We start from the raw sequence: 143,005 nt of genomic DNA, 5'->3' as shown, positions 1-143,005 counted from the left end.
ATTAAAATTCAAAATGATCTGGACAAACTGGAGAAATGGTCTGAAGTAAATAGGATGAAATTAAATAAGGACAAATGCAAAGTTCTCCACTTAGGAACGAACAATCAGTTGCACACATACAAAATGGGAAATTACGGCTTAGGAAGGAGTACTGCGGAAAGGGATCTGGGGGGTCATAGTGGATCACAAGCGAAATATGAATCAACAGTGTAACGCTGTTGCAAAAAAAGCAAACATCATTCTGGGATGTATTAGCAGGAGTGTTGTAAGCAAGACACGAGAGGTAATTCTTCCGCTCTACTCCGCGCTGATTAGGCCTCAACTGGAGTATTGTGTCCAGTTCTGGGGGCCACATTTCAGGAAAGATGTGGACAATTTGGAGAAAATCCAGAGAAGAGCAACAAAAATGTTGAAAGGTCTAGAAAACATGAGCTATGAGGGCAGATTGAAAAAAACTGGGTTAGTTTAGTCTGGAGAGGAGAAGACTGAGAGGGGACATAACAGTTTTCAAGTACATAAAAGTTGTTACAAGAAGGAGGGAGAAAAATTGTTCTTCTTAACCTCTGAGGACAGGACAAGAAGCAATGGGCTTAAATTGCAGCAAGGGCGGTTTAGGTTGGACATTAGGAAAACTTCCTAACTGTCGGGGTGGTGAAGCACTGGAATAAATTGCCTAGGGAGGTTGTGGAATCTCCGTCATTGGGGATTTTTAAGAGCAAGTTGGACAAACACGTGTCAGGGATGGTCTAGATAATACTGAGTCCTGGCTTGAGTGCAGGGGACTGGACTAGATGACCTCTCGAGGTCCCTTCCAGTCCTAGGATTCTATCCACCTTCAAATCCCTCCTCAAAACTCTCCTGTGCCACGATGCCTACAAAACCAGTTAAACAGCCGCTGTGCTGAGACGGCGGCTCCTCATGCTGACCAATAGTGTCCCATTGTTTTCCTTGTATCCCCCCACCTGTCTGTATCTTTCTGGGGTCTACTTAGATTATAAGGTCCAGGGACGGCCTCTTTGTTCTGCGTTTTGCCAGCACCTCGCACAGGGGGGCTCTGGTCCATGACGGGGGCTCTGGGATGGGGTCTTTACCCCACCCTGGCATTGAAGAGTCATGGGAAGCTGGAGAGCTCGATTAGGATACCCGCTGCCAGTTACAGGGCATTACGGATGAGAGAGACTGAGCTGGATGATGAATATACAGGCAAGGTTTAAGGCACAGCGACTGAGGCAGAAAGCCCCGGGGAGGGGAAGGAAGGGGCAGAGTCGGCCTCAGGAGTCTCTCTCCTGAGCTGGGAATGCGGACAGCAGCCGGGAGCGACACAGGGAAGCCACAAGCTTGGACTGAGTCCCTGTGATCCAAGGACAGGCAGTGGATCTCCAGGGGGAAAGCCCTGGGGTGCGGCTCACTGCCAGAGCTGGAAAGGCCTGGGCAGACCCTGGGCAAGGGAGGAAGAGGTCCAGGGAAGCAGCAGCCCGTGGCTGCTCCCTTTGGGGACCCTGGACTGGAATCCACAGGAAAGGGAGGGCCAGGCTGCCCCTCCCAGCCACCAGGTAAGTTGGCGTGAAAACCCCAGTACAGGCTCACGGACGGTTGAAGGGCCGGAGACAAGGGATCCAAGGACCCAGGCCCAGCGTCCAGGGCTGAAGACCTGACTCGAGATCCTCAGCAGATTTGCTGGTGGATTTTCCGCCCCCCTTGAAGGGGCGGGGGAGACACACACTACAAATAACAGCCCAGGGGGGCTGTGTCTCAGACCCTGCTCACCTCTCTCAGGCTCGCGCCGTGGGGCCGAAAGGAGCAATGTAGCTTTTCGGACGCGGGCTGGAGCCCGGGCTCTGCAACCCAGCACGGCGGGGAGGCTGCTGGAGCCCAGGCTCCGGCCCGAGCGGGAACGTCTACACTGGTATTTTCAGCCCCGTGTCCATTGACCGAGACTCGGCGCCGCAGGTTTCTCTTTGCAGTGTAGACGAGGGGTTCTCAAACTGGGGGTCACGAGGTTATTACGTGGGGGGGTCACGAGCTGTCAACCTACACCCCAAACCCCCCTTTGCCTCCAGCATTTCTCATGGTGTTCAATACAGTAAAAAGTGTTTTTAATTTAGGGGGGGGGGGTCGCACTCAGAGGCTTGCTACGTGAAAGGGGTCACCAGTAAAAAAGCCTGAGAGCCGCTGGTGTAGACGTACCAGGGGGCCTGGGCACTTTAAAGCAGAGTCACCCGAAGGCCCCTGCAGGGCTGGAGCGGTCATCCGGAGGCGGGGGGGAGCCAGCACCCTAGAGGGAGCCTGGTACTGCTGCACCAGCCAGGGAATCGCTCTTGGCCCGGCTCCCTGGCAGGCACTGCTCAATCCCAGTCGTAATGGTTCTCCCGGGGCTGGGGGAGGTTGCTCAGCCCTGGTCCGCCCTACAAACCTGTGTTGGTGGAAGACGTTGCTCAGCGGGGCGGGAAATCCACCACCGCCGAGTGCCATGGGTATAGCGACCGAACGCCCGGCGTAGACAGCGTTCTGCTGATGGGAGGGTTTCTCCCGTCCACGCAGGTAGCGGCTTCTCTAAGTGCTGCAGCGTTGTGAGTGGAGACAAGCCCTGAGTCTTTGAGGGGAGAAGCTACTTCTCTCCTGCACGCTGTGGAGACTGCGGGGGGCGCTCTCAGGGCTGGGCATAAGGGAACCGGCCCGGCTGCTCCTGCTAAGGATGCTCGGAGCCACAGGGGCCTCTCCCAACAGCATGCGGGGAAGAACCTGCCCTTGGCCACAGGAGGAAGTCAGGTTTGCCAAGTTTCTCTTCTCATGGAGCTTCAGGGATTTGGCTTCCTCGCCCTGGTCTGCGTGGGAGATTCCCCAGGCAGGGCTCCCGGCCCGGGACGGCGCTCCTCAGAACAGGAAAGCAGAAGCACAGCTCGTATTTCTAGTAACCAGTCAGTTCTGCCCAGCCTCCGCTCTGCATGTTGCTACCTACCCTCTAATCGCTGAACTGCCCGGGAACCTCAGCGCGCTGGGCAAACCTGTAATGAATAAAGAGGCTCTGCCGGGCTGAGGCCTTGAGCCTGCAACCTTGGGAGCAGCCCCACGGCTGTCACTACACCCCGTCCAGAGGGGTCCCAGCGAGTCTGGAGTGAGCCGAGGCTGAGCCCACTCGGGGTGTACGTTACACCAGCGCAGACTCCCAAAACCGCTCACTTACTGCTCAGGGGGCAGCTTACACCCCCTGTTCACGTCCAATGTGTTGAAACAATCCCCTGGCTCCCTGACATTGCCCACAACGGCGAGGCAAGGGGTTAGTACTCTGCCCTCTGCATGCTATTTAAAAGGGACCTGCAAACAAGCCCAGGCATCTCCCTTGGCCGCGCCTCCATGTAAAGGGGAAATCGCAGGTTTCCTGGCTTCCCATAATGTAAGAATTTGCCGTGGATTCCCCTTTCCCGCCAGGCTCCTGGTGTCAGATCTCCAGGAGATAGAGCTCAGGGATGTTCAGCCCTCTCCTTCAGGGGTAACCAACAGGCTCTGCTTCGGGACAGCCCAACCCAGTGGCTGAGAGGATGGGGTGGGGAGGAGACGCTGGGCGGTTGTTTCCAGAACAGAAGGGACAGGCAGGGGCAGGGAGAGGATGTGGGGACACCAGGGCAGGGTGCAATCCCGAGGCATAACCCAGCAAACAGAAACTGATGTAACCCAAGTGCAAACCGTCCTCTCTGTCTGACTCAGCTGCTGTCACCACAGGCCAGAATTCCCCAGCTCGCTGCCCGGGACACAATGGGCCTTCTGGGCTGGAATCCCCGCTCCGGAGCCTCAGGTGGCAGCACAGCCAGGGCCAGGGCAGGCAGCCAGGAGAGGAGGCTGCTGAAACATCAGCCTGGGGGAAGTGAGATTGCTGTGGCCAGGCTCGCTGTGGCTGGATTGGGAAGGGCTCACAGTCATATCACAGGCTGGGATTTTCTCAAGCGGTTGAGGGAGTTAGGAACAGAAGTTCCACTGCCTTTCAAAGGGATTTTTTCTCCTAACTCCCTTAAGCACTTTGGAAAATCCCACTCATAATAATGGGGTGAATCTGACTTGTATCCCCCTCCTGCCCCGGCAGGGGAGCCCCACAAAGGCTCTGGGGTTCAGAGCTTTGCATACCTCACCTGAATCTTATCCACATGGGTGGGGACGAGGCCTTTAACTCAGGCCTGGCTGGTGCAGCATTATCCTCTGGGACTGGCAACCGGGGAGTGGGGAGATGGGGGACAGATATGCCATAGTCCCAGTACAGATGCACCTGGCTGACTTTCCGCTTGCGAACGCAGCCGCTGCATTGTTTGCTCGGTGCCATTGGCTGAGGCCCAGGCTGCTGCAACCCAGTGACTCCTGACTCCTCTGGGGCTAAGAGAGGAGGATCGGGCCCATGCGGTAGAAGCAGCCCGGAGCTGGGCAAGGTGCCTGCGGGGGAAGGGTTGCAACGTGTGGCTCCAAAGGCCGAGTTTGCAACAGCTGTTGCTGGGAGATTCTGGGTCTAAGCTGCTTTCAGCAAAGCGGCCTCCAGCAAGCGCTGGTGGATGCCCTGCCCCTTGCAGTCACAGAGAAGGGCTGTAATGAACTCCCCAGCCTGGCGTGGCTGAGCTAAACAGCTGGCCCAGCTGCATGCACTGTGGCAGCTCTTAGTCACGTCCCTTGGCTGGGGGCGTCTGACCCAAGCTCCTCCAGGTAGGAGCTCTGGGCAGGGAATGCCGCACGTCAGTGACAGCTGGGGGAGGTTTATCTGCCCTGAATGCAGGTATTGTCACACCTCTCCCTGTTTTACAGCCAGTGGTGCCCTGTAGCAGATCACTGACTCCCCACCTTACCCTGGGGTGCTGCCCCACAGAAGTGCCCCCACCCTCTGGGTCTCCCCTCCCAGGGGAACCCCCAACCCACTCTACCCTCTGGCCTCAATGGCTACTGCCCCCCTTTTCCAGGACAAACTGCAGCCTGTAATGGCCACTCAGCATTGGCAAGGGGGGTGGACCTGCTGCCTTTCTGGGCCCTGCTGTCTCCCTGCAGCCCCTGTACCTCCTTTGGCCTTCAGCAAGGCCTCAGCCTGGGGACTCGCCCAGCCAGAGCTCCCCTGCCCTTCCCCAGCACCACTCTGCTTTAGGTCCCTGCACTCCTTCAGGCAGCTAGGGCCTTCCACCTCCAAGGCCTCCTTTAGCCCTTATATCAAGGCCAGCTGTGGCCTGATTGGGTGTGGCCCCAGCTGTGGCTGCCTCCCCAATCAGCCAATCTCAGCTGCCTTTAACCTTTTCCCCTAGGAGGGAGGTAACTGCCCTGCTACATGCCCCAGAGAAACTGAGGCACAAATTATTGTTCAATGCGTGTATTATGGTAGCACCTCAGGGCCCCATTGTACTGGGCATTCCACAGACACAGCATGGGAGACAATCCCTGCCCCAATCCTAATAGGCAAGACAGGCAGAGGGTGGGAGGAGGAAACTGAGGCACAGAGAGGCGGAGTGACTTGCCCAAGGTGACACAGCAGGTCAGGGGCGGAGACAGGAATAGAACCCAGGTCTCTTGACTCTTGGCTAGGACCTTGAGGTCACATGTCCCAGCCACCATCTGCCTAGCCAAAGGGAACTGGCTGGGGTTACAAAGTCTGCTCCTTACCCATAGCCACTGCTGTCAATCCGGGTTACCTTGTGAGATCACACCGCTCCCCTGTGAATGCTGATCCAGGATCAGGGCAATATCACCTGCAGAAGTGTCACTTCTAAAGAGATCCCTGGCAACTGCTGAGAACCTGTGGCCAGTGTCCCAGCTCAGCCCACAGTGTTCAGCTCTGGGGGGGCCTGGGTCAAGTCCTGGTTAAAACACCAGCGCTCCAGGGTTGACACACCCTGAGGCTGCAGGTGTAATGTCCAGCCTGCGGAGCTATTCTAGCACGAGCTCTCTGAGGCAACATGCTGAAAATAGCCAGGTAGCCATGGCTGGCCCAAGCACATTCCTGCCTGTGCAATCCAAGGCATGTGCCTGGGGCAGGGAGTCCATGGTGCTGGGTCAGAGTTAGGGGGTGTGGGTGCCAGGATCTGGAGATTACACCCCTGCTCTGAGCACAGCTCCTCTCCAGCACTCTGTGGTTCCAGTAGCCCAGGAAGACACCCCCACCCCCAGTAAATCAAAGCCAGGTCTCTTGCACTGCAGGGCAAAGATCCCATGGTACCCTCCCAGAGCAGCTTGTGCCTCACTCTCTCGGGGCCCTGCAGCACAAAACTTCCCACGCAGGAGCTCCCCTTCGTTTTCCAAACCCAAGCGGTTGCCTCTGAACCCAGAGGCAGCTGCCCCGGCCAGGAAGAGCTAAGTTCTGGGAAACATGAAAGCTGATCTGCTCCGACCCCTTGTTTTCTCTCAGCCTCTCTCCCTCCTCCCCTTGCCCCCGCTGTCCACATTCCACCCATCTTCCTGTTATCTGTCTCGCTGCTGACTCATCAGCGCAACGGCCTGCTGAGCTTTCATCAGCTCTTGTACGTGCAGGAGGCAACAGGTACCGAGCCTTGCGCAGGCTGGGCTCGGGGTCCCCCCCGTTGCTGCAAGAGGGAAGATTCCTGGCTCTGCAAACACGTTTGCTCAACAGGGCTTGGCTTTCGTCCTAAGCCAGCGGGGCCAGGAGGTCACGGGGCTCGTGTGAACGACGTGGTAGAACACAGGATCTCTGCGAGCCCTCGATTCCTGGGACAACCCCGAAAGCTGATAGGGGACCCCGAGGCCTGGCTGCTGCCCGAGTCCCCTATGCAAGGAAGAAGGGGGATGGGCCCAACTGAAAGGGATTTGATGGGGGCGGGAAGCCCAGATCCACTGGGACAGAGAGTTGCCGGTCCTCCAAGGATAACCTTGTTTTTCCCCCTCTCCCCCTACAAAAGCTGAGCTGGGTGGCTAAGGTGGGGGAAGCCCCAGGGTAACGGAGCCTCCTATGAGAAATGAGCCCCGGCTCCATCCTCAGACAGGAGAGTCCGAGGGGCCACTCTCGCTATCCCCAGGCCTTTGGTCAGTTTCAGAGGAGAGCTGCTGACACCGGTAGGTGCATCCTTCCCGGGCTGCACTGGCTGGCAGGGACGCTATTAATCACACTGACCTCCTGGCCCAGGGGAAGCTGGGTGGGGTGTGTGATGGCTGGAGCCCGGCTGCTGCTGTTGTGCGGTTAAAACCTAGGCAGGGTCGGAGGGCAGCAGCTGTTTTAAATTTGATGATTAACAAGCCCATCGGTGCACTGGCATCCCAGCGGGGCGCCTGGTTCTCCGAGCCAGGGGAAAGCACGCCAGAGAAGCTTCTCCCAGCAACGTCAGCGTGACGCCCTGCCTCGGCTCTGGCTCGGCGTTGGGCAAGTGCCGCTCTCCATGTGTCCCTGGGGCTGATTACCCAGGTCGTGTAGGCACCTGTTCTGAGCAGCGACTCCTATTGTGTGCGCCGTGCGTTCTGCAGCACGCGCTTGTGACGCCTTGCTGCACGGGGGTGTCACAATCAAGTTCTTTAGCTCATGGGTTGGGTCTGTTAGCCCCAAGATTAACAGAAATGAAACGCTCCATCGCTGCCAACTGGAAATGCTCCCACTGTCCAGACATTAAAGGTCCCCAGGCGTTTTCCTAGATAAAGGGGTTTGTCCAGTTGTCTCAATTACTCGTCCCACCAACAATAGTCTGAACAATAGGCCTACTTTGTCAATCAGATCCTCAGAGCTGAAAGATCAATAGCCCTGTTCTACCAAGAGGAAAACTGAGGCCATGAGCGGTGAAGAGTTCCCCGAGATCATGCACAGGAATGGAACCTAAGAGTCCCAACTGTGTGTCATCTGCCCTATACTGCTAATGGAGATTCTCCTTTAGCACCAGGGACTGGGCTTTTGGACAAGGAGGGCGTCTTTGCTGTTGCCTTGAAGTTCCAGGCAACTGTAGTGTGCAGCGTAGTGACAACCATACATTGCTAAGTGGTCACCAGTGTGTTACAACATCATTACCAATTAGCACTAGTCGGGAACTTTGGGACTTTTTCATCAGAAAACGCTGGTTTGCAATAGCCTGATCATTAGGACTCTCACTTACAACGTGGGAGATGCAGGATCAAGTCCCTGATTTGCCATAGATGTGACCCTGGGTCTCTCGTGTCCGGTGGTTACAGCGTGAGGAGCAGCAAGGAGCTGCAGACCTGGCCGTAGTAACAAGCTGGCATGCACTTTAAGCACTGGCTTCCCAAAAGCTGCTGCTCCCCCCAGGTTATGATAGCCAGTGTTAAGCCCGGCCCCTCTCCCAGGTGCGTGACCTAGGCTAGTTCAGGGGCTGCGTCAGGAGGTTTGGCTTTCTCTCCGAGTTGGAACAGAAACAAATATCAAAACCTTGATTTTTTTGTAGTTGTATTATTTTTTGCAGCACAGAATTCTTGTTTTTTGGCCGGCCGGCCCTATTACTAATCTGAGTCGCCTTCCGTCCCCCCGGAACTCCCCTGCCTCCACACCCCAGCACCTTGGCACAGCCAGCGCACACGGACTTGGGCTCTTCTGTTCCTCGGAGCAGGGGCCTGAAAGCAGCGTCTTTCTCGCGGCCCGAGATGGCTGCCATGGCTGAACTTGAAACCAATGGGAGTTAGGAGCCTCGGGGCCTGGCTGCCTTCGGGAGTCACTGACCGAAACGCTGCAGAAGCAGCTTTGAAAAGGTGCCACCAGCTGCTGCCTGAAGCCGAAGGCCCCTGGGGCAGACTGGAGCAAACCCCCCGCCCCAGGAAGGAAAGTTACTCCCACCCATTGGGGCTGGACTACCCAGGAGGTGCCCGGTCCTCAGGGCTCTGGGTGACTCTTTCCCAGCAGGCTGATGTGAGGCTGGGGTGTGACAGGAGGTCCGGGGGGAGGTGCACCACAGTGGACACACGAGGACAGTGGGGCGGGGGGGTGCCTCGCACTACCACCACGGGCTCGATTTCGCTCTGGAGGCAGCATACCCAGCCCTGGGGGGGCTCCACTAGCTCCTCTAGGCGCAGCGTCATTGCCACTCGGGAGAGCCCGACCCAGCCTCCCTCGGCGAAAGGCGAGTGATTGTGCCTGGACACCCAGGAGTCAGAGCTGGCACTGCACAGACAGGTCACACCCAATCTGTTTGTCATGCTGCACAGCACTTCGGGGGAGGGGGAGGGAGGGAGGGAGATGGGGGGAAGAGGAGGCAGGGGGGAGGGGCACCAGCCCTTTTGTGCACAGGCAGAGAAGTCACTTGGCCAAGGTGACACAATGAGCTAATGACTGAGCTGGCACTGAACCCAGGAGTCCTGGCCCCCCAGCCCCCCCTGCTCTAACCACTAGACCCCACACCCTCCCAGAGCTGGCCAAAGAACCCAGGAGTCCTGGCCCCCCAGCACCCTCTGCTCTGACCACTAGACCCCACACCCTCCCAGGGCTGGGCAAAGAACCCAGGAGTCCTGGCCCCCAGCCCCCCCCTGCTCTGACCACTTGACCCCACACCCTCCCAGGGCTGGGCAAAGAACCCAGGAGTCCTGCCTCCTGATTCCATTGCTCACACACCCTCCCCGCCCCACCTGCTCTAACCACTATCCTGCAACAAAGCTGTAACAAGATGATTATGGGGTATATTCAAATCTAACCTGTTTAGCAGACACAGACTCTCTATTTGCTATACAGGGGGGCTGCAGCCATGGGGCATGTGCTTCTGCTGTGTGGGGTCCCCTCCTAGGGAGCTAGAGGTCTCCTTGTGTTTCATGCTCCTCGTTCTGTCATTGCGGGGAGCAGGGGGGATCTTCATGAAGCACAGCAGAGACGTAGGGCTCCCCAGGACTCTTTCACCTGTCCCCAGCCAGCCCTCAGCCCTACTCCATGTGGGAAGGGGGGAGTTTGCAGCTGGGGATGGTGAGTTACTGCTGCTCTGGCCAAAAATAACTCCTGGGGTTTCTACCGGGGACTGAGGGGAGCTTCCTGGGGAGTCCCCACAGGGGCAGGGGAAGCCTCCACCCCCACCGAGTGTGGCTTGGGGTCTCTGCAGTGGCGTGTTGAAGCAGGGTGACTTTCCCATCCATGTCACCCCTTGGTAACGGGACGCTCCTGGAGTAGGCAGCCGGCACATTGTGCCCTTGTGAACCAAAACACGGGAGGGTGTTGCTGCGCGGCTTCTGCGCTCTGCCCTAGAGGTGGCTGCATTTCAGTGCTGGGAGCTGTACAGCACCAGGGGATCCTGGATGCTGCAGGACTCGAACGAATCCAGCTGGGAGCAGGAGATTTCTGCACCCATCTCCCTGCTAAAGCCTTTCTCCTGAGGAGCCAGCCAGCTGAGCTTATCTCGGGCACCTTTCTAACCACCACCACCCCCCGACCCCTTGTGGACCTTTCTCCTGGCCTGGCGCTGAGACATTTGTTGATTGTTGCTTCCCCTTCCACCTCTGCCCTCTCCCCTGACCTCCCTCTCCCAGGGAGACAAGGATCTGTGCGGCCCCAGCCCAGACGTGTGGGACGTGCCTGAGCAACCCCTGTGCTCAGCATGTGCTTCTGGTGCCTGCAACAGTTCCCCTCCGTCCTAGCAGGAGCAGCCTCCCCCCCCCCCGGCTCAGAACCACACAATACTGGCAGGGCATGCAGCTGTGTGTGTGTGGGGGGGGGGTATCCCTGTACCCCCGTGGGTGAGCAGAGGCTGTAGCCTCCTCCATGCGCGTTCCTGTCCTCGCTGCAATGGGTCACTTCCCCCATCTCCCCATCATGTTTAATGCCTAGAATGAAACCAGGAGGGCCGTGTTCCTCCGTCCGAGCCACCCCTGCCCGTCCTTTGGACTCGTGCCCTGGGGGACCCAGGGGGGCCTCTGCTTTGGCCCTAGTGCGACCCAGCGACTTCAGCCGAGCCAACAACTCGTTTGCACTGGTGTCATCGGGATCAGAACCGCCCCGTGCAGATCACACCAAGTGGGCTGCTTGGGTTTGGAGCCGCACTGGGGGGAGCAGCTCAGCAGCGTGAACCCCTGACGCTTGCACAGAAAGACCCTGTGTCACCAGGCTGCCTCTGCCTGGCAATTAGCACTGACCTGGGGCAGCACGAGGCGGGGTGACGCTGCGCTTGGGAGAGAGACTCTTATAGTTTATCTCAGCGATCAAACAAAAGGGTGAAAACTGACTCACTTTGGAGCCCTCTGCTATTAGGTTGGCAGGGATGGGGTGCGGGGGCTGCAGCTATTAATTGCCCACCCTTTCCTGATTGGTCATGAATGATTATGCCCAATTCACCCTGCTTACTCCCCCAATGCCTCGTTGATTCCCCATCCCCACATACAGGGCTGGGATCGCCCAGGTTTGCACACCTGGCACAGAGTTTGCAAGTGGAATTAAGACTCTTGAGTTGGAAATTTAGGGTTCTAAATTCTTTGGTAGAGAGCAAGGTATAGGTGTATGGGATGGATAGACTGAGGGGTGTGTACAGGGATAGATAGATAGATGAGGTGTATGGGGATAGATAGAGAGGGGAGTATGGGAATAGATAGATCAATCGATAGATAAATACAGGGGGTGTATGGGGATAGATAGACTGAGGGATCTGTACAGGGACAGATAGATTGTGTGTGAGGATGGATAGATGCATCCTCTGGGGGTGCTGCCTTGGAGGATACATTTGGGGTCTGATTATTATTACTGCTTGTATTCCAGTAGGGGCCAAGCCCCCTCCAAGGTTGAGTCCCCCAGGGTGCTAGGTGCTGTACGTGCCATGACATATTAGCACCATGGAGCCCCAAGCCTGGCTGCAGGCTTTTGGCATCATGGTAATACAAATAATCAACATCACGGTAGCAAGTGGGGTCCCTGGTATTTTTTCCTCTCACTTAACCCAGTAAAAGCCTGCTGCAAATTGACTCCTGGCCCGGGGCATTTAGGACCCATCATGCACCACCAGGGTAGTAGGCAAGAGAGAGTCACTGGTTATAAATCCACCATCTGTTCTATTCTACGGACGTATCTGAGCCCTGCTTGCTGTAGGGTCTGAGCACAGGGCAGGGCTATTTCACAGATGGCCTGGGAACCGAGGCACAGAGAAGCTAAGCCCCAAGTTCTCAAAGGGATGTAGGCACCTAACTCCCATTGGCATGAATGGAGCTAGGGCACCTAAATCCCTTTGAGGCTCTGCACCTAAGTGTCTCACAGGGAGTCTGTGGCAGAACAGGGGACTGAACCTGAGTCTCTCAAAGCCCTCGCTAGTACCCGAACCAGCTTCCTCTCCATCAAGCCCTTCTAAACAGCCACCGGAGGGATGTTAGCCCATCAGCTCCCAGCTCCAGCCCGCTTACCCGTCTGGCTAGGAACACAGGGGTTCTCTGTCCACTGCGGAAGCCGAATGCCATAGACCAGTGCCAGCACCGCTGCTATTTCAGTTTTTGCTATGTGACACCGGGAACAAAGTGGTAACTGATCAGAGGCTAATCAGGGATCTGCCCGCAGAGCTGGGGGGCGACGGAGGAGGAGGCAGCAGGGTCAGGCCCTGGCCCGTTTGTTGTTGTGTCCAACCTTAGGGCTTCTACAGTAGCTGCCAGGTTTGTTTCCTTCGGTGTAGATTTATTTCTCTCTCCTGCGACATGGGGAAGAAAATCAAAACCCTGCTGGGCCGTTAGCCCAGAATGTCAATACTATCGGCTCATCTTGGTCCTGCTGTCGCCCTGCAGGCCCTGCCTCAGCTCACCGTCCAGCCGGGCGTGATGTTCCCAGCCTCCTGGGACCGATGAGTATCAACGCTGGTCTCAGTTAGACTCTGTGGAGCTGTAGTAACTCCAGGGCTGTCGGTGCTTCTAGGCTGGCCTGGACGAGGGCGTAACAGAGATGTAGTTGTGTCAGCCAGACAAGAGGCAAACACGGCCCTGATTTATGCCTCGTATTTGGCGTGGTTCTGGGGTGCACTTCCGGAGAGGCGAGGAGCATGTGGCACCTTTGCACCTCCCAGACGCCTGGGTCTGGATTAGCCCCCGACACAAATCTCAGCAGCCTTCCCCCCGACTGCCTATGGGCTAGGAAGCAACCGGAGGACAAAGCATTCTGGCTCCCTGCCCTGGCGCCCCTGCCCCAGCCCTGCCCAGATGCTGGGGCCGTGATGGTGAGCGAGCGGTGTAGGTGCAATCCTGCCCCTGCACTGAGAGAATTCCCCCGGGGCCCTTGTGACCCCTTTGTGCCACATCATATCTAACAATGGGAGATTGCCAGGCCTCCTACGTGTTTGTGTAACAGGGGCTGTGTGCGAGGTTGCTTGGTGAGACTAGAGTGGTGCAAGCTGGTGTGGTATTGTAGGGTTGGCCAGGTTATGCGTGCTGGTGTGTTATTGTAGGGTTGGTCAGGTTATGCGTGCTGGTGTGTTATTGTAGGGTTGGTCAGGTTATGCGTGCTGGTGTAGTACTGTAGGGTTGCTTGGTGAGACTTGAGCAGTGGCTTTCAAATTGCGAGTCGCGACCAACTACTGGGTCGCAGAATAGAAGGCACTGGGTCGCAGTGGCTCTGGTCAGCACCGCTGACCGAGCCATTAAAAGTCCCGTTGGCGGTGCTGCCCAGCTAACGCAGGCTAGTCCCTACCTGTAAGCAGCCAGCAGCAGGTCCGGCTCCTAGGTGGGGAGGACACGAGGCTCCACACTGCCCCTGCCACAAGCACCAGCTCCGCCCTCCCATTGGCCAGGAACCAGCCAATAGGAGCTGGGGGGGCGGTGCCTGTAGGCAAGAGCCACATGGCACTGCTTGTGCACCTCCTCCTAGGAGCTGGACCTCCTGCTGTCTGCTTCTGGGGTGCAGTGTGGTCCGCGGTGCCAGGACAGGCAGGAAACCTGGCTTAGCAACCTCGCTGCGCTGCTGACCGGGAGTCACCCGAGATAAGCCCAAACCCCATGCCCCAATCCCCAAACCAAGCCCCCTCCTGCACCCCAAACCCCTCATCGCTGGCCACACCTGAGCCCTGACCCCCCTCCCACAGCCCAACCCCCTGCCCCAGCCCACAGCCCCCTCCAACACCCTGAACCCCTTACTTCTGGCCCCACAGCCCTCACCCCCATCCCTCAACCTTCTGCCCCAGCCCTGATCCCCTCCCACACCCCAAGCCCCTCATCCCCAGCTCCACTGGGTCACGGGCATCAATAATCTTCTTTAACTGGGTCACCAGAAATAGGATGACCAGACAGCAAATGTGAAAAATCAGGACAGGGGGTGGGGGGTAATAGGAGCCTATATAAGAAAAATACCCCAAAATGGGGACTGTCCCTATAAAATCAGGGCATCTGGTCACCCTAACCAGAAAAAATTTGAAAACCACTGGCCTAGGCGCCACACTGAAGCTAGATCTCATCTGTTACAACACTGCGGGAGAGTAGCACCCTCTAGAGGCAACTCACAGGCACAATCAGCCAGAACTCCCTGCCTTCCACGCGGGACATTAGCTCGGTTTGGGGAGGTTTTCAAACTCACACAGGCCTAGAGTGACCCGCGTAGGCGGCTGCGTAGACTTCATGTGTGCACTCCAGCAGAACATCCAATTCCGTTCTAAGAGCATCCCCCTGTGCACGAGCAGGGCAACCTCTATTTATAACCATATTTCTACTTCCAGCTGGTATGACTGGTAGATAGACGTCATCTTAGACGAGCGAGGATTTGATTATATCCCTTTGACAAAGGAAGCCCTTGTCCTCGCGCATGTAGTGGATGGTTCTCTGAAATCCCCTCTCCAGTCGACTAGATACTGAAGAGGTGCACTCAAGAGCCAACTCCCACAGAAGCTGATAAAGGGGCTGAGGTCCCTGTAGGATCAAATCCCTGATTTTTCACAGCTCCAACTGATTAATCGAAGTTGTGGGTCTTCAGCACCTCCGAAAAGCCAGGCCCCAAATACCTGACGCTGGGAGTGGGTGGGTGAAGGAGCTAGGTACAGTCCAAGGGCCCGTCTGAGCTGTATTTACTCTTTTTCCTTTGATGGCTGCAGGACCACAATGCTGAACTGTGGTGGTCTCTAGTCATCCATCCACACCCGTAGCTCAGTCTGTTCCACTCAGTGGCCCCCCCATGCTATGACAGAAAGGAGTATAGGGAGCCAACCCCCACCCCCGTATGAAATGTGGTCTGATGCACTGAAACTTGTTCATGCGCTCCCGTTTGAGAGCCCGTGAACTTGGGATATAGAAGCACAAACAAATTTTAGATGGCCATGTGCTCCACCCCCCTGCCAAAATAGGAAATATATCTGCATAAATTGGTGCAGCCCCTCAGGCTCCTGGCAGGTTGATAATGCAGCCCTAAGTATCCGTTTGGGCCACCCATTTTTCCAGGACTATTAGACCAGAGGGAGGATGGCCCAGTGGTTAGGGCATTAGGCTAGTACTTTCAAGACCTGGTTTGATTCCTTCCTCCGACCCATAATTCCTTGTGTGACTTTGGGCAAGTCACTTAGTCTCACTGTGCCTCAGTTGCCCATCTGTGTAACAGGGATGACAGTGCTGCCTCCCTGGCAAGGAGGGCAAATACCATAAGGGTGAGGTGCTCAGATAGTAACAGGGGCTGAGTGATGCTTTTTAGAAGCTCTAGAAAACGGCAGCCACCCCACGCACCTACACTGTGCTCACTCTGGTGACATTTCTAGATTATTTCTTGACACCTTTTTTTTTGGTGGTCTGTACAAAGAACTTCTAACAGGGAGAAGCTGTTAGCAACCAGCACCCAACACATAAATACAACATAATTTATTGTGTCTGTTTCACAGAATGATAGTGGTATGTGTTAGAAACAGTGTCCAGGACATAGTACGAGACATGACTCACGTAAGTACAAAGACTCAGACCACAGGATTGTTTCCTTAGAGGAAAGTGGCTAGTGGTAGCAACTTGGTCCCTGCTCACAAAAAACCTTATTTTCCCACCCACCTCCCTCCCACCCTTCACCCCAAATCCAAGGCAGTCCCTCCTTTATCACTCAGAAATCAATGTTCTAAAGTCTCTGCATTAGGAAGTTACAGGCCAAAATTAAGCTCTCCCAGGCAGTACGCAAGCCAGCGGACTGTGGCTCTGCACTAGAGACTTTGTCTATGAAGGTAGACAGCCGGAAGAAAAGGAGTGGGAAACAGTGTTCAGGGAGAGAAGGCAGAGGGCGTAGGACGCTTACAGAAGTTAAAGAGGGCCAAGCCAGAGCCAGTAAATGAAATCCAGGACAATGTGACACCTGCAGAGATCCCACAGCCTCACTAGCACGACGATTTGTCTGGGGATAGTGGAGGGGGACTAAACAAATGATTTAGTCTCTGGAGTGGCAGAGCTTGGCTTCTCTTTGCTACTCAAGCTGAAGCAGACAGAGGGCTCCCATCGCCGATGGAGATACATCTCACACAGTTCTGCAGCAACTCGCAGGCCATGGGCCAAATGCAGTCACTCACCTCTCCAGTACGTAACACTCCCTCCCAACTAGCCCTCTCTGCTTGGCTCAGGATGGAGACCTGCACTCTGGGACCTGGAGGCCTCCTTACAGGAAAGGGTGACCTCAATTTGCTTCATTTTAATCAGATTAGCTCTAGACTTTGGGCAACTTTCTTGAAGCCCAAGCAGCCCTTGGACAGGCTAAAAGTTGAGTTTTTTCCAGGCACACTAACTAGCTTCTGGCCTCGCCCCTCATATCTCCTTTCAGTAGGAGAAGCAGAAGTATTTTAACTCCCTCTTCCCCCTTAAGCTCCGCTTCCCATCAATAGAACCTACCGCTAGGTGGAGAAAGACAAACAGCTAAGAGTGGATGTAACAGGAAAGTCAGGTGAAATCTATCCAGGTATATTAGTGCCCCAGCATAGAGAGCACCCGAATATAGCAACCCTGCCCTCGACACAATGTGCTCTGAAAGGTGGAGACCTTTGTATTTTCCTGCTTTATAACTAGGAAACGGGCATTCGTGAGCAATGACCTCAAAAGATTAGCAGAGGAATAAACAGAGTGAGATTAGCATCGATTTCCCCAAGCAGTGAACTAGCTGAGAAGTCAGAGGAAGGAACAGAAGACATTTTCAGACAGAAAGGCCTAATCACGGAGTGAAAGGCAGTTAGATACAAGGGCTGGAGAAGTGTGCAAGGAGCCAAGTTGATATGCACATTTAAGTGATAGTTAATTCTCAGCTAGTGGAATAACTGCCCTAACAAAGCACTTCCTACCGTACCTTCAGGATGCGGGTGAGCCTTCCTCCCGCACAGCCAGTGCCAGGCACCGCTACAGTCTCAAGACCAACTCCACACCCTGGCTATGCTGAAAGCAAGTCCCTCTTAAAAAACCACTTGAAGCAACAAAGTCTACGGTCTGACTAGGCTTAGTTAGGGCCACCCAACAAGGCGGTCAGTGAGATGAAACATCAGGTGGTTTTCTCATAATGCTCATTCCCTCTCTAAAAAAAACTGACTAAAAATGATGCATTTCCATCTAGTGGCAAACAATTACAGAAATTACCATAAAAACTAGTTATCTAAGGCATCTTTAAAAAAATATTTCTGCAGTCTCCATTTTAAGTTGAAAGCTCCATAAAAATATATTTCTATGAAATGTCTCTGATCGTCCCTTGAGCGGCATCTCCGGTGCAGTGATGGGGTTCAGCGGTCCTGAGGTGGCTTGGCCTGGGTGAGCGCAGGAAGGTCCAGGCCTCAGTGGCACATCCGGGAGGTCATTTCCTTCTATCAAAGGACACACACAAGACAGGGAAGTTAGTGGTAAGAAGCACAATTCCCAGGCAAGAGACATTTCAGTAGGAAAGTCTCAAAGTTTGGAATGTTGTTTCCATAGCATCATGAATTAAAAAAGCAGTATTCCAGCTTGAATACTCACGTGGGGAAGAAATTCAGTGTCACCTTTAACCTCTGCCCCCGTATTCCTATTCACCGACAGTCAGGAGACCTCCCAGCTGCCCCATCAGATTTAAATCTGGCTGGCTGCATACAGCTATAGAATAACCATCACCCACCATTCCAGACTAATGCAAACACCTAGCGCTTCTATGGCACTTTGCATCCTCCATGCTCTTTATGAAGTTGGTGAGCATCGCTGTGCTCATTTTACAGAAGGGGAAATAAAGGACAGGGAGGTGACAGAGGAGGTGATTTAGCCTGAGCGCGCACACACTCCAAGTTACACAGCTAGTCACTGACAACTGGGACTAGGACCAAGGGCTCATGACTCCGTGACCAGCATCCTACCCCACTGCCTTTCTGTGCCATGTGCAGCAATGTGCTGGCTACACAGTGATAAGGCATCAGGATAGATCCTTGGAAATCAATTGCAACTTTACTAGCAGGGGTGCACAGCTCATTGCAGAGTGCAGTACCCGGACTGAGGAACAGCAGAGGCACGTGATTCAGCCATTGACCAGACAATGGGGAGTGGTGGTGGCAGGGGAATAGACACGATGGCAGCCTGAAGCACAAGGAGGTTACCAGGCAGAATCTACAAACGTGGCAGTTTCCCTCTCCGTGGGTGTAATGGCCCTGCTCAGCTTGCATGAGGTACCATGGAATAAAAGAGGGCAGGGTAAGAACAGGTTTTTGAGCTGTAAAGGGAGGGGGAACGGAATAGGTACGACCGGATTTCAGTCACCCTCTTCAGAGTTCAGAATCTCTCAAACTGAATCCAATGTTTGGCTTTGCGATTCAATGGACAGGGACCGGGAGTCAGGATCCCAGAGTTCTGTTTGAGACACACCACTCTGGGGCCATTCATAGTATAATCCAGCCAAATTCACTCACCAGAGGTTCCAACTCCTTGGTGTCTATTAGATTGAACTCTTTCACAAAGTAGTAGAAGTGCTTGTAGCAGGTGTTCACGTGGGCCTCTGACCCCATATGGGTGATCCTGTCAAAATGGTGGATGTAGACGTGAACAAAGACCCGGAAGAGCCTGGACAGAATCTTCTTCACTACCTGAAGGAAGTTCTTGGGGAACGGAGTACCTGCAAGAAGAACACACAAGCACCATGATTTATTGAAATGCACTTTCCCCAGGCCTCTGGTGACATGCAGTCTTCCGTGTACTGCAGTGATGCAAGAACAGTTTTCTCTGGAGTAATTCACAGACTGCATTCCCTCCTGTCTAAATTTTGGACCAGTTTTTCCAAAGTTAATGCTATTAACCTATGCTGTTGGGTCCTGTATTAATTGATGCTACTGTGAGAGACCTGAATACAAACTGGATTAGTGCACATATAGATTTCCATCCGCAGTTTCAATATGATATGGTTTCCTTCAGTTCCTGTTGGGACATTTTTACAAGAATTATGCAAGACACTAGACCACCATGCTCTACTCCAGAAGTGGCTGCATGCTGGGAGGCGTGGCTCCTATATACAGTTTAGTAAATTTGACAAACTCTTTGGGATCCTTCAGGTTAATAGGAATTAAAATTAAGATAATACTATGCTCAGTCATTTATAAGCCCCTGTTCACATTGGACATTTTGTTTATGTGTCTTTCATTCTAACAGCTACATTTGCAATCTGCAATACAGTAGAGTTTGATCAGCTGCTCTTTCTAGTAATTACAAAACAAGTTGAGTTTAAAGCCTACAGAGATTGCTTCTCCGCATACAAGGAGGAGGTCAGAGGTGAAGGGTATTCGTTAAATACCCATCTTCCCCTGTCCCCAAGAGCTCTGCATGAAATTAATTTTCAGTCTATGTTAAATTAGTGAATCTGGTATTCGAAGCATAGCTAGAAAACGCTAAACAAGCCAGAGAACTCCTTTGATGATGTAAGCTCCCCCCCTCCCAATGAAACAGATGTTCCGGCAATCACTCAGTTCTTGCTGAAGAACCGTAAATAAAGGGACCACACCCCAGAACTTCCTGTGGTTACCCAGATGAACACAGAGCAAGGATTTTGGCAGCTGATACAGGTACTGTTGTAGGTTGGGGGTGGTTTACTGTCTTATTCTCTCCCCCAATGTCACCCCATTTAAGTACAGTTGTTCTGTGTGTGCAGATGGGGTCTGAGTAATGGTGGACACTTCCTGCAAACAATCAGATGGCTCCTTTTCATTAGCACTTTGAGAAGGATGAATATCTTGGCATTCTCTATACACACTGAGGTAGTGCAGGAGTGGATGGGATCTGAAGCGGATAACCAGCTCCTTCTCCCCTATCCTATTTGTTAGTTGGTCTCCTACACAAACACCCACGCAGCTGTCATCTGGTTCTACTTCATTTGGCAGAACCTTGACCTGTGCTGCCTGTCCAGACAGGGCAAACAGGTTTCAGTATCAAATCAGGCACTAGGACAAAGGGTCACAGGACTATTATTGTTCCTTCCTTGTGCAACATCCCCTCTTCTCCAATCTCCACTGCTTGCTTCCCCACCCACAATGCAGACCTTACATCACCCAGACTATCCCAGAGATAAGTGGAGTTGCCTTAGGGCAGTGGTTTTCAAACTTTTTTTCTGGCGACCCAGTTGAAGAAAAATTTTTATGCCCACAACCCAACGAAGCTGGGGATGAGGGGTGGGGGCTGCAGGGTGGGGCTGAGAATGAGGGGTTCAGGGTGTGGAAGGAGGTTCTGGGCTGGGGCAGGGGGTTGGGGTGCAGGAGGGGACAGGGCTGGGGGTGCAGGCTCTGGGGTGGGGCTAGGGATGAGGGGTTTGGGGTGCAGGAGGGGGCTCCAGGTTTGGGGGAGGCTCAGGGCTGGATCAGGGGATTGGGGTGCAAGGCTGGGGCACAGGCTTACGTCGGGCAGCTCCCGGTCAGCAGCCCAGCGGTTAGAAGTCCCGTCGGCGGTGCTGCCCGACTACAGGAGGCTAGTTCCTTCCTGTTCTGACACCATGGAGCCAAGCGGCCAGCAGCAGGTCCAGCTCCTAGGTGGAGGCTCACAAGCAGCTCCACGCGGCTCTCGCCCGCAGGCACCACCCCTCCAGCTCCCATTGGCTGGTTCCTGGCCAATGGGAGTGCGGAGCCAGCACTTGGGGCGGGGGCTGCACGCGGAGCCCTATGGCCTGCCCGCCTAGGAGCCGGACCTGCTGCCTGGGGCGCAGCGCGGTGTCAGAAGAGGGAGGGACTAGCCTGCCTTAGCCAGGCTGCACTGCCGATGGGACTTTTCACAGCCTGGTCGGCGGTGCTGACCAGAGCCGCTGCGACCCAGTGCCTGCCATTCCGAGTTTGAAAACCACTGCCTTCGGGCTTTGCCTGAAAGATAACTTGGGGTCATTCAGAACAGCAGAAGACTGACCCTACGCCAAAAGCTGAGCAAGCCTCTGCTGCAGCAGTGCTAACTCAAGGAGCAAGGGCTGAATGACACTTGTCCAAGATGCTCTGTACTCAGACCCAGACTAGAGCTAAGAAAAAGCACTGCTGAGAGAGGTTTCAAAAAGGACCAGTATTTCACAAGCCACAAGAGACAGAGACAAAAGCTTTATACCACACCAGAGAGACGCTGGAGTCTCAGATCTCATGGGTATAAAGCATTAGGCCAACACTTGAAAGGCTCAATTTAGGAGCATTTCTCATTGACTACAACGGGAAGCGTGGGCGGTCAACAATGCTGAAAGTCAGCCCTCTCGTTTAGATGCATAAATGTAGCTTCCTGAGCCTATTTTTGAGCACCCAAGTTTGGACATTTTGGGCTCCAAATCTTGTTTACACCAAGGCCTCTTTAAACTCCTTCGGTAGCATAAGAGGGACATAGGTTACTATTACACACACTCTAGGGCCTCCTGACACTGCCAGAGTGGTGTCAAGGAGCCTTCTTAGAACAAATGAGAATCAGGCCCTCGGGAGGTTGAAAGATGTCAGATCTGAAAATAAAATAAGACGTGCATCATTCTGATCGCAAAACTCCTGAACCACCCAACCAGCCACATGTAACTTGGCGCAGATCTACAGGCAAAGAAGAGCGCAGCCAATAAGATGCGTCTTGCACCAGAGTCTGAAGTCGGTTAGTGCAGGCACTGATGGGCTGCTCTAGGGAGCAAAAAGCATTGCTGCTTGGAGCCCTAGGCTGAAAACACCCTGCATGACCAATCCCAAAGGCTTGGGTCTGTTGTCAAAAACATCGCAGTTGTTGCAATGGTCCATAAGGAGAGAGAAGAATCCCTCAGGTAACCAAGTCCCAGGCCAGGTATGACTTGGAATCAACACCTTGAACTGCAGCCAGAAGCAAGTGTAGTTCACAGAGCATGGACATGGATGTGCTCATCACTCAGATCTGCTCCACTAAGCTGACGGGCCACCACATTCTTTTCTGTGCTGTGCTTCTGAATGGGTCTGAAGGACAGCAGGCAAACCTGGATTACTGCAGCACAGTCTGCATGAGAGGGCAAGGCCACAAGTCTAGTTAATCACAGATGTGGGGGAAGAGAAGTTATAAGCTACTAAGGAATCCAAGAGGACTCAGGGGTCCACACAGCCCAAGATTGCAAACCCCTTCTGCAAGTCTTGGACCTCTTCCTTCACTAGATGGAACCGCCATAACTTCAGAAATTTTGCAAGCTGTTTTCCTCTGTCAATCAGCACCTCCATCTTCTCAACCAGGTGTCAGTCAGAATGGATGTATTTTTAAATTCTGTTATCTCAACCTGACAGTCCTAAAAATACTTTGGCAGAATGAGTAAGATTTTCCAAGAGCCATGAACCCCATTCACAGAAGTCGACCTTGAGGGAGCCAACCCAGAACCTTCAGCAACAAAAATACAAACCCCTACGGCGTGAGCTAAAGAATACGTTTTTAGTAGTAAGTTGCAGGTCATTACCATCGAGACTAGCCATAGAGGCACAATCACATGCACTAAATCCAGGTATTGCACAGGCACCAGTCCTAAACTACTGTTCAGAATGAGAGACCAAGTCCAGGAGCCCAACCTCTGTAGAGCAGAGTGACTCCTCCTGTTTTTGCAGCAGCCGCATAATCTCTGATGTGCCGTTTGAGTTTTCCAAGAGCACTCTGATTTGGAGTGCCTCGCCTGAAACAATTTAGGCCTAATTTTCCAGAAGTACTAAGCATTCACCACGCGATCCGAAATCTATGGTAACTGCGGGTACTTGGCACTTCTTTAACAAAAAAGAAAACAGTTATGCCCGACCGTGTCTCAGGCTAGGCACGAAGGTATCCAAAATCAGCAGCCACTTTCAAAAGTTTGCAGCCCTCTGCAAATTGCCAGTCAGTACTAGAGGAAGCAGTTCTCCTACCTTTTCTCAGGCCCCTAAAAAAATTCAAAATTGAAGACCCCTTTGGAAATCTTAGGCAGAGTCTGCAGACCTCCCCAGAGGTCCACAAAACAGAGGTTGAAAGCCACTGTCAAACAAGCGCCTACTGGAAAAGGAACAGGGGCATAGAATGGGGCAAGAGTCTGTACTGGTGGATAAAAGTCAATTTTTCTGAAAAAGAAATTGGATATTTTTTGTTATTTAAATTAGAATCAGTTTTTCTTTTTAAAAATGAACTTGTTTAACATGAAATCTGAATTTAACAGAAAATATGTTAATGCCTGAACTTACTATAATCTCTTAAAACATTTAAATAAAAAAATAAATATGTTGAATCCATCAGCCTCTATCACAAACTCTGAGTTAAAAGCTGCTTTTCTATATGAAGAAAGAAGACGGGGAAACTTTTGAGGCCAAGCTTTATCAATATGGCACAACAGGTCATGTGCTGTATTAAGAGCTTAATCCTGTGGAGGACCCAGGCCTGTGCCACTGGGTGCAAGAGACTGGCAAAGTCATCACAGGGGTTGGGACCCAGCTTCTGACTCCAGGAGACACTGTGTGTATCTCATCACGATCATCCACTGAGCCTACCTGGATGCTCACATACTCCTATTTTATAGCTTCTCCCTACCTGAGCTCAGATCTCAAAATTATGAATATTTATGACTCCACCCAGCATGGAAACTTCCTCTCCGGCTCATGAAAACACACTGAAGTTCATGTATCCAAAACATTTAAGGTAGTTTTGTTTAATAAACATAAATAGTCTATGCCATTTTGTGTGTTTAATTAAATTCCCATTATCATCCTAGTGCAGCTTGACACAAATCGTCACCAATACGTTAATTACCTTGTAGATAAACAATACATCATTCACCATTTTCTAACATACTAAAACTGTACAAATAATAAGAATCTGAAAACATTAAGCTATATAAATGCTTAAATAAATGTATAGAGTTATAGTGTACCCTCCTAGGTAACAAAAAGACATTCCAAATCTAGTGTAAAGGCTCTATTTAGTTGTAAATCAACATGTTTTAATGGTTATATCAGCCAATGAGAATGCACCTCTCTTTAGAAAATAAAGGAAGTGCCAACGGAAAAGTTCCTTAACACGGATGATTTAACTCAAGGTTTTCCGCTTGGTGATGTAAATTGCCCTGATTTAAATCAACTGATCTTGTGTCAGTCCAATTAATTTCCCCACAGATCAGACCCGAACTTACCAACATTGGTGGGGAAAATGTCCTCATTGTTGATCTGCACCTCAATCCAGTCCATCAAGAGGTTCAGGTACTTGGGAGCAGACAGGGCAGTGGGTTTCCGGTACTTGTGCTCGTCCTGCCACCTGTACTCGTACTTGGGTCCCCCAGACATGATCGGACAGGACTGTTCCGTGCAATAGTCACTGATGGTGCCATAGATCAGATTGATGCGATTGAAGAAGTCCACCACATGCACCGCCACCCAGTCATTCTGTTCCTCACCAGACGGCAGCTGGACGGCCAGCTTCAAGTCCAGCCCTGCATTGAGAGAGGCTTGAGCCCTCTTGTGGAGCTCAAACCGCTGAGTCCCAGGCTCAAACTTGCGTTTGGGCCGAAAGGTTTTGTCCTTATTGAACACTTGCTTTAAAGGGTTGGACATTTTTCTTCTTTTTTCCCCCGCTCTCTTTCACAAGTCTTCAGTGACGACAGCTAGAGAGACACAGTGGCTGGACAGTTTCCAATGGCAAGGTCGTAATGGCCTCTATCTTCACAGAAATAACTCTGAGCTCCTCTGGTTCGCCAAGTACCTTCTGATCTGCAACACAGAATTTACAGTAGTTAGATGGGCAGCTTTTTCAACAAGAGACTTTGTTCGGAAGGAGCGAATTTGTTTGAATGCCTTAGTGGGAAGGTTTGGACATACACCTCAAACTCACAGAACTGAAACAAACGCCAAATATGCTTCGTTTCCCCTACCCTTTCCTCTTAGGACTAGGTTTCTTTAAGGGAAGTGTAAAAGACAGAAGAGTGAGGGTGAAGTTCTCAAAGAGGTTCCTCATTCAGCCTCTCTCACTGTTCGGGTGACCAGATGTCCCAATATTTGGGGCGTTTTCTTATAGAGGCTCCTAATACCCTCCACCCCCATCCCGATTTTTCACACTTGCTGTCTGGTCACCCTACTCATTGTAAGAAAAGTGTTGCAGATCCAGGTCTTCGATTACTTCTACACAAAACATTAAGTGAGAGAAGGTTTATACCCAGTTTGCCAAGTTATTGTGGGTGAAGCAGCAGATCATTACTGTTATTACTATCACTGTAAGACACCAAGACTCTACCACTATGGTACCGAGGTAGCTACATGGTTTGATTAAAGCATTCAGAAACTGGCACAGCATTATTTTGCTACTAGGCAGAAATGTGCAAAATATTACCCACCACAGCTGTGTCCATGGGCTTATAGCGAGGAGATTGTTGAGGATCCAGCCTGAAATCAAAGGCTAGATCCTAACACCCTTAAAGACATTGAGAGTAACTCACTCCAGAAGCGGTCTCATTAAAATCACTGGGACTACTCTCTACGTGAGCCAGGATGACCAGAATCTGACCCTTAATGACAGGATTCCCCTTGCGAAACAGACACGTGATTTTTGGTGGTGTAATGTGGAAGGTGCTGACCAGCCAAACAAAGACAGGCCATTTTAAGTCAGCCTACAACAGACGCATTGCGTAGCTCCACAGTGGTTCTTGGAGACAGTCATCTGAGGAGCGCTGGCTGCTCATATGGTGCTGGGGCATCTGCTACACTGCATTAAGGAGAACGAAGAACACATCACTTTCCTAATGTTACTTTCCCATGTAAGCAATGGCCATCATTGCCAGAGGTTTTTACGGTTGTGCAATGGGAGGAGAAATGGCCCTGAGATGCTATTAAGACCTGTTCCACACTACAAAAATACATGAGAACCGCATGGCTAACAACCCATATTGCCAGCAATCCAACATCCATGAAGTTCAGTTCTGGAGCCATGCCACATGTTCACAAAGTCACCCCAACAAGAGAGGAAAGGGCAAGGCACCCACATCCACCCACCCACTCCCATTTTTTAGTTGGTACCAACTCAAAATTCCAGCCAGGTTGATTGAGAGAGTCACTCGTGACCAAGTGAGCCTGGGCCAGTTGTGAGATGAAACCAAGCGAAGCTCTGTGCTTTTGACCACATTTTGCCTTGGGGAAGGCGTACTCTTCACAAACCAATATGGAGAGGTGTTTGCATGAACCCCTGAAGCTACGGATATTTGCTTGACTAATTTAAGACCAACAGTGAAGGGCCAAGGATATAGGGGAAAAAATAAGCTTAAGATGCATTTGATCAAACAGAGAAAAATTTTGAAAGTCATAACAAGAGGGGACACAGCGAGACAGTAGCTATGGTTAGCAAGAGCCGAGTCATACCCTCACCACATCCTGCAACAAAATGCTTCACTTCTTCTATGAAGCGGAAACACAAGGGGCTGTGCCCATTCAGCTTAGATGCACTATTGAGCTCACATATTCTTCTGTAACATATCCAAAACAAAGGCAAAAAAAACCCCTAACAATGTAGAGGGCAGGTTCATGGTCTGAAGCCACTTCCAGGAGGAAATTAGCTCCAGAGAAATGGTAGCACGCACTATTTCCTCACTCTGGAGTCTCAAAGGAAAACTGTAGTACTGCATGAGTATTAACTGCATACTCCTCCGGTTCTGGGCTCCAGCCAAACACAAGAAAGAGGCCTTTGACTGTTCTGATTCTGCTCCCATTTACCTTGTCTTTACGCCATAGTAATCCCATTGACTTCAGTCAAGTCACTCAGTTATGCTGGTATTACGTGAAATGAGCCTTTTTATTTACTTCCCGTTTTTGCTGGAAAGTAGTTAAAGGCCACACATAGGTCTCTGCTCATTACCAGTACAACAGGAGGAATGGCAGGAGGGGACTGAAATGCACTACCAAAACCTCTCAAGGCCTGCCCACACTTTGTCAGTGGAGTGGACACTAAGAATTTTCCAAGAGAAATTGTCAAAGGGTGATTCATAAAAGCCAACCCAGACCTACAAAGAGGGAGTTTTCACAGCTGAGGAACTAGTTAGCAAAAAAACCCCCAAAAAACCCAAAAAACCTTTTTTTTTAAAAAATAGGCAGCATTATTTGGGTAACTAAGCCCTTCTATGTTTCAGGTTTTGATTTGGCTTTTAAAGGGGATGTAAAACTTGTGATAGTTCCAGGAGTCACCTGAACTGAAGCCCTCTAAGCAAACCTCAGCATGGGCAGAAGCTGGACAAGCTTCCCTGTATTTCAGTCCTGACCTCTGGAGCTCAGGGCTTAGAGTGAAGATTAGTCTTCATGGGCCATGCAATTCTTGGCTTTCCTGCTACGACTGTCAAGACGCTCAAGAGTGGGGGTGGTTTGTGATGCAGCTGTGTCCAACCAAGAATGCCAAACAGTCAAAAGATGGCAATGACTTTTGGTCAAATCTAACCTGGGCTGGATTACAGCAAGTGACCGAAGAGTAAGGTTTGGTCTCCTCCAATCTCTTGAGACATCTCTGCACCTGGCTTATATTTTTATATATAAGCCAAGTTTTAACTCTCAGTTTTCCTGTATCCAGAGTTTGAAGTGCCTCTTTTTCTCTGTGGAATCATTAGCATACTTAACAAGTCAATACAGCCAGATCTTCAGCTGGTATAAATCAGCATAGCTCCATTGACCATATCTGCCAATTTACACTAACTAGGGATCTGGCCCTATAATTTCTAAGGCTAGCACGGTGAACAGCATTCAAGGATGTTGCATTATATTAGCACTGCAATTTTCTTTCCACAAATAGTTTCCTCTTCCTATTGCACACGATTCGTAAGACTACCTGATAAACGTGCTGCTGTGATCAGCTGCACATTAAGTAAAATTAGCAGCACCCTTAAGAGTTTAAGATATTAGCAAAATGGAAACTTCAGCTAAAGTACAACAGGATGTAACGCATTCAGCTATGGTTTTGATGTGTAACTTGGTTAAGAAAAATGCAGTTATGGGCAATATCTGGCTCTGGAAAATGTAAGACACACAGGTTCTGTGGCTGACCAAAGCAGCATCTGACATGAGTTGAAATATGATGTAAAATGGTGATCATGAGTTTTTTCTCCTTCCACCCTCCCCACACAAGTCACAGCTCAAACAGCAATTAAACACAGAACAGAAAGGAAAGCTCACCAGGGGGATAGGATTTGTACAAGGGTGACTTGCAATTCAGCTGAACCTATGATTGGCAAGTAGCAGAAAGTATGGTTTGCAGGCAGTGTTGCTTTTTTCCCCAGCTTCTTTTTCAGCCAAAGGTTACTCCCACCCAGAAGTCCACACCACTGGCTATCAAGTAGGAGTACCCCCACTAGGCTCACAAGAGACTGTTAATGACACAGCAACTTCCTGACCATGGTGGACAAAACAAAGCTCTAACTTTTCTCTCTGGAGGAACAGTCCTGCCTTTATACCCAGGGATATGAGATTAGCTCCATGCTGATGGTGGGTTGCTGTTATAAAACAAACTCAAACAAATGAGCAATGAATGATGGGAGAAAATGAATCTCCCCAAAACTTTGATAACTATTACATAATCTTCAACCAATGTCAGATGCTGCTTTGGTCAGCCGCAGAATCTGTATGTCTTCTATTTTCTCAGAGCCAGATATTTATTGGGAAAGGGGAGGTGTGGGGAGAGATTTAAAAGACTGGATGCCATAGGGATGAGGAAAAGCACTTGTTAAAAAATTTTAGGCCAAATTTTCTTCTCACTTATGCAGTGGAAGTCAGGAGTCACTTCGCTTAAGTCAGTGGAGTTATATGGGGGTAAAATTGATATGAGAGGATAACTTTCAGTACTGCTTTATTCTAAAATATGTTTCCAACAGAGAAATGCAAGGCATACTTCACTAGTTTTCCATTACTTCTTTCCCTGTCATTTCTCCAAGCTGGACAAGAGTGTCTTTGTGTGGCAAAGAGTCACCATTTTCTGTTGATTTAAGAACATAAGAATGGTCAGACCAAGGGTCCATCTAGTCCAGTATCCTGTCTTCCGACAGTGGCCAGTGCCAGGTGCCCCAGAGGGAATGAACAGAACAGGTAATCAAGTGATTCATCCCCTGTTTCTCATTCCAGCTTCTGGCAAACAGAGGCTAGGGATACCATTCCTGCCCATCCTGGCTAATAGCTATTGATGGACCTATCCTCCAGGAACTTATCTAGTTCTTTTTTTAACCCTGTTATGGTCTTGGCCTTCACAACATCCTCTGGCAAGGAGTTCCACAGGTTGACTGTGTTGCGTGAGGAAATACTTCCTTTTATTTGTTTTAAACCTGCTGCCTATTAATTTCATTTGGTGACCCCTAGTAATTGTGTTATGAAAGTAGTAAACAACACTTCCTTATCTACTTTCTCTATACCAGTCATGATTTAATAGACCTCAATCATATCTCCCCTTAGCTGTCTCTTTTCCAAGCTGAAAAGTCCCAGTCTTATTAATCTCGCCTCATACGGAAGCCGTTCCATACCCCTAATAATTTTTGTTGCCCTTTTCCGAACTTTTTCCAATTCCAATATATCTTTTTTGAGATGGGATGACCACATCTGCACGTAGTATTCAAGATGTGGGCATACCATGGATTTATATAGAGGCACATGATATTTTTCTGTCCTGTTATCTAACCCTTTCTTAATGATTCCCAACATTCTGTTTGCTTTCTTGACCTGCCGCTGCACATTGACTGGATGTTTTCAGAGAACTATCCACAATGATTCCAAGATCTCTTTCTTCAGTAGTAACAGCTAATTTAGACCCCATCATTTTATATGTATAGTTGGGATTATGCTTTCCAATGTGCATTACTTTGCATTTATCAACATTAAATTTCCTCTGCCATTTTGTTACCCAGTCACGCAGTTTTGAGAGATACTTTTGTAGCTCTTCACAGTCTGCCTGGGTCTTAACTATCTTTAGTAATTTTGTAACATGGACTGTCACTGTGACTTGTCAATAGCAAACATTCATCCCACATCTGAACACACAGACTACACTGTAAAAAATACCTCTTCCATTTTAAAAAGGGAATGAGGTATCTCCAGCCAACCTCTCCCCACCACTACGAAAACTCAGGAAGTGATTCCCTCTCCCCACAATCCTCTTCAGGAAACCTACCTGTACACAGAGATGACTTCTCTGTGTAGATTCTTTATTTCCTTCAGTTCCTGAAACACCGTCCAGAATGACATGCAGTACCATCTTCCAACCCTCACACCATCCCCACACAGGATTTACTTTAGGGTTTTAACAAGTGCCAGAATAAATGCAATCAACAGATTAAAACCAGCAAGTTCGCCGTTTTCTGGCTCCTCGAATTATACTGCCTGGGATAGTTTGTTGTGCCTGCTCTACAGCCTTCTACCAGTGTTTCCAAAGGCCAAAGTTTAAAACTTCTTCATTTAAAAGAAGTATTTCATGTGGTCTCTGTAGTGCCAGCTAGATTGTGGGTTGCAGGCAGGGAGGAGTCAGAAACATATGCAGCCACTTCCTTGCCAAGTGACCTGACAGCTTAGGCAGCTCACATCCTGCTGCCTTACTCATTTGAAAACCCTGCAAGTAAATCCTGGTGAGTAATACATTTACGGTACATGTTTCCTTTTACAGAAGCTACTCCACTGTACTAAGAAACAATAATATTGTAGGATTTATTTTAACACTTACAGAAGACCCACACACAGACTAGGTTATATGCTTCTGATCATTCTACAGCATTGTGGTAAATTTCCCACCCAGGCAAACCAAGACCAGATTTTTCACAGCTCTTCCAAAGGGATGACTGAGGCAGAAGGAAGTCAAAACACTGTTTGCAAAGCTGCATTGATCATGGTAGTGAAGGAACAAAAATACACAAGTGTGTCCTGGCAATTTCAAACTGTCAGGGTGGATGGGGAAAAGATATTTCAGGGTAGACAATAAAAATTGGTAGAAGGAGAGAGATTTTCAAATCATAGAATCATAGAATATCAGGGTTGGAAGGGACCTTAGGAGGTCATCTAGTCCAACCCCCTGCTCAAAGCAGGACCAATTCCCAACTAAATCATCCCAGACAGGGCATATTTTAAACTTAGAACAAAAGGAAGCTTGAAAAGGTCACTGGTAGTTTTAGTCAGATGACAAACTAGACACCGAGGCCAACATTTCCAAGAGTGGCCAGGGTCACTGGATGTCCAATTTGACAAATGCTGGGCTTGATTTTTCCAGAGGCACTGAGGACTCAACTCCAGATACATCAATAAGAACTACCACTGCTCAGTACTTCTAGTAAACTGACCCAAGGAGATTGTAGTTAGGCATCTAAGAACTGAGGCATCTTTTTTTTTTTTAAACATCATTCGCTCTCACACACACCCACGCACATACACCCATGAGCCATTTTTTAAAATTTAACCCAATTAATACTTTCTGCACGAAGACTGTGGTTTCTGTGATAGTCTGCTCAAGGGATAAAATATCTGTCTCTCATTTCTCCACTGTACGAATATGCTGAGCAGAGAGGAAGTCCCTAAACTGCTCTTTGGAATGGGTTTAAAATAAAATAAGAAGTACACATATGCAAAATTAGCATTACCATAAGGATGCACTTGAAAGAAACACACAAACACACAGTAGAAAACAGTCACACAATGAAGAGCACACCAGATCAGCGGGAGTGTCAAAACTGCCAGGCAGACAGCGTGTAAAAACTGTGAAGTCTGACCATTCATAGCTCTTCTTGAACGACATCTCTGCCTAGATTAATTTCCTGTCTGGCAGGGATTCACCTACTTTTAACTGGAGATTTCCAGCATTTTCCTATAAAACTGCTCAGTCTGCTTTTGTTTCTATTTTAGTAAAAACATCCATGTGGCATATCCAAATTCTTTTTTAAAAGACTGTCCTAATATTATATTGGCAGTAATCTTTATATTGGCAGTAATCGTTAAGACATTAACACAAACCATGTCTTTCCTTCCCAAGGCAACATCAAGATACTAACAACAGTTTACAGATACGTTGCTAATGCATGTAAGAGCTAGGGAGGTTCTCACTGGTAGCCTTGTGCCATCCCAAACGTTACTGCTTTCAGTTTCCTCATGTATCTTCCTGGAGACAATCCAAAGTATCTGCTCTGAAGGGCAAAGAGCACTAGGTACATTCAAAAATAAAAGTTTTGGAGAGCTTTTGAAATAGAGTTATACTGAAAACACACAGCAGACTTTCTACCTGTATAACCCTGCTGATCCAAGCCCGGATTCATACGTCTAACAAAAGACAGCATTTATGCCTTCATTCAATGGGACAACTTCCTAGGTTTTCCTTTCATCAGTCTGGTTTCTGAGAGGCATTAATGACCAATATAATGCAGCCATTTTGAAAGACAGATCTCTAATCATCAGTCCTAAGGATTAAACAAATAGCCCTTTCATAATCAGTCCAGAATAAGTTTCTGGAATGTACTACTGGTCTCCCCCCTCTCTTTGCAATGTGAATACAGCAATTTAAATCAGAGCAATGCTGTCCTGGACATTTCTAAGCAAGAACTCATGCAAGCCACATGCTTATTCTGGGGTTTCCAAGGAAGAGCCTTGGTCAGGATCAGGGCAGTCCATTTTCATGCCTTTAAACCACAAGAATGCAGAACTCATCCAGCTGAACACACGAGGAAGTAGTACCATATTGCATAAAACAATCATACTGAACTTTAATTTGTGTTTCTCTTCCCTCATGAAAGGCGACCAAATAACAATGTATTCAAACTATTTTTTTAAATCTATTTAGTTTTGGTAATAGCAAGGGGAAGGGGAAAAAAGTCAGACCTGACAAATTAACCCATACAGGGGCTAGGACGACTTCTAGTAACTAACACACCCTGTGGCAGAGCTTCACAGCCGCACACTGTAGCAAAGAGCAACAGCTTCAGAAAACCCACATCAGAAGAATAAATGCAATCTATCGGCATTTAGATCTAGTATGAATGGACAGTGGGAATCCCATCAAATAATAATTCAGTGTTAAGCTTTCACACATGGGGGAGAAGAGACAAGATAGTTCATGGGACAGTAATGAGATAGCACAGCCTCTCAATTCTAAATTTCTGGCTTGAATCCAGACCGGGCTGACAGTAATCAAAGCAATTACAATCTGATGTATGTTGAGTGGTCTATGTGAAATGAGCTGGGTGAGGTCTCAACTCAGTAATTAATACAACAGGGTTCATACCACAAATTGGTACCCTCAGAAGAGAGGTTAAGGACTGAAAGGTCCACGGGGACTGAACTGTCAGGTGTGAAGGTGAGACTCTCCTCTTGCCACAGCTAAAGGCAGGGGTGGGCAAACGACGGCCCGCGGGCTGGATCCGGCCCGCCAGTTGTTTTAATCCGGCCCTCGAGCTCCTGCTGGGGGGCAGGGTCTGGAGCTTGCCCCGCTCCAGCACTCCAGCCGGGGGGCAGGGTCAGGAGGCGCTCCTAGAAGCAGCGGCATGTCCCCCCGTCTGGCTCCTACGCATAGGGGCAGCCAGGGGGCTCCACTCTGTCTGTGACCCCTGCCCCAACCGTTGCCCCCGCAGCTCCCGTTGGCCGGGAACTACGGCCAATGGGAGCTGCAGGAGCGGCGCCTGCGGATGGGGCAGTGGGCAGCAGAGCCACCTGGCTACACCTCCACATAGGAGCTGGAGGGGGGACATGCTGCTGCTTCTGGGAGCTGCTTGAGATAAGCGCCGCTCGGGGCATGCACCCCAAGCCACCCCCCCCCCCATTCCCCAACTCCCTGCCCCAGCCCTGATCCCCCTCCTGCCCTCCAAACCCTCAGTCCCAGCCCAGAGCACCCTCCTGCACCCCAAACCCCTCATCCTGAGAGCCTGCACCTCCAGCAGGAGCCCTCGCCCTCCCCCCATTCCCCAACTCCCTGCCCTGCACCTCCAGCAGGAGCCCTCGCCCTCCCCCCATTCCCCAATCCCCTGCCTCAGCCCTGATCCCCCTCCCACTGTTCGAAATCCTCATTTCTGGCACCCCCAGCCAGAGCACCCCAACCCCAATTTCATGAGCATTCATGGCACACCATATAACTTCTATACTCAGATGTGGCTCTCGGACCAAAAAGTTTGCCCACCCCTGGCATAAGGGGAAGCTTATACTTCTACCACTCAGACTGTCCCCCTCCAGTGGTGGATTGAGAAAGTATTTCAGTCTCCTGGGTGTTCAGTTTAGTGACCAAAGATGATCTAGGTGCCACAGGATGAGCCATATTTTGTGCCTTTAGGGGAAGATTTTTCAAAAGGCACAAAAGGACTTAAAATGTACCTTTGAAAGTCTCCCCCTAAAATTGCAGTTATGATTGCTCACACTGCAATTGTTATTTATTTAGGGCCAAGTAGAAAGAAGATATTTTTTAAAGTGGCCTTTGCTTCCTTTAGATATACACAGAAGTCCCTCGCTGAGGCTTTGGGGAGGTATAACTCCCTGTATGTGTAAGAATGCTCTGTGCACAGTAATGCAAGTGACTGGGACACGACTGCACGTGAAGGCAGAGCTGACTGGCTTCTAGCTTCATAGATGCTGAATAAAACTGACAAGCTGGTTCATGACTCCAGAAGCTATTCTAGGTTCACTGTGTAGACATGTATTCCTAGGGCAAGCTGCAGCAGGCAGGTGACTTCCTGTACCATAAGAATGATTTTTTTTCCCTCGTCAAGGTAGGACGACACCATTTTTCAAAAAGTTCTGTGCAGCAACAATGCCTCTTGTTCTCCCCCAGCCTGGCTTAGTCCCTGCCTGAAGGGATTTAAGAGGCAAGAAAATAATGTCAGTTTAAACTCTGACAAGTCCATGCTGTGAGCAGCCCATTTATTCCTGGCAATATGAATCACTCTGCACTGTCCTTGCAAAATAGTATTTTAGGGAATCAGCAAAGTAATATCTACCTAATTTCTTTTCTTCTTCTTCAAAAAAACAAAACTAACTTGGCTGATACTTCTCCAGTGTAAAATTCTCATGCTAAGCTGGTCTAATCAACACAATGCTTCAGATTATGTTGCGAGCCAGACTCTATTACAAGTTCAAACATTGTGAATTTCAATGGGGTGGAACCAGGGTTATGGGAAATTCTACAAGAGTTTCCTTAGCACACACCAGGCTCAGAATGAAAGGCTGGCTTTGAGCTCCACCCATCTCTCGCTCTCCTGTGTTAATATAATGCTTTTGATGCCAGAGCAGTAGGGTTCACGTCTCCATAACAGAGAGTTGTGAAGTCAGCCCTTCTCCATCCCCTTTAGACCTAGGTGTGGCAGTGATCATATGCATTAGCTCCATGGGTTTCAACCTGTGGTCCACAGACCCCTGGGGGTATGCAGACTATGTCCACGATTTCAAAGGGGTCCACACCACCATTTGGAATTTTTTTATGGGTCCGCAAATGAAAAAAAGGTTGAAAACCACTGCATTAACCTTTCTCATCTGCCTGGTGACAAGCAACAAGCCTTAAGGAGATCTCAGACTTTGCAGCAGTGAAGAGCTGTCCACATCGGAAGATTTTGCTACCACACGGTTTGACATTAAAAAAGTCCCTCCACGAGGGGCGTAGCTACCAACGCTGGGGCACTGTCTACACTGGCGCTTTACAGCGCTGAAACTTGCTGCACTCAGGGGGGTGTTTTTTCACACCCCTGAGCGAGAACGTTGCAGTGCTGAAAAGTGCCAGTGTAGACAAGCCCTTACTGTAGACAAGCCCAGAGGGTAACTGAGAATCCAGCACCTACTGCGGCCATGTATATCTTTGCAAAGAAAGTATAAAGAACCACTATTCCAGTTTGGCTGCCTTTTACACACGCTTTGCACAGGTATAAGTAGCTGCACAAGGTGCGAGGCAGTGGAGATTCAGGCCTCTTATCTCCAGTCCACAGGTTCAGAAGCCAGAGTAGCAGCATGATTTCCAAAACACTCTACTTAAGTTGTGTGCCACTGTGTGCTCCCCTGCTGCAGCTCTGAAGACTTAACTATGCATCCCTTTGCAAAGTAGAAAGAGCTCTTATGGTCTCCATTGTGTCTGTTCTTTCTAATGGATAAACAGGCACATTGCCCCCGGAACATGCCCCTAATCCACCTCAGACATGTTAAGAGAAATCAGATTCAATCAAGAGTCCGTTATCATTTCCATCATGAACAAGGTGATTCTTTTAGCACAGCAGCAGATCCAGCAGGAGGTTCAGACACACACAACTGAAAACAAAAGCCACAGATGTCCCATGGAGACAGAGTTATCTAGAGAACAGAAGGTAAACACCCAGCCTAAGGTGCATTCTTCAGTGAAAGCATTAGCTGGATATCACGAATTTCCAAGATAATCTCCTAAACCTCCAACAAAACTGGTTATGAATTCACTAATTACCCATTACAGCTGCATCTATGGCACAAGTTTCACAAAATACATCACTGTCTCATGAGAAAATTAATCTTCTTGAACTTCTGGGAGTTATTTTCAGGAGTACAGAACTTGGGATCATTGCAGAAATGGATACAGCTACAGACAGGAGTGTGTGCTTCCACCACTAACAAGAACTTTTTTCTCTGTATACTGTTGCCATAGAAATCTCTGGCTTGATTAATGGAGAAGTTTTTCTATAGTTACAAAAGAGTGGCTATATAAGCACAGCACAAAATTTCTTTTAAACGGAGCAAGCCAGGCAAACACAAGTTTCTGTGTGGTACTCCACATCCGTTCTAGCATTTATTCTGAATGTTGGGGGATAAACCCTAGGTCAGAAGAGAGGAAGAAGCAATGTCAGGGAGCCAGACGGGCTCCAGAAAGCACCTGGAAAGGATACTTCAGTACTACTAGATAGCACAAGCCCATCAGGGAACAAGTTTATGACAGACGTCACTAAAAGTGAGTAGGTTTGAGGTGAGTTATGATACAAGCCGGGAGTGAGGATTCCGAGTTCTAGTCCCAACTCCGGCATGCAGTCAGTCACTTATGGTCTGATTTCCGAGTGTGATGGAAGGGCTTCCTGTTCAGATCTGCTTACTGGTATTATGCCAGCTTTTCAGTGCAAGCCAAGAATCACCAGCTGGGATGGGAGCCCCACCCAAGTACAAAGGAGGCAGATTCCAAACCAATTTGGCAGGAATTTAGACTTGGCACTTTTTTATTACTTTAAAGGTGCGCAACTCCTCACAGCCAAGTAGGCTGATGTATTTGCTTTCTGTTTTATTAATCTACTAAGATGTGGTATTTACAGTATCCAAGAAACTGGTTAATAAACAAGATAGAGCCTGAAACTTGCACGCGGAAGAAGAAAGATCGGGTGCAGCAACTAGATCCATCATAAAGAAAAACAGATGGTCAGGGGAATTTTATCTTACAATAAAAATCCCCCTTGCTCTGAAACTTGGCAGAGAAGACATCACAGCCCGGAATGAGGCTTTTCAAAAACATTTCCTCCTTCACCCCATTCAAGAGAAAGGCAACAGAGCGTGCCTTGTCCCAAATTTCTTTGCTGGACAATGGAGGATACCTCCCCAGTCCCGCAAGCTTTGAGGTACACACCCTTTAGCCTAAAGATCCCATATCACATCCAGCAAAAATTTTCTTTGGAGGTGGTTAATACCTGTCTCTAGCAGAAGCAATCACTTCCGGTCACATGTATGCTAGGAGTGCTTTACTGGTATAGCTAAACCAGTATACTATACTGGCAAAGCACTCCTATCATAGACATGGCTTATGCTGGCAAAACTGTGCTTTTCCCGGTGTAACCAAATCTGCACTAGGGATTCTGCTCACACAGCTATGTACGGATCACACCTCTTTGTACACCTGACACAGCTGTGCGGGCAGAAGCCCTGTTGGCTCTCGATGCCTACAGCCACAATTGGCGCAAACAGGGAGAAGACCTAACTTCAGTGCATTTACCCTCTGCTTTCTTCTTACCCCTACTGCTACTTATTCTCCAGGCACCTGCGTGCAGATGGGTATTATTCACCCTCCCCCACCCACTTCCCCAAGACAGGGCAGTAATACAGCCCACCCCGCCCACTTCCCTTTCCTGACAGACCTGTGGACCAGAGCCTACACTTGCTCCCCAAGGGAGGGCGGGGGAGAGATGGAGGTTGCTCAAAGTTCAAACACTGGCAGCTCTTGGGTATCCCCCTGACCCCGTCCATCCCCACTAACGAAGTCCCAGTAGAGCAACCCCAGCCTATCTTGGGCCACACTGGCCCCCTGGGGGAGAGGGGTTAAATCCTTCCTCAGCCATCAGGACTCCCCCCGCTTCCCCCTTTCCAGCCTCCTCACCCCCCATTACCGTCCAGCCCCCCATCACCCCCCAGGCCCCTCCCAGTCCCTCCTCCCCAGCCCCCCATGAGCTCCCCCCATCACCCCCCAAGCCCTTCTCCCCAACCCTCCATCGCCCCCTCCCAGGCCCTCCTCCCCAGGCCATCAGCCCCCTCCAGGCCCCTCTCCCCAGCCCCCCATCACCCTCCCAGTCCCTTCTCCCCAGCCCCCCCCCACATCAGCTCCTTCCAGGCCCCTCCCAGTCCCTTCTCCCCAGACTTCTCACCTGCCCAGCCCCCCCAGTCCCTTCTCCCCAGGCCCCCTTAGCCCCCCCAGTCCCTTCTCCCCAGCCCCCCCGAGCTCCCTCCAAACCCCTCTCCCCAGCCCCCCATCACCCTCCCAGTGCCTTCTCCCCAGACTCCTCACTCCCCCAGCCCCACAGTCCCTTCTCCCCAGACTCCTCACCAGCCCAGGCCCCTATCACCCCCTCAGGCCCCTCCCAGTCCCCCATGAGCTCCCTCCAGGCCCCTCTCCCCAGGCCCCTCCCAGTCCCCCCTCTCCCGCCCCCCAGCCCCCTCCCAGTCCCTTCTCCCCAGCCCCCATCAGCTCCTTCCAGGCCCCTCCCAGTCCCTTCTCCCCAGCCCCCCCCCCCAGCTCCCTCCAAGCCCCTCTCCCCAGCCCCCCATCACCCTCCCAGTGCCTTCTCCCCAGACTCCTCACCCCCCCCAGCCCCCCATGACCCCACAGTCCCTCCTCCCCAGACTTCTCACCAGCCCAGACCCCCATCTCCCCCTCAGGCCCCTCCCCAGGACCCCATGAGCTCCCTCTCCCCAGGCTCCCCTCTCCAGCCCCCCATCACCCCCCCAGTCCCTTCTCCCCAGACTCCTCACCCCCCCATGACCCCACAGTCCCTCCTCCCCAGACTTCTCACCAGCCCAGACCCCCATCTCCCCCTCGGGCCCCTCCCCAGGACCCCATGAGCTCCCTCTCCCCAGGTTCCCCTCCCCAGTCTCACCCGCCCAGACCCCCATCTCCCCCTCGGGCCCCTCCCCAGGACCACATGAGCTCCCTCTCCCCAGGGTCCCCTCCCCAGGGCCCCCCATCACCCCCCCCAGTCCCTTCTCCCCAGGGCCCCCCATCACCCCCCCAGTCCCTTCTCCCAGGCCCCCGAGCTCCCCCTCTGCCGGGTTTCCCCTTTCAGCTCCCAGGAGGGCCCCCCCCCCATTATCCCTCCGCCGAGACCCCCACCTGTGCCCGGCGGCGGGGTCACGTGCCGCGCTCTCCTCCGGCTCCGGTAACTTTCCGGCGACCTCCGCGGCGCGCACAACCCCACTGCCGGCCTCGCGCCCGGCCGGCCCTACTTCCTCTTAAAGGGGCCGGCACAGGCGCCGCTCACCTCTCCGCCCGCGGGCTCCTCCCACGGCTTGGCGCCCGGCCGGGCGGGCGGCCCCCTCTGCTGGGCCGCGGAGCGCCTCCAGCTCACGGGGGCGGAGCCTGGATCCGCCTGGCCGGCCCTGCCCCCATGCAGCCCCTGGGCCCGGACCCCCCTCCCAGCCAAGCGTGGGCGCTCCTGGAAGCTGGGTAATGGCCAGGGGGTCCCTTTGGGGTAGGGTGACACCCCCGAGCTGGCCTGAGGCCTCCCCCCAAGTGGGGCCAACCCACGCCCTCCCTGCCTCCCACCCACACTGGGCTGGGGTCCCCTCCCCCCAGTGCCAGCCCCCTGCCACCCCACACCCCACCCGAGGTCCCTCTCTCTCCCTTGCCTGTGGGGCAGGTCGGCAGGCCTGAGCTGCTCTCCCTACCCCTCCCTCCAGCACGGGGCTTGCGTTGACACTTGCCTCCCTCCCCCGCACATTCCTCCGCGCCCCATTAGGGGTCCCACGGTCCCACCCCACATTTGTCCCCTTTGCTCTTGTCAGCTGATGATCAGTTGGCATGACGAGCAAATGGGACAAATGCCAGGACAGGGCCTAAAAAAGGGACTGTCCCAGCCAAAACGGGACATACGGTTACCCTACCTTGGGGTGAAATCACGTCGCAGAACATTGCTGCATTGCAAAAGGGTGCAACCGCCTCGCTGTTCTGATTGAGGACGACGTAGCATGAAACCCTTGCCATGCCGGGTGGCACCGCACCAATGCAACATCGTGACACTGTCACTCCTGTGCCTGGGCCCTCGGATAAACTCACCAAGGTGGCGACTGGAGGAAAGAATCCAAGCAGCTCCTACGTTCATTCCAAATCCCTAACTGCACTGCTAAACCAGGAGGAGAAGGGGTGTGTGTGTAAAATTTTAGGAGATTTTTCAACATTGTTTCACAGAAGATGATATACAATCTCAAAGGACTCAGTGAAGATCCTGGTCCAGGTTCTAATTTAGCTGTAAACCTGATGACTCCAGTGCATTGGGATTTGCACCAGTGTCACTGAAATCTGAATATCGTCTTGTCTACACTAGGAAGGGTTTGCCAATATAGCTATTCCCCAGTATAACTATACTGACAAACTCTCCTAGTGAAGATGCAGCTTCTACCAGCAAACGAGTTCTTTTGCTTATACCAATTCCCTAGATGTAATAAAGTATTCCAGCAAATGGACTTTTTTGCCAATGTAACTATGCCTACACTGGGGCTTTACCTGGCATAGCTATGTCCGTTAGCGGTGTGATTTTTTTCACACTCTTATCCGAAATAACTATTGCTGGCAAAATTTCTAAATGCAGACCAGGCCCCTGTCCTTCTAAAACCTTGTCTACTCACAAAAATGGTACCACTTTATATCAGTATAGTTAAAGCACTACAGCTGAGATTCTGTTTCATGATTAGGAACTACTTTGGGTTCTGAACAAAGTACAGTAACACCATAAACCTACCTTCTACCAGGACATCCAAGGGGTAACATGTCCCAGTGGCTAAACCTAGGCTCTATTGCTGCTCTGCTACCAATAATCTGAGTGAACTTGGTGTCATTTTAACCTCTCTACATTCAGTTTCCCCATCTTTAAAATGAAGATAGTAACCCAGTTTTGTAAAGAATTTTGATATCTAGGAATAAACAGCACTATCATAGGCGCCGACTTATATGGGGCTCTGGGGCTTTAGCCCCATGAATAAATCCCAAGCAGGGGCTCTGCCCCACCAATGTTTTTTCTCCCCTGCTTGGAGCGCCCCCCCCGCCGCTGCCGCCGCCGCCGCCAGGGCTGCCCAGAGCCCTTTAAATCCCAGCCGCCGCCGGGAATCAGAGGGCTCTGGGCTGCCTGCTGCAGCGGGAAGCCCAGAGCCCTCTGATTCCCGGCGGCGGCTGGGATTTAAAAGGCTCTGGGCTCCCCGCGGTTGCAGGCAGCCCAGAGCCCTTTAAATCCCAGCAGCGGCTGAGATTTAAAAGGCTCTGGGCTCCCCGCGGTTGCAGGCAGCCCAGAGCCCTCTGATTCCCGGCGGCGGCTGGGATTTAAAAGGCTCTGGGCTGCCCGCCGCGGCGGGGAGCCCAGAGCCCGCAGCTTACCCCCGGCCGCGGCTCGGATTTAAAAGGCTCTGGGCTCCCCGCGGGGGCCGGCAGCCCAGCGCCCTATAAACCCCCCCCGCGGCCGGGAATCAGAGGGCTCTGGGCTGCCTGCTGCAGCGGGAAGCCCAGAGCCCTCTGATTCCCGGCCGCGGCTGGGATTTAAAAGGCTCTGGGCTGCCCGCCGCGGCGGGGAGCCCAGAGCCCTCTGATTCCCGGCGGCGGCTGGGATTTAAAAGGCTCTGGGCTGCCCGCCGCAGCAGACAGCCCAGAGCCCTCTGATTCCCGGCCGCGGCTGGGATTTAAAGGGCTCTGGGCTGCCTGCAAACGCGGGGAGCCCAGAGCCTTTTAAATCCCAGCCGCAGCCGGAATCAGAGGGCTCTGGGCTTCCCGCTGCGGCGGGGAGCCCAGAGCCCTTTAAATCCCAGCCGCGGCCGGGAATCAGAGGGCTATGGGCTGTCTGCTGCGGCGGGGAGCCCAGAGCCTTTTAAATCCCAGCCGCGGCCGGGAATCAGAGGGCTCTGGGCTTCCCGCTGCGGCGGGGAGCCCAGAGCCATTTAAATCCCAGCCGCGGCCGGGAATCAGAGGGCTCTGGGCTCCCCGCCGCAGCAGGCAGCCCAGAGCCCTCTGATTCCCGGCGGCGGCGGGGATTTAAATGGCTCTGGGCTGCCTGCAACCCCGGGGAGCCCAGAGCCTTTTAAATCCGAGCCGCGGCCGGGAATCAGAGGGCTCTGGGCTTCCCGCTGCAGCAGGCAGCCCAGAGTCCTCGGATTCCCGGCCGCGGCGGGGCTTTATAGGGCTCTGGGCTGCCGGCAACCGCGGGGAGCGCAGAGCCTTTGAAACCCCAGCCGCGGCTGGGATTTAAAGGGCTCTGGGCTGCCTGCAAACGCGGGGAGCCCAGAGCCTTTTAAATCCCAGCCGCGGCTGGGATTTAAAGGGCTCTGGGCTGCCTGCAAACGCGGGGAGCCCAGAGCCCTTTAACTCTCAGCCGCGGCTGGGATTTAAAGGGCTCTGGGCTGCCTGCAAACGCGGGGAGCCCAGAGCCTTTTAAATCCCAGCCGCAGCCGGGAATCAGAGGGCTCTGGGCTGTCTGCTGCGGCGGGCAGCCCAGAGCCGTTTAAATCCCAGCCGCGGCCGGGAATCAGTGGGCTCTGGGCTGCCTGCTGCGGCGGGGAGCCCAGAGCCCTCTGATTCCCGGCCGCGGCTGGGATTTTAAAAGCTCTGTGCTCCCCGCGGGTGCAGGCAGCCCAGCTCCCTTTAAATCCCAGCCGCGGCTGAGATTTAAAGGGCTCTGGGCTCCCCGCCGCAGCGGGCAGCGCAGAGCCCTCTGATTCCCGGCCGCGGCTGGGATTTAAAGGGCTCTGGGCTGCCTGCAACCGCGGGGAGCGCAGAACCTTTTAAATCCCAGCCGCGGCTGGGATTTAAAGGGCTCTGGGCTGCCTGCAAACGCGGGGAGCCCAGAGCCTTTTAAATCCGAGCCGCGGCCGGGAATCAGAGGGCTCTGGGCTCCCCGCCGCAGCAGGCAGCCCAGAGCCCTCTGATTCCCGGCGGCGGCTGGGATTTAAAGGGCTCTGGGCTGCCTGCAACCACGGGGAGCCCAGCTCATTTTAAATCCGAGCCGCGGCCGGGAATCAGAGGGCTCTGGGCTTCCCGCTGCAGCAGGCAGCCCAGAGCCCTCTGATTCCCGGCCGCGGCCCGGAGTTAAAGGGCTCAGGGCTGCCTGCCAACGCGGGGAGCCCAGAGCCTTTTAAATCCCAGCCGCAGCCGGGAATCAGAGGGCTCTGGGCTTCCCGCTGCGGCGGGGAGCCCAGAGCTCTTTAAATCCCAGCCGCGGCCGGGAATCAGAGGGCTCTGGGCTGTCTGCTGCGGCGGGGAGCCCAGAGCCTTTTAAATCCCAGCCGCGGCCGGGAATCAGAGGGCTCTGGGCTCCCCGCCGCAGCGGGCAGCGCAGAGCCCTCTGATTCCCGGCCGCGGCCGGGATTTAAAGGGCTCTGGGCTGCCTGCAACCGCGGGGAGCGCAGAGCCTTTTAAATCCCAGCCGCGGCCGGGATTTAAAGGGCTCTGGGCTGCCTGCAAACGCGGGGAGCCCAGAGCCTTTTAAATCCCAGCCGCAGCCGGGAATCAGAGGGCTCTGGGCTTCCCGCTGCGGCGGGGAGCCCAGAGCCCTTTAAATCCCAGCCGCGGCCGGGAATCAGAGGGCTCTGGGCTGTCTGCCGCGGCGGGCAGCCCAGAGCCTTTTAAATCCCAGCCGCGGCCGGGAATCAGAGGGCTCTGGGCTGCCTGCTGCGGCGGGGAGCCCAGAGCCCTCTGATTCCCGGCCGCGGCTGGGATTTTAAAAGCTCTGTGCTCCCCGCGGGTGCAGGCAGCCCAGAGCCCTTTAAATCCCAGCCGCGGCTGAGATTTAAAGGGCTCTGGGCTCCCCGCCGCAGCGGGCAGCGCAGAGCCCTCTGATTCCCGGCTGCGGCTGGGATTTAAAAGGGTCTCAGCTCCCCCCGGTTGCAGGCAGCCCAGAGCCCTTTAAATCCCTGCCGCGGCTGAGTTTTTAAGGGCTGCGGGCTCCCCGCGGTTGCAGGCAGCCCAGAGCCCTTTGAATCCCAGCCTCTGTCCGCTGATTGCCCCCTCCCCAGACCCCTGCCCCAACTGCCCCCCAGAACCTCCACCCCCTATCTAAGCCCCACTGGTCCTTGTTCCCCAATTACCCCCTCCCGAGACCCCTGCCCCTAACTGCCCCTTGGGACCTCAGCCCCTATCTAAGCCTCCCTTCTCCTTGTCCCCAACTGCCCCCTCCTGAGACCCCACCCAACTTCCCCCCCCCAGGACCGCACCCCCTACCTGTCCCCTGATAAACCTCTTAGACTCCCATGCCTATCCAATTGCTGCCTGTCCCCTGACTGCCCCTTCGAACCTCTGCCCCATCCAACTCCCCCTGCTCCTTGTCCCTTGACTGCCCCCCGGAACTCCCTACCTCTTCTCCAACCCCCAAACTGCTTACTGTGCCACTCAGACCAGCGTATCTGGCTCCATGCAGCTCCAGACAGTTGCTGCCATGCTCCCCCATGGAGCCCACAGCCCTCTCCCACCCCCAGCACCTGCCTTCCAGATTTGAACACCTCAAAATTCAGGAGTGCTCAAGCTGGTTTTTGGCAGCTTTTACTTCATTTCTCCCAAATCAGTTTCCCCTGCAAGGTGCCAACTGAAGGTGTTGGAGAACAGAGAGATCAGGTGGCCTCCTAATGCCTGGAAAAGAGACAAAGGCCAGAGGAGGGAGTGTCAGTGCCTGTGCGGACTTCTGGGAAGTGCACGGTGTGGAAGGGGATGCTGTGATGCTTTGGAACATCTCCATACAAAGCCAGTCAGGACTCTGGGGGAGCCTCCTCTCTCGGAGCATACTGTCTCCAGGGCAAGAAGCTTACACCTTCCTGGGTCTGACCTCGGAGCATTCAGCATGCCCTTCCACGTCATGCACTTTCCAAAGTGAGTCTGCCCAGGCTGGTCCTGGGGCAACCAGAGGTCGCTGCACCCCAACTCTGCAGTCAGATGTGACTCTCAGCCAGACAGTAAAACAGAAGGTTTATTAGATGACGGGAACACAGTTTAAACAGAGCTTGTTGGTACAGAAAACAGAACCCCTCTGTCAGGTCCATCTTGGGGGTGGGGAGCCCAGAACCAAGTTCTGCGTCTCTCCCAATTTCCCCAGCCAGCTCCAAACTGACACTCTCTTCTGGACAAGGAGGCCACCTGATCTCTTTGTCCCCAACACCTTCAGTTGGCATCTTGCAGGGGAAACTGAGGCACCCACACAGTATTCAGAGAAAATATTAAGAACATTCCCACTTCATCACAACAGATGCAACAAAATATAATACCGTATATTGAAGTAGGCAAGTGCTGCTTCTGACTTTCCACTTTTAATTGACCCTTGTAATCTTGTGGCGCTGACGCGTTGTAGCTTCATTTTATATCGGCTTACAGGGCGGGAGCGGGGGGGCACCACCATTTTGGGCCCCACCAAAAATTATACAAACCTGCCGCCTATGAGCACTATATACAATATAACAAGTAGCAGTGTTTTTTAGATGATTCCAGCCAGATGTTGTTATCTTCCCTATGACTGTTGCTGAGTTTCTCTTTCACTGTAAGGTGGGGAATGTTTGTGTGATAAGAGTTGAGATTGCGTCATCATCTACACGTGACAGGGCTTGGACTCAGCCTGATCACTGGTTAATATCTTGTGACATCAAATCCCAGACATCTTTGCAAGTCCAGTCCAGAGAAAATTATATTTCCAGAGACATGTGACATGTGCTTCCACCTTAGCAGCCTAGGAGTTCACATGCAGGCTTTCAAACATTATTGCAAGGTATCTTTTAGATTTTATTTTATGGCCAGAAGATGGTGCACATAGACAAAATAAGCAAAAGAATTCTCCTCTGAGGAGAATGGCTCAGGAAAGAACACCCTGGAAAGGAGACTTTAGCCCAGATCTGCAAAAATATCTAAGCACTTAACTTTCATTGATTTCAATGGAAGTTAGAAGCCTAAATACCTTTATGGATCTGGGGCTTAGTCTATATCTTTTCTCCCACACTTTATTTAGATTATAAGCTTTTCAGGACAGGGACTCTCTCTCACTACATGTAGAATCATAGAAGTGGAAGAGACCTCGAGAGGTCATCTAGTCCAGTCCCCTGCACTCAAGGCAGGACTAAGTATTCTCTAGACCATCCCTGACATGTGTTTGTCCAACCTGCTCTTAAAAATTTCTAATGATGGAGATTCCACAACCTCCCTAGGCAATTTATTCCAGTGCTTAACCACCCCGACAGTTAGGAAGTTTTTCCTAATGTCCAACCTAAACCGCCCTTGCTGCAATTTAAGCCCATTGCTTCTTGGCCTATCCTCACAGGTTAAGAAGAACCATTTTTCTCCCTCCTCCTTGTAACAACCTTTAATGTACTTGAAAACTGTTATCATGTCCCCTCTCAGTCTTCTCTTCTCCAGACTAAACTAACCCAGTTTTTTCAATCTGCCCTCATAGCTCATGTTTTCTAGACCTTTTATCATTTTTGTTGCTCTTCTCTGGATTTTCTCCAGTTTGTCCACATCTTTCCTGAAATGTGGTGTCCAGAATGGACACAATACTCCAGTTGAGGCCTAATCAGCGCGGAGTAGAGCGGAAGAATTACTTCTTGTGTCTAGCTTACAACACTCCTGCTAATACATGCCAGAATGATGTTTGCTTTTTTTGCAACAGTATTACACTGTTGATTCATATTTAGCTTGTGATCCACTATAACCCCCCAGATCCCTTTCTGCAGTACTCCTTCCTAAGCCGTAATTTCCCATTTTGTATCTGTGCAATTGATTGTTCCTTCCTAAGTGGAGAACTTTGCATTTGTCCTTATCATAGCTGCCAACTTTTCCCGGCGCCAGTGGGTGCTCACGACCCCTGCCCCATCCCCATTCCAACCCCTTCCCCAAAGTCTCCACCCCCTCCTTGCCCCTATTGGACCCCTTCCCAAATCCCTTCCCTGGCATCGCCTCTTCCCCTGAGTGCATGTTCTCCCACCTCCCCCCCGCCCCAGTGCTTGCCGCCAAAAATTCTGCAGCCACTGCTTGTCATCCCAGATGTGCATGACAATGTGATCCCACCACTCAGTGCTTGTTTCCTGAGCCCCAAAATGGCATTCCACTGTGGCCAGCACCTCTGTGAATGCCACAAGCAATCTTGTGTCATAGCTACTACGCGTGGCGAGATCAATGTCAAACTCCTCTTGCCTTTGTAGTTTAAGGAATAACTCCACTGCTACTCCCGACGTGTTAGTGAGAGTGAGCAGCATATTGGTCAACAGTGCGGGATCCATTCCTGCAGACTGAAGAGGCAGAGCGTGCAGTACACAAACTGTTGAAAGATAGTGCCAAATGCAGACGGAAGCACAGGGATTGCTAGTATGCAAAGCAATGCATCACAGGGCATTGGGACAGGAGCCAGGATGCCATGTGACCCCCTCCACCTTCCCACAACTCTTAGCGGCAGAAGAGGAAGAGATGCTCTGTGGGATAGTGGCCCAGAGTGCACCGCTCTGAATAGTGCTGCAAATGCCACAAGTGTGAACATGCTATTGTGCAGGCAGCTGACAGTGTGAACGCACAACAGCGGTTTCCCTTCAGCGCTCTCTGAGCGGCGATGTAACTGCCGGCAATGTAACTCTGCCAGTGTAGACATACCCTCAGGGTCTCCAGGCACCACTGAAATACCATTAGTAAATAATTATAAAGTATCGTTAAGGGAAAAATCTCCATGGGAACTTACTTCTCAGTTCCAGAGATTGTTCAGGATCTAAGCTTGAATAACTCATGACAATAAAGAAAATTGTGCGGGGTGCATGAGTGATGGAGTTTCTTCTCCTCTCCTGCCCAGATAGTACAGGTTTCCAGTGTCTGGACTCAGAGAAGGTTGCCCTATAAATGAAAAAAACCCGACAACAATCTTGGGGTTGCTTTATGACATGTCAAAAAGGCCTGGGAAAAAATTCCCCCTGTACCAAAAAGCAGAGGTTTTTTTCTGCTTCTTTCTTTCACTAGAAATCCAGATCTTCTCTGCTTTTCCTGATAAAGTCTACAGAAGACCAAAGAACATATGACATAAGAGATGCTGTGCAATTAAACCAAAATTAAGATGATGTATTCAGGCTGTTTAAAACTCTTTGTGAAATCCTGGCCCAACTGAAGCCAAAAGGAGCTTTGCCATTGACTTCACTGGAGCCAGAATTTCACCCTTCACCTTTTGTTTGCTTATGACTGATTTAACTCAAAAAGCTGAATATGCTGCTGGGAGAAAATAACCCCATCTTCCTCAGTTAAGGGCTGTCTTGCTGGCTGTAGCACAGCACTGTAAATTGCAGGTGGTGGGATGCACCCACTACATTTCTTTCTCCCACCCAGTCTTTCAGAATATAAACCACACATTTTGTCCTCTGCCTGCTGGCTGCCCCACAGGAAAAAGGAGACCTTTGCTGCTTCCAATGGACAGAGAAATGCAAGAGCAGCCTTTGGTTTTCCATCTTCCTCTGCTTTTCAGTGGTCTTATGAATCTCCAGAAAGAGGTAACAAATATCAATTATCTATGCTATTTGCTGCCATGTCCATAACTTAGATACAGAGCCCACCTGGGCAATGGATGACAGCGTCAGGATTGCTGATGCCTGGCCACTATCAAGTGTTTCGGAGGCACTGCGACAATGAACACGAGACTTTATATTCTTAGGGTGAATTCCTGTCCCCATTTCCATGGCAAAGTTCCCACTGACTTCAACAAGGTCAGGATTGCATTCTTGATATTTCTAAGCAGGAAAATAATTTTTTAAAAACTCTATGGTCTTCTTTCTCCATCATTTATCAGGAGTTTTGTGCTACTTGGTGTTTTCCTTAAAGCCCTAGCATCTGGAGTCCTGTGATTGCAAGAGAATCTCAGCTCTCCTTAAAATAGGACTCATTTAAAAAATCAGAAGGCAAATAAAGACCCTTTTTTAAAAATATATCTCACAATTTTCAGGCACCCGGCTTGTGACTTTTAAATTGTTGGAATTGGCTGGTGATATTGTTACCTCCTAGGCACCCCTTCCCCCTTCAACCAATCCCCTCAGGTTACCCCATCCCTGTAAATCTACTTGTCATCCCTCCAAACCAACCCCGTCCAGTTGCTAGTTCTCCCCCAAATCACCCCCATGCTCCGCCTCTCTCCCAAACAACCCTCAGCTCCCACTTCTGCTCCAAACCAACCCCTCAGCCACCCCTCTCCCCACCAAACCAACTCCCCCAGCCACTACCTATTCCCCCCAGGGACTCCCTGTCTCCTGGTTACTCACTTTCCCCCCAAACCACCTGTCTCCTTAGTTACCCCCTCTTCCCCAAAACCAACCCCCTGGCTCCCCCTAACCCCCCTCTCCCGCCAAACCACCCCTAGCCCCCTAGTTACCACCCTCACCCCCAAACCAACCCCGGTCCCCTTGGTTACCCCCTCTTCCCCAAAACCAACCCCTTGGCTCCCCCTAACCCCCCTCTCCCCCAAACCACCCCTAGCCCCCTAGTTACCACCCTCACCCCCAAACCACCCCCTGTCCCCTTGGTTACCCCCTCTCCCCAAAACCAACCCCCTGGCTCCCCCTAACCCCCCTCTCCCCCCAAACCACCCCTAGCCCCCTAGTTACCACCCTCACCCCCAAACCACCCCCTGTCCCCTTGGTTACCCCCTCCCCCAAAACCAACCCCCTGGCACCCCCTCGCCCCCAAACCACCCCTTAGCGCCCAAGGTTACCACCCTCTCCCCAAACCACCCCCTGTCCCCTTGGTTACCCCCTCTCCCCCAAACCAACCCCCAGGCACCCCCTAGCCCCCCAGTTACCCCCTGCCGGCCCCCAGAGCCCCCCATCAGTGTCCGGCCTGGCCCCCCCGCGGGTTCCCCGCTCTCTGTGACGCCCCCCGGGGCTGGAACGCGGCCGGGCTGCGATGGGGGCGGCCCGGCGGCTGCTCGGCCTGTGGCTGGCGGCGGCGCTGGCGCTGGGCGCGGCCCGGGGCTGCCTGCAGTGCGACCCCGCCTTCGCCGCCCGCTTCGCCGCCTACCGGCCCCGCCTCAGCCGCAAGTCCTGGGGGCTCGGGGACGTGCCGGCCGCGGGGCGGCTGCTGCGGGGCTGGGCCGGGGACACGGTGCGGGCATAGGCGGCAGGTTTGTATAATTTTTGGTGGGGCCCAAAATGGTGGTGCCCCCCCGCTCCCGCCCTGTAAGCCGATATAAAATGAAGCTACAACGCGTCAGCGCCACAAGATTACAAGGGTCAATTAAAAGTGGAAAGTCAGAAGCAGCACTTGCCTACTTCAATATACGGTATTATATTTTGTTGCATCTGTTGTGATGAAGTGGGAATGTTCTTAATATTTTCTCTGAATACTGTGTGGGTGCCTCAGTTTCCCCTGCAAGATGCCAACTGAAGGTGTTGGGGACAAAGAGATCAGGTGGCCTCCTTGTCCAGAAGAGATACAGAGGCCAGAGGAGGGAGTGTCAGTTTGGAGCTGGCTGGGGAAATTGGGAGAGACCCAGAACTTGGTTCTGGGCTCCCCACCCCCCAAGATGGACCTGACAGAGGGGTTCTGTTTTCTGTACCAACAAGCTCTGTTTAAACTGTGTTCCCGTCATCTAATAAACCTTCTGTTTTACTGTCTGGCTGAGAGTCACATCTGACTGCAGAGTTGGGGTGCAGCGACCTCTGGTTGCCCCAGGACCAGCCTGGGCAGACTCACTTTGGAAAGTGCATGACGTGGAAGGGCATGCTGAATGCTCCGAGGTCAGACCCAGGAAGGTGTAAGCTTCTTGCCCTGGAGACAGTATGCTCCGAGAGAGGAGGCTCCCCCAGAGTCCTGACTGGCTTTGTATGGAGATGTTCCAAAGCATCACAGCATCCCCTTCCACACCGTGCACTTCCCAGAAGTCCGCACAGGCACTGACACTCCCTCCTCTGGCCTTTGTCTCTTTTCCAGGCATTAGGAGGCCACCTGATCTCTCTGTTCTCCAACACCTTCAGTTGGCACCTTGCAGGGGAAACTGATTTGGGAGAAATGAAGTAAAAGCTGCCCAAACCGAGCTTGAGCACTCCTGAATTTTGAGGTGTTCAAATCTGGAAGGCAGGTGCTGGGGGTGGGAGAGGGCTGTGGGCTCCATGGGGGAGCATGGCAGCAACTGTCTGGAGCTGCATGGAGCCAGATACGCTGGTCTGAGTGGCACAGTAAGCAGTTTGGGGGTTGGAGAAGAGGTAGGGAGTTCCGGGGGGCAGTTGGATGGGGCAGAGGTTCGAAGGGGCAGTCAGGGGACAGGCAGCAATTGGATAGGCATGGGAGTCTAAGAGGTTTATCAGGGGACAGGTAGGGGGTGCGGTCCTGGGGGGGGGGAAGTTGGGTGGGGTCTCAGGAGGGGGCAGTTGGGGACAAGGAGAAGGGAGGCTTAGATAGGGGCTGAGGTCCCAAGGGGCAGTTAGGGGCAGGGGTCTCGGGAGGGGGTAATTGGGGAACAAGGACCAGTGGGGCTTAGATAGGGGGTGGAGGTTCTGGGGGGCAGTTGGGGCAGGGGTCTGGGGAGGGGGCAATCAGCGGACAGAGGCTGGGATTCAAAGGGCTCTGGGCTGCCTGCAACCGCGGGGAGCCCGCAGCCCTTAAAAACTCAGCCGCGGCAGGGATTTAAAGGGCTCTGGGCTGCCTGCAACCGGGGGGAGCTGAGACCCTTTTAAATCCCAGCCGCAGCCGGGAATCAGAGGGCTCTGCGCTGCCCGCTGCGGCGGGGAGCCCAGAGCCCTTTAAATCTCAGCCGCGGCTGGGATTTAAAGGGCTCTGGGCTGCCTGCACCCGCGGGGAGCACAGAGCTTTTAAAATCCCAGCCGCGGCCGGGAATCAGAGGGCTCTGGGCTCCCCGCCGCAGCAGGCAGCCCAGAGCCCTCTGATTCCCGGCCGCGGCTGGGATTTAAAAGGCTCTGGGCTGCCCGCCGCGGCAGACAGCCCAGAGCCCTCTGATTCCCGGCCGCGGCTGGATTTAAAGGGCTCTGGGCTCCCCGCCGCAGCGGGAAGCCCAGAGCCCTCTGATTCCCGGCTGCGGCTGGGATTTAAAAGGCTCTGGGCTCCCCGCGTTTGCAGGCAGCCCAGAGCCCTTTAAATCCCAGCCGCGGCTGGGATTTAAAAGGCTCTGCGCTCCCCGCGGTTGCAGGCAGCCCAGAGCCCTTTAAATCCCAGCCGCGGCCGGAATCAGAGGGCTCTGCGCTGCCCGCTGCGGCGGGGAGCCCAGAGCCCTCTGATTCCCGGCCGCGGCTGGGATTTAAAAGGCTCTGGGCTCCCCGCCGCAGCAGACAGCCCAGAGCCCTCTGATTCCCGGCCGCGGCTGGGATTTAAAGGGCTCTGGGCTCCCCGCCGCAGCGGGAAGCCCAGAGCCCTCTGATTCCCGGCTGCGGCTGGGATTTAAAAGGCTCTGGGCTCCCCGCGTTTGCAGGCAGCCCAGAGCCCATTAAATCCGAGCCGCGGCCGGGAATCAGAGGACTCTGGGCTGCCTGCTGCAGCGGGAAGCCCAGAGCCCTCTGATTCCCGGCCGCGGCTCGGATTTAAAAGGCTCTGGGCTCCCCGTGGTTGCAGGCAGCCCAGAGCCCTTTAAATCCCAGCCGCCGCCGGGAATCACAGGGCTCTGGGCTGCCTGCTGCGGCGGGGAGCCCAGAGCCCTCTGATTCCGGCCGCGGCTGGATTTAAAAGGCTCTGGGCTCCCCGCGTTTGCAGGCAGCCCAGAGCCCTCTGATTCCCGGCCGCGGCTGGGATTTAAAAGGTTCTGCGCTCCCCGCGGTTGCAGGCAGCCCAGAGCCCTTTAAATCCCAGCCGCGGCCGGGAATCAGAGGGCTCTGCGCTGCCCGCTGCGGCGGGGAGCCCAGAGCCCTTTAAATCTCAGCCGCGGCTGGGATTTAAAGGGCTCTGGGCTGCCTGCACCCGCGGGGAGCACAGAGCTTTTAAAATCCCAGCCGCGGCCGGGAATCAGAGGGCTCTGGGCTCCCCGCCGCAGCAGGCAGCCCAGAGCCCTCAGATACCCCGCCGCGGCTGGGATTTAAAAGGCTCTGGGCTGCCCGCCGCAGCAGACAGCCCAGAGCCCTCTGATTCCCGGCTGCGGCTGGGATTTAAAAGGCTCTGGGCTCCCCGCGTTTGCAGGCAGCCCAGAGCCCTTTAAATCCCAGCCGCGGCTGGGATTTAAAAGGCTCTGGGCTCCCCGCTTTTGCAGGCAGCCCAGCGCCCTTTAAAGCCCCGCCGCGGCTGGGATTTAAAAGGCTCTGGGCTCCCCGCGTTTGCAGGCAGCCCAGAGCCCTTAAAAGCCCAGCCGCGGCTGGGATTTAAAAGGCTCTGCGCTCCCCGCGGTTGCAGGCAGCCCAGAGCCCTTTAAATCCCAGCCGCGGCCGGGAATCAGAGGACTCTGGGCTGCCTGCGGCTGCGGGACGCCCCGCGCCCTCTGAGCCCCGGCCGCGGCTCGGATTTAAAAGGCTCTGGGCTCCCCGTGGTTGCAGGCAGCCCAGAGCCCTTTAAATCCCAGCCGCCGCCGGGAATCAGAGGGCTCTGGGCTGCCTGCTGCTGCAGCGGGAAGCCCAGAGCCCTCTGATTCCCGGCCGCGGCTGGGATTTAAAAGGCTCTGGGCTCCCCGCCGCAGCGGGAAGCCCAGAGCCCTCTGATTCCCGGCCGCGGCTGGGATTTAAAAGGCTCTGGGCTCCCCGCCGCAGCAGACAGCCCATAGCCCTCTGATTCCCGGCCGCGGCTGGGATTTAAAGGGCTCTGGGCTCCCCGCCGCAGCGGGAAGCCCAGAGCCCTCTGATTCCCGGCTGCGGCTGGGATTTAAAAGGCTCTGGGCTCCCCGCGTTTGCAGGCAGCCCAGAGCCCTTTAAATCTCAGCCGCCGCCGGGAATAAGAGGGCTCTGGGCTGTCTGCTGCGGCGGGCAGCCCAGAGCCTTTTAAATCCCAGCCGCCGCCGGGAATCAGAGGGCTCTGGGCTCCCCGCCGCGGCGGGCCGCCCACAGCCTTTTTAATACCAGCCGCGGCCGGGAATCAGAGGGCTCTGGGCTTCCCGCTGCAGCAGGCAGCCCAGAGCCCTCTGATTCCCGGCCGCGGCTGGGATTTAAAGGGCTCTGGGCTGCCTGCAACCGCGGGGAGCCCAGAGCCTTTTAAAGCCCCGCCGCAGCCGGGAATCAGAGGGCTCTGGGCTTCCCGCTGCAGCTGGCAGCCCAGAGCCTTTTAAATCCCAGCCGCCGCCGGGAATCAGAGGGCTCTGGGCTGCCTGCAACCGCGGGGAGCCCAGAGCCTTTTTAAATCTCAGCCGCTGCTGGGATTTAAAGGGCTCTGGGCTGCCTGCAACCGCGGGGAGCACAGAGCCTTTTAAATCCCAGCCGCCGCCGGGAATCAGAGGGCTCTGGGCTTCCCGCTGCAGCAGGCAGCCCAGAGCCCTCTGATTCCCGGCGGCGGCTGGGATTTAAAGGGCTCTGGGCAGCCCTGGCGGCGGCGGCGGCAGCGGCGGGGGGGGCGCTCCAAGCAGGGGAGAAAAAACATTGGTGGGGCAGAGCCCCTGCTTGGGATTTATTCATGGGGCTAAAGCCCCAGAGCCCCATATAAGTCGGCGCCTATGGGTGCGGGGGCTGCGCCTCAGCATCCCCGCCGAGATCCGTGAGTGACCCGGCCTCCGCCCCGGCCGCCGGCCTCCGCCCCGGGACCCCCCGACCGCCGCCGCCCCTGGGTCGAGCCTGCGACACCCCCCGGGACACCCCGAGTGACCCCGGGACACCCCCCTCGGGACCCTCCGCCGCCGCCCCTGGGTCGAGCCTGCGACACCCCCCGGGACACCCCGAGTGACCCCGGGACACCCCCCGGGACCCCCCGACCGCCGCCGCCCCTGGGTCGAGCCTGCGACACCCCCCGGGACACCCCGAGTGACCCCGGGACACCCCCCCCCCGGGACCCTCCGCCGCCGCCCCTGGGTCGAGCCTGCGACACCCCCCGGGACACCCCGAGTGACCCCTCGACACCCCCCGGGACCCTCCGCCGCCGCCCCTGGGTCGAGCCTGCGACACCCCCGGGTCCCCGAGTGACCCCGGGACACCCCCCCCCCCCGGTACCCCCGACTGCGCCGCCCCTGGGTCGAGTTTGCGACACCCCCGGGTTCCCCGAGTGACACCGGGACACCCCCCCCAGGACCCTCTGCCGCCGCCCCTGGCTCGAGCCTGCAGCACCCCCGGATTCCCGAGTGACCCCGGGACACCCCCCCCCCCCGACCGCCGCTGCCCCTGGGTCGAGCTTGTGACACCCCCTGAGTCCCCAAGTGATGCCAGGACACCCCAAGTGACCCCTGGACACACACACCCCAGACACCCCCTCCCCCTGGCCCTGCCCATCCTGCTCCCCTCCAGACCCTCCCCCGGTTCCCCGAGTGACCCCAGGACACCCCACTCCCTGCCTCCCAGTGACACCCCCTGGGTGACACCCCCCGGCACAATCCCCCCACTCTGCCCCTCAGGCTGCCCTCCTCCCAAATCCCTGATTGATTGCGGGAGAGCCTCCCCAGGAGCCCTCCCCCATCTTCCCACCCTTTGGGCTCCCCGAGAGAGGAGGTTCCTCTCAGCCACTCTGGGATGCAGGAGTGACACCCCTAAGCACAGCCCCTCCCAGAAGGGAGAGCCCTGGCAAGCCCTCTGGGCGCCCTGAGAAAGCGAGGGTCTACTGGGCACCATCCTTCCCTCCTAGGCCTTCAGTGAGAAAAGCCCCATGCCTAGTCTCTCAAGATAGGAACCTCCTGTGGGCACTTGGCTTTATGCACTGAGATCAATAGCCTCTCAGATCCTCTAGAGCAGTGGTTTTCAAACTGTGGGTCGCGACCCAGTACTGGGTCGCAGAATGGAAGGCACTGGGTCGCGGCAGCTCTGGTCAGCGCCGCCGACCGGGCTGTTAAAAGTAACGTTGGCGATGCTGCCTGGCTAAGGCAGGCTAGTTCCTACCTGTTCTGACACCGCGCTGCGCCCCGGAAGCGGCCAGCAGCAGGTCCGGCTCCTGGGCAGGGGGGCCACAGGGCTTTGTGTGCTGCCCCTGCCCCGAGCTCTGCACTCCCATTGGCCAGGAGCTGGGAGGGACGGTGCCTGCGGATGAGAGCCCTGCGAAGCCGCTTGTGCTCCCTCCGCCGAGGAGCTGAACTTGCTGCTGGCCGCTTCTGGGGTGCAGCATGGTCTGCAGTGCCAGGACAGACAGCCCTGAGTCCCCCCAAACCCAGAGCCTCCTCCTGCACCCCAAACCCCTCATCCCCAGCCCCACCCCAGAGCCTGCACCCAGAGCCCTGACCCCCTCATGCACCCCAACCCCCTGCCCCAGCCCAGAGCCCCCTCCCACACCCTGAACCCCTCATTCCCATCCCCACCCTGCAGCCCTCACCCCTGCACCCCAACCCTTTGCCCCAGCCTTGCGCCCTTCCCACACCCCAAACCCCTCATCCCCAGCTTTGTTGGGTCACGGGCATCAACCGTTTTCTTCAACTGGGTCATGAGAAAAAAAGTTTGAAAACCACTGCTATAGAGGGGAAAGAGACCCTCTAGATACCTCCAGGGGGGCTGGAACAATTTGAATAGCGGGGGTGCTGAAATTCATTGAACCAAACTGTAAACCCTGTATATAATGGAAACCACTTCAAGCTGGGGGTGCTGCTGCACCCCCAGCACCCCTAGTTACAGAACCTATGGACATCTCCCATAGGCAACTGCTCAGCCTCTCGCCTCCCATTGGTGAGTAGCCCCATCTGACTGCATAGGGGCACAGTATTGCCAACCCCTATTATAATTTCGGGGGTCTGAATTCTGAGATTGGCATACAAATTGAGGGTTTTTTTGAAGAATAATAATAAATGCTAGTTAGGTTCTTTTTATTTCCCATTGGGGGAGTCACGTTTTCAAGATTTTTCTCCCCAACCAGAAAGGCTAGAAACGTACTTTTAAAAAAAATGAGAAGAAAGAAGAAAGAAGCTGTGATTCTGTTCCTATCCCAGGACTCGAGAAGCTGGGGCTTTAAGAAAAAGACAAAATCTCATGCCAGATGGCAACACGGGGGAGGATAATCCTATAATCCTTACATTATTCAGTATATCTTGATTTTAGTAAGGCTTTTGACACAGCCCCAAGTGATATTCTCATAAGTGAAATGTTGTCTAGCACTCTAGATTAAATTGCTATAAAGTGGGTGCACAGCTGGTTGAATAATCGTGCTCAAAGAGTAGTGATCAAACTGGAGGGACGTAGCTAGTGGGGTCCCACAAGTGTGTCCTTGGTCCAGTACTATTCGGTATTTTCATTAATGATTTGAATAATGGAGTGGAGAAGATGCTTCTAAAATTTGTGGGTGACACCAAGATGGGAGGGTTCCTAGAACTTGGGAGGGCAGGATTAGAATTCAAAACGAGCCTGACAAATTGGAGAATTGGTCGGAACTCAACAAGATGAAATTCAGTAAGGACAATTGTGAAGTAATAAATAGGAAGGAAAAATCGAATGCACAACTACAAAATGGAGAATAACTGGCTAGGTGGTAGTACTGCTGAAAGGGATCTGGGGGTTATAATGGATCACAAATTGAATGAGAATAACCAATGTGATACAGCTGCTAAAAAGGGGGTGAACTAGGAATTGAATCCAGGTCTCTTAAGTCCCAGTCGAACAATGTACTCCAGTGATGGGCAGCCTTATTACACAGGAGGACCACATGAACCTAAGCACAGCCTTGGGTGGGTCAAACATTCTACATATACACCTCTACCCTGATATAACGCGACCCGATATAACACAAATTTGGATATAACGCGGTAAAGCAGCGCTCCGGGGGAGCAGGGCTGTGCACTCCAGCGGATCAAAGCAAGTTCGATATAACGCGGTTTCACCTATAACACAGTAAGATTTTTTTGGCTCCCGAGGACAGCATTATATCGGGGTAGAGGTGTATTAATAAGATTTAAAGTCATCTGTATTGATTTATATTTTAAGTTCAGCTTGTTCAGTATGTATTTAGATAGATTGTTTCTATGCACAGTATTGTCTATTTACACATTTGTATAAACTAAATGATGACAAAACACTAGTGAATTAGCCGTTAGCGTATTGTGTTGAAGCAGGCTGCGGGCCTTATGAAATGTTCTGGTGGGCTGTGCATGGCCTGCAATCTACTCAACAGGCCACACTTTCTAAAAAAGAACTTGTCTCTTTTGAAAGATCCTGGATGGGAAAAGATCAGTATCTGTCCCTTAGGAAGAAATAAAAAACCAAACCCCAAAACTGAACTGACAGTTGAGGTTGTGCAAAACCATGTCAACATTTGATATGGGATGTGAACTTCCGAAGTTCTGCTGCTAGGACTTTAAATGAAGGAGATTTTTAAACAAACCGAGTGGGATTTTAAATGTCTCATTGAAACGTGACAAAACCCCTTCTTACATGACTGGAATACTTACAAATCCTGACCTTAAAATGTACTCCAAACTAGTGAGATCTAGCAGGAATTTATGCTATTTGGAGATAACCTGTGTTATACGAGGTGTATGGAAGGGTAGGATGAGTAGCCATCACGTGAAGCTATGATAAGGAAAACGCAGGGTACAGTCCCAGTCCAAGCACTGTGAAATGTAAGCTCCATGGCCCAGATCCTCAAAGGTATTTAGGTTCCTAGCTTCTATTGATGTAATGGAAGTTAGAAGTCTACATACCTTTGAACAGCGGCTCTCAGCCTTCCCAGATGACTGTCCCCCTTTCAGGAGTCTCATTTGTCTTGTGTACCCCCAAGTTTCACCTCACTTCAGCACGACTTGCTTACAAAATCAGACACAGAAATACACAAGTGCCACAGGATGCTATTACTGAGAAATTGTTTCTGGTCTCATTTTTGCCATATAATTATAAAATAAATCAATTGGAATATAACTATTGTACTTGCATCCAATGTATAGTCCATAGAGCAGTATAAACAAGTCATTGTCCTCATGAAATTTTAGTTTGTGCTGGCTCGGCTAGTGCTAGTAGCAAATATCTAGATGGGGTGATGGACCCCCTGGAAGAGCTGTGTGTACCCCCAGGGGTGTGAGTACCCCTGGTTGACAACTACTGCCTTTGAGGATCTGAGCCCATCACTCTTGGGGCTGTAATTTTCCACTGCACAGTATGAACAAGACAATCAGGGCCTGTGGTTTGCACTTCTACATTTTGATGTATGTTTATGTCATTTTAATCTCATTTCCCTTCCTCCCTAGGCCCTATTCAGTTCATTTGCCATCATGCGTGTTAGTCTTTCCTATTCCAACTACTGGCACCTTGGAAGTTAGTTCAAGGAGCAGATGAACATCTCTTGAGAGAAAAGATTGTTTCTGTTTTACCTTGCCCCTTAGCCTTGGATTGTGCCTGCCCTTCATTAGCACAGATCCAACAGGAATAGTTACATGTGGAAATTTTACCTGGCTCTGCAAAGAGAGACTAGTTTACTAAAAGTTTGGAATCTGTTTAATGGTTCTGAGCTTGACGAATTGTAGCATTCAGAGCATTTCTATTTTAAATTGAGTTTTTAACATTACTTCCCAGGGACCGCTCCAATGTCATTTTCATTTCTTTGGCATCAGAAAAGGTTGCTTATTTTTTAGAATCTTCATTAAAATAAGAGATGATATTGATACAATATGGTGATGCCACAGCCAGATAAAGGCCTCCTGCTGCTAAATAATCTCCCAGGTGAAAATGAGCCATGTTAAAAATACACGGCAAAGTAAATCCACATTTTATAAGACAGAGGTGGTCATTCTATGAAAATATTCCTGATCACCTGTCCTTATTTCTGTAATGGTCTCTGTGTTCGGCATTTCATTTGCATTCTGACTGGCTTAGTTATCTTTAATTCAGCCAATGCCATGTTCATCAAAACAGTATTACCAGCTGCCATGATATTTGCTGTTCTTGCTCAAAGCATCAGCTCCTGGAGTCATGTGAATATGGAAGAATCTCAGCTTTCCCTTTTGGTGTTTTTTTGAAAGTATGTTCCTACCCCTCGTGGTTGTATAAATGTGTTCGGGAGGTACCCTAAAGGCTCACAAAATAAGGCAAATAAAAAAAACCTGCAAATGTATTATTTTAAAAAAACTCATGATTTTCAGGTTCCTCACTCCAGATTTTTTGAATACTTGGGATTGACGGTGCTGGAAAAGTGAAGGGTTTGTCTGTAGTTTTGAAGTGAAACTGATTCCAGTACAGAGAACTCACACAAGGCTGTTCAAATCACATAAGCCCCAAACGCAGCATTTAAATGGGTTTCAGATGAAGAGCTTTTAAACAATGTTTCTAGATTCTGTAGCCTGCACCACGGTCACTTTGAACAGAAATTTCACTGATCAGGCCTCAGTGCTCAGTATTTCTAGTGACCTCAAGGCGTTCCTTTTCTCTGTTCTACATTCCCAGCTCTGGATAAGCTGCATGAAATTGCAGCCAAAGTGTACGAAAAACTTGACATCCTGTTGAATGGAAAAACGTACCAACCAGGTAAGTTAGTTGACTTGCGAAAAGGGGGATGCGTCGTACAGAAGGGTTGGTGATCTGGGATGTCTGTTGCCTAGTGAAGAAGTGGAGTTAAGTTAAGCCGTTAAGTCAGGACGTGGTGATGACTATCAGCAGCTGGATGGAAAATAAATAGGAGAAAATATATTAAAATGGAAAAAAATAGATGTTGGGGCTTGATCTTGGGAGGTGTTGAATACAAAACTCCCACAGACCTCATGGGATCAGGGCCATGTTCTGTATTTAATTTCACGGGTGCCTTTTTGTTGACCAGATATAACCATTAGTGTTATAACTCGAATGAGGATCATTTCAGTGTGAGGCTTAATGGATGAAAAAAATGGTTTTATGCCATTTTTTATTGATGGTGTCCAGACAGCCAGACAGTGTTTATCAAAAAAAAAAAAAAAGTGTGGTTTTTCACCCTGGAAAGATCAGGAATGCTACATCCGGTCTTCCCTGGTTTTGCTAGAAGACTCATGGGACTAGGTATTGGTGATGCATGGTGGGAGCTTTAAGACACCTTTTCTCCAGTTATTTCTCAAGAGATTCCTTAAAAAGGTTTTAGCAACAACAAAATACAAGTTTTAAACCCTCTGAATAAAAATCACTCCCCCGCTAATTCATCAGGTTTCACTTCTGTATGATTTCTGGTATCATAGCTTGGTCCCCCAGACATCTGTACAGTCTTCTAGGAAAACAAGATGACAAAACTTTCATTTCCAATGTTAAGAGGAAGCAGGATTTCCTCCCTTTTTTATTTTTAAAACTTTCAAGCTGCCCATCATCATCATAAAGAGCCACAAACCCAGTTTGTGCAGGCCACCTTTAATACAGATCCAAGGCAAGGCAGAAACATTTGCCATACCGGGATTACTGGAGATACAATACATTATTATTGTAATTTACCGTAAATTATAGAGTAGCCTGCAGTGAAGTTCTATTTGTATTATTATTATTGTAGTGTGGTAGCATGTAGATGCCACACTCATGGGCCTGAGCCCAGCGTGCTAGGGGCTGTATAAATGCAGAATGAAAAGCCAGCCCTGCCCCTAAGAGCTGACAGGCAGACAGATGGGGGAGCACAAGGAAACAATAGGACAATATTGGTCACTTTTGTTCTCTCACCTAACAGGATCACTAAAAGCCACAGATTAATTGAAACAAAACAAAGCAAATTTCTGCCAACATTGTCATTGTTTCACGAGCTTTGTAAGCATCCCTGAGAAGGACACAGCTTTTTTTCAGGGGACAAGGATACAAGCGTAGCAGAAATGCAAGGGACTTGGGTTAGGATCTGGATGGACGGGGAATGTGGCCCTGATTCTGCCACCATGTATGCACTCAACTTCTAAGCACATGAGTAATCTCCTTGAAGTGAATGGGCATAAAGTTAAGCATATGCATGAATGTTTGCAGAATCGGGTGCTAATTTACGAATATTTTTCCCCATATGATCTGACAGAAGCAAACCTAGTCTGTAGCACTGCGAATTCCAGTTAAAGCCTGTGCTTTTGGGGAGAGGATCCAAATTTCTTAGGCCCACTTTCATTCAGTAATATTTCTCGTGTCCCGATGTTGACGTGCATGTCGGGAGTTACAGACGTTATCTGTTTAAATGACGGCCCGAGACTCAGCTGAGTGCTCCCTTGTTGTCTAGAGGTGCTTTCTGATTACCTCTAAAAAGCTGGCAGAATCACTAAGGGGAAATAAAGTCAGCTAGAGTCGGCTGTATTGATTCAGGAATGAAGTTGAATTATAGCCAGGAATATGTGAGCCACTGGAGCTCTAATTTACGATTAGGACCCTACCAAATTCACAGTCCATTTTGGTCAATGTCATGGTCATAGGATTTTAAAAATGGTCAGTGTCATGATTTCAGTGATTTAAATCTGAAATCTCACGGTGGTGTAAATGTCGGGGTCCTGACTCAAAAAGGAGTTGGAGGGGTCACAAGGCTATTGTGGGGGGGGGGGCCTGTGGTACTGCTACCCTTACTTTTGCCCTGCTGCTGGCAGGGTGCTGCCTTCAGAGCTGGGCACCCAGCCAACAGTCTCCACTCTCTGGCCGCCCAGCTCTGAGGGCAGCGCAGAAGTAAGAGTGGCAATAACTCAACCTCCCTGGAATAACCTTACGATCCCCCTGCAACTCCCTTTTGGGACCCCCAATTTGAGAAACGGTCTCCCCCGTGAAATATGTATAGTGTAGGGCAGTGGTCCCCAACCTTTTCGTCTGGCGGGCGCCAGACGAAGGACCGTGGCGGCGGTCGAGCATCCGCCAAAATGCCGCCGAAATTCGGCGGCGACGCCTCTGGATGACATCGCTTGTCAGTGGCAAGCGGCGTCATCCAGAGGCATCGCTGCTGAAATGCTGCCGAATTTTGGCAGATGCTCAACCGCCGGCCAGGACGTGGGCCCACGGGCACCGCGTTGGGGACCCCTGGTGTAAGGTAAAAGCACACGAAAGATCAGCTTTCACGGGGGGAGATCAGATTTCACAGTCCGTGACGCGTTTTTCGTGGCCATGAATTTGGTAGTGCCCCACGTATGATTTAACACGTATGTTGTGGCAGCACCTGCCTGCTAAGCAGGTCAGAGCCCTACTGCATTAGGTGCCATACAAAGTAAATAACGGCCCCTGCCCCAAACAACTTACATCTCTCTCTTTTTTTCAGGTATTCTCCCTCAACGCCTGCAGGCCGTGTTTCAGAACCAGCTCCAGCTGCTACAGAGAGCTATCACTGAAAGTGAGCCTTTTCCCTTTCCTCTGCATGCCACACCCTCCGCTTTGGCCTCTGGTGGTAGCACCTGTAGCTGCGGTAAAGAGGGAGTGGCAAAGAGTGCAAAGGTGAACACGGGGAAACTGTAGGGTTCACGAGTGTTGTGAAGGGAGGGGGCTGGGGTCAAAGGGCTGCTGAGTGTTGACACGAGGCTGTCGGGGGAAGGGAGGGGTTTTATCAGACAGTGAGGGCAATTTCAGAGCAGGAGCTCCTGGAGCACGGTGGGGAAGGGGCAGGATGGCAGGTGAATCGCCGAGTGGGCTGGGGACGGAGGAGCTGTCAGGGCAGGACGGGACTCAGCAAGTCTGCAGAAGATCCTGGGGCCTAGAAAGGAGCTCTCATCCTGGGCCATTGAGGGGAGATTTCTGAGTAGGTCAGGGATGGTCTCCAGCTTCGCGGTAGGGCTAAGGGGAAGCAGAGCTGCGCTTTGAACTGCCTGCCTGACACCATGAGAACTGAGACTCCAGGGAAAATGAGGGTGTTACAGTGCTTGAGGGGAGGGGATAAGTAAGATCACGGGCAGAGTAGCAGGTCCTAGTTTTCACACCAGAGAGCACTGAGGAAGCAGTGCCCAGTGGTTAGAGCACTAACTGGGGACTTCGGAGACCCAGGTTCAATTCTCTGCTCTGCCACAAACTTCCTTTGTGACCTTGGAGAAGTTCCTTAGCCTCTGTGCCTCAGTTTCCCTTCTGTGTAACAGGGACAGTAGCACTGCTCCACACAGGGGTGGGAGGGGGGAAGGATATAGCAAAGAGCGTGAGGCACTCAGGTGCTGCTGTCTGAGGGCCAGATAAGAACAGTCGATAGTGTCTTTAGTGCCTGTTGTTAATGGTGAGCAGTTGAAACAAGGGCTCTTTAATCCTAATGAACTCTCCCTGTGTTCCCTAGGCAGACTGGAGTGTGAACGTCACTGTGGTAAGTCAGGGGGGTTGCGGGGTTCCTTGTTAATGATTTAGCTCTGTGGTTCTCAGCTCTTTCCACCTTGCAGCCCCCCTTCCAGTTAGCCATGTGGGGAGAGCAGAGTGGGCGTGATCCCAGACCCCTCTTTCAGTCCCTGTTTTGAGACCCCCCTCATCTAAACAAAAAGCATGACAGTGAATCCGCCCAAATCACTGCCGGTCCCATTAAAGTTAATGGCAGAACTCCCATGGACTTCATGGGGGGGGGGCTGGGATTTCACCTCAGACCTATAATCTCCACTGTTCCAGCAGCGACCAGAAGTTACTGCTGATATGTCTAACAGGCGACTTCCCCACACAGTCAGTGTCACTCTTGTATGTTACAGGAATCTTTAGATATGACGCTGTCTCCTGCATGAATTGTAACGTCTCCAGACCAGCTTGCTTTGGATATAACTGCGAGTAGGGAGCACATCTTTATATGGAGCGCGCGTGTGTGTGTGTGAGAGAGAACTGCCCATCAGCTCCGGCTGAGCCCTGTGGCTGGGCTGTACCCAGGAACGTTGGTAACTGCCTAAGAGAGGGCAGAGGAAATATGTCTTCTTTAAAGAGACTAGATTATTAACAGGGCTGTTGATTAACCAGGTAGCCCCACTATAAGAGAAACACCTAAAAAAAAGTCCTTACCCCACCCCTCTAACCATCTACCTATCCACAGGTGTGTTCAAACCTTCCCTTTCTTCAACAGGTCATCAGAAGAATGGGAAGCAGCCTTGAAAGGCCTTTTTGATTACATGTAAGTGTCAGCTCAGTGTTCGGCTTTCCAGGATCTGTCCCTAAGGCCATGTCTACACTAGGAGAAAGAGGTTAAAAACATCTTCCTAGTGAAGACAAGGCCTTGTGGATGGTGTTGGTTTAGGTTTTTAGTTCATTACACAGGGTTTTTAATGAGCTTTCCAAATACAGTACAAGGCTCTGCTCCCGGAACCCTTACTCCCATGAGTAACTTGAATGGGACCTGTTTGAACTAGAGTAGATCGTTTAGAAAAACATCCACTCCTGCTTGAAAGAGTGCGAGTGGTGGTGAATGAAAACCCTAACCAGCAGGGGGCAGCAGTTTGGGGGAAATGCACCGGGGTGGGAGCGGACCCAGATTTAAGAGTTACTTTGACCCTCATCTAACAGGGCAGGCGTCGAGGCGGGTGGGGATGCTGTTCTGGTTTCTGCTCGCAGCATCTGCACGGCCTGCAGCGATGTAGCTCTGGGCTGCTCAGCTGCCCTCGCGCCAGGAAAGCAGAGCCATGCACTGATGGCTTGAGGACAGGGAGAAAATGATGGGCCCCTAAACAGAATGTTGTTGTTACCATAAAACCCCGTGTGGCTCTGAGATGGGAGCGGGGAGGCAGCAGCCCTGTTCAGATACTTTTGCAGGGGAGGAAAGATGTTGAAAGCACCATGCCTAGGAAAGCGCCGAGCTTCTGTCCCTGTTACTGTAGGAGGTAGCACTGGCGTGGTAGGCTCTGGATTTCCTCTTCTCTAGCACCAGAATGCCAGGGTTAGTTTAACATGTGCTGCTGGAAACCTTTGCCCAGGTTCAGAGCTCTGCTCTCCGGGGGTTATTCTAGTGGAACTCCACTGGCTGATCTGGAGGCCTGACTTGGCAGCCATCAGTGCAGTAGTGGGTTGTCTGTGTACTGCCTCCCGCCCAGCCCTTTCACGCTGTGCTCACTCGGGCACCATGCTGGGCCGGCTCAGACCCTGTCTATAAGGTTGAGTCCCAGAGCGAGGGCGAGGGGAGAACCCACCGTTCAACTGCTGGGGGAATCCCTGACATTCCTATTTCACTGTGTGTTTCTTCTTTTTCAGAAACAAAATATACCAGTAAGTGGGGCATTTTTCCCTTACCAGTTGGAAAGACTCCAGGACCAGTAGCAGATATTTTCTATCTACCGCTAATATTTTCCACTCCCTGTAGGGAAACAGGGACGTGAAATGCTGCAGCCCATTCTCTGACCCCTGGGCTGATGGTTTCTAATGGGAAACTGAAGGCATCTGGGCTGCAGCAGGGGGAAGGGCTGCTACCTTGGGGTCAGATTCTCCTTTCACTGACCGTTATAAATCAGGGGTACACCAGGATACGTGAGAGCTGAATTGGGCCTAGCCTGGCGGTCAGGGCGTGAGCCTAGAGCTTTGAAGACCTGGTTCAGTTCTCTCCTCCGGTGGATCACATCTCCCTGGCTCAGAAATCAGTGGGAGTCGGGCCTAACCAGCTCTGAGGAGCTGGGCCTTAGGCCCAGTGGAGGTAGTAGCAGGTCTCTACCTGCACTGATCAGTGTCAGCTGGTGGAACAACCTGCCGTTAACTCAGGGCTGCCGGCACCAAGGCTGACAGTGCAGTGCTCTGAACAGGACGGCAGGCTCTGCACAAGTGAAGGAGAAACTCCCCCATTTGGGGACTCAACCCTCTGAGCCTGGATGGGGAGCTGCAACCCCTCTTCCAACCCTTCCTGTGGCAGTGCAGGGTGGGGGGAGAGGTGACCTGGTAGGGGCCTTGCAGCGTGCTGAATGCGGTATGCTTTCCTCTGAACTGAAGGCCCTCTAATCTCAGGTTTTCTCCTCAGGCAATCAGCAAGGTGGCTAGTTGCCTTGAGAAGGATCCCAGGCTTCCTGTGAGTGTCTGTTTGGCTCCAGTTGTTGGGGCTTCAGGGACCCAGTCCTTCAAATGGCCTCCCTGAAGGGCAGAGATTCCTTTCTCACAGCCTAGGGAGCCAGCTGCCACGAATCCCATCCCATGAAGCGCTCCAGGCCCATGCCAGGCCTTGGCTGCTGAGCGCTCCTCCAGCACTGAGATACACCCAGTTCCTTAGAAGAGGACTGATCCCTCAGGCTGCTAAGCGTTGTCTCCTGGGCTCAGCCCTTTAAACACCTATGGATGAGAAATGAGCTGTTACTGCCACTACTAGGCATAGGGCAGCTATATTCCCCATGCACTGCTTTGTCAGTCACCTCCCATTGCTTTGGGAAGTAGGATTAGGACCAGGCCTTTCAATCCTACAGTGACTGCTCCGCTTCTTAATTCATATTCTGACTGTGCGGTGTACGGCTGGTCAGTGCAGAAGCAGTATGCTCCAGAGGGTAGGCCACTGGCTGCGATTCCCAGCTCTGCCACTGAGACAGCTGGGGCAAGTGACTTCTCTCTGGGACTGTTCCGCCTTCCACCCAGGGTCTGTTTAGACTGTCAGCTCTTCAGGGCAGGGACTGTCTCTCGCTGTGCAGCATGATGGGCCTCTGACCTTGTCTGGGGTCAATGGGCTCTACCATACTGATCTGTAATCCCAGGATAACTAGCCTCTATCCTAGTCTGGCCAAAGCAAGCTAGCTTTCTGGCTCAGAGGATTGGGGGCAGGGGTTGGTTTTTGACAGCCGTGCTCAGCTACCACCCAGCTCTCTAATAAGCATCTTTGTCTTTCAGCAATTGCACATCCACCAGGTAAGCAGGCACCAGGAAGGGGACTTGTTAATTTGAGCATAAACTGTAGCCAGCCTCCTGCTCTTTCAGCAAAAGAGCCTCAGTGTTGAGGGGAACCTTTTCTGGGGGATGGGGCTATATAAGAGCTAGATTATCATTTCCCTCCTGCCCTCAGCAGCACATTGCAACCACCTTTGGAAGCAATGGGGGGGGGGGGTTTACAGTTTCATGCAACTTTTAATACCCCTGAGAACAGACAAGCCCACTTTAGTATTGAGGTGGCATGGTGAAGCCAGAGAACTATATGCAGCCCCACTGAATTCAGATTTCCCTCCCCCCCCGAGTGTAGCCCCTAGTGTAGTGAACACGGCACCCCAGTCCCAGGACGGGCAAGCAGAGCACGGTTTAGGTAAACGCAGCTCTTGGCCACTGGGCGGCACTACTGCCCACGCTGTAGGAGCCCCGGCTTCGCATTGTGGCCAAAGCTACAGGCTTGGCCCGAGTGCTTCCTGCTGAGACCAGTCACGGCCCTCTAGATTTAAGGAGGCAGAAAATCTTCACAAATTGAAGGGTTGTTGCTTTTAAATAGGGACTGTTTAGCGCATTTCCTTCCACTGAGAGCGAGCACGTGCCCCTTTCAGCCCCTGCAGGATTTCATTTGTTACGAGAAAATTATTCATCTTGAATGTTTTATTCTCCCTTCCCTACAGCCCAGCAATGCTAAACTTTAAAAGTAAGTTTGCAAAGAGGATTTCTTACAGCTTTAGGGGCTGGGGGCTAGCTGGGGCTGCGGCTCCAGCTGACTTTTTCCTCCTGGTCTCTGGCCAACAGCAGCACTGCTAGAGACAGGAGCTGGCGTTTGCCAGCATTCGAACCAGGTGTGGACCTGCTCACCAGGGATAGATGAGATGGAGCCAGAGCCAGCTCTGTTGGCCCTAGATGGGGGGTGGCTTGGTGATACATGTTTAGCAGAATCACTAGTGTAGACACCGCAGGAAGGGCTCTCCAATCTGCAGTACTGCTGGAGGTTATTGACCTGCAGAGCAGTGGAAGATGCAGTTTGCAGATATTCGGGGGACAAGGACGATGACTGGGGTCCCTTGTTCAGCATCCTGGAAGGTAACGGTTTGTATGTGTTTTGCCATTGTTTGTGGGGCCTTAGGAGTTGAAGTCTAAAAACGAGTAGAAGAGGGGACAGAGGGTATTTCCTAAGGGAAAAGCGAATTAAAACTACCCAGTACGTGGAGCTGGAGCCAGCAGGTATCCGAGTCTGAAAGGCAGAAACTGGATTTAAAATGCAGAGTGGTTAGCAAAAGTCATAATCCTCACACCAGCTACACTCATGTTCTGCTTCCGCATGGTTTCCATTTGCCCTTAGCTGCAAATGCACAAGAGGGGGCAGCAGTGCTCCTCTAACCATGGGACTGATGCCAGGGCAGGCCTGCTCCATGCTTCCCCCCCCCCCCCCCCCGAGCGCTGCCAATGCACCTCACCTGTTAATTGTGGCTGTTTTATTAAATGGCAGTTTTTCTTGAGTCAAGACTAGGTCAAACCCTTCCCTGCTGCCCTATGGCATGTTGGAACAGAGTTCTGTTTTCTCTGCCCTCAAAACTGAAGCCACAGTAAAGATAAACAAGCCTTTCTGCACTGTGGTTATGAAGGCTCCAACCATCTGAGAGCAGCTTTTCCTTGCTCCCAGCTGGAGCATCTGTAAACAGGCCATCTTTCTCCCAGCTTGAGTTTCATTGCAGATAGCGGGCTGCAGCCCTTTGCTTCAAAATGATGTTTCCTCCACTGCCACCTCCTTTCCTGGGTACTCAAAGAGACTGCACTAGTTCCATTCATCACATGGGCCTAGCTGTGCTTTTCAGACCAGTCCAAGCACTGATGGGTTTTTGTTTCTTCTGCCTCCAAGGGATAAAGGCCAGCATGTCTGAGACTTGGCACAACACACTTATGAACAGGAAGACTACTGGATGGCACAAATACAGAATCCCCCCCACCACACTGATAGACTGCTGAGCTGCGATTTTTTAAATGAATACTTAGAACGTATTAGGTGTAAGGGAAATTAAACATTAGAAACTATCAGTGGAGTGCTATGTTATACTTCTATACATCATCACGTTTGACACACGCAACTCAAAGGTGATTTAATCAAAATGCATCAAGCCACTGGACAGCAGGAAATAATTTTTTACCCGAATGCCTGCATAAAAGTTTCCCTGCCACTTCAGTTGCATTAATGAGCTGCTGTATTCCACCCCAGAACTGGCTGCAATTTCAGTGACAGCTAAAATGATCTCTTGAAAATGGTTTATAAAAACCTCATCTACCAATCTTAATAAAAGGCTGTAAGACTAGAAAGGTATTACAAAAATCAAAATTAACTTTTGTTTTGAAATTTTATTAGATCATCTTGACACAAAATTGTTACAGCAGCTTGTGGTCTTTCTTCGTAAGGGAATGTTGATAGCAAATAAATTCTTTAATATAACACATCAGACAGTTTCAAAGGTCTAGAATCACTGCACAGGATTCTTCAAGAGAAGACTCTACATGCTAAAGTGACAGTTTTCATCCATGAATGTTTTAATTCCCCCACCCCCACTAATTAAGGAACATTATCATCCTTTAAGACAATTGTAATATGTTCAGTTTCTAATACACAAACTGGCTAACCAAGGGAGGTTGAGCGTCGTTACTAAACCAGAGCACTTCACCAGCACAGGAGCCTGCTGCGAAAGGATTCCGGCAGTACACAAGTGCAATCAGACAGCAGACCATGCTGGTCCTAGCAATAAAACCACAGCAGAGCCTTCAGAAAACGCCCTAACAGGGGAAGAGTGTAAAGAGGCACAATGTGTCTAACAAAAGGTCAGATCGGGATCGAGTTCTGATCTCACCCTTTGTCCCCAGTCTGTAGGGTTATCATCAGTCTGCTGTGCAATACTGACATCTGTTGGAGGGGGGAAGTTGCCAAAAACGTAAGTGCAGACATTGTCCATGTCTATCTCCTCCACCGGGGCCCTTTTGGTAGTAGCAATTGACAGTTCTTTACCCACAGCTCAAAGTAATAACCGTTTAGTGCAGTCCAAGTCTGCTGGAAATAGAACAGCACAAGGAAGTTACAAATGAGAGATTCTGGAAAGTGATGCCAGTTAAGAGCATGGTCCTCATTTGTACAGAAAACTCCCTTTCCAGTCAGTGATTCCAGGTGAACTCTCAACAGCACAGAATTACAAACACAAGTGTGTAGTGTTCTCCATTCCCTCCCGCATGGCCCCAATTATACCTTGGCTGCTGGCACCTGGCTATGTCCGAATCTACCTTCCTGAAAGCAGGGCCAGCACAATGCTCCAGGGACCAACTAAACACATGATCACTTCTCAACACTGATAATACAGGGACAAACGTTTTGGAGCAGGAGGTATTTTAAGGTGACAATTTCTCCAAGCTGCTACTGGTCAACCTCATCTGGTGAGCCACATTATAAACAAAATAAAAAACCGGAACAAAAAAACCTTTGGATTTCCAGTTTCTTTGCTACATTCTAACTTTTCAGGAATGTGAAATTTCAGTGGACTTTACAAAGCACGTCAGCAGAGATCACTTATGGGGAGATGTTTAATAGGCCTTGTTTTGGGGATGAGCAGGAGCAGAGAGGACTAAGGAGTCAACACTTCTCAGCCCATGTTTTAGCTGTCATTAACAGAAGGTAAGGCCCTAGGCAGCTACCATAAGCAGAAACCCAGGAGTGTCCCAAACTCTTACCAGGTGCCTACTGATTAGCTCTTAAGATATCAAGGAGGTTGATACTCGGGACCAAGTGAGCTTAAGAGTAGGAGGTGGCTGCCTTCAAGTTCAACACCAGCCTCTGCTAAAAATATACACCTACTAAAGCAGACATATTCCATTGACAAGGGCCAAGGCAACCTTCTACGTTAACAATGCTACGGAGAACGTTCTGCTCCATATGGGAGGCAGGGTGTATTGGATTGCTGGGAACTGCTGAATAAATAACCCCCCAAACATGTCAGGATCTCACTGGGCTGGAAAGGGTTAACATCACAGTTGGTAAAAAGATTCCAAATAAAAAAGGGTAACATACAGCCTTAAAATGTCTAAACTGCAAACAATGGTGGAGTTAACTGAAAAGCACGTGCCCCAGGATAGTACATGCGTACGAGGGAGAAACGTAACACTTGGATCTGTTTGTCTTACACTTCGTTAAGTGCATCTCTTGTAGTTGCAATATTTATAAAGACTATTCAGCACTTTGATAATGTCTCTTTCATCTCATCCAGCAAGTTGCTCAGCAGGGTGGGATCATTACATTTTCCGTCAACGGATACTGAATTCTCTCCCTTTAAAAAAAGAGTCAGTCAGTCAGTCCCTTCTTTAGTAAGGGCACAATTCTACTCCCAGTGGAGCCAAGGCAGGCCCTAGGTCTGTTCTTTGGGAGGGTGATAGGCAGTGGCGGATTAGCCACTGAGCCAATGGGGCCTGTGCCCAGGGGCCTTGGCCAACTGGGGTGCCCTGGTTGCTGGGGAAGCCCCCGTGCCTCGACCCCGCTCTGCGGCAGCAGCGCCAGGCGTGGGAATCCCTAGCGCCCCCAGACCCCATCGGAAGCCACGGGACAGGGAAAGCAGGGGAGGGGAGAGGAGAAGAGAGACAGGAGGAGAAAGGAGCAAAGGGGTTGCAGGGATGCAGAATGAGGGGGCCTTGGGTGGAATGGGCTGGAATGGGGGCGGAGCCGCAGGCAGAAGGGGTGGGGGCCCCCCCACTTGCTCTGGCGCAGGGCCTCAGGAAACTTTAATTCGCCTCTGGTGATAGGATGTGCCCTGCACAATGGCACTGGCCCCTGTTCGTTCAGTCACAGGACAGCACGAACAGAGGTTTGTCCATGTCAGCCCAGGCAGAGGGGGCTCACCAGGGTCACTCCCAAGCAGCTGTGCTGGCTGAATGAAGCCACCCTGAATCCCACCCTGTAAGAGTTTTATGACCTGGGAATATTTCCACCTTTGCCTTAAAACCGTAAAAAGGCTCCCAGATAAGCTAGTTTCCACCTGACTGCGCCATTGCCGAATCTTATGGAGCACTCACCTTTTTTACCAGTAGGCAGACATGATGACCTTGGATAGAACGACTGTACATTGATGCACAAGAGTCAACTCGTTCCACAACTACAGAAGAAAGCAGTCATTTTTATTTAACAAGTTTTTCTACCTTCTCCTAAAAGAGTAAATACAGCCGCAGTCTGGGACCATCCCGCTGACAGCAACCTGCCCCATGAGTTAAGGTGGTTGGATGACAATGTGCTTGTTCACATTTTTGGGTTATTTTGGCATATCAAGTTTAATGATGACGTTGACTTCACAAAACTGACCTTCTTGCAGCAAAGAGCATATTTATCCAAAAGCTGTTAATTTAGCCTAACAAACACTGGCCACCTTAAAGCCAAGCAGCTTTGGTGAAGAACTGCTGGGCACCAGGATGTGGTGAAGACATTCCACTTTAGTCTAGTCATTTAGAATTTGCAATTACTCCAAGATATAACGCTAAATTCTTCCCATTCCAATTAAATGTAGTGCTGGTGATTGACAGCACTGGAGGCTGAAGTATTCTCTCCACAGAGCCAGCAGCACTGGCTCACTGAACTGGACAAATGGTTCAGGCTTTAATTAGTTCCTTTTGGGGCAGGGACACCCGTCTACTAACACTGGGCCAAGATTCCTTCCTCTAAACTGGCTTCACCTGGACTGAGTTTGAATCAATGATCTAGAGCTTAAGAGCATCTACCTTCCCTTGGCCAAGCTCGTCCCTTGCGTAGTAATTTCAGAACAAGAAACCCTGCAGCAGGTTCTGTGTTAGGAACTCACCTGAAAAATGATGATAAAAACAAATCTTTGCTAGTAGATGTTGGAAAGAAATGCTAATTCCATCTACTTTTATAGAGCTCATGTGCAGATCCCCCGACTCCAGCAGCTTGGCGAAAGCATCACTGCAAAAACATGAAGGAGGGATCATGGTACACACTTAGGCTACAAGCCCGTGCTAAGCTCTTTCGTGACAGCACCATGTGGCTTTAATGAGTCTAATCGTGCAGCAGCTCATATACAATTACGATCTAGCAGGAGACTCCGATTTAGGAGTGGAACTGGGATCTAGCCTCCAGCTGTCTCAGGGTATCCCTATGATCTCTGAAACAGGGAGGAGGAGAAAAATACGCTGCTTATTCAGCGATCTACGTTTGCTAGCCCATCACACACCACGATTCATGCTGTGTCGGGGTAAAGGGGGATGGGAGGACATATGTTTTAAGTAAGGAGAAGGTTACATTTTCCTCAGAACAGAAAAACTACAAATAGAAGCAACCACTGGCTGGGAAAGTCAGGAACATGCTGCGCATCTGCAAAGCCGGCCCACAACCAAAGCTTCACGTGGGTGCCAATGCCGCGAGGTGCAGAGGGGATGTTAGAGCCCCCTTGGGTGGCACTTACCTATAGCAAGGCGTTGTGATCAAGTATGAAGCGCAACTGAAGTGCAATTTGAAATCTAGTTTTTCATGGGTTGAACCTTCATCATTCTGCAACAGGTGAAAGGAAAGGAGATGAAGGGAAGCCCGGAGGCAGCGAGAGAGGGTGCCTACCCCAACCTACCACACAGAGGCATGGATGAGATTTCACTGACTGACTCTCAGGTTAAGCATCCCATTAAGGCTCACGCCTGAAGGGCTAGCCGGGGACTGAGGGGTGGAGTTACTGCCACAATTAGGGAATTTGACTTTGGGCCACTCAGCGTATTAAGAGAGATGAGTTTGGATTTGTCGTCTATGCACGTAGAAGGGTTAAAGGACAGTTTAAACACAGTGAACCAGACGGATCTGACCAAGGTTTAAACTCCACGTCCTGCTGAAATAAAGATTGAACAGACTGAATTTGGCCTATCACACTGTGATTCAGTTTCACAATTTGGGAAACAGCCTGAGAAGCAAACGAACATTTCCTGTTCCCCATCCTAGGAAAGGGCAGATTTGCAACAAAGCTTATAAAAATTGAAACCACAACGATGGCTCTCTCGGAGTCGGCCGTCTACTTGGATTTGGGACTGCAGCTTTATGTTCAAATACGTCACTAATGTGACTACTTGTTGCAATTAGACTAGAAACAGCACATTTTGAAAGGCCAGAGCTTGGTACTTAAACTTCTTAGCCAGCGCCACTCTTGCTCTCAGCATTACACCCAATTACAATCCATTTTTCCAGCCCTTAGAGCTATGGAGCCTAGGTGTCAGTGTAGAACTGATCAGGGAAAGCTGAATCTCCTGCTTGCCAGTGACATTGAGACTGACCTCCCCTCCTTCCCAGGCAGATGTCTCCCTGCAGTGAGCCGCTAGCTGCAACAAGCAGCGCAACCTGAAAACTGTCACACACTGCCAGGAGTGACACTGCAGGACATGCTCGTTTTAGACTCAGGATGCTTTTTGTACATGTAAAATACTTCCCAGGTTGCACAATGGGCTGGTGTAGAAGAGGTGAAATGGTGCTTCAGAGACGCTCTAAAGCAGTGCCGTCTATCCATGTCAAGCTCCCTTACGCAGATCCAAAGGAAGGCAGGAGTAGAGTTTTTAAAGCTGCACTTACTTTCACTATAAAGGACAACGTTCCTTTTAGCTTCTGAGCCATAACAATGCTCTGAAGAGTAAACACAAACTGGGCTTCGTTAGAGATTCCTAGCGTGAAGAGAGGAGAGAGTGGAGTGAGGACATAAAAAGTGACTTGTGTCTCTTATTACGTGGCTAAGATTTTAATCATTAGCGTTCTGCAGCAGCACAGGACATAGGCACGGAGCATAACCAATGCCTGGTTCTGGACCCTGATTAAGGCTGGGATTTTCAAAGGAGCCTAAGGGGATCATGCAGCCAACACATAGAAAATCAAAAGAATATGGTCACCTAATTCCTCTGAGTCACTGAAAAGCCCAGCCTAAAACCAACTACCACCATCAGCTGATATCTGTCCAATGACCCCTCCTGGCAGGATATGTATTTCACAATGGAAATATAGTAGCTTCCACTTAATGGCAACATACTGCTGCCAGTGTTATAACGGGATTCAGATACCGGTAATGGCATGACACTTACAAGCAACTTTCTTTAAAAAAAAAAAAAAAGCATCACTAGCCAGCATGTTTGTGAGGCTGCAGCCAGGGAAAGAAGTGCTGGGATGTGTCCTCCCTGGCGGCAGCCCCATAAACCTGCCAGCAGCTGGTGCTCAGGTCCTCCCAGTGCTTCCTTCTGGGGCTGCAGCCTGGCAAACCTGCCTGCAGCTGGCACCACACAGGAGGCAAGGGGCTGCAGGCTGGGAGGGGAGGCTGTGGCAGGGCCACAGCAAGACTGCATCGCAGACACTGGAGCTGCATGGGACCTCTCCCTGCACTCTCCAGGCTGCACCCTGCTGGGAGACGGCACACAGGAAAAGAAGCACTGGGACATGCTGAGCCCCGACCTCCAGAGAATGCAGGGAGAAATATGGTGCAGCCCCCATGTGCTCACAGCATCCCTGCTCCCTATAGAAAGCCCCAGCATCTGGGCTGCAGCACCCATGCCCCCAACTACCCTACCCACAGGCAGGTTTGCAGGGCTGCACCTAGGAAAGGTATATCCCAGAGCAGCAGCTTCCTTCCCTGACTGCTGCCTTGCAAACCTGCCTTTTGCCAATCAGCGACTGCCTGATAATAGCAACCTTTTTGCTGGCAACCGGAGTTAATAGGCAGAATCTACTGTCCTATACAAGCCACTTTTACTTACATACATGTAATACTCCCGCAGTGAAAGCACTTTATAAATATTAAATATTAGAGGGATGTTCCTATTTCTCATGCTTAGCTGTTAACATGCAAGCGTATGTGGACGATTTTTTTTTTTTAACAGTATGTAACAGTTTTACTCTCTTGCCCTTCAATAGTGCTTTCCTTCCAATCACATGAAAGCACTGTAGTGTCTCTAAGCCTCAATACTCCTGTGAGGGAATTAACCCCCAATTGACCACAGGTGAAGCTGAGGCCCAATGCAGTTAAGTGTCTCAGAGCAGCCAAACCCTGTGAGCTTGTCATGTGTCTGCAATCTTTGGGGTAAGTTCAAGGTCTGGATTCAGGTGATTAGGTGACAATCTCAGCTTTCACGGTCACGGAGAAAAGCTTGAGAATGTGACCGCAGTGCAACCTAAAGGTTCAGCACCCAGAAAGCAAATAACCCCATACGATAAAAAAAATCGTAATTTTTAAGCCAAACGTCATTTCTGAGTGTTTGGGGTGGCAGCCCTGGTGACATCCCAAGTACATCAGTCTGTGGCAGAGCCAGGAAAAGAACACAGGTAGCCTGATTCCCAGTGCTATGTATTAGCTACTAGGTAGCACAGTCTCCCATTACCTGTAAGTACAGTTACTGGAGAGTGGGTACATGCCAATCAATCTGAGGGTCTACCTAGCATGCAGACTAAGCAGCACCACCAGATACAGCGGCAAAGCTACGTTCTGAACAGTAGCTTAGTTAGTTCTTCCCACATGAGGGCAGTGTGGGACTAGCCATACTGAGACCCACAGACAGAGCTGCAGACTGGCCATACCAGGGGGCAGCTGGAATGGCACAGGGATCCCATCATGTACCGATGACCCTTCTGGCCGCAGCATTTTAGCGTTGAGAGAGTCCAGGACATTTAATTCCATGCTTTTCAGGAAGCTAGTACTCTTGTTTTCGAAGATCACGGAGACAGTGACTTGACTATCATTCTGGAGGTTTCCTTGAATGTCGTATGTCTGTGAATTAAGAAATCACAGGGAAGCTTTAGAAGCTGCTTACAGTACACATTGACAGGCTTCAGACAGCAGTGGATTGAACACCATTTAGGGATTACACACATCACTACTGCTGGTCATCTTGGAGGCTTCATTTAATTACACTGCAGGACATTTAAGCAGTAGGATCTACCCAGACTTTTGTGCTGATAACTAAAGGGACAGGGATGGATCTTGCTATGGACATCTGCCTGGTAGTTTCTAGCTGCTGGAATTGGGATGGTTCTCTAGTTAAATGTTGCTTATGCAAAACCGTGGCATCAATAAGTTGATAGAGAATAAGACTGAGAATATATTATTGCCCTTATATAAATCCATGGTACGCCCACATCTTGAATACTGGGTACAGATGTGGTCTCCTCACCTCAAAAAAGATATTCTAGCACTAGAAAAGGTTCAGAAAAGGGCAACTAAAATGATTAGGGGTTTAGAGAGGGTCCCATACGAGGAAAGATTAAAGAGGCTAGGACTCTTCAGCTTGGAAAAGAGGAGACTAAGGGGGGATATGATAGAGGTATATAAAATCATGAGTGATGTTGAGAAAGTACATAAGGAAAAGTTATTTACTTATTCCCATAATACAAGAACTAGGGGTCACCAAATGAAATTAATAGGCAGCAGGTTTAAAACAAATAAAAGGAAGTTCTTCTTCACGCAGCGCACAGTCGACTTGTGGAACTCCTTACCTGAGGAAGTTGTGAAGGCTAGGACTATAACAGCGTTTAAAAGGGGACTGGATAAATTCATGGTGGTTAAGTCCATAAATGGCTATTAGCTAGGATGGGTGAGAATGGTGTCCCTAGCCTCTGTTCGTCAGAGGATGGAGATGGATGGCAGGAGAGAGATCACTTGATCACTGCCTGTTAGGTTCACTCCCTCTGGGGCACCTGGCATTGGCCACTGTCGGTAGACAGATACTGGGCTAGATGGACCTTTGGTCTGACCCGGTATGGCCGTTCTTATGTTCTTATGTTCAGTTGTCCCAGGGCGCTCTCTCAAAAGTGCTCAGAAAATGCAAGAGGGAGGGAAGTTAGAGACACACTAACAGCTGAGTTACTCACCATTTTAACGTATGAATTTTCAGCAAGAAGGCAGTAACTGGACATAGGCTGAAAAACAAGCAGGAAGTTATACAAAGAGCCATGTGTATGAAAGAGCACTCAGCTCTACAAAGCAAGCAGACCTCGCTCACAGGCACAATTCTGAACAGAGGGGCATATGCTTGCACTTAACTGTAATAGCTCTGCCAGAGTGCGAGAATATCTAAGTTCAAGTTTGAGTGTCAACAGCAGCCAACTACTGGAGGCAGCACAGAAACCTCTGTTTGCATTTAAGGGTCTCCCAATATGAAGAAATTGATTGATTCCCTTGAACAAGGGAATAGGCTTAAATTAAAGCCTGAGGCCTTGTCTGGGCTTGCAGTGGCATGCAGGGTGTGTATAGCTAAATGCCACAGTGAAAGACGCCTGGTGGGGGAGGCAACAGTCAGCTGCTGGAGCCTTTCCTTGCTGCCTGCTGTGTCAGAGCATTTCCCTGTGGCAGTGGGACACTACAAATAGCAGTGTAGACAAGAGAGGCACTGTCCGGGCATCAGAGCGCCACGTAGGGTATACAGGGATCTGGTGCGTCTGTATTCTACTCACCTAAGCAGTGCCTCACCGTCTACACTGTTATTGATACCCGTGCTGTCTGGGTGTGCAATGTCTGTACTCGATACGCTGCTGTGAGTGCAGACCTACCCCGAGAGGCAAAGCAAATCAAGAGCTCACATGGATCATGTTTGAAGAGGCAGAAATAGTAGTTGAAATAAGAGACAAGTCCAAAGGGCAGCCGCCTACCATGGGCTCACTGATTAACTCAACCAGCTCAGCAAAAGCCCCTCAAAAAGAGTGCTTAACGCAGCCACTGTTGGCAACCAGCCCTAGAAATTGCTGCTTCATATCCACATGCCTCTGAGCAATCCTGAACACCAAGGTTTTCAAGCCTAGTTTTTCTCTCCATTTCCAATGTGAAGTGAGTTCTCCAAGGAGCAAATGGGAAGCCTTAGCTTAGTTGAAACATTCTCTAACTCTGAGGAGGAAAGGACTTTCGGCTAGAACAGCGCCAGGGCATCGTTCTGTGGAGAGCTGGCTGGTCCTCCTCACTTTGCAGGAAGAGAGAGCGAAATACACTAAATCCTCTCCTAATTAATTATCCATAGAAGCAAATTCTGTAGTTGCCTTAAGGTCATTTGATGGGAAGGTCTATAAGACATGCTAAGATGCTGGGGAAATAGGTACAAGTGCGGCTCTGGTATAATGCAGCAAACACCTCCCCCTCCACTCTAAAGACGCTAGAGCTGCACAGCTCCTCACCGGTAGTGGTTCATCATCTAGCGTTCCATTCTGTACTGACTCTGCTGGTTCTTCCTCACTGTGATGATGCTTCTTCTTGGATTTCTTTTTGTCCTTGGATTTCTCCTCCTTCTCCTTCTTGTGCTTTTTCTTCCTATGCTTGGAGGATTTCTACCATGCAATGGAAACAAGCATCAGCAATGTGCTCTTAAAAGCGACCAGTTTTCCTAGTAGTAATCCTTCAACTCTAGGCTCCTGCTCTACACCTTAGTAATAATCCTGTTCTGGGTTCCCTCCTGACTGCCTCCTAGTTGCAAATCCTTCAAACTCAAGGCACTGTGGTACAAGCAGAGGTCTGAATCGTTAAACTGGAACATATGGCCATGGGTGGAAGCTCAGTGTTGAACATGGTCAGTTAATTGCCCCTTTGCTACAAGGCATAACCCAGCCTCTAATGATTAGGGGTTCAGAGATCCCTAGGGGCAGGTTATCCTATCTCTGTCTACAGCAAAGCTTCTTACACCTTCCTTTGAAGCAGTCGTACTGGTCATTGTTGGTAGCAGGATACTGGACCAGATGGAGCAGTGGTCTGATCCAGTCTGGTAGTATTTATGTTGAGACCACGACCACTGGTGTCAATTCTTTAATCACTCACCTTTCCTTCATCGTTGTCCTCTTCTTGCTCTTCCTTCTTTGCATCTTCGTTCTCCTCAGGTTCAGCTGGGACAGTGCTCCCCTCAGGCTCACTCTGGACAGGAAGCAATCAGAAGGGCTATGACACTAACTGAATGTAGATAACGCAAACAATTAAGTCCTGGGTAGAATGGATCAATTCCTGCTGTACTATCTTAGAGCTGTTATTAAAGGTCTGCTAACATGTTTGTTTCGGGGGTTTAGGACTTGGGACAAGACAGCTGCTCCAGGACAAGACACACAAGGTCTCATCATAGAAACAAGCCTGTTAAAAAACCCATTCCTCTCCCTCCCTAAAGATGTCAGTTGAAAGTGTAACAGAAGGTTCCTTTTTTCGAACCTTCCCTATGTCTGAAGCCGTTACTATTCTAGCTCTGATTCTACACTGCAAAGCAAGGCTTTGGCCAATAATCGAATGGCAAACTCTTGATGGCCTAGGATTGGCAGCCTCTCCCCATTTTGTCTTGTTACTGCTAAGCTCTGGGGGACCTAGACATGTCATGAACACTGCAATATCCCTAAAGAATGGGATGCAGTGAGGAAGGCGTGTAACCCACCTTCAAAACCCAGGTTTCCTTGATCTGCATGTTTCCAGACACACTCAGCTCGGTAAGTTAGTCTGAAGGGGTTAGCGACACGCTGTATACAACGCAGAGAGCTGACTCGGCATACCTCTATTTCCATGCATTTACAGGTGCTTTTCACAGCTACCGATCTCCCTCTGTAGTTGGGCTTGAAGCCTCACCCTACAGAGCAACCGTTAATTGGATGGGACTAACTTCCACTGCCTTATAGCAAAGGGATCCTGGTAGGACCATCAGAAGGAGCTGGAGCCCTCATCCCTCCCTTCTCTCTTTGCACTAACACTGGAGTTCATTTCAGAGCTTGTAACTACTTTCAACCGCAAGGAAAAGCTTTTTTTGGGGGGGGGGGTAGGGGGGGGCCTGCTAACAGACCTACCTGTGTCTGTGTAATGGAGGAGGGAGGTGGGGCAGTGGAGAGCCAGAAATCCAAGTCTTCCTCCTGACACACCAAAGCAAACAAACCTTTACCATTGCGTTAATTGTGGATTTACGTTTTAACATTTGCATTATATTGCTTTCATGTGCAGCAAGTTGCTTGAAATGGAAGATGCTGCAATATGTAGAAATGGGGAGAACAGATGGCTCAGAGGTCTTAAAGCGACCTCAGGACCTATTTCACCTCTAGCTCACACTTCAAACCTGGCCCTGGTTGGAAGTAACCGCAAGTCTATCATTTGATGACCCTCATGAATTCAATTGGTCAAGTCCAGCTTCATGAAGCCACCAGGACAATTAGCTTTAAATAGCACCTTTGTACACAGTCTGAGCAGAGAGGCTAGGGACTAGTCAGTCTGCAGGCTGAAGTACCCTCTTATCCCAACAAGTGGTCTCTCTAGGCCATAGACCAGGGACACTGGCTGCAATGTCTGGGGAAGCTTGTGCCACTGCTGTTCTCAACGTAAACTGGTCTGTGCAGAGAATATTTGAGTCTTCAGTGCAGCAGCCAACAACCGGCCTCAACTTTTGCCAGCAGGAAATTCACTTAATCTTTTAAATATAAAAGTGGGGTTCAAGTGGCGATTTCACTGCTAAAGCCGCTCACTGTATTGACATTTCTTCATTAGATCTGTGTTGGGGAGGAGTTTGGTGTGTTCTGCCAAGGGGCGAGTTTTGAAGGCTGTCAAGGCTAAGGAGCTGTTTACTTTCATTGTTGTACTTGTAACTTGTGGCAGGGGCACCTAGGCAGCTGCTGCTTTTATTACTGTAGAAATCCAAGGTAGTGAAACAAAGTAAAAATAATCAGCTATGTCCCCCCTAGTACCAGCCACAACTGGCCACTGACATGGAAATATCTGGCAGTATATTGCCTACAGCAGCACGTTTGAAACACAGGACATTTCTTAGACAATTACCTTTTTTCCTTCTTCAGTCACCTTTTTTTCTCTCTCTTTCTTCTTTTCTTTCTCTCTCTCTTTTTCTTTGTGTTTCTTTTCCTTCTTTTTGGGCTTCTTGCTCTTTTTTCCTACTAAGGGAGCTTCTGTGTCTGGCGATTTCAGGTTCTCAGCATTTCTGTGTCTCTGCACAGGTAGCTTCTCACTATCCGCTAAGGGTCTTAACAAAAGATGATTAGTTACCTTCCAGCAAAGGCAGTTTCCCTGTTGCACAGAGCACTTACCAGATTCCCAGACAAGTTTCTCCTCCCCTCCCCCCAATCATACAGAATTCTCCTAGGATCACGTACAAAAAAATCGCAATTAACCCACACTTCAGAATCTCAGTAAAGGCTCATTTATGCAACCACACAGACTGTGCCTCCAGGCATTAGAAGTGAGATGAGCTGGCTACTGTGAGCTATCAGCCCTGAGCACTTAAATACCCTTAAAAGATAGTGACGCACTTGCAGATTAAATAATGCTTACTGAAGAACTGAAAACACACACACACAGAGCATTCATTATGTTGCAAACCTATAAAATTATCCTTGAGGAAACCAGTGAAGATGTAAAATAGGAGGAAACATTTGCAATAGAAATGTGACAAGCCAAGCTATGAATTGTATCTTATGAAGTGATAGCCTGGCTCAAACAAATCCCCAGGACAAGGACTCAATGTTTCTTGTATTTGAACCACTGTATAGGTTGTGCTGTGACTCACAAGCCCCAGCATTAATATTAAAATGAGTTTGCACTCTAAACTGGAACACCCATATCACAACAGAACTGCCCCTAATAGTTTGGCTTTATATTCTATGCCCAGAGACAAATATGACATCAGCTTCCCTGTTACTGTCATACTAAGGTGAGACAATTAAGAGTCCATTGACTCAGACATCCAGTGCCTGCCGGTAGTGGGGAGGCAGGGTGAGGGCAGCCGGCTTCTGCAGTGTTCCTGAGCATGCTAAATACAAGTCAAGCAGCAAATCTGGGGCGGGGCGGGGGAGAGTCGACTGTTACTTCAAAACACAGACACTGTAAAACACAACAGGATCATGTCTGATCAAACAGTCAACAAATCTCAGTCTTAAAACAATTTCATGTGTAGTTGTATGGTGACAGAGGTCATGGCTCAAAGAAAGCCAGTAAGGATGGGGGAGTCTCATTCATAATTTGGGGGCTATGATTCTAAAACAGCCATGATTCTGGAGTAGTTCACACTGCTCACTGGTATCAACCAACCTTTCAAAGAAGACCATCTATTTAGTGAGATATTCTTACCTGGTAGGCTCCCCTGAAACCAGACTCTGTGTGCGTGTGTGTGCGTGCGCGCGTGTGCGTCACAGACATAGCAGTGCAAGCACAGGGAGAAAGAGAGTGAGGACAGAGATATGAGAAAACGTGACAGAAGAGCACAATGCCTGTGTGTAAATGGGAAGAACATGAATAGAAATGGTGTGACGGCTCAATGAAACCTCCTGGAACACTCCATTTAGAAATAGCTCTGCTTAGTGTTTTCCACACTGGTCTGTTTAGCCTTTGCATGCAACCAGCATCTTTCCTGTTAGGAATTCATTTCCTATTTATTCCTCCTGGAGTCAAACAGAAAGAAGACTACTTCTTAAAGAATTCATCTGTTTCTTCATGAAGTCTGTTCTCCCCCATTTTTTAATTGTCCATAAGGGAAACGTAGAGCAGGCTCTAAACAGAACAGCCGTCAAGGTTCTGCAGGAGGTAGCTATTAAATGCCCTTTGGGGGATTAAGATTTCCAGCAGGGCACATGAGGATCCCAGCATTCTACTGCTCCCAACTCAATGGGCTGGGATAGATTGGCTGGTGGAAGGAGCTGCCAGCCCCATCAGCTGACCTGCTCTCCAATAAAGCATTTTGAAGAGCTGCTGGGAAGAGACACAAAGGAAGGGCAACTGCTTAGTATATGTGCAGTTAATAAGTGTGTGACTCTCCCCATTTCCCATTCCTCCCAGCACCCAAACAGGAATCCAGCCATGCTCTGAACTACTACTAATGGCAGAGCTGATTCACTACATTCCTTGCAGCAGGGCTCTGAAATCCCAGAAGAAACAAGCTATTTGTGTGTGTGGTGGTTTTTCAATGTGCACAGATTAGGCCAGGTGGCAGTTGGTCAGGGATGGGTGAGGACTGATGGGCTTTGCCAGATTGGCCTTCACATCTAGTGCAAGCAGAACCTAGACCCTACGGTAGGAGCTTTAATCACCATAATCTTTGTAGTCCTGCACTGACCTTCAAGACCTCATGTAATCTGGCTAACAGGCAAGAAAACCCACATATCACAGTTTTGTACTTACTTATCCAGATCGATATCAAGTGCCTTATATGGATCGTTGGGATCTTTGTCATCCTCATCACTGGGCAGCGCATTCTAATTGGGTGGGGAGGAAAAGAAAACCTGACTGTCCGCTGACGACATAAGCAGAGCACAGTTCTAGAACAGTCCCATCCCAAATTCAATCTCACTGGATTGATACAAGTGACACAGACCTCCTTACACAGTTAGACATGAGCAGTCACCTCAATTGTACAATTTAATCCAGCAATCAGGCATTTATCAGATGAATTTATAGTAGAACAAACTATTTTTCATAAACCCCAGTATTTCAGTTACTGACGAATTTGGTTTTGATTGGAACAAAGACTACAGGCACAAGCAGGTACAATTAACTGTATTAGCAGAAAGCCTGCTGATTGGGATGCAAGTTAAACTCAGAGTGAAGCAGTGAGGCATCAAATGAAATAGCTATGTGGGTAGCATTATTTCTACAGCAGACGTGTATTGTGGGTTTAATATCAGTCATTTGTTTTTCTACTGGGTCAACTGCAGCCTTTGGCTCTGTGCACCAATAAACTTGCCATCCCTTTAGCGGGAAGGTAAAGGTTTCACTGGGGAAGCAGCAGATGTTGCTATTCAACCAGCTTTGCAAAGAGAAGTCAGGACCCCCACATCACAATGACCCAGTAAGGCTGACATCAGAGTCTAATTTTAATGGGAAATAGGGAACCTGAACATATGCCTTGGTGGGACACAAACAAGCCCCACAGCTCAGACTATGGAGTAAGCAACTGACCTCTGGCATCTCCTCCGTGATGATGTCCACGTGCTGGGCTGGGGCGATGTCCTCGTCGCTCTCTGTGTGCAGGGAGTTATGGCGGCGATGTTTGCCTTTCTTCTCTTTTTTCTGTTTTTTCTTTTTCTTGTCTTTCTCTAGCTTCTGTTTATGCCTCCGCTCCTCCTCCAGTTTCACATACTGGTCAGACATGGGCATTCCTGAACACATGGATGCAAGTTGCTCTCAGGTGAGAGTTGCTTACAGGTTGACCGTCGCATTAGAAAGTTAGGAGTTAACACATTTATTTTGCCCCCCAACTTAGAATCCCAAAGGATCAACGCCCCACACTACCCTTTCACTTCCTAGCTGTCCACAGTGACTTCAATAAAAGCCTCCTCCAACCAACTTCACATCCCTTTGCAAGCCAGTGGACAAAATTCTGCTCCCATTCTCATCCACAACTGTTGCTGACTTTATTGGGAGTTAGACGGATCACTGAAGGAAGAATCTGGCCTCGAGACTACTCTCAATCTGAATATTTGACAGCATTTTTCATGTCCTTGGGAAACCCTTCATTAAATCCTAGGAGAACATTAAGGCTGTAAACCTGGTCTGAAAGAAGTCACTCACGCAAGGCTGCTGTGTATTTAGAAATTCTCTACCATGTGCTGCACTTCAGCCATAGTTTTTCAGCTCTATATCCGCCTGCCATTCAGAAGCGGCCTACAGCTCAAATTCACTTTATCTCCAACCCATCAGCTCTCATCACAGCCTTTTGTCTCAGATATTAAATCGCAGAGCGTGGCCATTCTGATGTTGAATGTTTCCTGACAGAATATTGGTTTGTTCTCATATTATTCAGTCAGCCTGTGTATTACACCTAATTGTAGGGTTATTTTATTATTTGTCTGAACTTTAACACTTAAAGGAAGGCTGCCCTTAGAACCATGGTTTCCACTGTCCTGCAGATTGTAAGTTTAATAGCACACTCAGAAGTGACAGGCAATGTGGGAACTCGACATTCAAGACTAAAGCTGTATGCTTATCCTCTAGAACTGAGAGGAAGTTACTACTCTTTTGTTGTTGAATTATTAAATTCTTCATCTCCACTTTGAAATTGGTTTGGTCAATGTGCTTACCTGGAACTTTTAAGGGAACAGAAAGGTCAATCTGGACCACGGGTATATGCTCCACACCTGGGGTGTCTTGGTATTGCTGGGAAAATGGAAGATTTGATACATTAGCATTGACTCAACAATAGGAGAGCATACTGAGTTACTGTCCCTCATTTCAAAGCTTGATTAGGTACATCAGCCTATGCTGATGTTCAACCAAACAAGAAATCAATTCTGATTTATTACATTTTGAGTATCTTCGTCAGAAACATTTGAAAATGTCTCCATTATATAGAAATAGCAAATAGAAATAACAGTTTAACCTGTGAAGTGAACATTTCAAAGGGCAGATTAAATAAGACCTCCTGAAAAACTATTTGGCTCATTGGTGCTAATCAAGTCACAATAGGTGCATATGAAATGTGACTGTTTTAACATTACTTGTTACAGCCAAGAAAAGCACTGAACTGATGGCGAAAATCATGTGAGGAAGTTTCTACTGCTTACCACCTCAGAGGTAAATGCTGAGGTCCAGGACATGTGAAATGGGGCAATGGAAAGCCCCAGCTCAGGGAGAAGTGGGGGAAAGAAAGGACAACAAATCAATTTAATTAACGCTCCTTTGATGCTTTTGGTCCAGAGAACAGACACATTGTGTGTGCATTCAAGCAGCCAGTCTGTTGAATTAACTGCTGAAGTTCACTGCTGCTGACCACACCAGGTGCACTCATCTACCTCACCCTTCCTCTACTGCTCACCAAGCTCAGTATCTGGCAATCTGTATACCTGCCATGTTGCCAAGTGTATTTACTGCATCATTTCAACAGAAAGTCCGACTGCCTGCACAGGAATTTTGTGGGAGGGAGGAAAGGACTTTAGATAAAATTAATTATCCTGATCTACAAAGGAAAACATGTATCCAAATTACTAAGCCAGTGGATTCACCTGACTTATTTTATTTTGTGTTCTTTGCAGCTATTTACTCCACTTTCACTGGCTGCTCTTCAGAGCTGGACTCTAAATTCTAGGCTTTACTTAAGAAGTTAGTAAGATGATTCTCAACTTCTGTCTAAAAGGAACAATTACTGCTACAGCAGTTCCCAAACTGCAGCCTACTGGAGACCCATGGAACACTGGCTGCTCGCACTATGCTGACTGCTCCTGCCAGCTGATTCTAGTGGTTTTCGGGCTCTTCAACACAAAGTAGACCTATAAATAGCTGGAGACAAGGAGGGGTCAGTCCCAGCTGCCTCTAGACTAGAGCCCAGTGCTATATTAAAGCAACCAATTGGAGATGCCCTCAGGAACCAAAGCTACTAGCCAGAGAGTCCAGTGACTCGGAAGAGAAGGGGACACAGCATTTGAGCACTATGCCCACAAAGCAGTGGGAGTCAAGGATCAAGTGGGCAGGGCAGCATGCACACAGCAGGGGAGAAGGGAACCAAACCACAGTAAAGCATGAGAGAAGAGGAGGGAGAGAGGACCAAGTAAACACAAGAAGGGAACAAGAAAGGGGACCAGCCAAGGTGGGAGGGGCAGATCTGGAGACCAAAAGGAGATGGTAATTTAAAAATTGTGCATTAAAGATCACCAGACATTAAATATCGTCCTTATGATACTCTGCCATGGAAGCAATTGCTGCAGTTGCGACAACGATGTTAAGCTGTTAAGAGATCACAAATGGGGGAGAGGAAGTGGTTGGAGTGCTCCCAAAGAGAGGGAAGAGATCCACAAGACAGTTTATTAAGATGAGACTATGAGAGTCTGAGGGTCCTTGTACTGTTACATACACAGACAGCGAGAGAATTTTTTAACAAGCTAGACTTACCTTCTGTGGGGAAGGAGAGCTTTTAATATAAAATGGATTGTTTGCTTGTTCCTGTTTCCGGACTTCTCGGCGCTAAAAAAAGTATTTGTAGTTATAAATTTGAAGATTTTTCTCTGCTTTATTTCCAGACATTACAAAGTGTGTTCTTGCTGCATATTGGTAGCACTGCAAACATCTCAAGAGGCTCTGGGAAAATAACTGGGTTCTAAAGCTATCTAGTTCTCAAGTTGTGTAGTTGCAACAGATACTAGAAAACAGCTGATAGGGAGCACTAACCTAAAAATATCCCTGCCCTCTATTCTTTGGCTTCTCCGCTAGGAGAGATGTAAACTTCCTGAAGGCAACAAAGTTTTGATGTCAGGTTGCTTCTATCCCTATTTTGCAGTTGTGGTGGGAAGAGGGAATTATTTGAGCCTAACAATTCTTGATCAAAATGGAAAAACGCCAGAAGCAGGGTGTTATAGGCATGACAGTTCTCAGCTGCACTGCAAATAGGAATTGTTAAGAGTTGGCAAATTCTGGACAGGTTTCAGAGGAGGCACCTTGGCATCAACTCCTATTTAATCCCTGTATCTTCCTGTGGTACAAACAGCACACGTTGCAGGGAAGGGTAGTGTAACAAAAGTATGTGTGTGCTCACGCAGTTTTTGTGAAAAACATAGGTAACAAAGCCCAACACAGAACTGCCAATATTGATCATGTCCGCCTCTAACAGACTTCGCACAAAGCGACAAGCCTCAAAGTCAACTGCAAATTGAGGAGGGTTGCCCATCTACAGTAAATAAAACCCACACTCCTATTTCAATTGAGTGCCTCTCTACTGGGTAGAGTGACCAGGCATTTCCTTCAACGATTTTTTTTTTTTTAAAGTCTGTCCATCTTCTTGACAGAGGTCAGTACTATACCTGCAGAGCTTACTGGTTAGATTTTTCAGAAGAGCTCAGCACTCCCAACTTGGGCTAAGTTTGGAAGAGATCTCGGCTCCCATTTTAGACGCAAAAGTAAGCAGCTAGACTTTCAGAAGAGCTCTGCACATTGGCTGCTGAGTCCTTTGGAAAATCTGTTCCAAAAAAACCTTTGCTCTCAGCTCGAGAGAGAAAGGCAGCATGGACCAAGACAACATTATAATAAGAAGTATGGATCTGCATGCAGGCTCTGGAGCAGTTTGCAACGATTAAGCAGTTGAATGCAATGACTTCTATCCTTACTCGCTTTATAAGATGTTCCCAAGTGGGGAGAAAGGCATAGCTCCCGTCTGTGTTATGCAGCTAGGGCAACATTTCCAACTTCTCTAATGATGTGGCTTTACCATTTTATCACGCTTTTTTAAATACATAAACTGTATTTTTATGTTCACTTACCCTGGCCAATTCTTCCTCATCAATCTCTGGCTGTCTATGTCTGGAATGCCTTTGCTCCTCATCATGGAAAATTGTTTTGGGTTTTTCATCTTCGGACTCGCTATCTGATGGAGGCTCATTGATCCAGGCATCAAGGTCCAAACTGACAACAATTGCAACAATTATAGACGCAGACTCGAAGGTCAGAGTGTATTTACTTACAACATAGAGCTTTGTCCACATGCACAGCCATGTGCCGCGTTTCTAGCCATTCAGAGTTAGCTTTACTATTGGAATGATTTAACAGGTTTATTTATTTAAGCATTTGCAGACATGTAGGAAGGCATATTCCCATTTTCTAAGAGCTTACAATGAAAAGACTGTAGGGGGGGAATCTTACCCTTCCGGAACTGGGACTTTTTTCTGTGCTTTAGGAGCTACTGGGTTCAGTTCGCCTGCAAACAGGGCTATCACTTCCTCGGCTACAGGCACTTCTTTTATTTGTAGCTTCTGAATGTATTTAATCAGTTGCAAAATGCAAGAAGCCTGGAAAACCAAATACAAAAAATGGTTTAAGAACTAGTGTCAATGCACTGACAGTCACTGAACCAGAAAACAGAGTAAACAGCTGCAGTAAGATACAGCATTTTATAATTGTATAGACATCCTTGAAGCTACAGAGACTGGCAGAGGAGGATTACAGGAGGCACTGTGGGCTGCTGGATTAGAGCAGGGGTTTGGGAGTCAGGACTTCTTACCCAGCTCTCCCACAGACTCACTATGTGACCTTGGGCATAAAACCCAAACTGTGCCTCCGCCTCCCCATCTGTAACATAGGGACAATGCTTATCCACTCTTACTAAACACTCAGATGCTAGGATGAAACGCATCGTGGGCGGGATTTTCAGAAGCTCCCACGGGAGCTCCCAGCCCTATACATAAAGTAATGTTGATGCCTCCAGAATACATTTAACACCACATACAAATTAGAATAACTCTTGCTGTGCAGGTCACTGAATACTCAGCCTCAAAGGGATTTTTTTTCTACACTGCCTACTCTTCCTTACTATGATTTCATGGCTTAGTTGGCAAAATTGACTGCACTGGTTATAAATGTCAGAGGATTTTTTTAAAAGCTCGTTTCATTATGCACATAATTTTCACTTACTATGTTTAATCTATACTCTATGCCCTCTGCTCCTTCAATACACTGTAGATAATGGTCTTTCACTCCCTTCACCTTGCACCTTGATTCAGTTGGGGCTGTTTAATAGTCCTCACTGGGGGTCTGGTTGGGGAGTGTGGCTTAGCCATCATGGTCAAAACCCCTGACAGCCAACGGGGTTGTGGGGAAGGGAGCCAGAGCCCTCCCACTCCACCGGGCTCCAACCCAGGGCCTCGGCAACCAAGGCTGTCCTCCCTGGGCCTCTTCCTCTCCCTCCCCAGTTTACTCCACGGCTTTCCCCTGGTGGGGAAATCCAAACCAAAATAAGAAAGAGGTGGTTACCAATGTCCAAGGGCCACTGGATACTTCCCTCTCTGGTTGTCTCTGGGGTGGGTCCTCCCTTTCCTCAGGGAGGGCCCCTTTGGGCAGGCAGCTATGTCAGAGCTTTTAGGCTTCTCTCCTCTCTGCACTGCTGGAGCCAGGGGCTGCAGGTCTGCTACCCAAATGAGCTAATTCCCTGCCTTTTAATTCCTCCAGCCGATGGAGCATTTGCTGCAGGTGGGTTGGCTGAGCCCAAAATAATCCCTCAACCACTTGTTAAACAGTGTGGGGTTCGTACACCCCATCAGAGGCTGCAGGAGTTTTTAGAACGCTGACTGACAAACCACTTCAGGCATCAACATTTGTAGCAATTCTTTCTGGAACACGCACTAATGCAGTGTTTGAAACAGTCACCTCTTATTTCAAACTGCCTGCTATGAAGAGTTGCCCTCCAAAGGTGTTCAGAAAGGGTGATAAGTGTGGTATGGTATGAAATCACAGAGATTGATGCTGCTCAATATGCAAACATGAACATAGCATTTATAGATTTAGATCTCTGCAGGACTGGTTTGGGCTGTAACTGCATATTGTTTGTGTGTCTTTTATTGGACCAACTTCTGTTGGAAGGTACAAGCTTTTGAGCAACACAGAGCTCTCCCTCAGGCCTCAAACGCTTGTACCTTCCACCAACAAAAGATACTACTTCATCTACCTTGTGTGTCTCATATCCTGGGACCAACACTGCTACAGCTATTTATATAGACTGAGTTCGGTCTAATGGTTAAAGCACAGGATTGCGAGTCAGATTTGGACTCTGCCACAGTCTTGCTGTGCGAACGATCTTGGGCAAGTCATTCAATCTCCCCATGTCTCAGTATCCACATCTATAAAATAAGAATTGTTTATGCACCTGCATCACTGAGGTGTGCAAGGTACATAATGCCAGCAGAGAGCTCGTATGACAGGTATTTATATAAAATACATGCATGACCCATGCAAGATGATGTTAATTCACTATCACAAATTAAACCAATAGTAGAGGTTTAAAGATCATTTTGACAAAACCAAAGATAGTTTTGCTCCCTTACCCTCTCTTGTACTTCTAGATCCGCACTCTGTACAAACTGAGGCAAACGGTCAATCATCAGCTGGGTAATTTCCTGGGCTGCTTCTTTCTCCCCAACTTGCTCTTTCTGCTGTAGGATGGATGCATAAAGCTTTACCATGTTCTGGACATAAACTGCCTGGATGTGGCCTGGTAGAGTGGTAACTTTGGGCCTCAGCATTGCTTCTAAGGTCTGGTTTGATTCTTCAAGGTGTCTGAAAGACATTGAATGGACGCAGATGAAGGCAGAAAGAGAGTGGTGGCAATTTAAGAAGCTTGACATTTCACCAAGTTTCATATAAATCTACAAAAACTGTTTAGACGTTAAAAAAATTTCAGCAGAACTCTGTGTTGGCCTAGCTCTATTCCCAGTCAGACAGCAGCATTTTTTTTTTTCCCACACACAAAACCAACAAGGAGTCCGGTGGCATCTTAAAGACTAACAAATTTATTTGGGCATAAGCTTTCGTGGGTAAAAAACCCACTTTTACCCACAAAAGCTAGTCTTTAAGGTGCCACCGGATGCCTTGTTGTTTTTGTGGATACAGACTAACATGTCTACCTCTCTGATTTTTGTTTCAGACTCATCACTAAGGCTATGATTTAGTCATGGGTATTTTTACAATAAACAAAAAAAACCCACAGCCTGTGACCTGTTCATGACCTTTACTATAAATACCTCTGACTAAATCTTAGCTGGGTGGCCTCTGGGGCCAGCCACCAGGGGCCACACCCATGGCCCGTCGCACCGGCCCGCTGCGCCAACAGTCCCCGGGGCCGGCAGTCCCACAGGCCGCTTCAGCTGGCCCCAGGGCCAGCTGCTTAGGTGGCCCTGGGGTCAGCCACATTGGCCGTTGCAGAAGTGACGGAACACAGGACTTCTGGAGAGACACATGCAGCCTTACTCATGACTGCCTTCACAACCAGAAGCGATGGAATATTTGGGTGAAACCCTGGCTCCTATTTAAAATTAATGGGAAATTTGCCAGACTTCTGTGGGACCCAGATTTCACTATCTATTCTAAATGAAATTTTAGATCCTGAGGAAAGTATAAGGATGCGTAAGAAATCCATTCCTGTCAATCTGGTAGGTGACATAAGGGCTTCCCTTTTCATTAACTACCCTTCATCTTTGCTTGTTTTGACTGGCTGGTGGTCTGCTTTTAGTCCAGTACTGTTTTAATCTGTATTATGACCCAAGTTTTTGGAGATGAGCACAAGAGGAAAAAATAGGACAGCAATATATCTATACACATCAAGTCCATAAATGCTTGAGATCTGCAATTTTTTTTTTTTTAAACAGTCCCAGATTACACTTACAATCTTATGTAAGCAATACTACTTATGGTTCAACTCTGCAGAAGTGGCATTTTAGGTTCCATTTCAGTGATATCTATTAAAAGTGTGTTCACTTTTTTTTTTAAAAATAAACATTCACTCTGCAGACTCAGTCTAGTATCCAACAGTAAAGCTATTTTTTCCCCCATCTTATAAGTCACCAGTAACAAAGGTTTGGTTATACCTGTGCACATCTATTAAATAGAATGGAACTTAGTAAGTGATATTATTAATGCATAAGAAAAAACAGAATCCAGCTCTCACACAGCCGGTTTTTGTGGGTCAAGTTACATTTTCCTATTTAAAAATAAAGAGTCTCTTCCCACTGCTGTGTGGCAGACTTGCATGAAAAGGAGAAGCTGGCTGACTCTGTAGGGGAAATTATACATAAAATTCTGTCATATGCAGAAAGTTATCAAACTGAACAAGAAAATGTTCTCTATTACTTCTTATGCCTCTGAGATTTGAGTTGACTGTATCCATCTAAATCAGACCAAGATTTATTTAGTTAACACCACCTTTCTCAGGGAACATGCATGCTGCCTCTGCTACATCGCTTATACCCATATCCATCCCTTAATTTCTCAGCTGGCAGAGATATGGATGCAAGAGACACGGACTAGCCCAACAGCTTTTCAAATGCATTAGCCATCTTAGGTAGGAGCAGCTGCAGTAGTCTGAGAAAAGCAGTGGTCACTCTGAAATACTGCTTTGTTAACTTTATGGTTCATGTTCTGAGCTTCCATCACCCAAGACATCTTCACTTTCGAGTGACAGGAGTCTCAATCTGCAAACATTCTGCTTTTCACCTTTCAAAAGTGATTTAAAAACTTTCCTTTTGCACTTACTCTGAGAACTCCCCACATATCCAGGCAGCAGCATAAAGCACCTCACAGATGCCGTTCCTCTGAGTGTTGCTGGCTATCAGATGGGCATTGTCCAGGAGCATAGCCATCTGGGAAACAGCAAACTTACGAATGGCTTTAACCCTGATAGCTACATCCAGCATCTGAGCTGCTATAAGGTGACCGTGCCGAGTACCTTCCAACCGGGTCAGTTCCACTAGGATGCTTATGTACCTACAGGAGGTGAAAGTGATACAATTTTAATAGCTGGCAAGCAAATGGTGCCATCACTACTTATTTCAAAGTCTAGATGCAAAAGTACTGACCATTCAAAATTTGTGATGTATTGGTAGTTGGATTGACTACATATGTCTATGATTTTGGTCAGCAATTCATCTCTGTATGTTGTCCCTTCCGCTTTGTCCACGTGAATCATCAGTTTCTTCACTATCTCCATCAAGTTCTTTTTGGACACCTGTTTTAAGAGTGAAATGAGACATGAGCCACAGACAGTTAATGCAGACTTACTGCCAGGTCTTTCCCGTTTCATAAAAGCTGAGGAAAATAGTAGATACTTATTAGACGGACCTGTATCTGTTTGTGGGTGAGACAGGTATTAAGTACACAGAGAAATACTAACAACATCTCTGGCTCTGGACTGCTGTACAGTTTAGCTGCAATCAGAGACTGAATTTATTTGTTGGAGAACGTCTCAATAGCATTTGTGCTAGTCTAATGGCCGGACACCTGTCATTGGACACTTGATCGAGCAGAGGTTTATCTGCATACGCCCAGGACTGAACTTGGTAAGACCCTGACCACTAGATCAGAATAACGTTAAATCCATAACTGCAAGGATACTATGGTGATATCCATAACATATCATAAAAATCACATTTTAAATCTGAGGCTAACCCTATACATTTTAAGAGCCTTTTTAATTTTCAGTATTTTCCCAATGACTGCTCATTCTGATTTCTACCCCTTAAAGTGCATTAGAGGCAGAAGTGTGACTATGTAAATATGATACTACTACTTTAACAGATCTGCCCCATGCATGTATGCAGAGTCATATTTGACATTCGAAATCTGGCTATTACTTTTCACTCCTATTAGCAATGCTGATCCAATACAGCTCTGCAATACTGAGCCATAACAGAACTCTGAATTAGTATTACAGTATGGCAATGACACAGAAACCTGAAGGAACACAGCTGACTTTTCAGCTTCTGGTTGCAGTTTGCCATGTCGACGACTTGAAAAGACTATTTTACCCTTGTAAACTGAGCAAGTTTGATAGACTTATGAAAACACCCCTCTGATCCAAAAAACAACGCTAACTTTATATGTCACTTATCAGAGAATAACTGCACTTTAACTTGCTCTGGGAACCTAATATATTGACATGTAGCAACCAGTAGGGAATTCAGTGCAAGTCTGTGACCATCAGTTTCTGCAGTCATATCACCTCAATCTATGATCACAGCACATCTCAGGCTTGATCAGTATACAGATGGAGACCTTCCAGGAAGCGCAGGTACTGCAGAAGTGCCATTGATGACTCAGTATATGGCACTTTTCCCTCTGAGTCAGTGTTCCAGCAGAATGCTAGGCAGCACTGCTGGAAGGGATGTCTTTTGAATATGTAAAAAAACCATCTTGACCTCTTGTCAAGACTCCCAGGCAATTATAACTTGGTTAGATACTCTCTGCCCAACTATGAAACAACCAGAAAAACACTTTAAATGGGACACAATATTCTTTACTTCCACTGCCAAAATATCACAGCATTTTAGGAATGAAGTCTGCCACGATCCACCCATGTGAATGTATTTTTATAGAGCTTTTTGGATGAAAGGCACTTTATACACCAAGGTTGTAACCACAGTGCCTTCAAAAATCTACAACAGGGGTCCCCAACGTGGTGCCCGTGGGTGGAGCATCCACCAAAAAGCTGCCGAATTTCTGCAGCGACGCCTCTCGATGACACCACTTGCCGCCAAGTGACATCGAGAGGCGTCGCCGCCGAAATGCCACAGAAATTCGGCGGCATTTCGACGGATGCTCCACCGCCGCCACGGTCCTTCATCTGGTGCCCGCCAGACAAAAAGGTTGGGGACCACTGATCTACAAGATTATCTCTATTAGGCTGTATTTCTTTAGTCTAGCCAGCATTGTTAAAACTTCCTTGAACAGTAGCAAAACACACATACAAAGGCACAGATGCACAAGCACCTGGGGTGAGATTGTGTGTTGCACCTCAAGGCCTCAGAGGGACATGGTCGGGCATGGCATATTAAGGTGCCTTAAAACCAACTTTGTGTCCTGATTGGATGCAGCTCCTCAGCTGCAGCATAATTTAGGCAGCCCTGGACTCGTGTTTGAGTTACAGCATCTATAGTACAGACAGCAGTGGTGCCAGGAATTTCCAAAGCACTGTATGCTACAGCCCCCACCCTCAACACCCCGCTGGTTATGTGGTCTGGTCTATGCCAAGGTTTGCAAGGGGTCTTCAGAAGGCAGCCTTATAGATGTCTTCTAAAGTGCCTGTGATCAGGGGAATCTTTCCATATCGTGCCAGCCCCTTCACCCTGCATAAGGGGGCCAAAGTAAGGGCAAGGATCTCACCCCAGGGATTTTTTTTTTAAGTGCTAACTAAGAAGGGGGGAGGAATGCACAGAAACATACCATGCCATATAGGAGATCTAAAGCTCTGAGTCGGATGGATTCATCCTTATCATCCAAACACTGGAGAATGAGATCCTTGTGGGATTGAACTGATTTGGGATGAGTTTTCAGGATTTTGGACATTGCTAACAAACCCAGATATTTCACTGTGGGGGAAAAAGACAAAATAAAATTTTTCCACATATAGAAATACTGTATTGTTTCTTGCAAGCACAGGGTATTTTAAGATGGGCTGACTTTCCCATCTAACCTCAAATCCCAAATATACTGTTTGGGATAAACTTCGACAGAGGGAGCACATTTACCAGTTAGAAACCAAAAAGAGCAGCCTAAGCTTCTATTTCTTCCTTTGCCCCCAACATGTAGACTTGCAGCCGAGTCCCACCCATTCAGGTTTTGCCATCTGTAAAGAGTGGCAGTAACTGTGGCTCTGAGATGTATACATGCTCTCCATGTGTAGATTATTGTGGCCAGCAGTGTCGGTTGGAGGGTTTGCACCCTACATGCCCTGATCACCTTTTGCCACCCTCAAAGACAGAAAAGGCAAAGCAGGTCCACCATTCCCCCATAGCAGCAGAGGAGGAGGGCAGGTCATCAACTCCATGTGGAAAACACATTTTGAAGAACCACAGTTATTGCAAAGTAAGTAACCATTCCCCTCGCAGGCTGGAGCTGGAGAGGTGCCTGATATAAACAGCACCAGTAGCTGGTACCATAAAGGAATTAACGGGTGCAGATAGTAAGAGACTCGGGCTGCAAAGGCAAAGCAAGATCACTCTGTACTGAAAATTACTATGGTGCCAGGAGCACCTGTACTGCCAGGTCAGCATCAGGCCATCTGCACTGCTTGCACCAATGTTGGTACTGGATGAAGTGCAGACCCCTGCCCAAGATGGTACCGCATGTGCTCAGTGGCTGGGTTCTGTCAGAGTGTTAGAGCTACTCCAATAGTGCAAACAGAATTATCTCCTGTCTGTGTGTTCCATTCTATGCATCTGAAGAAGTGGGCTGTAGCCCATGAAAGCTTATGCTGAAATACATTTGTTAGTCTCTAAGGTGCCACAAGGACTCCTGTTCTTTCTGCGGATACACACTAACACGGCTACTACTCTGAAACCTCTATACTGAAAAGGGGCTGTCCTCTTCTGAAGGTGAGGAAGACATTTATAGTTCTTGCTACAGATGCTTGGAAAAGATGCTTCACTAAAAAGGATTTAAATGGTGTTGGCTAACTTATGCCAACGCATTTCCCAGCACTAACAAGCCTGGCAGTATTGGATTTTACATTAGTCTATGGAATAACTAGCGTTTCTTGGATGTGCTTCCTCACTGGAAGATCTATGAAGGGAAAACCCAGGAGATGGAGAGAAAATTATTTTTGGTTTTAGATCTAACATACCATAAATGGCACTATTATTCATCTACTTAAACATATAGTTGTACATGATAGTTTATGATTTTCACTATTCATAAATATGAAATTCTTTAGTACCAATTCAGACAATACTGGGCGTTCGATAATACAGCTCATTGTTTTTAATACCACTGCCACTTAGCCCCATCAGATTGGCCACTGAAGCCTCTAGGAAAACAAGCAACACTTACAGTTCTGATCTGAATCTTCTATTAGTATTCTTAACTTCTGAACACAGAGCTGGAAAAAAGTGCAAGTCAGGATTAACATGAGCTTGAGAAGAATACTATTTAAAATATTCCCTTAATGGAGATTACTCGCTATATTAGGGTGGGTGCAATACAAGACAAAGCAGTGTTACCAGGATCTGTGACCACTGGTAAGACAGTATTGTTACATTAATGGTTCATAAGATGAAGGGAACATGGCGCTCCAGTGATTGTATTCTGAGTGGCAATTGATCAAAAGCAGTAGCAAAGCCTCTCAAATTGAATCTTGTTCTTAGGCATCCAGCCTTCCCTGCTCCACACACCTTTGAGATAGGAGAAGCAGAAGAGAGCACACAGAAGCTGAATTTTAGGTTTCTAAACTTCCTTTCCTCTATCTTAGAAATAACTAAATAAAAGTCAGACAATAAGCAAGGCTGTCTGATCAGCAGGCTCTTACTTCAAATATCTGGACTATTTCTTTCCCCCTGTTTTCAGAGTAAATAGGTATAACATGGCAAAATAAGAACATTAAGAGAACTGCTGTACCTGGATGCTGGCACTGTGATTGGGCATCCCAGAGGATAGAGAGATCAACACTGAAACACACAAGCACTGAAGTTACATTTGCTCAGCACAAAGTATAAACAAGATAAAACTTAATACACAATATCTGGCTTAGCCCTCACGTGAGGATGTGTTTGGTGGTCTCGCCCTAGTGCTTTCTGGCAGCCACGCACAAAAGTGCACGGTTTGGTACAATGTCAACACAGCTGTGATGTCTGTTCAAGCAAGGCCCCAAGAATAGATTAGCATGTTATTGCAGAGCAAAGGGAGGCATATGGGGGGCTTTTACAAAGCCTCCCAGAGCACTCTGTTTTCACCATACCTTGCTCTTGCCAGGGTAACCTTAGTCTCCCTTTTACAGTTTCCATCTGGCAACCCAGATGCTAATTAAAAGGTCACCAGTGACTGTACTGCTGGATTTTTGTCTGTAGTTCCCTGAAAAGATGAGATAGCAGTGAATCCTACTCCGAGTAATTACATTAAACCCAATCAAGTTAGCAAGAGCCTCAGAGGGCAAGGCAGGCTTTACTGTTGATTACAGTGGGCATTTGTGCAGCTTTGGCAGTGTATGACTCCATGGCAAACAACTCAGAGCCATCACGCAGCCTGTCCTAAAGTGCATCCATGGGCATTAAAAGGCAACAGAATGGGCATTAAAAGGCAGGGAGAAAGCTCCTTCTTACTCAGCCAGTTGGCTCCCTATGAATATTCAGGCATATCTGTGGACTGTAGTCACTTGAGAGTTATTTCTCTTTACTCCCACTAACCCTGCAGAGCCAACATTTCTGGGAGAGGGTGCTGGATTCTATTCTGGCTCATGCATCAAGAGAACTGTTGGCTTAGTTTGAGGGTCTGTGAGCATGCAGGTATGGGAGAGTGCTGCATTTGGTACATAGCTGAATACTGTATTTGCTGGGTTTTGTGGGTTTGAGTTGTGCATTATTTAAAAGAGTCTGTATATTATTATTGCTAGCTAAGTTTTGTTTGCTTTTACTATTAGCAAGTTTGATTTATATTTTGTTAGTTTATCCCCTATATATTGAAAGAAGGGGATTTCAGTTTAAATTACATAGCGAGGCAAGTTCACTAAGCAATTTCATTTGGTTATATTAAGTTAACTGAAACTGTAGGTAAAAAGGGATTTTATAGCTGATGTTATTTAACTGCTGCCAAAGTTTAACATGCTCTTTTTTAGGTTATGAGTTTCAGTTCTCACCTGCTATCACTGTGTTCACACATTCATACAGAAGAGACATGGCTGAGGTGCTACAGGAAAGAAACAAATCAAGTATTTCAGATAAAGAAAAAAATCACATTATGAAGAGTTCTCAAAAACAACACCTTTTATTACAGAGAAAATTACCAACCTTTTCCTCCCTCCTCCATATATTTTGAACTAGATGAAATAATTCTTATTCTTCAAAACATTCAATACCCAGTTTTCATTGAATCCAGTTAAATTTATGGGGGTGGGGTGGTAAACAACTAGTTTCTCAATCCATATTCCTGACACTTGAGAAATCCACAAGGTTCTACTTTACACCATTTTTTTCTTTGGGAAACAAGTACGCAATAGCACCATTTTGAGTGGTATGGGGAAACCTCAAGATCTCCGCATCAAGTACAGATCACTGACCCAAACTTGGCTAAGAACTGAACGAATATAAGGGTAGGATCAAATTAAACATCACTAAAACATGAGAAACACAGGGCTGGTAGAAAGCCCTGAAATCTCTCTCCTCCAATACCATTAAATGCTGCTCAAGCAACTGATCCTTTCAGAAATTTACTGGATTGTGTCCATTACTCACCTCTACTAGAGAAAAATCTGTCTCTTTAAAAGTCATTTTCCCAAAATGCATCTCTATGTGGGTCCGCACCCAAAACTTCTGCCTGCTCTCAATTCTTTGCACACAGCATGCTATCTCCAACAGCACTTTACATAGCTGGTGTCCTCATTTATACATGGTGCAAACTGAGGCTCAGAGGTGAAGTGACTTGCCAGAGTCAGTGAGCGTGATAATGGTAGGAGTAGAACCCAGAGGGACAGTCCACTGAGGTAATGAACTACCAAGTTCATTCCTGATGTAGCAGTCACAAATGACACTATAAAGATGACTCAGCACAAAGGATCTAAAAACCCAGTATACCCAGGTCCAGGATAAGATTTTTGTATTGTCTACACTGTTAGCAGTTGGTGGCAGGTTTCTTGCCTTATGCATTAGATGACACTGGACCAGGAACATCATGACTAATATGATGGAAACCAACCAGACTTCAGGTTAAAGTCCTCACAAATAATTAAATGAATAACTATTGCAGGAGCAGGATGAAGAGGTAGGAAAGAGAGGGGGTGTAGATATACATACTGTCCATCTTGCTGCTTTTCTTGAAGTAGTACTAAATTTGTATTTTTGCCAGTGCTGCAATGAACTGAACCCTCTTTAGGTATTTGGATGCAAGCTCGCTGGCTGTTCGAGAGAGAGATGGGTTACAGCAGACACTTTTCGTTCCTTAGTCTACAATTAGTAACAAATGGGCTTCTCTTCTAGCAGCATGAACAGTGGAAACTGAGGTAATGCTTTAATTTAAAGTTACTAACTACACTTAAGACAATGATTGCAGGTGAACTAGCCACAGAGTTTCAACACTTTGGGTCTGACTGCTCTTGAGACTTTGAACTTGAGTTAACTGACTGACAATTAGTTCAATTTAACTTTTTGTAAATGCTATTCTGGGCACTCCGAACATGTTTGTTGTTTACCCTAGGGCTCAACTGAACCCTCTAGAATAGAGGTATCCGTAGTAAATGGCTGCAAGAGGACTTTGATGCAAATGCATTCCACAATATCTATAAAATCTGGGAGATCAAATAAAAGCATGGTGCACATAGATGGACACAGAACCCATGGTGACAAAGTTTTTTTAATGGAGATACTGACAGCACAAAGCAATTGCAGCCTCTTTTTTGGGCAGCTGTAGAAGGACCGCCTAAAGGAAGCCATCAAAATTCAAAAAGCAGGCAATACTGACCAAGCAATGGACCATTTCAGAGCATCCCTGTCACCTGGGACTTCTATGGAGCTCTCAGAAAACTAAAGCTCAGTCTGCAGAATCCCTGAGGGAGGGCGGTGGCAGCAATGTGACCTGACTTCCCTCCTGCATCTCCCAGGAAAGAATCTCTCTGGGACTCAGCATCCATTGTAGACATAACAGGTGCAGGGTGCGCTTCCCAGCCCCAGTAGGGTGAAATCTAGGTCTGTGCACAATTTTTCAAGCCATTTGACCAGCCCCTAGTACTGGCTATACTGTTAACTTTAATAATTTTTATAATCCATGGGTCTTTAACATTTAACTGTCATTAAATACAAAATTAAGCTTCCACCGCAGAGCAGTCTCAAAGAATGTTAAATGGACAGACAAAAAGTGGTTTGTTCGGGCACCGCTCCCTCGACTATTATAGACAATACTGTACATGTTTGATTGAGAACTTGCTCACTCACAGCTCACCTCAACATAATCAATCAATCCTATCACGATCACTGCAAGCCTTAACAGAAAACATCCCCTCCCCCCTCTAAAACAGGGGTTCCCAATCATAGAAAGGCAGGACTGGAAAGGACCTCAATACGTCATCTGGTTCAGTCCCCTGAACTGAAGCAGGACTAAGTGTTATCTAAACCATCCCTGACAGGTGCTCTTCTAACCTGTTCTTAAAAACCTCTACTGATGAGGATTCCACAGCCTCCCTAGGCCATTTGTTCCAGTGCTTAATTTCCCTCACATTTACAAAGTACTCCTAATGTCTAACCTAAAATCTCCCATGCTGTAATTTAAGCCCGTTAGTTCTTGTCCTGTCCTCAGTGGATACGGAGAACAGTTTCTTCACCCTCCTCTTCATCCCAAGCTTTTACATACTTGAAGATTTATCACGTCCCCTCAGTCTTCTCTTCTCCAAAAGAAACAAACCCATTTTTTTCCAATCTTTCCTCTGAGGTCATGTTTTCTAGACCTTTAATCATTTTTGTTGCTCTCCTCTGGACTTTCTCCAATTTGTCCATACTTACACATCTTTCTAGGCTCAGCACAGGGGCCTTGACTAGATAGTAGCCTCTCTTAGGTCTCTTCCAATTGCCAGTCACACATTCACAAGAAGTTTTAAAAGGATATTTTATACTAGGGCTGCTCCAGTGACATAATTTTAACTTTTGATGTCTGGAGCCAAAAATTTCCAGATGCAATAAACCTAGGCGGACTCCATTCATGTTAGCACAAAATGCTGAAGAATTAAGAAGGCGAAACAAGTATATTTTCAGACTTACCTATGTATGAGATTGGTAAGTGGCTCAATCAATTTCTTTCCCAGCCTAGGTTCTAATGGAGTAAGAGCACCAAACTATTGAAAAGAAAGGGAGGAAGGGAAATTATTTTAACAGATAGCTTTCGCTAGGGTAAAACAGTACTATCGCCATTTGTGTGTCACAACACAACAAAACAAAATTAAAAGATGTTTTGTCTCCTTTTGGTTGTTATGTTCCATTATAACAGATGTCTGTTTCTCTTCCTTGTCATTTGGATTTACTAGTAATTATCCCTCTAAGCGATAGCTTTATTTTCACACCCAAGATACTGTTAATGAGCACGCCAGCCCTGGAAAAGAGCTAACACAGAAGAAGTGGAATACTTGCCAATTTTATAATTTTAATGAGGACCCAATTATTGGTTGAAGACGTCATCAGTTTAAAAAAGAGCGGAGCAAGGGAAAGGTAGTTCTTGGGATTGCGTCTGGCCAGCTCACAAATAACATTTACTGCCGCAGACTGGACACCTGGGAAACAGAAGAAGTGGGAGAAAAGGGGTCCAATCAACAATTCAACTGTAGCCTGATTTTCATACTCAAAATGAACAGAACAAAAGCAGGTACAGATTAGACTAGGACGGAGCTGGAAGTATTGCTCACACTTTAAGGATTTGACGAAAAGCTTCCTTTCTTCAAAGTGTCTATTAGGCATTTAAGTTAAATAGATGTTATACGTGACACAAAATGGTAAAAGTGACTAGAAATCCCTTTTCATTTGTTCCAACTCCCATAGACTTTTGATCATAGACTTTTCAGTCTAGACAGAACCTGGTTTCCTAATGGAAAACACAGGCAAGCAATGTTTTAAAGAGCCTTTCATGGTTTATCCATCATAGAACCCCAAAAAGAGCAAAAGCACAACTCCCCCCCATGCAGATTACCGGTACATTTTAACATGAGATTGATTCTTTCTTGCATATATCACTGGAGGGCAGGTCTTACCTTACCCTAATCAAATCAGTCTGGTGAATCTATTTACATTCTCCCACTTTAAACACAAATCAGCTGAAAGTCATAGGCTTGAGTCTCAGATGGAACTCTCAAAATGAATATACAGCATTTCCATCCAGTGGGGGAAAATAAGCATCCTAAATAAATTCTGGGAAGACTGTTTGGCTACAGAAATGTGAATTCTTATAGTCGGTGAACATACATAAAGTTCTCCATGCTGCAGCTCCCTAGTTGTGTTAGCTATGACTAAGGCTGCAAGTTGGTCATGTCGGTCATGGATTCCGTGACTTTCCATGACTTCTGCAGAGGCCAGTGCGGCTGGCTCTGGGGCTGCCCGAGCAGCTCAGGCAGCCCCTGGGCCAGTCGCATCAGCTGCTACTGGGGCAGTCTTGGGCCACCGCACTCCTCCCTCCCCTAGCAGCATCAGGAAGAGTTTGGGTGTGGGAAGAGGCTCAAGGCTGGGGCACGGGAGGGGGTGAGGACTCTGGGTGGCGCTTACCTTGAGGGGTGCTCCCTGGAAGTGGCAACATGTCCCTCCCTCAGCTCCTAGCTCCCTCAGCTGCCTCCGCCCCCAGGCACTTCCCCGGAAGTCCCCACTGGCTGTGGCACCCCCCCCCCCACCCCACAGCACCTGCACACACCCCCACAGCATTCCCAAGATTTAGTCAGGCATATAGTACAAGTCATGGACAGGTCATGGGCCATGAATTTTTGTTTACTGCCTGTGACCTGTCCATGACTTTTACTAAAAATACCAGTTACTAAAACGTAGCTTTAGCTATGACACATTCCCTAAGAATTTAGGCACAATATTTTAATCTTTTGTCTTGTAGTATTAACTTTAAAACACTACAACACAAGTGGATTCAAGAGACTGTTTAAGCCCCAAATTTAGCTTTTTTTTTTAAATATGGAAGAGATTCCTGCTATATTATGTGAAATATTTCAAATGTTTCATTTACATCCAGATACTACAACCCAGTCACTGCAGCTTTGTGCTAGCACAGGGGTGGGCAAACTTTTTGGCCCAAGGACCACATTGGGGAATAGGAATTATATGGCGGGTCATGAATGGTCACAAAACTGAGGTTGGGGTGCGGGCTCTGGAGTGGGGCTGGGGAGTAGGGGTTTGGGGTGTAGGAGGGTGCTCCAGGCTGGGATCGAGAGGTTTGGAAAGCAGGAGGGGGATCAGGGCTGGGGCGTGGGGAGAGGCTCAGGGGGTGCAGGCTCCGAGCAGCGCTTACCTCAAGTGGCTCCCAGAAGCAGTTGCATGTCCCTTCTCCGGCTCCTATGTGAAAGCGCGGCCAGGAGGCTCTGCATGCTGCCCCAGCCGCAGGCACTGCCCCTGGGGTTCCCATTGGAGCGTGTAGGAGCCAGAGCAGGGCCATGCCGTGGCTTCCAGAAGCCGCGTGGTGTGGCCCCTGACCCAGCGCCCCAGCCAGAGCGGGGCCAAACCACATGGTGCGGCTCGCGGGCTGGCTTAAAATAGCTCGCGGGCCGTAGTTTGTTCACCACTGGGCTAGGGCATGAGAAGCAAAAAACTGAAGTTGATTACTGTATTTTCAGTAGCCAAGCTACGTGAACTACAAAACGTAAGAATGGTTTTATGTCATTAAGATTTACTCCATTAATTCAGCTTAGTAACAAGTAATGGCCTTTTTATTTTTTTTTAAAACAAAAAATGTGTTTTTAATCTGATCCCATCCCTTCAAGTGTTCAGGTGCCTGCCACAGGTACAGCAATAATTTATAACATGTAACCAGTTACCTTCCTTTGCCTCCCATGAATCAACCACCACTAAAAATTCATGTCTTCACTGAGGTCCTGTTCTGCAATAAAAGTAGTTTATTAAAATTCACTAACCAGGGTCTGGATCTTCCAGTTTCTCTTTAAGGCGAGGGAATGCAGGACGGAGGGACTCAGGGTACTTCAAAAACACTTTGTACATGATTAACACTGCCTTCTTCCTGATATAAGGCTTTGTGTGAGACATCTGTTAGTGAAACAACACCACAGTCAGACTCAACATGCTCACATTCCCAAGAGGTTTCTTTCAATATATCATTTTTAGTCAATGCCTCCATAGCAATACCTATAAAAACTGATTCTGTTGGGCAGTCTTTCCATGCAGCTGCTCTTTTAGTGCACTCAGAATTTTAAGATAAAAAGCAAAACATTGTCAGTCATGCAAGTCAAAACAAAATAGTCAAAGTAGTCCCTTTGGGCTAGCCAAGGATGTGTGATTTACAAAAGACCAGGGTTCAAGGATCAACCACAAGACTCCCACTCTGAATGTGTGGAGCACCTGCTCCCCACTGGCCTAGGATAAAGAGAGGTTGCCAGTCACCTTGTTCTTAAAGTCGCTGCACTCAACCACTCCTATTATTCAATCTAACAAGTAGTGTCAAACAGCGATCTTCAAGGCAGAAACATGGCCAGCCTCAAGTACAGCCAACATGGGCAGATGTGATAAGACGCAATCAAGCTAATACAGTGACAGAAGACAGAGGAAAGAAGCAGTGTCTCAAACATATCAAAAAGCTTGTTTAACCAAACTGCTCCTCCCTCACCATTAAATAGCACCTTCACCTTTGGAGTAGCAATCACATTGGATGTATTAATGCTTATCTCCATTACCATACCCCATCTGAAGGGGTTGGGTCACCCAACTGCAAACCTAGTGCTACTGACCCATCTGAAGCATACAGTGGTAACACCACTTGAAAGGCGTACACATCATAAAAGTGGAAAGAGGACAAAGTACAGCTCTTATACCAGAAATATCACCTCTAATATACTGATACTTTAAGGTCAGAAAGGACCATCATAATCATCTAGTCTGACCTGCACATTGAAGGCCATAGAATCTCACCCATCCACTCCTGTAATAGACCCTTCTGGCTGAGTTACTCAAGTCCTCAAAGCTGCTCTTTCTCTTCAAGAGCCAAGCTAAGCATGGTGAAGTGGTAGGAGTAACAAGGAGGACTATACTACCTGACCCAACATAGTAATAATGTCAGTGCATGATTCTCCCTTTAAAAGCACGTCACCTACTTGGTCTTGGCAGTCTGTGGTCCCACTAGGACAAGTTTCTAAAATGAACTCTGGGTGCACAATTAGTTTGCTAACTTTGAGACATGAACTGCGAAAGAGATTACACAAGTCAGGAGCTGTAAAGCTCCCGAGACACAAGAACTGCTAACAACCAATTACCAAGTTTTCAGACATGGCACATGTAAATTTTACAAGGAAGAGAGTATGCTTCTAATAGTCTAAATATATTCTAGACACAATCATATGGAAAAAAAGTTTGCTCACTTTTTATCAACTCACCAGAGTCATGATGTCATTTGCCAAGTCTCTGGCAAGATCTGGAGTAACAAAACAGGACAAACCAGTCAGTGCTACTCCAGTATCATACTGGTTAGGGCTACTCAGATCCTAAAAAAGTAAAGACAGAGTTAAAAACTTCTGATTTATTCAAAGAAAACTCAGGGTAAAAGACAAACATCTCAAATATAAATGAATAAAACTGCCCTGTTTAACCGAGACAGAACAGAGCTTCCTTTCTACAGAATATCTGCTCTGACATACTGGTTTGGGAGGATTTACCTATCTGATTTTTTTAGAAGACTGTCACTTCATTAGTACTCATCCTCTGAGATGGTTAGGCACTAGATTAATACATATAATAATTTACATAACTAAACTATAGAATATTGGGAGCACAACACATGGTATTTCAGAAGCTGCATATGCTTCTGGAAAACATGAAAATTTTACCTAGTGTTTAGGGTCATTAAAAATCTTGACCGAAATCTTAGCACTACACAAATCAATGGGAGTTTTGTCATTGACTTCAGTGGGGCCCACTGTTTGAGATAGTGTCCTGGCTTAATCTTCCTATACAGCTAAACTAGAATAATAAGTGTAGTCTAAGTCCCCATTAACTACAGTTTATCTTTCCACTAAAGACCGTATACCAGCTAAACTGCAGAATACATATTTTGTCAATTTTGTCTTTATTTTGATTTTATAAAATATTGTATACTCTTTTAGATATTTCCAATTTGAGAGGACTGTTTAAGATTTGCATTATACTTGTATCTGAATTTATTCTGACAAGGAAAACAAAGCAGTTATGGAAAGGATCAGTCCTTAAAAAATATGGCAATTGGTGCACAAAAACATGAATAAAAATGCATAAAGTTTCCATATGAACTTGCAAGCTTCATATTTAAGATTCCCATTCCAATGATGGATTGGGAGTTCCAGATATGTAGTTCAGACTTTGGGGCAGTGTGCAATTTAAACTTCATTTCAGTACCCCACAACAGGTGAAGGAAAAAGATTAGGCTGGCAATAATATTAAATCACACTTTGGAATAAATGAAAGTTCTACAGTTCGTTTTGGTTTTAATGCTTTGGGAGAGGTGATGGTAAAAACACAGTTGCTAAGTCAATGGAGCACAGAAGAGCCTAAACAAAGGTGCTTTTAGTACAAAAACATCCATAAGAAGAATGGAAGAGACTTGTAACAAAATGTGATTTAGAGAATACCAGTATAGCAGAGTCTTCATAACAAAAAGCGGAACATATAGTTATAAAATAAAGGACTTATCTGTCAGACCTGAACATAGTTTAAAATATAATTAAAGGAAGAACACTGGTTCTTTAGGTTAGAGACTGAACACAATCCCATTCTGCTGATTTTCTCTGGAGCAAGCAAAAACCATGGTCAGCCATTTATAACAAAGCTAAGCACAGACTAGTATCTGATGGAAGAGTTGTCCAAGTATTTAGGGTCCTCAGATTAAAAAGATGTTTATTTTAAAGACAAACTAAATTAACATTTGTTTTAAGATTTCTTATCTATTTGCAGTAGTTGATCAGGAAAAATGCAGATCCATTAATTGTGAAAGGAACACAAGTAAGATGAATGCCATGCCAAACCAAAAGAACACATTTGAGCATGTTAGTACAAGAATAAACAGCCTTAATGTAAACAGCTGCTGTTCACCTGTTTTCTGTATAATTATGTGGGAGAAGGTGAAGGGTCTGTCAGTGCTGGATGAAGCAGCCTTTCGTGGATCCAAAAAGCAAGCTCATTTCTAACTAGATAATTAATCACTCAGTTCCTTTCAGATACTGCAGCACTCTCCCCACCCAGCAACCTCTTGCGTTGGCATGTGTGATATTGGGAGTGTCAAGAAAAGTTAGGGTCTTCATGTTCACTTTGCACTCTGAACAAGCCCAGACAGTTGGGCCATGCACCATGGGGAAAATCTGGCAATGGTTGTCAATTTTCCGATCAATCTCTGACAAACTCAGGTATCAGACTGGAATGTGAGCCAAATGATGACAACTCTGCTCACATACCTATATTCTATATGAAGTAGAGATATTATACATCTTTGAGATGCCGGGTAGGAAGACAGAATAAACACCTTACAACAGTCTGATTTCCTTCCTATTGAAGCTAATACCTTACCTTTCTAATCTGATTGGTAGTCAGCATAATTACATCAGTCCCTTCATGAAAGCACTGAGAGGCAGCTAGGTAACCAATTCTCTGCACAGTTAAGAAAAACAGAAGGAAATGAGTCATTCACAATGTGTTGACTTTCCACAGCATCTTCAAAAGAATGGACACTCCTCAAAGGATTGGACTGGATACTCCTTCAACAAAATTAGAATACTGCATAATTATATACTGAAAATATGTCATCTAATGGTTAGAGCAGGCAACAGCTCACTATTGATTCTATATGATCAGTCCTTGCACAAATTGCCTGTGTGCACTTAGGCCAGCGACTTCACCTCTGAACTTCCCCATCTGTAAAATGGGTCTAATTTAGCTACCTCACAAGGGTTTTAAAACCACCTCTCCAACTGGCATTGTCTCCTTTGTCCATCTCATTACAGAGGCCACGGCTTCAAGAAGCCAAGGAGACCGAACTCCACTCTCTCAACTGTTGATGGCCCCCTGAGAACAACACTGGCTCATCAGGAGGGGGAGGGAACTGGGAAATGCTGCACTTCTGCTGCCAATGTGTCAGGTGGAGTGAGGACTTCACTCTCTCAGGTTGTCAATTCAGTACCATTCACCAGCACTGAATTTACTTTAAAGAAAGTTGCCCGGTGGCCTAGCAGCAGCAGTTACATGGCAGATTTGGTTCAGACCCTCTGCTTCACTCTGGCTGGAATGGTAGTGCTCTTTTGGAGAGGTGGCCTACTTTCCTGGCTCTTGAGAAATAGTCTAACAACTGGAAGCCTAGAAGCTTTGTCCAGCCCTCCTTGGCTAGACTGTGTCCCTTCCCAGCCTCAGACACTAACTCATGAAAAAAACATTCCAAAAAAATATAATTAATAAAAGAAAATACACCAACTGATGAGCAGCCTTAAGCAACCTAAACAGAAGAATAGAGACCAGGGCTATCACAAACAAGGATACACCCTGCATGTCTGGTTGAAGAAAGTAATACTGATGTTTTATGTCCTGTCTGACTGCCAGGAGCAAAGGTAGGTTGACTTCAATCTATATTGAACGATACAGTTGATAATGGATGTGTTGGCTAGAATACTCAATTATACAGACCACTTACTTTGAATGTAAACTTTGATGCACTCATTACTTCAATAATATTGAATGCAGCCCAACTGATGTCATAGCCCAGCATCTGTAACTGTTAGAAAAGGAGCCAAAAAAAAATCACACTTCAAAATACAAGACCCAATACAGCCAGGAAATTTTAAAAAACAGAGTAACTCTTACAAGTTGAAAATGCACAGTAATACTACTACAGAATATATGTTCTGGACACCTGAAAAGTCACATGGCTATTTAATTTTATCTTCTCCCACCCATAGAATATAAAGGCTTCAAGTAAAAGTCCCTTTTAATTAAGCAAGTGTCCAAAAAGAGTAATTTCAGGTATTAAACTTATTCGTACATCACATATTTAATTTGTTTCTCTTTTCGGCTGTTGCGTGAAAGGCCCATGCAAAGAGAAGTTGACTGACTATAGAGGAAAAAAAATGGCAAAATCTTCTATGTATGAAGGGCTGTCAAAACACGAAAAAAAATGGTCTAACCTTTCAGATTCAAGTAGCACTAAAAATACTGTAACACCTGTAGGTAAGTATTCTCCAAAAGAGGAGTGATTTTTTTTTAAGTTGGTGACCCTTTTAACCACTTTCAGAAAATATCATGCTTAAGTCATATTACATAAGTAAAACTAAGAAAAGTAACTGAAGGCACAGTTCACACAGTCAGTTGGAAGTTAGCAAGAGAGTAAAATAAAAGGTATTGTTACATTATACCCTAGCAAGGTACTTACATATGTAAGTTTGCAAACTGCATTTGCTTTCACTGCAATGTTATCCTGCTTGAGCTCCTGTTTGATCTCATCGATGCAGTGGGAGATGTACTTTGCCTAAGGGAAGAGAAAGTTATTTTTATACTCAGTTACATGACTCCATTCTTCATCCTGCAGCTTGCATGTACTTTAGCAGCACCTGACCTTAGTCTTTGTTTGCTCATTGCTAATTTGTCTCAAATTTTTAATAACCCACTGTTCTGATAAGCATTCAATTCTGAAGAAATTACTTGCCAGTCAAAACCATTATGCTAAATGTTACAGCCAAAAGTATGCTGAAGTGTTTCTTCAAATCTATTTTCAATTTCCTGTGAATAAATCAATTCAGCCCAGAGCCACTCTTTAAAAGCTTAACAGGAAAGAAGCTTTAGGAGGTTGTGTATATAACAGTAGGAGCAGAAGTCTAGCATCAGGATTCTACTTTCAGCATTTGTAGATCATACTAGTTATCTGCCTCACTGGGGAGTTAGGACAATTGTTTATTATGTGCCAAGAGAATTTAGGATACCAGGCACTACAGAAAGCACAATATTAGTTTCCTTGATTAAAAATAATTGTAGGCTACTCAGTTATATTTTTTAATAGAACCACTTACACATTGAGGATCCCATTTTGAAATGCTTCATTATACATCTTTAACTATCCATGTTACAGCCACAATTGTTCCAGCTGAAAACTAGATAGGACTGCCTTTGGAGCCCTTCAGTGCTACTGCCAGAAGGGGTCACTATTGAGCAACTTAAGGCATTTGTTTCTCAGTACCCCACCCACAAATGATCTCCCAATTAAGCTGAATAAGCCACCAGCTCCAGAGGGAGCCAATAACTCTGTCTGTCTTTGTGTATTTATACATTCAGCACCCCAAACATGCAGCCCACATTCCCATTGTTCCTACCAAAGGGCCAGGGCACAAGAGTTTTAGGAGGTAAATCTGAAGCAACTGTTAATTTAATTTGATTTCTACTCTTTAGACAGCAGTATTTGGGCTACTGCCTTGATAGTTTGGGAATTTTAAAGTCAGAGGGGTGTAACTTTGCCATTTATATTATTTGATAGCTGTTGCACCTGCTTACTCATATGTATAGCTCAGAAACTCTGAAGAACCAAATGTTGTTACATTTCAGCTAAGTGTTTGGGGACTATTTCTTTCTAAAGGATCATGTATGTGCCATGTCTTTCCTGCACACACACTTCATTTTAAGAAGTCTGTTGAAACAGATACTTTACTCTATAAATTGGCTTTAATTCAGTTAGATATTCTTTCAATTCATGATGATTAACTCTGATTAAAATAATATTAAAGGCATCTACAAGTTACTACCCAAGATTTCAAAGGAGGGGAAAAAGCCTTCCCTAAAAAAGGCACATGCACACCAGGGTATTTATAATTCCAAATAAATTAACTGTCAGAGGAATCTAGTGAAAAACAGATATCTGAATAATCTAGAATTAATATGTAGTTCTCCCTAGCGACTTACTTCCTACAGCAAGTTACATCTGAGAAATGTTGGATATAGAAATCCACTGGTCTGCTGCCATTACTTAATATTTCTCCTCTTTATACTGGAATTACTGCATAATCCTGACTGTTCTCTGGCCTTTTTTTAGAATGCTAGAGTGATACTCTTGCTTCAAGTCATGGGAGTTAGTCACTAGATAGTGAAGTAGGGAGGCTGTATTATCTTTAATAAAATTGCAGATCCAGACAAGAAAAAGACATTTGTAGTGCAAAAACAAACCATGGAGTGATCCTAGTTAGGGCAAGTAGCAACTGCATATTAATTTAGGGGCTTCACATTCCAAAGCAGCAGCGTTATGGTAACAGTTCACATAGCTATAGTTAAAGGTATAGCACCATACACATTGGAAACCTTTGTCACGATACAAGATTACTAAGCACAGATCCATTTGGGAACAGTTCTGCTGGCTCACCATCTTCACAAAGTAAGTGTTACAAAATTTGTAAGTTACAAGACAGAAAAACAGAAGCTGATCACTTCTGATTCTAGTCAGTTCAGATAGCCCTCACAGTTTTTGCAGCCATTGGGTAGTGCAGTGAGAAGTTTGGAGGGGAATTAAAACATGAATGCTATCGCCCTTCCACATATACAAGCCATTTAGGGGGAAAAAAGACTTAATTTCAAGAAATTGACCTATACTTTTAAAGCAAATCATGTAAGACAAAAGCTTCAATAGCATACATTTGTAATTTAATAATTTATTTTAGGTTTCAGAGTAGCAATCGTGTTAGTCTGTATCTGCAAAAAGAACAGGAGCACTTGTGGCACCTTAGAGACTAACAAATTTATTCGAGCATAAGCTTTCGTGGGCTATAGCCCACTTCATCGGATGCATGTAGTGGAAAATACAGTAGGAAGATGAGACATACACACAGACACAAAGAACATGAAACAATGGGCACTACCATACACACTATAAGGAGAGTGATCAGTTAAGGTGAGCTATCATCTGCAGGAGAGAAAGAACCGTTTGTAATGGTAATGAAAATGGCCCATTTCCAGCAATTGACAAAGACATGTGATGAACTGTAGTGGAGGGGGGGAAATAAGCATGGGGAAATAGTTTTACTTTGTGTAATGGCCCATCCACTCCCAGTCTTTATTCAAGCCTAATTTAATGGTGTCCAATTAGCAAATTAATTCCAATTCAGCAGTCTCTCAGAGTCTGTTTTTGAAGTTTTTTTTGTTGTAATATTGCGACTTTGAGGTCTGTAATTGAGTGACCAGGGAGACTGAAGTGTTTTCCAACTGGTTTTTTAATGTTATAATTCTTGATGTCTGATGTGTCCATTTATTCTTTTACGTACAGACTGTCCGGTTTGGCCAATGTACATGGCTATGGGGCATTGCTGGCATATATCACATTGGTAGATGTGCAGGTGAACGAGCCTCTGATAGTGTGGCTGGTGTGATTTCTCATTCTTTCAAAATACGATTAAAGTAAAAGTAACAAGAGGGACAATCTTGACAAAGATAGAATGATGAATTAAGGCTGGAACTTGGGTTCCACTTCTAGAGCTTGAAACTATGTTCAAAAGGGTTTTAAAAGGGATGTTCCACTCAAATTTGATCTAAAACTCAGTTTTTGTAAAAGCAAAAGTTAATAAAAACCTAGTTTTTATTTAAAATGCCCACCGTAAAGCTTTGATTTTATATAGCAACTTCCCCCTGCTGCGTTTGGAACCTCAAACTTGCAGTACTTTAAAATGAAGCAGATTAAAACAGAAGTGAAAGCGACTTTGTTGTCCACATAAATTCAAAACAGAAGACAGCATAAATAATGAAGGAGATCATTTAAAATTCTTTCACTCAACCTAAAATGTTAGTATCAGTAGTACTGAAATTTTTTTATAATGTGATTTAAACTGACAGTTTCCCTTTAAGGTGAACTATGAAGCAAAAAGTTTATTATCCTTTTACAACTTAAACAAAACCCTTGTGCTTTATTTCCCTTTAAAGATCAAAGTATCGGGTCTTCACTTCCCTACCTTTGCTGAAAGACCTTGACAAGATCTTGAGGCCCTAAACAGTGATGTCATCTAACGCTGTAATAAGTTTATTCTGATAAAATGAGATATAATGAACAAGTTTGAATTAAGCAAAAGTTGAAAAAAGTTTTACTAAATTTAAGACGTCTAAAAGTTGCAATATTCAAGAACAGGTAAGAATGAAGTTTGCAGCATGTGGTGACTGATTGCTTAGCTAGAGGAACCCAAAAAATGCAAAGTCAAGCACATTTTTTAAAAAGGAGAATTTTTTGTAATGTTTCCTTTGTCAGCCCAACATTTTCTTAGTAATATTAAATTCAAATTTCTTATTAATCATTGTTCCAAATTTGGAGACCAAATTAATTCATAAATGCCCAAGACAGAGGGATTGGCCCTGCTTTAAAGCACAAATCTCAACTGTAACCTTAACCATTAGGTCTCTATAATTAAGTTATTTATTCTACAAAGGTTTCCTCTGTCTGCAGGGGTATCCAGGAAGAATTTAAAGAACACTATGACCTCACTGTCTCAACATCCTAGGATGCAAGTTTGCCTTCAGACACTGCATTTTGAGTATCACAATAATTGCTTTGTAAATATCTTTTTCAAATATCCACAGTACAAAAGACTATATAGAAAAGAATCCCATTCAGACAGATTGGAGAGAAAACAGAATTTAAGAATTTAAACTAAAACTTTTGATATTTGTAAATATGCACTAGACAGGAGATGCTGACATTCTCTTATACAATGGGCAACTGAACTCTTAAGCAATACATTGCCTTAAATATTTTATGTTCATGTAGCAGTGTGCTGGAACAGATGTCATTGAATCTTTCGCATGCGTATCTAGTTTCCATATCTTGGCAAGCAACATCAGTGCTAGCTTTCAATGCCAGGACTATAATGCAGATCCTCCTTCCTCAGCCCAAGAAAACAGACACCATTCTAGCAATATCTCAAAACTCTTTGTGGACATTAAATTAAGCCTGACAAGACCCTGAGAGAAAGTCAATATCCCCCACACTGTCAATAAAGAAAATCATAATTGAATGATTAAATGGCTTGCATGTGTCTTTGGTAAGTCTTCATAACAGTTCCTAAACAGAAAAGAACATTGGCTTTTATGTATCTGGGCTCAATCTAAACATGACTGACAAGAACAAAATCCTGAATCCCAAATTCCCTCCCTCGTTTGTAGCATTAAAAATTGAAAAAAGCAGATTTCTACCTCAAATTAATATTTGTGAATGTGGTTGTGCCATAGTTCACTGCATCAAAGTGACAGAAAACCACAGAAGTTTATCAAACTGAGCACAGAACATTGGCTATTTTTACAACCCCTGCACTCCTGTCCTCCCAGATGAGCAGTCATGAGAGTTTTTGCATATTTGGATTGGCTTGGTTGAACCTTTAACAGATTAGGTGCTGAAAAATCATACAAGTTTGAAAGCACAGTAGCACCTCAGAAATACAAACACCAGAGTTATGAACTGACCCGTCAACCACACCCCTCATTTGGAACTGGAAGTACGCAATCAGGCAACAACACAGACACCACCCCCACAAAAAATTAAAGCAAACAGTACATTATTGTGTTAAATGTAAACTACCGTATTTTCCGGCGTATAGGGCGACGGGGCGTATAAGACGACCCCCTAATTTTACAGTTAAAATATAGGTTTTGGCCTATATTCGCCCTATAAGACGACCCCCCCCTTCCGAGGGGGGGAGCCCAGAGCCTTTTAAATCCCAGCCGCGGCCGGGAGTCAGAGGGCTCTGGGCTGCCCGCTGCAGCGGGGAGCCCAGAGCCTTTTAAATCCCAGCCGCGGCCGGGAAACAGAGGGCTCTGGGCTGCCCGCTGCGACGGGGAGCCCAGAGCCTTTTAAATCCCAGCCGCGGCCGGGAGTCAGAGGGCTCTGGGCTGCCCGCTGCAGCGGGGAGCCCAGAGCCTTTTAAATCCCAGCCACCCGCTGTTTATACCCGGCGTATAAGACGACCCCCGATTTTTGGGGGTTGTTTTTTAACATAGAAAGTCGTCTTATACGCCGGAATATACGGTACTAAAAAATAAAGGGAAAGCAGCATTTTTCTTCTTCACAGTAAAGTTTCAAAGCTGTATTAAGTCAATGTTCATGAGTAAACTTTTGAAAGAACCACCATAATGTTTTGTTCAGAGTTACGAACAACCTCCATTCCCAAGATGTTTGTAACTCTGAGGTTCTACTGTATATCAGAATCTAAGCGCAGGTCCAAAAGTCATAAGCCTAACTAGTTAGTAAACTAGTGACTATTATTGTGCTTGTGTTTTACTTACAGAACTGTAACCTTTTCATTTTGGCCAATGTGTGTCTTTTTACATTTGAGGAATAAATATGCTTACAAGTGAATTATTTGGATTATAGCAGCACCCTAGGGATCCCAATCTTGGGAGACAGACCAGTCCTCGCTTACAGACAGCCCCCCAACCTGAAGCAAATCCTCACCAGCAACCACACACCATACAACAAACACTAACCCAGGAACCTATCCTTGCAACAAAGCCCGATGCCAACTCTGTCCACATATCTATTCAAATGACACCATCATAGGACCTAATCACATCAGCCATGCCATCAGGAGCTCGTTCACCTGCACATCTACCAACGTGATACATGCCATCATGTGCCAGCAATGCCCCTCTGCCATATACACTGGCCAAACTGGGCAGTCTATACGCAAAAGAATAAATAGACACACATCTGACATCAGGAATCATAACATTCAAAAACCAGTGGGAGAACACTTCAACCTCTCTAACCAATCAGTGAGGGACTTGAAGGTGACAATTTTACAACAAAACTTAGGTTTGAACAGAGACTGGGAATGGCTGGGCATTACACTAATTGAATCTATTTCCCCATGTTAAGTATCCTCACACCTTCTATGGGTCATCTCCATTATCACTTCAAAAGTTTTTCTTCTCCAGCTGATGATAGCTCATCTCAATTGATTGGCCTCTTACAATTGGTATGGCTACTTCCACCTTTTCAGGTTCTCTGTATAAATATCTTCTTGCTGTATGTTCCAGTCTATACATCCGATGAAGTGGGCTGTAGCCCACGAAAGCTTATGCTCAAATAAATTTGTTACTCTCTAAGGTGCCACAAGCACTCCTGTTCTTTTTGCGGATACAGACTAACACGGCTGCTACTCTGAAACCAATCATATAGAGTAGGACTCCATTATCCTAGGCATTTTATAACACACAAAAATAAGTCCCTGCCCCAAAGAGCTTATTGAAGAGTATTTTGTTTCAGAAAACCTTTGCCAGCCCTCATCCTCCCAACTTCCACTCACTGGTTTATTCCGTGTTTTTAATCAAGGAAATAAAGTGTAGGGTTTTTAGGTCAGGGGGCAATATCAAAACAAACCCGTGGAATCTTCACATCTGATTTAAGAGTTTACCGTTGGAATGCAAAAGTTATCTTTGAAAATGCAAGCTAATTCCCTACTTTGTGGTTACAGATTTCATTCTCATGAAATTGTGAGTCAGTGTCCCTCTTTCACAACCCATATCTAACAACGAAAGGGTGGAGTGAAACAAAGACAACAAGCCAAGGAATATATTTAATTGCCATTAATAACCTCTGGCAGCTCAACTCATTTTGCTTCTGGCCTGAAGTCTCACAAAGTGCTAGAGGTCCATTAATACCAGGGCTATTATATTTTAGGGCTCATGTATGCTTTTATTCTTCAGTTATGAAGCAAACAGAGGTCATGTCAGGAAAAGTCTGGTGACAAGATGTTTGCCACAAAGAGAATTTGAAAAGAAATCTCCCAGTTCATCTTGTGTTTCTCAGAGTACCAAATAAGTCCCATTCTTTCTGGCAGCTATATATCACTCAAATTAGTACACGAGGAGTAAGCAAAGAAACTGATCGATGCATCTAATTTTGTCCATTTGCTGATAGCTCTTTTTTAATTGATTATAAATGTCCATTAAAAACAAAAATGCTAGAACAGGAAAGACTCTCCGGAGCACATTCAAAGTGAAAACTGCCATCTAGGGACACAGACCTTCACTAAGCCTCACAGGTTATGTCTACACAGCAAAGAGAAAAACCCTGGCACAGGACAGCCAACTCAGGCTCATGGGGCTCAAGGGCGGTTTCACTGCAGTGTAGACTTCTGGGCTTGGACTGGAGCCTGAGCTGTGGGACACTTCCACCTCACAGGCGTCTAGCGCCAAAGGTTTTTTTGTTGTGTAGACATACCCTCACTGTTTAAGAATGAGAGTAGCGGTGAAAGTGTTTCATTTAGTCTACAATCTAAGCCATCATTCACTATAGACATCCACAAGAGAGAGACAACTCCCATATTGTCCATACTAGGAGGACTCCTCTACCACATGAACTATACCAGTATAGTTAAATCAGTACAACGTTTGGGCTTGTCTACACTGGCACTTTACATGCTGCAACTTTCTCGCTCAGGGGTGTGAAAAAACACTCCCCTGAGCGCAGCAAGTTTCAGCGCTGTAACGCACCAGTGTAGACAGTGCATCAGCGCTGGCAGCTATGCCCCTCGTGGAGATGGTTTTTCTAGAGCCCTAGGAGAGCTCTCTCCCAGCACTCTGCCACAACTACACAAGCCATATTAAAGTGCTGCTGTGACAGCGCTTTAGCCTTGCCAGTGTAGACTAGCCCTCTGTGTTTAGACAAGCCCCGAGTGTACAACTTGTGGGGTACGTGGCACTAAATAGCACGAGGTAAGGGAAGGATGACAAAGCACGAACCACTCTGTAACTGTCTTTGATTTCACTTATAAATCTCTAATGTAGTTTTAGATCACTTGTTCCTGATGTGAATTTTTTACAGCCTATTTGTACAGCGCCTACTGTAAATCTCTAGCTGGTGCCCCATTAGATTAATATGAGTTCAATAAGGTTCCTCTGAGGAAAAAATATCTAAGTGTATTAGAGACTAAGAATCAGATTTAATATAGCAAATCTGAACTTAAGTTTTGGGGGAGCAGAACACCTCATTCCAAAATATCTACTAACAATACAAGAAACAAAAGACCCTATAAATAGAAAACATTAAGGGATCAGTAGGTATTAACTTGTTAATCTCTGTGGAATAGCACTGTCTGTGAATGAGAAATATGGAAAAAACTGATTTAGCTTTCCATTACATCTGTATATCCAAGAATCCTGTCCAAGCCACACTTGTTACCATATTAAAGGGGACAGTGTTTGAATGAAAGGTGCGGAGGAATAGACCATGCAGGAGTTCATCCCGGTTCTCGAACTCAAAGCCCGTTTGGCTTCTAAAGCACCAGATGTTAAGTTTCAGAGTATTTTCAAAGAGAATGATCAGATCCTTCCATTGCCACCTTCAAGCTGCACAATTCCGACAATGAAATGGAGAGTAGAAAACGGAATAATCATTAACTTATTATGATGAACACTCATTTTTTGAAGTCTACAGGCGTGGGAGTCCCCAAACAGCGTCTGGGAAGTTACCAAAAGAAGAATATCTAGTTAGAACAGAAGATAAAAAGAGTCAGGACTCCTGTGTTCTATTCCCAGCTCTACTACTGACTCATTGATATGGCTATACAGAAGTGATTAGCATAAGGTATCCCAGTCTGTTAAACAGACTTAATACTTAACCTCACAGGGATTTAGAGGCTCAGGGTATGTCTACACGCAACTGGGAGGGTGCCTCCCAGTCCAGGCAGACAGACACACGCTAGCACTGCTTGAGCTACTGTGTGAAGGATAGTGGTGTGAACATTGCAGCACAGGCTAGCAGTCCGAGTTCAAGCCTGACAGACACCCTGGGTCCGTACTTGAGCAGCTGGCCTGTGGTGCAATGACCATGCTACTTGTTTTTAGCACACTAGCTCAAGCGGATCTAGTGCACTGCACATCTGCTTGCCTGAGGAGTAAGGCACGCTCTCAGCGGCTGTATAGACATACCCTTAGTTTTCTGTGAAGCAGTTCTGAGATTTTGGGATCAAAGGTGCTATACATTAAATGCAGCTAAGTGCTTTCAGAAAGGAGTACGCGCTCATTTAAAGCACTTTTATTTTGGGGTCCACTCCTTCCAAGTATAGATTAGCCCTACCAGAGAAGGCGAACATACTACACTTTTAAATATCATATTCAACAATGGTCAGAGCTTCAATTTTTAAATTCTGTTTTGGTCCCATAAAAGCCTCTTTTTAAGTGATCCAAGCATGCTAGTCAGCTGCTCATACGTTCTGGCTAGTTTAACTGAAACATAAATATCATGACATATAGGTGCATCTTGCCTTTTAGGCAGCCCATGTAAGATCACCATACATTGGGGCACAAACTAGGTCATTAAAATAGACCTTTCAATCTTTGAGCCAGTTAAGAACCTGAGGAGCCACAAACAACAAGCCCTAATAGAAGCATCTCTATGCTTTAGCAGATCACTGCAAATCCAGCAAAAGATGGCCAACTGCAGTCAAAAGCTGAAACTTACAGATAGAATTATACAGGGAAAAGGAGACTTCATATTAAGTGAGAGGTAAAAATACTTATGATCCTTTAATCTGGCTGGTATCCCAAGAGGAACACTCCCCAGGCAAAACACTGCTGCAATCACCTTGGTGATTGAGAACCATATGAGAAAACAGAAGGAAAAAAAAAGATTGCAAAAACCTTTTCATGGCAGTAAAGCAAAAATTCAAGTGAAAATGTAGATGTGCATAGTAATGACTTAGCAAAGCTGGGGATAGAGCATGAAGTCATAACACCTCTCTCTTTTTTTGTATATTATATACACACACACACGGTAAGCATTATTTCTACACTTATAAAGATGTGCAAACACTAATTCAAGAAACTGCCTAAATTCTGTGAGTCCCAAGAACTCATCTTGAAAGTGCAAATATTTTAAATTAATGCAGAAACATGAAATTGATTATATTGGAGGGGCAAAGACAGGATGGATAAATCAGATCTTTGACTGTCACAATCCCTTCAAAACTGTTTTTTGTAAGAAACCAAAGCACAAACTCAGACTTTCATTTTCTCACAAGTCACACTTTTCTTGCAATATCACACTTCATCCTGGCAAGAGTGAAGCATCTGAAGTGCAGGTGAATTTTTGTAGCTGATTAACATTTATTGAACAGTGGTCTAATTTAACACTTGTATCTTTACATTTAAGTCTCTATTCTCATTTGCTTACTTAGTATTTCAGAGGAGCTGCAAATTACACCAATATTTTAGAGCATACATCGCCATGGCAACTTACACAAAATTTAACACATTAATGCGACCATTGTCAGTAATTTTAAGAAAACAGGACAAGCAACCATACAATCAATCAATCAAAAATTGCTAAACTAAGTGCGACTTGCATCATGCCCTTAAGGCTGCTATGTTCTGGCAAAACACCACAGGCAGAGAAAGGTCTGAAGTCAAGGCCTTGCACTAATCCCTAGTATCGATTAATTCTTCAGACCCCAACCCCACTGGATCTGTCACTATTGATTTGTCTCAGGGTTCTACACTGCTGCCCATCAGTATGGTATCAAAGTACCCTCCACGTAAGATCAATACTTCATGGAGTATCTGACTTCTCTCTTTTCAGACTGAAAAACTGTTTGGTCTAGGGTTGTTTGTTTTTTGGGAGGGACAGTGAACTCTGGTTAATATTGTGAACGTGGTAACAAGTGAGATGATTTCTCAAACAAGTGGTTCCCATATCATGGTTGAGAGACAGCCAAGAGCTGGAGAGGAAGAAATAAGCAGGAAGATGGGAACAAAGAACTGAGGTCATCTATAAAACCTCATTCATGTTTCATCTGCTTTTATTTAAACATTCTAGATCGGGGGAGGGAGGAATATAGAACTCAAGAGCCTTGTCTAAAGTTAACAAAGTGAGCTCCTAACAATGTGGAAGCTTTGATCTGTGAGATCACATGACCTGTCATATGATTTCTGAAAAGCCTATAGCAATGGCAACCAAGAAATCATCATCGGCTCTATTTGACAGCCTTAAGAAATATTATTTGGATACTAGCCATTTGAGAGTACTACAATGCTTGGAGGCAAAACCACTCTCTAAACTGCTTCTGCTTTAAACAAAATACATCTCATCTATGCTGGTGACAGTGTTTGCTGCCAGATAATCCAATGCAGCAGGGCTGTAAATAAACAGCAGAAATTGCCTGCATGGCCTTTGGCTTCTCTCAAAGAAAGGGGCATTTCACATGGGCACACAATCATCATTAGAACAAATCTGGTTTAAGATTTAAAGGACAAGGTTTTACACAAACCAATAATCCCCTACAGTGTTTGAAACTCAAACACCGCAGTATGACAGGGCAGGAGAAACTAAAGGCAAAATTAAGTAATAACTGGCAATGAACAGAAGTAAAACTGATCAGCATATTTTCGTTGTCCAGAGGAAATACAAGTTAACAGCAAACAGTGCTAAATAAATTAGATTAAAAACCTGTAGTTTGAATAACTTGTCATTAACAATAGTTGCAAGATAGTTACATGTCTTAACTTTAAAAATAGAAAAAATACTGTCAAATATAATACTGTAGGAGAGATTTGTTCATGGTTTTTTACTCCATGTGTTCCACAAATGTCTGTGATTTAGTTTTGGTGTACCATCAGAAATCGGGCTCACTTTTGAAGAGAAGTTTTGCCAATTTTTGTTCATCTTGGGTACACACTGGGCTAGATCTTCCAATGAAGCCAAAGGAACTATGAAAATTTATACTTGCTGAAGATGTGGCCTTGAGACTACTTTATTGGCATTACAGTAGCAAATTCACTCAGTGATCGGACGGAGCCCCATTGTGCTGAACATGCAAATAATGAAATACAATCCCTGCCCCCAAAGAATTCACAACTTTGAAATTCCAGTTACCCTCTAAACCTTTTAAAATGCTGAAAATAAAGGTAATTAACTGTATTACTTGCCCTCAAGAAAGATTATGCCAGGACCCGTCCTTACAGCACCTTTATGACTCAAAAGTCTATACCAAGAGTTATTTGCCAACCACAGAGGTACATACAGGAACTTCACTATACTTTTCAGGGAATTTTAAGCAAGTTGGGATGTGACAGAACATAAATGTGGTAGAATTATGGTACAGCACCAATTCCTTAGAGTGGCATCAAGCTGCCAGCGTGAACCGATGCAAAATAAGCCGAATCAACGAAACCTTAGATTTTCTATTCAGATTGGAGAGGGCTTTTTAAAAAAGGCCCCACTTGTGTTCTGCTAGGGGAGAAATATTTTATATTATTGTACCATTTACAGTAGGTCTGAGTTTGCTACCAAAATTAATCTTTAGGATCTCAGGGAATTATTCATGTGCCCTACTACAGTGTGTTTTAATATTCTGCATTAATACAATGTTCTTGTGGTACTGAGTCATTATATTTCAGTGATCAATATTTGATACTTAAAGGTCAGCCTTTGCCATTTTCCCTTGCAGTCTCAGGGCTGGTCTACAGTGAAAAATCCTCACCCCAGAGCAACATGGTTAAGATGACCTAGCCCCCACAGTTGGACAGCACTAGGTCAACAGAAGAATTCTTCCATCACCCTAGCTAATGCATCTCAGGGAGGTGGGTTACCTATAGTGACAGAAGAACCCCTCCTGTTGCTGTCGTGTCTAAACTGAAACTCTACAGCTGTGCTGTTGTAGTGCTTTAAGTGTAGACATAGCTTCATTCTATCCTCTCTCTCAAATACAGCATGATTTTGTATTAGAGAACTTAAGAGGTGTCTTCCTGTGAGGCAGCTGCACTATAAACTGGAAGGATGTCATCTTTGCTGTATTGCATGCTTCGTGGTCTCTATGAAGCCAACATTTGCATGGCTGGTTAGATTTAACTTTATAATCACGTATAGTGTTGAATGTTTCAACCACCACTCAGGATTGCATCAGAAACCTTGATCACAATTCCTGGTGCACAGGCAGTGAAGCCAAGTTTTAAGAACTGTGATTTATTTCACCTACAAACTGATGTACCTTTAAAAAAAAAAAAAAAAGTACTGAACAACTACATCTTCACAGCTAGCATGTTAGTTTCTGTACTGACAATGAATAATGTGACTCCTGGCATGTTGCTCTAAAAATGAGCAGTTTTACTGTAACAATATAGATCCTCTCAAATGCAGAGCAAGTGCTATTTACAAATAGATAAAGTAGTGACTAGTTCAGGGGTCTCAAACTCAAATGACCCCGAGGGCCGCATGAGGACTAGTGCATTGGCCCGAGGGCTGCATCACTGACACGCCCCCTTGCTGCCCCTGGCCCCACCCCCAATCCACCCCTTCCATGAGGCCCCGCCCCTGCCCTGTCTCTTCTCCACCTCCTCCCCTAAGCGCACGGCTCCCCGCTCCTCCCCCCTCCCTCCTGGAAAGTGCTAAGCGCCACCAACAGCTGTTTGGTGGCTTGGCGGCGGGGCACTTAGGCGGCGGGTCCCGGAACAGAAGGGGCCCCCCACCGCCGAAGACCGGGCTGCGCTTCGGCGGCGGCGGGTCCCTCTTTTCCCCACCCCGGCCGGTCCCGCTTCCCACCCCGGCCCCGGCGGGTCTCGCTTCCCTTCCCCACCCCCGGCCCGGCGGGTCTCGCTTCCCTTCCCCACCCCCGGCCCGGCGGGTCTCTCGCTTCCCTTCCCCCACCCCCGGCCCGGCGGGTCACGCTTCCCTCCCCCCTCCCCGGCGGGTCTCGCTTCCCTCCCCCCCCCCCCCCTCGCTCCCCGGCCCGGCCCCGGCGGCTCCCGCTTCCCCCCCCCTAACCCGAGCGCGTCTCCGGCGAGGCCTGAGCTTCATCCCGCTCAGAGCCGCGTGGTGAGGGGGCAGGGCTGTGAGCTCCACGCCGAGCGCAGCGCTCAGCCCAGAGCTCCCAGCCCCGCCCCCTCCCCACGTGGCTCGGATCGGGGCGGGGCTCAGGCGCTCGGACGGAGACGCGCTCGGGTAAGGGGGGGGGTGAGGGGGGAGGGAAAGGCTCCAGGAGAGGGGCGGAGGCGGGAGCCTCCGCTTTTCTCTTGGGGGCCCCTGCGGAGCCCGGGGCCCGGGGCAAATTGACCCCTTTGCCCCCCCCTCTCGGCGGCCCTGGGGAGCTCCGCGGGCCACAGGGAAGAGCTCTGCGGGCCGCACGCGGCCCGCGGGCCGCATGTTTGAGACGCCTGGACTAGTTGGTGTGGTAAAGTCATCATTCAAGATTTTAAACACATCAAGTCTATCCCAATGAAAAGGGGGGTCTGTTAATTTTTAATCGTAATAACTACACAAACAAATCTCTCTTATTTGACCATATCCTTTTACAGCTTTGGAAATGTATTGTGGAAAACTAGTCATCATATAGCATTCAGATACAGTACACATTCTACTTGATCTCACTCCTTTCCCATTAAAGAATCTGGCTGTAGCTTTAAATACTCTGCAAAGCATTTGTCTACACCAGCATTTCCCAACCAGTGGATCATGACCCCTAGGGAGGGTCATGAGGTGTTGAAAATTTTATTACATTCTGAAACAAAAATCTCACTCCCTTACTGTCCCACACACAACACCACTTCAAAGTCAAGTATTTTCTATCAACCTCTTGAAACAGACACGTTCCATAGGCTTATCAATGATATATTTTTTACACTCTCTCTAAGAGTAGATGCAGGAGGTCATGATTTTTTTTTTTCTTGCTTGCCTATATAAACCTGCCCCTGGAAATTTCCACTACTTGCATCCGAAGAAGTGGGTATTCACCCACGAAAGCTCATGCTGCAAAACGTCTGTTAGTCTATAAGGTGCCACAGGATTCTTTGCTGCTTTTTTAAAAAACACTTCAAACACAGTGGTTGACTATCTGAAAAGATTGACTTTAAATACAGAAGTTTTAATTATCTCATCACTCTACGCCAATGCAAAACAACAACACTGTATGAAAATGCTAATTCCAGGATTTCTTGCATGCCAGCAAAGATTGGGTCTTGCAGATAATCAAACACACCTGTACTATAACATCTCCTTAGAACTTTGAAAATAAGAAGCTAGCTTCACCATTTTGCTTTTCTGCAGTTTGTAAATACTGATTGCCCTCCAACATCCACATGGAACACAAAATAACTTAGTTGATGTCTGTCAAAAGCAAAAATCATGTTATCAATGACTTCAGATTCATGCTGCTTCTTTGAATGGTTGCCTCTACAGCGTCAGAATAAAAGCATTACAGGTGTAATAGCCCAAAATCTAGAAACTTCTTGTGGTTGCACGTCCTACTACATAAATTATCACCTTAATATTAATGAATAAACCCATCTCTCACACAACAGCACAAGTTTCAATACAAGTAGAATTCCAAATTGATTTAGACTCAGACCCATATGCAAGTATACCTATTACAATAAAGTAGAAAGAGTGAGATGATGTTTAGCAATGCAATGGGTCAGTTGTTACAGATTCTGCCTGTACAACAACATTCTGGAATGAGAAAAATTAATTATATTTCTTAGGCTATTGCTTATAGTATGAAGTCCTAAAGAGAGAATCCTGTTGACCTATTTTTGTTAGATCTACCCAGACAGCTAATAAATACAAAGTCCAAGTTAAGAGGCACTATTCACATTGTAGACAAAAATAAAAGGCGGATCAGTTTCCAGTAACTGTTTTCATCTGTAGGGTTACTGGAGAGCAAGTATGGACTGTAAAATAAAATGCATTCCTAAAAACCCAGAGATCATATAAAGTGAGATTGTTGATACCACCTGCCATTTTAAACAGTAATACATGTGCTGTCTTTTATAACAGGTGTCGGAATCTGCAGTTAGACTCCAAATGGCCTAGTTTGCACAAGAACTGCTTATTTGATTCCCAGGTGAAATTTCAATCAAAACAAATATTTCATTATAACTATTTTATTTTAAGATATCTTGTAAACTAGAGGCTGCCTGCAAGAAAAGTCAAGAGTTTACAGACACTCATGTTTTCCCATCAGTAGATTTGAGACAATTAGGCAGGTGAAAAATTAGTTTAGTTCCCACTTAAAGAGGCTGATTAGGAATCTTCCAAACTGCTACACACCTGTGAAACAGGCAAAACACAAAATATTTGTAGACTACTAATAATTCAAGTGAGAATATGCTAAGCAAAATAATTCTTAACAAGACAATTCCAATATTAATTGAAAAGCAATATACAAATAGTGATATAAGCAGGATGGGGAGGTCACATACTATTTAATATCTTGTATAGGCTGAGCTTATTGTGCACACCAGGGATTCCTTGCAGCTGTACACTCCGCACCTCCACGACCTCTTTGTGGTTGTGTTACATAGCTGGCTAGGGCTTCATAGGCCCCCATTTTTCTCCATTGATGCTTAGAACATTCCCTGAGGTGCAGAATTGACCTGGTGTGGCAGTCTAATTTACTGTGTTACATACTGACAAACAGGAATGCCACTGAGTTGAGTGTAAGGACCCAAGTTCTGCCAGTAACACCACATATTTGAGGGCATTACACGGGAAAAATGGAGGCATATTTGTCCTCCCCCATGCCACATTTTATCCAATGCCTAATTAAAAAGGTATTTCTATCCTCCAAGTATTAAAGACATTGGCTGACAGGCTATTTCATTTAGTGACTTTTTAGCTTCCCACAATATTCCAGGGCTGTTCTATACTTTTAAATTTTTCCTTGGATGCTATAAGGCTAAGGGTTTGTCTACATTGGAAGGGCTACAGCAGTGCCGCTGTAATGCTTCAGTGTAGACACTACCCACACTGACTGGAGCGGTTTTCCTGTTGGCATAGACAATCCACCTCCCTGAGAGATGGTAGCTACATTCACAGAAGAAATCTTCCATTCCCTAGCACTGTCTACACTGGGGGTTAGGTCCGTTTAACTACGTCACTCAGGGATGTGGATTTTTTACACCACCTGCGCAACACAGCAATGCCAATTAAGTTCCCAGTGTAGGCCAGTCCTAACAAACAGTGACCCTACTTCCTCAATGCATTCACATTTTGACTTCATTCTATTAATCCCATTTCTCCAAGCTTTATTTATTTTATTTTTTTAATTAGGAAAATAGCTATAAGATAGTGGAATACTACCCAAAGGAAAGGGTTGGAAGCCCCATCTTTTAAAACTTTAGGAATAAACTTGACAAAGCACTAGAATCTGGAATCTAGATAGAGAACAATTCTTATAAAGGAATGGACAAGATCATCATCATTTTAACCCTCAGGAGCCCCAGTCACGGACCAGGGCCTCACTGTGCTAGATAGGCTCTGTACAAATACACAGTCCCTCCTCCAAAGAGTTTACAATTTAAGTACAAAACAAGAGACAACAGATGGATACAGACAGGGGATTACAAGGAAACAATGAGATAATACTTGTCAGAGCACACCAACATGATCTAATAGGTATCTATCTCTAATTCTCTGATTCTCTTCTAAATGGAGAGGACAAAAAAGTTATCTAAATGCCATGTAACAGCTTACACAATATATTCTTTCCTATAAAATGGCAATAGGATATGGCACCAACCTAGCTAGACAATCATCCACCTACATGAATTTCTAAAATATCCATCACATTAACCTCTACATAATCTCTCTTAAAAGACAGTAATTTGTCTAAACTGAAGGATGCTCTTACTTTTCACAACGCATCATCTTCATTTCTAAGTTGCCCATTGCCATATTATATGTTGAGGCCTAGATTCATGTACATATTAAGAATATACCAATTGGTAATTTTTGGTAATATAAGTCTGCAAATGAACACTGTCAATAAGTTTAGGATATACCATTTAAATATAGATAAGTCTCCAGTAGCTGTCAACTTGAGTGTATGGCAATTGATTTAGTGATCAGTATTCCTATTAGACAATTCTCAAGAGTCTTAGTTGTTCCCCACTTTGCACTACAACAGAGAAAAAAAAAAGAGGAAAAAAAACCCTTACAAATATACATATGTGGCAGATGAAAGCACCTACCATTATAGACATCTGTTTGATCAAGCTTAATTAATCTCTGGAATATTTTGCAGAAGAATATGAGTGGTTTTACAGAGTATTTTTAGATATTTGTTAATTCTGTATTTATTTTACAGAGTCAAAGATGTCCACATGCAAAAGCAGTAAGTTTATAAATTAAGTACAGTTTACTCAAATAAGCACATTTGCTCAAAATGAACCCTTAACAGAAAAAAAAATTCAAAGACACACACTGTATAAAGACACAAAGCAGAACTAGTAAAATTGGCACACCAGAAATGTCCATGCTTACTACAAAAGAAAAAAACAACATAGGAAACTCATTCTGCTTAGGAAAAATAATTCAAGAAAGTGAGACTGGCAACTACCTCTCACAAATATCCCAATTTCTCATTGGCAACAGGTTGCTCATTTTGGTAGGTAAAATAATGAAATCAAGAACAAAACCCATTTCAGTTCAGGCAACAAATGTAAAGGCAAAAGTTAGTTTTGTCTTCTTTGCTTCTTTCTAAAAGGGTGTGTGTGAAGCATTTTAAATGGTTACAACTAACTTGTTTTTCTGGGAAGGCTATGCATGACTGAGGAATTAATAGACTGAGTTACCAAGCAAGTGAAACCTAATTGAATCAAAAAATCACTCAGACTTTAAAGCTCTAAATGCCTTATTTAACTCAAAAATGTAACAAAAGACCCCAGTTACAGTCACTTTAATTAAGGCCTGGGAAAGCTGAAAACCACTTCTCTGGGTCCACCAACAAGCCCTCTACAAAAGAAGGATGACAAGACTTGACATGCCTGATATTACAGAGGTGAAAAAAAAATTTTTTTTTTAAATGTTAAAGCCTTTTTTTTTTTTCGTTTTTAACTAAACAGCTCTTCTCCATCTCCAGACTCAACTTTGAGGCCAACAGAAAAACAAACTGAGTATTTCCTAAATGAGCAACAATTTGTGGATGGATTTTTAAGAAAAACCATTTCATACATCAGAGTTTTCTGACTCCCTTGAACCTTCCACTAAGCATCATGGAACCAGATATATTTCTACACTTCTGTACAGTATATCAGGCTTTGGTGAAAGCATGCTTAGCCATATACAAATAAACCTTTTGTTAGGGGCATAGAAAAGATCACTTCCAAAAAAATAATATATATTGTTCTAGTCACACAACTGCTTGAAATTAGTTCAGCTAAAAGAAAGTCACAAATATAACTGGGTCAGTCAGTTGTGCTTATTGACATTGTCTAAATATACAAAAGAGAAAAGATTAAAAATATATACAATTTGAAACGTAGTACTACAGTAGATGCTAAGCCACTAGATGTTCTAAATGATAACACTGAGCTGGAAAATGAAAAGGAGAATGTCTCATGTCAAGTGGCTGTTCTTTAATAGTTCACTACAAATGCTTTTTTGCTGAGTTCTACAATTCAAGTCTGTAGAACAAGCCAGCAGATGAGATAATTGTCCACCCGCTCAAACCAAACTTATAGTCCTTAATACAGCGAAGACGAGTCACTCATTATAGCTGGCAGTGATACAATTCATTCAGGCTTATGTTTATTGTGAAAAACAAAAACGGAAGAGCTTTCTTATCCAGCTATATTAACACCCACTTACCACATCTACTAATGTTTTATCAAATACAAACCACACAGGATGGAAAAATGAAGATTAACTATTAGATCAACAGTATCTAAAACTGAATGCAAAGAAAGACTTGTCTGAACAAATTAGCTTCCGCTGTCTGTGTAATGAAACAAAGAAACATGATAAAGGGTAAAATAATAGCGCCAAACTGTGTTCCATGAACTATTTCTGTAATTGACATCTTGGCCAATGGTTAGAGACACCTAGACATTATTTTCCTGAAGCCTTTTTCATAGATATATTCAACGTGATTCTAAAATATTGCCATAGCCATTTTCACAGTTCAGTACAACTGTACCTGTATTTTCCGCTCATGGTCCACCAGTGACAAACATTCTAGAGTCCCAGCTCCTCAGCTGCCAGCCATCTTGGCTGATGACCCATGTCTCTCTCCTTCTTGACCAGGATTTTTCCTGGCTGCACAGTTCCCGAGTTCCCCAGCAAGTCAGACTGCCTAAGGAGGCCTATTTTGCTTTCTCCTCAGAGGCGACAATCAGCATAATTATCCCTAGTTTTAAGACACCACACAGCCTAAGCAAGCACATTTATTCTTAAGGTAAAAGTACTACAAAGAAAAACATTAAAAACAATAAACAAACTTAATCGGATACTAAGAAGCTTACCAGAGATCACCCCCAATTCCAACAAGGGTTCTGACAGGTGATCAGTCCTTCAAATCCCACCATGGGTTTTTTCCTGTAGTTGCAAGTTCATAACAGCTGTTAGCACGTAACAAGAACCCCATGAATAGTTCACTTTGAACTTTATACAGTTTGTGCCTTTGATTTTGTCTTCATGTAACAGAAGATGAGCAGACGAAGGTCCTCTCCTTAGGACAAAACTTTGAAAAACTAAGTATTTGCATAACTGAAGGGGGTATATTTGCATACACCTCACCCTACAGATTTCCTAGGAAACCCACCTGTTTGCTCCAGAAGTTCATTCTTGCCTGGCACAAATAGTACTTTGGAACTCATAACACTTCCCAGAGTTTACATTGGTCATGTTTCCCCCATATACAAGTTACATACAATCCCATAATACTACCTAAACTTTGCATTTATAATACAAAGGACTCAAACTATTTTAAACTTAATTCAGTAAGATCCCTCAAAGATATTGCAGGATACTGCTATACATGTCACAGCCATTTTAAACATGTCTTCTCATAAGAGCATACCACTATCAGCTTCTACTAGGATGAATTATCACTAGTGTGCTGTTAACCATATACTTCCTGTACCTTTTCCTTGTTCAAATATCTCATTAATTGTACCACTTATTTATTTAATTATCTTCAGAATATACCTCAGTGCCATCTTTCAAAATAGATACTGTCAGCTTTTAATAAGTTAGTGAACACAGAGGCTTCTTTATAACTGGTCCCATGATTCAGTCTTTTTGATGCATGCAAATAGTTTAATACCTCCTCTGCTGCTAATTATGTCACAAATGCAATATGCTGCTGAAGAACATTTCTATATACTAACTACTCTAAAGTAAGCTAAGTACATGAAAGATCTTCTCTAATCTGCAGTGAAGAGGAGCCTTAACGAGGATTGTGGACAAGTGCCAGGCCAGGAAAGATCAGAAGCAACAGAGCCTCTCTCTCAACACAGAGCAGAGACAGCTACCATCTTTAATCTCTCCTGTGGCTGCATCAACAAGCCACGGGGAATACAAAACAGCTCTCTGAAGAGCCATCACTGAAGAGCAAAACTGAGTCTACAGCCTTTCTAAAGGCTCCCTACTCCCAAACTTGGATGTGCACATTCTCCTTAAGAGCAGCCATGGATGCAATGTCTATCTCAGCAATGCCAGCAGGAAGGTTGAGAATGCAGGAGCAGCAACATAAGTAGACCTGCTTTGGGATTTCAAGTGATGGAGGTGTACACCAGGCAACATGGCACCCTGGACGCAGTAATCACCCACACTGGCCCCACCAGTATCCTGCAGATCTGTGCTAACTAACCTGTGATTTATTTAAGAAGTCAGTTTTTTATGGGGCGGTTGCAAAGCATGAATTAATGAAATGCCGTTGAACTATGTATTTACGGTATAGTTGGCATCTTATTTTGTTGAAAGTTTCTGGAAGTTCTTCTTGTCAGCTTGCAAAATTTGTCTTATGTGCGCTCCAAACTTCTTAAAATAAGCTACTAGCAAGAAGTTTTGCAGAACTCTCCTCACCTGCTTGCCTAAGAACCACCTTTATTTAATCTATCAGTAAATTGATTTTGCTATGCTGTTTTAAATACACAGGTAAGAGAGCTGCAAAATGATCCATTAGCCTGGCTGATTCAAGCTTCTTACTCCCTAATAAAGCAATCATTATTGTGTGGCCAGAGAAAGTTATAGTTACTAGCTGTGCCTCAGTCGACACAAACAAAGGTTCAACATAGAATGAAAGCAGAAATGTAGTGAAGGCTAAACTCTACATTACTCTTTATAATTATAACACACAAAAGGTCACTTGTTTCTTATTGTTGCCAGAACCCTCCCCTTTGCCAATGCCACAGAAGAGCTAAGTAGGGACACTGGCTCCAATTGTTCCTTCTAAGGTGGAGACCAGGATTCTTGCAGACTGGAAGGTCCTTATCAAACCCTCTTTTGTGTAGCATTTCCCAATTCTGGGTTAAAGTACTTGACTCCTTTGCCTTTTGCAGGGATTCAGACACTTAAATTAACAATAGCAGCAACTCTCAGCCCATTCAAGAGTAGATGGAATAATGATCTCCTTCAAAGATCTTAACACATAGGAACTGATCAAGTATCAGTGAACATAAGCATGGTACAGACATGTCAGATGAACGGCTTATTTCCTACCGGTAATATTTTTCCAGTCAGATTTCTAGCATTCCTCAGTTTCCCTCATTTTATACCCCACCCTGTGCCCATTATTATGTAATATTTATAATACAGTGGTCCCCAGAGGCCAAGCAGCCAAGGCCCCATTGTGTCAGATCCACGAACACAGTTAACGACAATCCCCATCCCAAAGAGCTTACCCTTTAGGATGCCTCTGAACTCCCTATTGAGACTGGCATTTTTCCAGCTGAAGACAATTGTATTAAACTTTGCAACCAGTCAATACAGGTCTTTATTCAGCAAGAAGGGTGGCGTTTGAGAAATGCAAATCCATTGTCTCCAAATACACATCCGGAAGGGGAGCAGGGTCACCACAACTCACCTAATTCATTCTGGCAATTAAACCCACCATTCAGTATGGAGCACTCCCATTAGACCATTGGGTTGATTCTAATTCAGGTCTTAAGTTTTTCCACCCAGAAACTGATTGCTCCCTTCCTCTTAAGATGGTTATGTAAAGGATTTTGTAACTTTGTACCCTGCCTCTTTCAGGAGCTACAACTCCTCAAACTACTCATTGTTGATTTATCACTTTACATTATGCATGGAAAGATGTGTTTTTCAATACTTTTTACATTAAGAGAAAAATTCTGTGAAGGATTCATAACTCAGTTTTGCCTACTGATGAAAATTCATGCTCAGACACGAAAGATGGCTTCTGACTAGCTCTAAAGTGCAACCAAGGCCAAAGTGATCCTATTACCATATAACCTTTTTTTCTTAAAGCTGTCAACTGAAAAAATATGACGTCCTAATCCTGTCGTTCAAGAAGTCTGTCCTATCAAAGGCAGAGCATAAGAGCAATTTTATCCACCAGTTATATGACAATCCTTCAGACATTTTTGTGCAGATTTTGCCATAAATACACAGGACCACTCCAATAAACCTAAGGTACCTGAATTATAAAGACACATCGTCAGAGTGTAAAAGTCCTCAGTAAGTATCTTTAGCATTTTGCCCAAGTTGCTTCACCTAACCAGGTTTTTATAACGGCACCACTCACCACAGTATCTATCATAGTACCAGATAATACTGCTCTCATATGGGGGTAGCAATATTTATAACATACTGAAGATGCAAAGTGATATGCAAAAGCTAAACAATTTCAGTGCCAAAATTCTCCTGCAAGCAGATTTCAGGTATGGAACCATGTACCTTTAACCACATCAGTCCCAGCTAGGAAGGCCCAGAGCAAACATCCAATACTCTTTCACATCATATGGTGCACAGATTCCTTGAAAAGTTTTGCCAGACACAGCAACCCAATTCTTCCTTTAGTCAGCTGTGCTGCAAGTCCTCCAGAAATGGACACCTATTGTGATAACTTATTCCATATGATATAAATTCACCTAACTCAAAGGATAAAATTAAGTTTTACGTCTGCCCACTGCTCTCACTGCCAGTAGGATGTGTTTCCCTGGTGAATCACAAACAAGACAGAAAAAGAATGGCATGACAGAATGAGACAGATTGTTATTTGTCTTCCCTGCTTGCATGCATGCTTTTCCCTAAAATTTGATCCAGGTACAGGGAAATGATGCAGAGATTCACATGCCACTGCATGTATTCCTCAAAAGTAAAGATGGTATGTGACAGATGGCCAACCATGGTTCGTGAGTCACATTATTTACTCCTTCTCATAACACAAGGAATAGGGGTCACCAAATGAAATTAATAGGCAGCAGGTTTAAAACAAACAAAAGGAAGTATTTCTTCACACAACGCATAGTCAACTTGTGGAACTCCTTGCCAGAGGCTGTTATGAAGGCCAAAACTATAACAGTGTTCAAAAAAGAACTAGATAAATTCATAGAGGATAGGTCCATCAATGGCTATTAGCCAGGATGGACAGGGATGGCGTCCTTTGATGATTACCTGTTCTGTTCATTCCTTCTGAAGCACCTGGCATTGGCATTATTGGTCGGACCCAGTATGGCCATTCTTACGGTGTTTGGAACTGAGCTACTGGTTTACTTAAATTGCACTTACGATAGCAAATGTCAGCTCCTGAAGAAGAGTGGGGAGCTGTCATATTTAAGAGCTGGAAAGATGGAAGCTTATAAGGTTTATTTCAACCAGAAAACACTGCACAATCTTGAAGAGAAAAAGTGTTGCTTGGTAGAACTGCTGCATGCTGATTTTAAATGTAATCCACTGTTCCCCAAAAGACAAGTTTCAACACAAAATGAAAGTTAGCCAAGGAAGAAACATGCTTCATAAAGTGTAACTGAACACACAGATAAAGGCCAGTACAATGCTTTTCATTCAACATCCATTACATCTTCTTCCCACAGATGGAATCATGGAAACAGGCCAAAGTGTACCAGATCCAGGATGTTCCACTACAAATGTAAAGTGGAGTAAACGTTTTTATATATTTAAAATTAAAAAATGATTCAAGGGTTAGGCAGCAGCTGGCTGGTAATAGACTGATATTACAGGCATGTTTTATTTTGGCAGAAACTAGATGAAAATATAATGTAAATCCCAAACAAAAAAGTTAATGCTGCAAAATGAAAACGGGGGGAATCTCACCTTCAAAAGCTTTTCATCAATAAGCAACGTTCAATCCTTGAGGGGCCATTTAGGGATCTGGGGCAAAAATTTGTCTGGGGATTGGTCCTGCTTTGAGCAGGGGGTTGGACTAGATGACCTCCTGAGGTCCCTTCCAACCCTGATATTCTATGATCCTATCTTCCTGATCATATCAATGAGGAAGTCTGCTCAGCAGCACAGCCAGTGGGAAGAAATGCTTACACACTTTTCCAATACATTTTTCAATTCCCATAATTTAACGCATTTATGTTACTACAGTTAAAATAAAGTGCATGAAGAGATAAATTAAGCCTGCTTCAAAGTACTGTATAGAAAGCCATGAAACTAAAAGAGAAAGGACTTATTAGACTCCAGTCTTGCTAAGGGGGATAGAATAAAGCATTATTTATTTATTTTTAATAAAAAGCTTTTCCACAATGGATACTGAAACCATGCTTGCTACAGCCACTTTTTTCCCCCCAAGATCATTATTGAACAACTGTTTTCAAATATGGTTGTCACTAGTACAGTCCTGCTCCCAATATGGACAGGGTTTTGTCATTAGAAATGGGATTTTCAAAGGAGATTAACTGACTTACATGCCAAACTCCCACTGAAGTTAAATAGGAGCTGGGTGCCTAACTCTTAGCCTCTTTTGAAAATCCCAGAGAAAGAAACCTCTTCATGCACACAAAGCAAGGGCCATGCATGGGGTCACCACTTCCAGGATGCTTTGTCCAACAGATGCTTATGTACACCAACAACCCAGTAAGGAGAGTTTAACTTGTCCATTCATTTTGATTAGTAAAACCATTATGACATTACAAAACCCTGCGTGAAGACAAAGGCAAGAAACATCTGTTTTTCCATTTTAATATTTGCTTTCACTGTGTGTCTACACTAGTTTTTTTCCCAGTATATCCCACTAGTTCAGCTCCAGCAGAAGCAGCAACAGTAAGAGCTCTAGCTTAGAAGAGGCTCTAAGCAGGTCTAGCCAATGCAATGCTAAAGATGCAGGCAGTCACCAGCAAACTTTGTATATAGTAATGCTTCCACCATTGCTACCCATGGTGGAGACAAATTGCAGATATTAATGGTGGAAAGTTCTAGGGAGGGAAATCCTAGTGTAGACAAGGCCTAAGAGTCACTGCCACGCATCCATGATTTATAATGCTAATTGCTATCCAACAACACACACAATAGACACCAGCATAAAGTATGTGTCAACATTTGTTGACAAGTCTGCATTAGTAAATATCGGCTGTTTTGCACAGGCTAAACCTTTTAGTTGACTTTTAGATAGCCTTGTCTCAAGGCAATCTGAGGATGTACATCCAGACTTGTCGGTGTCTCAATGACACTTCCTCAACACTATGAACAATGGAATCAGTGGAGAAGAACAGAGGAGTTTTTATTGCTATTCCTAAAGTACTATTTTGATTATTACGGATTGGTACTCAAACACTGGAAAAATATAGTGCTTACCATGACCATATGGAAAGCTCTGGTTCAGTTCCCAGTACCTCACTCAAAACTAGCACGTGTTTAAACTGCTCTGCAATGAAATGAGGCAGGGGAAAGAAGAAAGAAAAAATACCTTACATTGTTTAACAGCAACTTCTTTCAATGAGTAAGTAGCATCTTTGATGGTCTCCCTCCAGAGGGATTGTATATTGGTGGAGAATCTTTAGAGAAATAACAGTACCAGTAGGAAATATGCATTTAAATTGATCAATGATCTGTACATATGGTTGCTGAAACTTGATCAGTTCTTATCCTACTGCATGTGTGAAGATCCAGAGAGGAAGTTATTCTATCTAGTTTTAAATGGTGAAGAGTTACACTATTCATTCTTTGACTCTCTAGATCCCTACAAACGGACTTACTTGTCGAGTACTTATTCTAGAACTGGAAATAATATACAGTATTCAGTTCTCCTTGACAAAGATGATGGGAGTCACAAAGTAAGGCCTAGGGCCTGCATGAAGATCATAAAGGCATTGATATTTGCAGAGATCTACTGCCAAATAATATGGTGCTCAGTATCTCAGTAGGCCTAGCTGTCCTCTAGGAAATTTCTAATTGAAATCTCCACAGAATTATTCATCAAATGTTTATTGAATCCAGTTTTGAGTAGAATAATAATAGCTCAAAGCATGAACTACACAAGCATGGATAAAAGGTTAATATACATATCACCATCTCCACAATAAACAATCACATAAACACTTGTAAATAATTTATTATATGATCTAACAAAAGCTGGCTCTTTCATTAAATACTAGAAGCTGCTGGGTGTTATTTTTTGTGTGCAGAGCACTGAGTCCTTGATAGCAACTACATCTTCCTATACCACCAAAGCAATACCAAACAACACTTAAACTACATTATGAAATTGAAAGATTCAGTAGTTTTTCGTGGTATGTGGCTCTAGTAAATACTACCTTGTACTGTGGAGCATCAGTGTGAAATATCCAAATCTAAAGCTATCTGAAACTTAATGTCTATTGGAAACAATATTGCATTTCATCCTGAGATCAGCAGTGATACAGAACATAAATCACAAATGAATTTTACAATCTATTTGTTCCAGCAACAAAACCTACATTTGTTTCTTAATCCCTTCCACAGTCAATACTATTTTGCTGTTTACTGTATTTTGAAGTTGTGATATGCTATCTACTAGCTTGTCCCAGTACTATCATACTGAACTCCACACCAAGTTACTAATTTTCTGCCAAAAAGATAATTATGGAAGTTGTACACATAAAAGTTTCCAACACCGAGTTGCTTGTGCCAAGCCTACAAAGACTTCCTGATTAACGTATACCACATGACAACAATTGATAAAAGAATTCTCATTTCTCAGATAAACCAGTTCTTGATGAGTAATTATTTACTTTCCATCAGTTTCCTGATCTAACTCAAATAATATAGAAAAATACATCAGGTGGTGGCATCCCAGTGCTTTCTACCTTAAATAAGCCTATGAATTAGGGCATCTATAGAAATGTGTTTTAGGCAGAAGCTAAATGAAATTATTTTAACTAAAAAGCTTAATTATGCTTGAACTCAATTTACTTATACTCCAATCTCACCCTAGAAAATAGTCACTTATCTCTTGAAGGCAGCAGACAGGAATTTCTTTACGTTACAAATCACATGATGTAAATACCAAAGCAATCTCCCCTAACACTATAACCAAATACTGAACCCAAGAACAAAGATCTCCCACCCACCAGATCCTTCACCTCCCTTTTAATTCTCTCTCCCCACCGCTTCTAGCAGCTTCCTTGAATTGGCTCTCCTTTTTGGGCGACCCCCACAAACCTCTTCTTCCTCATTTTCATTTCTACTTGCCCTTTCCCCCTTGATAACATCCCCTTTTCAGCAGAGAAGTCACACGTTTTATTTTGATGGTGTGTGTGAGACAGACTCAGACTCACAGAGGGGCAGCAGATGTGAATCACCCCCCTCCAGAACCACGCACAGGAGACTAGTCCAGCATTTCCCACTAGATTTTTATTCGCTGGTGGGCAGCCCTGGTTTGAATGGGAGAGAGTCATCACCCTCCCCCAACCCCTACTGAGGGGCGGCAGAGATAGGAGGAGGAAGGCAGCTGCCACCCGCCCCCAAAACCCTACAGGGGGGGAGTCCCAGAGTGAAGGAAGAGGGGCTGCCCCCCCTCCACCCAGGAGCCTAGATGGGGAAGGCCTGGGGTTAGCTCTTCTGAGGAAGCAACCTCAGGCCCTCCTCGGCTCGCTGGGGGGTGGGGGGCTGTGGTTCAGACCCCCCCCCCACAGGATCCCGCAGCGGGAATTTAGCCCCCGGCCCACTCCCCTCCTCATGACTCACCAGGGCCTACGCTGCCCTCCTCAGCCGCCCCGGGACCCCCCCGGCCCCAGCCCGCCCTCCTCCTCCCGCGGGGCCCCGGCCCACCTCGTCCTCCTTGTGGTTGCGGATGCCCCGCACCAGGTCCTGCAGGTTCTTGTCGAACATGCGGTCGATGCTGCCCTTCACCATCTTCAGCGCCATCGCGGCGGCGGGGCCGGGCCGGCGGGGCCTGCGCTCGAGCTGAGGGGCCGGGCCGGGGCGCTGCCGTGCGTGTCCGGGCGAGGCGGGCCGGGCCGCTCACATCCCGCTCGGGGCCGGGCGGCGCGCGCGCCCCGGGGACGCAGGAGGCAGCGGCTGGAATCTCTTCGCTCCGGGCTCCGCTCAGCCGAGCGCCTGACAAAATGGCGGCCGGTCAGCTGAGGGCTCGGCCCCTCCCCCTCCGGGCCGCCACACGCCACGCCCCGCCCTCACAGCCGCTAGCCCCACCCACGCCCCTCCGCCCCGCCCCGCCCCCTAGCCCGGGCCTACACCCCGCCCCCTCACCCATATCTCCGCCCACACCCCTTCTGGCCCCGCCCACTCCCGCGAAGGCCGCGTCACTGCTCCCTCTGGCTCCGCCCCTGTGTGCCAGAGCCGCGCCTGCTTCTCCTCTCCGCTTCTGGGCGCTAGCCCCGCCCCCTGACCCTGACCCCGCCCCCCAGCGGTGATTCCCCGCGGCTGCCTCCACGTCTCCCGGCCGAAGCTGCCGGCAGCCTTTGGGGCGGGGCTGGGGAACAGCTCCCCCGTCCCAAGCCCCCCAGCAGGGCCCCTGCCCGCCTGGGGCGTGGAGAGGGCTCAGCC

At 47.3% G+C, this 143,005-nt stretch overlaps 3 protein-coding genes across 7 annotated transcripts; 1 reads left to right on the top strand and 2 right to left on the bottom strand.

Annotated features, from left to right (window-relative positions):
* Nucleotides 1-16,585: 16,585 nt before the first annotated feature.
* Nucleotides 16,586-48,428, bottom strand: MOB3A (MOB kinase activator 3A). Of its 2 annotated transcripts, none has more exons than XM_044999012.1 (4): nucleotides 48,290-48,428; nucleotides 24,368-24,941; nucleotides 18,696-18,898; nucleotides 16,586-17,630 (listed from the first exon to the last, which is right to left on the bottom strand). In XM_044999012.1, exons 2-4 carry the CDS (start codon nucleotides 24,783-24,785, stop codon nucleotides 17,601-17,603), a joined length of 651 nt encoding a protein of 216 aa, XP_044854947.1. In that variant the 5' UTR covers nucleotides 24,786-24,941; nucleotides 48,290-48,428; the 3' UTR covers nucleotides 16,586-17,600. The 2 variants fall into 2 exon arrangements, with proteins under 2 accessions (XP_044854947.1, XP_044854946.1); XM_044999011.1 differs by lacking the exon at nucleotides 48,290-48,428 and adding an exon at nucleotides 39,727-39,864.
* Nucleotides 48,429-50,484: 2,056 nt separating this feature from the next.
* On the top strand, nucleotides 50,485-70,322 carry IZUMO4 (IZUMO family member 4). 2 transcript variants are annotated; one of them, XM_044999009.1, is made up of 12 exons: nucleotides 50,485-50,682; nucleotides 55,158-55,194; nucleotides 60,990-61,070; nucleotides 63,760-63,831; nucleotides 64,753-64,779; nucleotides 65,150-65,225; nucleotides 65,512-65,559; nucleotides 66,630-66,644; nucleotides 67,384-67,431; nucleotides 68,235-68,252; nucleotides 68,942-68,964; nucleotides 70,147-70,322. In XM_044999009.1, exons 1-12 carry the CDS (start codon nucleotides 50,485-50,487, stop codon nucleotides 70,251-70,253), a joined length of 750 nt encoding a protein of 249 aa, XP_044854944.1. In that variant the 3' UTR covers nucleotides 70,254-70,322. The 2 variants fall into 2 exon arrangements, with proteins under 2 accessions (XP_044854944.1, XP_044854945.1); XM_044999010.1 differs by lacking the exon at nucleotides 67,384-67,431.
* Nucleotides 70,323-70,872: 550 nt separating this feature from the next.
* AP3D1 (adaptor related protein complex 3 subunit delta 1) lies at nucleotides 70,873-142,559 on the bottom strand. Of its 3 annotated transcripts, XM_044999005.1 has the most exons (33): nucleotides 142,271-142,559; nucleotides 112,742-112,837; nucleotides 112,007-112,087; nucleotides 110,893-110,973; nucleotides 108,735-108,842; nucleotides 107,265-107,394; nucleotides 104,779-104,918; nucleotides 104,413-104,486; nucleotides 102,460-102,561; nucleotides 101,307-101,356; nucleotides 100,073-100,122; nucleotides 99,509-99,557; nucleotides 97,904-98,049; nucleotides 95,542-95,690; nucleotides 95,219-95,449; nucleotides 93,016-93,247; nucleotides 90,842-90,987; nucleotides 90,463-90,604; nucleotides 89,102-89,173; nucleotides 87,298-87,373; nucleotides 86,177-86,376; nucleotides 85,400-85,473; nucleotides 83,051-83,249; nucleotides 82,075-82,137; nucleotides 81,077-81,169; nucleotides 80,443-80,592; nucleotides 79,150-79,197; nucleotides 77,860-78,049; nucleotides 75,877-75,965; nucleotides 74,735-74,820; nucleotides 74,114-74,235; nucleotides 73,338-73,417; nucleotides 70,873-72,598 (listed from the first exon to the last, which is right to left on the bottom strand). In XM_044999005.1, exons 1-33 carry the CDS (start codon nucleotides 142,364-142,366, stop codon nucleotides 72,503-72,505), a joined length of 3,741 nt encoding a protein of 1,246 aa, XP_044854940.1. In that variant the 5' UTR covers nucleotides 142,367-142,559; the 3' UTR covers nucleotides 70,873-72,502. The 3 variants fall into 3 exon arrangements, with proteins under 3 accessions (XP_044854940.1, XP_044854941.1, XP_044854942.1); XM_044999006.1 differs by lacking the exon at nucleotides 102,460-102,561; XM_044999007.1 differs by lacking the exons at nucleotides 112,007-112,087; nucleotides 112,742-112,837; nucleotides 142,271-142,559 and having other exon boundaries at nucleotides 108,735-108,772; nucleotides 110,893-110,907.
* Between the last annotated feature and the right edge of the window lie 446 nt (nucleotides 142,560-143,005).

This window comes from Mauremys mutica, chromosome 24 (genome assembly GCF_020497125.1).
Source record: "Mauremys mutica isolate MM-2020 ecotype Southern chromosome 24, ASM2049712v1, whole genome shotgun sequence".
Taxonomy (NCBI): domain Eukaryota; kingdom Metazoa; phylum Chordata; order Testudines; family Geoemydidae; genus Mauremys; species Mauremys mutica.
This window is presented reverse-complemented; position numbering and strand designations above follow the sequence as displayed.

Coding starts and splice junctions, on each gene's coding strand:
- MOB3A (XM_044999012.1), bottom strand. CDS start 24,785: ATGTCCAACCCTTTAAAGCAAGTGTTCAATAAGGACAAAACCTTTCGG. Junction 18,899..24,367: donor CATTTTCCCCACCAATGTTG/GTAAGTTCGGGT, acceptor TTCTTCTTGCAG/GTACTCCGTTCCCCAAGAAC. Junction 17,631..18,695: donor CCAAGGAGTTGGAACCTCTG/GTGAGTGAATTT, acceptor GTCCTTTGATAG/AAGGAAATGACCTCCCGGAT.
- IZUMO4 (XM_044999009.1), top strand. CDS start 50,485: ATGGGGGCGGCCCGGCGGCTGCTCGGCCTGTGGCTGGCGGCGGCGCTG. Junction 50,683..55,157: donor GGGGCTGGGCCGGGGACACG/GTGCGGGCATAG, acceptor CGGCGCCTATGG/GTGCGGGGGCTGCGCCTCAG. Junction 64,780..65,149: donor GGAGTGTGAACGTCACTGTG/GTAAGTCAGGGG, acceptor TGTATGTTACAG/GAATCTTTAGATATGACGCT.
- AP3D1 (XM_044999005.1), bottom strand. CDS start 142,366: ATGGCGCTGAAGATGGTGAAGGGCAGCATCGACCGCATGTTCGACAAG. Junction 104,487..104,778: donor TCATTAAAATTATAAAATTG/GCAAGTATTCCA, acceptor TCTTTTCAATAG/TTTGGTGCTCTTACTCCATT. Junction 75,966..77,859: donor GCCATTCCAGCTGCCCCCTG/GTATGGCCAGTC, acceptor TCTTCACGCTAG/GAATCTCTAACGAAGCCCAG.